This window comes from Siphateles boraxobius, unplaced genomic scaffold (genome assembly GCF_051911475.1).
Source record: "Siphateles boraxobius isolate OS27281-9 unplaced genomic scaffold, OSU_SipBor_1 3, whole genome shotgun sequence".
Lineage (NCBI taxonomy): Eukaryota > Metazoa > Chordata > Actinopteri > Cypriniformes > Leuciscidae > Siphateles > Siphateles boraxobius.
This window is the reverse complement of record NW_027508919.1, coordinates 3,009,543-3,153,721: the sequence shown is the minus strand read 5'-3', so window position 1 is coordinate 3,153,721 and position 144,179 is coordinate 3,009,543. Positions and strand designations below refer to the sequence as shown.

At 38.8% G+C, this 144,179-nt stretch overlaps 3 protein-coding genes across 9 annotated transcripts; all 3 read left to right on the top strand.

The window, feature by feature from the left end:
- Window positions 1-22,465: 22,465 nt before the first annotated feature.
- Window positions 22,466-33,846, top strand: tlx2 (T cell leukemia homeobox 2). 5 transcript variants are annotated; one of them, XM_077247377.1, is made up of 4 exons: window positions 22,466-23,575; window positions 29,799-30,033; window positions 32,768-32,948; window positions 33,480-33,846. In XM_077247377.1, exons 1-4 carry the CDS (start codon window positions 23,095-23,097, stop codon window positions 33,489-33,491), a joined length of 909 nt encoding a protein of 302 aa, XP_077103492.1. In that variant the 5' UTR covers window positions 22,466-23,094; the 3' UTR covers window positions 33,492-33,846. The 5 variants fall into 5 exon arrangements, with proteins under 5 accessions (XP_077103492.1, XP_077103491.1, XP_077103490.1 ...); XM_077247376.1 differs by having other exon boundaries at window positions 29,796-30,033; XM_077247375.1 differs by having other exon boundaries at window positions 32,768-33,846.
- Window positions 33,847-49,625: 15,779 nt separating this feature from the next.
- On the top strand, window positions 49,626-75,214 carry npm1b (nucleophosmin 1b). 2 transcript variants are annotated; one of them, XM_077247394.1, is made up of 11 exons: window positions 49,626-49,724; window positions 50,122-50,204; window positions 50,721-50,840; window positions 54,209-54,302; window positions 54,717-54,814; window positions 57,316-57,395; window positions 57,546-57,603; window positions 60,386-60,469; window positions 66,051-66,158; window positions 67,668-67,742; window positions 72,720-75,214. In XM_077247394.1, the coding sequence occupies exons 1-11, from the start codon at window positions 49,676-49,678 to the stop codon at window positions 72,762-72,764; spliced, it is 894 nt and encodes a 297-aa protein (XP_077103509.1). In that variant the 5' UTR covers window positions 49,626-49,675; the 3' UTR covers window positions 72,765-75,214. The 2 variants fall into 2 exon arrangements, with proteins under 2 accessions (XP_077103509.1, XP_077103511.1); XM_077247396.1 differs by lacking the exon at window positions 72,720-75,214 and adding an exon at window positions 71,005-71,326.
- An 18,661-nt stretch (window positions 75,215-93,875) lies between these two features.
- Window positions 93,876-109,773, top strand: fgf24 (fibroblast growth factor 24). 2 transcript variants are annotated; one of them, XM_077247399.1, is made up of 5 exons: window positions 93,876-94,666; window positions 94,877-94,913; window positions 98,470-98,641; window positions 103,980-104,086; window positions 108,250-109,773. In XM_077247399.1, exons 1-5 carry the CDS (start codon window positions 94,635-94,637, stop codon window positions 108,526-108,528), a joined length of 627 nt encoding a protein of 208 aa, XP_077103514.1. In that variant the 5' UTR covers window positions 93,876-94,634; the 3' UTR covers window positions 108,529-109,773. The 2 variants fall into 2 exon arrangements, with proteins under 2 accessions (XP_077103514.1, XP_077103515.1); XM_077247400.1 differs by having other exon boundaries at window positions 93,967-94,666; window positions 98,470-98,632.
- Window positions 109,774-144,179: the final 34,406 nt, after the last annotated feature.

Below are 144,179 nucleotides of genomic sequence, written 5' to 3'. Positions count from 1 at the left end.
GTAATTAAAATGAAAGTTGATGTATTAAGTCTTATTCAAAAGATAAGATTCTACACATCAGAGAACACACATTATTAATGAAATTATGTTTTGTCAGTTATTTTGGACTAATGAAATCCCTCTGTTGTCTGACAATTCTGAATCTCTTTAAATTGCAACAAAATAATTCCAAGAAATTCCCCTTCTTATGAATTTAATTCAAAATCTTATAGAATTTAGCTAATTATATTTAAACTAACACTCACTGAATATTCAAATTTACACTCATTAAATATTCAAATTCGCCACATTCTGACAGAAAAAAAATCCTCACAAGGAACCTGCAATTTTATGTTTCAACCACATAGAGAGCCCATAATTCTGAGTTTGATTACTAACTATGATGTCAATCACTGCAGTGTTACCAAAGTGATCATTTAGGGGCTGTAAGCTACTATTAAATGCGATTGTCACTCCAAAAGCAGTGCAGTGTGTACGTGACCTCTAAAACACCTCTCAATGCCTTTAAATAAATCCATTCCATTCTGGTGAAATGTCACAAACAAACGTGTCTCTTTCTGCAGCGGTGGATTTCTCTGACCGTATCCAGGTGATCACACAGAAAAAGGTCGGTGTCAGAAGAGAAGACAAAAAGATCTCTGACAGTTACTGCCATAACACGAGAGGCATCTTAACTTGCCCATAAACGTGTTTGTGTTGGAGAGAATAGCTTAATGCTATCTGAGCTCTCTCTCTCTCTCTCCCTCTCTCTCTCTCTCTCTCTCTCTCTCTCTCTCTCACACACACACACACACACACACGGCGCTGTGAGATGAAGCGTTTAGCGCTGGACGAGGTGTTTCATTTCTGACAGCTGAGCCGCAGTGTGAGAGAGATGACTGACAGCTTTTAATGAAGAGAGCCAGAGAGACACGGAGAGGGAAGGAAAGGGGGATTTCAGGTCTTACCGAACATGGCTCTGTGACATACAGCGATGAATACGGAGCGACTCATAACACTATTACCATATTAACGTGATGGAAAACAAAGAGAGATCCGAGCTAAAGCTGTTGGAGAACTAAAAGGTGAAAGTGTTATTGCTCACAGGTTGCTCTTTCAGCGCGCAGGATTGTTTGTTCATGTATCAAACGCTTCACAGACGTTTCTCTTTAAATTAGACACTTATGACACACAAGAGTACAGAGCTTTACAATAGTAGTTGCTTGAATTTCTCTAATGATTTGCCTGGAGAATTTGAGGAGTTCGTTAAATATATATATATATATATATATATATATATATATATATATATATATATATATATATATATATATATATATATATAACGCATTAAACTGACAGCAAATGTGAGATTTCTACTAGATATTCTACTAACTTTCTATTCATCAAATAATCCTGAAAAAAGTTGTATCATGGTTTACACAAAAAACTGCACAACTGTTTTCAACACTGATAATAATAATAAATGTTTCTTCAGCAGCAATTCATCATATCAGAATGACATCTGAAGGATCATGTGACACTGAAGACGAGTAATGATGCTGAAAATTCAGCTTTGCATTACAGGAATAAATTATATTTTTAAATATAGTAAACATTTTTAATTGTAGTACTATATCAAAATATTACTGTTTTTTTTTACTGTATTATTGATTTCAAAAACGTAAAATAATCTTACCAACACCCTTTTTTTAAACTGCAGTGTAGATTAAAGTTTTGACCTCAGAAAAACTAAATAAATGTGGGATTACTGAATGTAATCATTTGCTCTGCATTTAATCTCATATCAATCATAAAATAAAATTGAGATATTTGTAAATCTTGAATGGTTGTGCTAATGAAGAATCACAGTCATTGTGGATAAAAATGAGGCCAAGAGGTTGATGTTTGGTTGATCATGTAGAACTGAAGGTCACGTCGAAACATGTCTCTGATCACAGTGGGATTTATTCACTAACAGCAGCAGCTTCTAATCGCTTTTGTAATGACGAGACATTATTCTGAAAGAAAACAACCTGTTTATCTATAGAAAGGAGATTAATATGCACATCAACACCAAGAAGAAGCTCTAAATATTAAATATTGAGCATGATAACTGACTGGAGCTCTGGGCGATTTCATCCTTCCATCGTAATGAGACGTTTGAGTCATTAAACCTCAGACGGCATTGTAAGGTTCATGACATCAAACCTTTGAAAGATGTTCAGTTTTGTTTGAAATATTTAGTCAAATGTATTTATTTATAGATCACATTTAGAAACAACAATTATATGCTATACAATATATATATATTTAAAAAAATACATTTAAATGGATAGTTCAGCCAAAAAGAAGACATTTTAAAAATATTGGTCCAATGTTATTTGGACCCCAAAGTTCTAGAGTAAGTTACGACATTTTAAAATTTTAATATATATAAAATGGTTTGTGACTTACTGTTTTTCCTTATATATATATATATATATATATATATATATATATATATATTTCAGTCAGACAGTCTCATCTATGTGGCCGTTTTGGCCACAATAAGCTGCAAAATGAATCAGACTGTGTGTCATACACAAGAATGGATCCTCTGTAATATAAAGTGTGTTACTGAGAGTGAGGTTCATGTTGGTAGGTGTGTGGGATGGGGATGGTACAACACAGCTGCAGGAATATCACGTTTCAGACATAATCAGAACAGATTGACTCCTGATTGCCTCAGTGTTGGACCAAACACATCTCTCTCTCTCTCTCACACACACACACACACACACACACACACACACACACACACACACACACACACACACACACACACACACACACACACACACACACACACACACACACACACACACACACACACACACACACACACACGTTGTGTTTTCAAGTTTATGGGAACTTTCCATAGACATAATGTTTTTATACTGTACAAACTGTATATTCTCTCCCCTAACACTGACCCTACCCCTAAACCTACCCAGCACACAAAATTGCATTTTTACATTTTCAAAAAGCACCACTTAGTATGATTTATAAGCTGTTTTCCTCATGGGGACCAAAAAAATGTCCCCACAAGGACAAAGATTTCGGATATCGCCATCTTTGGGGACATTTTGTCCCCATAATGTAGGGTTTACCAGTCCACACACCCGTACGCACACAACATGGCCATATGCACAAACTCACAATATGCTACAGCAAATAATTCACACACAAAAAAGATTTTTCACCAAAAGCACCATTTAGTTAATTTCTTCTCAGGAGTCTCAGACCATAAGGACTCTAATGGGTTATAATAATTATCAGCATTAAACGTGAATATGCATCATTTAGTCTCTTCTTGCTGTTTTATGCTCTTCCAAACCCATGTGTCAAATGGCATTTACAATTTCATCCGAGCAATTTACCCAGAATGTTACCGAGGATTAATGAATAGGAGACGGGACTGTAATGGATCATCAGATGAGGCACGTTAGGACACATCTTTAACACATCATCAAAAGAGTGTGAAGGCTCTCTTACTCAGTTTTACTAAACAGCTGAAGATTGTTTGCATGATACGCTGACACCACAGCAGCTAAAGACCAGCACGCTGAAACAAAACCATGCTGGCGCTGCTTCCATTTCTGCAAACGCCCCCAGCTTTGGCCCTTTGGGGCCGGGCGTGAAGTTGAAAAACCCCGGGCCTCATCTGTCAACCAAACCATCACAAAGCATCAGGGTTCCTCACATCCTGAGCGTTCATCCGGAGATCAGAATCTTCTCATTTCCCAAGTAACAAATGAGGGCGCTACAAAAGACGATTGGTTTTAGCGGATCTGCGCTACACTGATCATGGAAAAGCCTCCCGGGTGCTGAGACGTCTTTTAATTCATTAGTGCCTAATGGTTGAGAGTGTGTGAAGTTAAACATGTGGAAAAACAGCTTTACGGCTCGGTAGTTAATAACTAGAGATGATCAATCCGTCATCATGTAGAACAACATCTCCTTGAGTTCAGCTTAAAGGCCAGCGATTCGCTCTTAAACGGAAAACGCCACACTCAGACATACAGAGAGCACATGTTTGTGCTACAGACAGAATTACTACCTCAAAACATGTGGGATACTTCACTTAGTAATCAGACTTGATTTATTTGCCTCACAAACAACAAAAAAGTTTGGGGTCAGTAAGGTTTTTTTCTTTTTTCTTTTTGAAAGAAATGATTATATTGTTCAGCGAGGATGCATTAAATTGATCAAAAGTGAGAATAAAGACATTTAAAATGTTACAAAAGATTTCTATTTCAAATAAATGTTGTTCTTTTGAACTTTCTAATCATCAAAGAATCCTGATTTCTTTTTACCATCAGTAAATACAACAACAAGCCGAGTAGAATACTTAATTATACTTTTAAGTATATCTCAATCAAAAAATTGAGTACAAGTGTAGGCCCAATATACTTTGACTTTTTGTCGTAATTGTAATTTTAAGTAGCCTACACTGTATTTTTTAAAATAATTTATAAGTTATGACAACATATGTTTTTACATTGCTTTAACTCATCAAAATAAGTTAAGCAATTTTCAACTTTTTTATAAGTACAAGATTCAGCTCATTTTGTTTAATGTCAGTTTAATGTAATTTAAGTTGATAATTCAATTTTTATACAGTGTAGCCTATACGTATTTTTGAAAAGTACATAAAAACGAGACTGAAAGTATACTTTCTTATTTTTTTGTTTAAAAGAAGTATACTAATAGCACACTTGAATAGACTTATTTTCCGTAAAGGGTATAATAAACCTAAGTTTTTTTTCATCCATTACAATATAGATTTGTTTGAAAAGATTGATTTATAAAAAAACATGTTCCTAATTAAGAATTTACTTCAAATCTGCTTAAAGTAGTTAAAGGTTTAATTCAAATATAATACCTAAAAATGAACATAGTAGTATACTCAAAGTGCAAACATAATACATAACAATAAGTATGATGTTGTTCACAAGAAAACCTACAAGTATACTTGCAATTATAAAACTACTAAACTACTGAGAGTATACTTCAAAGTGTACTTTCATGAACTAAAAAATGTGCTACAAGTATATCATAAATAATTCTAATAAATATTATAAATAAGAATTAATATTTTATATAAATTAGATTTTTTTTAATTCTTAAAAATAATTATGTCTATTTAGACAGTTAAAAAGTGTACATCTGGTGACAAAATTAAAATTGATGTATTAAGTCTTATTCAAAAGATAACGTTCTACACATCATGAGAACACATGAAAATAAGACTGAAAGTAGGCCTATACTTTGCTACAGGTATTTGTCTAGTAAAATATCAGTGTAACTGTAAGTTCACTTATAATAAAGTTGCAGTACAAACAAAAACTTAGTTGTAAACTAGTTGTTTACTAAAAGTTAACTACTATTAATTACACTTAAAGTATACTTTTATACACTGTATACTGAGTGGGCCAATTTAGTTCCAAGTTGTACTGAAACAGTGCATTGATATTAGTATGCTTACTGTTACTACATAAAGTATACTTAAAAATATACTTGGGGTGCATCTCAATATACCTCCTCGTCTCCTCCTCTGTCCTCCATCCTATGACCCGGAAACCGATCGAGCTCAGCCATCTTGAAGGACATCTCAATTCTCTAATTGCTCTGTGAGGAGTCGAGGATCGAGCGAGGAGCTTCCTGAGGAGTAATGAGTGAGGATACACGGGTGTATCCTATCCGGAAGAGTTTTATCGACTAAACGTGACGCATGTATAAATTCTCCTCCCCCTTCACATCGGTCACAATCATTTTAGTTTATAGACTACTTTACCTTTGCAGTTTATATAAACCACACATCTCACATATTTCAACAGGTTATCTTGTTTTATTATTATTTATTATGAATTTCTTAAATAAACAAACTTCAACAACATAAGGGCAGATCCTTTGAGCGCTGCTGATGACGCTGTGAAGTGACGCTCGAGTGATCAAGTATTCCAATACATAAAAAAACGTTCATTCGACTCCTCCGTCCTCCTTTCCTTGCAGCCTTCCCTAGCATCCTACAGGGGGAGGAGCTGAGGCGCTAGGAAAGGAAGCGAGGAAACGAAACGATGATGGACATGTAATAATTGAGAAGCATCCTTGAACTTTACTAAAGTATACTTATTGAAATACACTTAAAGTATACTTTTGTAAGGGTAAGCTGCAAATCATATTAGAATGATTTCTGAAGGATCATGTCACATGTGACACTGAAGATTGGAGTAATGATGCTGAAAATTCAGCTTTGATCACAGGAATAAATTACACTTAAATATATATTCAAATAGAAAACAGTTATTTTACATTGTAATAATATTTACTGTATTTTTGATCAAATAAATCCAGCCTTGGTGAGCAGGATTCAAAAGACTTTTCAAAAACGTTTTTATCAGTAGTGTATAATATTCTATAATATCATGAAGCACTGAGAATGATGTAATCGAGATGATCTCTCTATACTCTCAAAATACTTAAATATTTGTATATATATATATATATATATATATATATATATATATATACGTATATATGTATATTTTGCCAAAACTTAATCAATATAGGCCTATATATATATATATATATATATATATATATATATATATATATATATAATCAACATGGGTACATGATCATTTTTATATTTCGCTGTTATGCTGTTTGCAATGCTTCATGGATTGTCTTTTTGTCTGATTTTCTCAAATCAGAGTTTGGAGTGTTTATGACCTCATAGCTGGTTGGTTTGGTTCATGGCTTATAACTCTTTAACAAATACTTTTCTTTTTTTTTAATTCCTATGAAAAAAAAATGAATGGAAAAATGAAAGGAACAAATACTTCCAGAACCAGCGCCACTGAAAAGGGAGGCGGGAACTGTTGAACTCTATTCTAAACAGCCAAACCATTCAAAGACTCACTTTGCATAATACTTTTAAGTCTTGTTTTCATGTTGATTCGGCATCTCTGTGATACTGCTTCAGAGACAAGTGTCCTCTTAAGTTTCAGAAAACACAAGCGGAGATGATTACAGGAAGTAGCACATGTGGGTCCTGCTTCCAGAAACGGTTGTTCCCATTCTTACAAAAAGACAACAACCCCAACCTCTTCAAGTCATCCCCTTATAATGTGAGTGAAAAGATGGAAGAATGGCAAATCCAGAGGTTTTGTGAAATGTTTACATTCCTTCTCTTAAGTGCTTTAATGATTTTAGGGTGTGTGTGTGTGTGTGTGTCTGTGATGAGGGTGTTGGCGGGTACACTGGAAGTAACCCTATAGTGGTACCGTGGTACAGTGATGGTATCAGAAGAAACTGTAATACACAGATGCATACCATGATATTAAATGACTACCAATGTACTTCATTTGAACTATGCTATTTACATACAGCAATCAATATTATGGCATGGTGTCTGTCAAAATTATAGTATTTTCATGGTTCCATTTACTGAAAAAAATCAAATACTTTTTTTTAAACTAATACTTCACCTTTAACATATACTCACTCAGGATGCTGATTTTAAAATAAAATGTAAAATCCAAATAATATTTATATACTTATAAGGGTTTAAACAATGTTTTTAAAGCTTTCAGCGTATGGGGGGGGGGGGGGGGGGGGGGGTTGGGTAGTTGAAAGTAAGAGGACACACACACACACACACACACACACACACAATTACATTTTTTACAATGATTTTCCTCTCTCTCTGAACTTTAGTCATTTGCCACAAAAATTAATTCTTACTGTGTCTTATTTGTAACTGATTTAGAACAAAACATGAAAGTCTATTAAAGTAATGACATTATTTTACTAATAAATCTAAACCGGCTGTTCTAAAACTCCATAGGGCATTTCAGATGGAGCCTTTGGCAAAACAGCCTTAAGTTCTGAGCTAACAAATTGATGTCAAATTTCAAAGTCATTTCCCTACGACACACTTACTTACGGAGCCACGATGAGGGTGTATGAAACAGTTCATGCCTCTGTTAGTCATTACTTTTCTTCTGATCTCAAAAGACAACCAGCTTCACTTGCTTACACACAAGCACACATGTACATGCATGCACACACACACACACACACACACACTGACTGAAGAGCACTCAGCATCATCAGCTGTCAGCACAGGGTCTGCACGGGTTCGAGGGCTGTCGAGTGGAAGAAGATCTGGAGAGAGGTGCGGGGGGGGTTAAGGGGCTTTGGAATTAAATTGTCAGTAGTGGGACCGACAGGCGACGAAACGACTGGAGAGGTGAGACAGCAGCTCTGACACAGAGTCATCAAACCCGTCACAGAAAGCTTCTCTACAGCTCTCAACAGACCTGTCAGCGTGACGGAGGATGAAAGAGTAACAGCGAGAGCGCGTCACATATTCGGTCTCTGATTTCTATATTGAATCCACTCAGTGTCTTTCATTTTATATGAACCTGAAGATATGTGGAACTTTAAGAGCTCAACAGAAGCTGCTACAAGATGACAAGTCATAAACCTGTTTCTATACACGTTTCCTGTTGTTTTATTCATGTTATTTTGCTGTGATCTTCTGCAGATAAACCCAACACGAAGCAGCATGCAAAAACACAATGAACTGTGAAGAGTCACTTTGTCATCGGTCAGATGTTCTTTTTTGCTGTTAAGTCAAAGGTGTGACTAGAGACAAAGAAAAATAAGCCATAGAGATACATACATCATAGATAGATATTAAACCAAATGTTAATAATTGATTCTCCAATGAGTCTGAAGCTAAAATCCCTTTTTAAAAATAGGGGTTCTAATGAAAGCATGTTTCTGTATAGAATTAAAAAAAATGTGGCTTTTTAGCTCACAATTCGGACTATTCGGACTTAAAATTCCAAATTCATATCTCAGATTTCTGAGGAAAAAGTCAGAATTGTGAAATATAAACTCGCAGTTGCAAGAAAAAAATTGTGCATTATGAAGTCTGAATTGTGAGATAAGAACTCAAAACTCAGATAAAAAAAAATTCAGAATAGGGATATAAACTCACAATTGCAAGAAAACTTCAACATTGCCAGATATAAACTCACAATTCGAACTATAGAATTCATAGTTTTTCCTCCCAACTGCAAGTTTATATCTATAAACTTGAAATGAAGAGAAATGAAAATCTTCCATATAGGTTGCACAGTCGGATGCCATTTGAAAAGGTTTTTAAAGACCATTATGAAATCAAAACAGTATTTGTTACTGTGGTTTTGAAATTTGCGGCAATTAGTCCATGTCTTTTTGCATATACGGTAAAGTCACATATACGGTATTGCACTCCTAAAAGTTGTATACAGTATATATATATATGGATATATATATATATATATATGTGTGTGTGTTCAGGTGCTGATCTAAAGAATCTGCAGTCTCACATACATTTTTTTTTAAAATATGCAATAAACCAACTGAAGAATGTTAATAAACCAACTCAAATGTTTCCCGTTTTATTTTGATAATTACTTGTCAGATAAAGGGATCTCTATATTCTACTGGGTTAAAGCACTCTCAATGCAGCTGTGCGAGAACTGGGCTTTAGTCGCAGAATGCTGGTAGTGTCTTGCAACACCTGCACGGATCTCTGACCTCCCTTTAACAACATGAGACTGACGAATCAAGCTAATCAACTTGCCATATTTAAACCCTCTCATAAATCTGCTGGCTTTATATCGAAGGTACTTCCTTTATTCCGTATCTGGTTACCGAGGCGTGTTCTGGCGCTCTCTCTCTGCCTTTGCAACTAATGCATTTTCCTCCTGGGCCGAGCAAGGCCTGCGCAACTGGACAACCTCACATCAATGTGCTGAAAATGAACACTACTTCACTTGGGCTTAATCCAGATATTTCTTCCTTGACATTTTTATGGAAGGTCCGAGCAGAAGAGTATTGAAGTTGCATTACACTGGAACAAAACAAGCCTTTAGCTACAGTAGCCAAGAATCTGGGCTCGGAGAACAAGCGCAGATGTGTGAGATCGGATTTCAGGTGAGGCTGAAGCGCCTGCGAAGAAACTGTGTGTCTCCACAAACACAAACCGCCATGACAGGCCGAAGCGAATCCGCTGGTCTGTAGCCTAATAGCACTGATAGCTAAGCCAGTTGTAGAGCAACAATGGATTCAGCGGATTAATATTTAGACTCTGCAAACATAAACATGGCTGAAAATGTGGGATCACATCAGACACAACTGAAAATGCCCTTCGGCCACCGTGAGACTGGGCCGGGCCTCAGCGCTCCAGTGCAGTCGGGACAAGTGGATTGACCTCGTTTCTGTAACATGAGAAAGAGCAGCACTCTGGAATCCACAAACTTTCATCTCGCCAGTCTAAACCTTTCACCGCGGTCAGCTCAAAGTGTGTGTGAGCCGTCACGTGTCCGCTGAGTGGATGAGCAGAGACCTGCGCTCTGACTCACGCAAACAAAACAATCTCTACGGAAAAGTTACTCAAACTTTGAATGCTGACTTCAAGTCTTGCCTGGAAATAATGATTCTTCTTCTTTTTTCAGTTTCGATAGGCAGACTGATTAATAGATAAGTTTTAATTGTTACTAGTTTAGATAACTGTAACTCACAATATTAATTTATATCACAACTGTGGCTTTATTATACCAATATTTTTTTTTTTAATTCTTACAATCGTGAGTAATATAGTAAATATAGCAGTAAAATACATAATATACAAAGTAAAAATAAAGTGTAATTAACAAAACCCACAGGAAGAACCAAAAAAAAAAAACATCAAAATGTTCATAATAAATAAATACATGTCAGAAGAAAGTTAATCATTAAGTTACAAGTCCAAACAATATATATATATATATATATATATATATATATATATATATATATATATATATACACACACACATATATAGTATAGTATAGTATAGTATAGTATAGTATAGTATAGTATAGTATAGTATAGTATAGTATACACTCTACATATACAGTGCTTAGCATAAGTGAACACACCCATGCTAAAGTTGACTAAAAAGAGGAATAAAAAATCATCTTTTGGAACTTGATCTTAATGCCATAATTTTAAAAAATGAGGAAAAATCCTTTCCTTTAAGGACACCAATTTTCTTTGTGAATTAATAATGCATCATAAATAAATACATGTTCTTCCTTATAATACAGGGCACATAAGTCAGGACACCCTTATTTTAAATTCCCATAGAGGCTGCCAGATTTTAATTTTTTAAGGCCAGTTGTTTCACCATACCTAGAGATTGGCATGGTTTTATTTAAGTTAGCCTAAGGTTTGATTTGCATTGAGAGATGATCTTATGGAAAGTACCCCATGCCAATCTCTAGGTATGGTGAAGGGAATGTGATGATGTGGTGATATTTTAATTCCAAAGGCCAAGGGAACTTTATCAGGATGCATAGTATCCTGGAGCCATGAAATAACTGGCCTTTAAAAATAAAAATCTGCCTGTCTCTATGGGAATTTAACATAGGGGTGTGCTTACTTATGCACCCTGTATTTTAAGGAAGAACATTTATTTATTTACGATACATTATTCATTCACAAAGAAAATTGGTGTCCTTAAAGGTTGGATTTTTCCTCATTTTTTTAATTAAGACATTAAAATCAATTTCCAAAAGAAGAATTTTTATTCTTCTTTTTAGTCAACTTTAGCATTGATGTATTCCCTTATGCTAAGCACTGTATATAGGCTACTATAGTATATGTATACACAATACACATACTGTATATGTCTGTATATATATATATATATATATATATATATATATATATATATATATATCGATACATATAGGCTACACTGTATGTATGTTTATACACAGTATATCACACACACCTCAAAATGTGACTTTATATGTCACAAATTTATGTCTCACAATTGCAACTATATATCTCACAATGTGACTATTTCTTATTTTAAACTCTCACGGTTTATTTATTTATTTGTTTTTTACATTTTTGCTCTGAGGCAGAAATGTACTTCTATAATTCCTTGTCTAAGATATAAGTTCTAAAAAATAGTGCTCACATTTATTTTACACACACACACATATATATATATATATATATATATATATATATATATATATATATATATATATGTGTGTGTGTGTGTGTGTGTGTGTGAGACTATGAATACGCATCATCTTTAAACTCACTATCCCTCATCTTTCACACCCGAGGTCATACGCAGTCCAAATCTTTATACTTTTCATAGATTTCATCAACAGCTTTACTGTGTGGTTTTGCATCATTGAACAACATTTCTTAAAAATGAAAGGAAAAATGGCAATGACAGACATATGGTAAATGCAAAACTGTTGTGATTCCCCTTCTTCGGTGTGTTTGGCATTCGTCAGATTCCACCGAATCGGTTATTTCCGAGCCCGATCAGACCTGTTGATGTGCCGAGATATTCTGGCAGCATACAGATCCATTTAATGAGTATTTGTGTGGGAAGGTGAAGCGTGGAGCAAAAGAGCTCAGACTCAGCTTTTATCGGCTGTCAATCTCTCATCAGAGGTTACAACAGCAGAGCAGTTCAACAGGGTTCACCTGCACTGAGAAACTATTGACATGAGTTACCTGACTGATGGCTCTACACACACACACTCACAAGTGCGCACACACAGAGAGGCTTATACACACATTGTTCAAGCACAAACATACAATCTCACGCACTTAGAATACAAACACACTTAATGTCAGTTGCAAGTAAACAAGCGCATACTCGCACATGCCAAGAAGGGTTTTACTGCCAAAAGAGAGCCTTTTTCCATAAGAATAGTATTACACACACACACACACACACACACACACACACACACACGCACGCACGCGCACACACACACACACACACTAGTGCCAAAGTAGAAAGTCCCTTAGAAAGTAGGAAAGGTGTGTCGGACTCGATCCTTAAGTCGTCTGACTTCACCAGTTCAGTCTTTTCTGTCTTTCGGGCTGCAATCATTTTCTCGTTAGGTGTTAATGCATTCCTTTCCCCCTGTCCCACTGCAGGGCTCACGCAGAGTTTATTTTAACTCTCTTAATTAGAGATGGGACAAAAATATTCTGTGCCAGACACTCCTACAGGGCACCACAGCAACCCTTAACACAAATACTGTTCATTAGATTGGTCCTTTTGCTTCCACCATGACCGATTCTGCCACTGAAAGGGCGACCGGATCGATTTGGAGGTGTTTTGTGAAGACATAATGAAGTCCTCAGACGGTGTGTTCTTATAGAGTGAAGCAGGGCAGAAGCCACTAGACTAGCTGTTACTCTCAGATTTATTAGACTCAGCCTGGAGGTCCAACCGTGAACCGTAATAAATGATATCAAAGCGGCCGTAATTCTAGATAACGACATTATCAGCTAAAATCTCACCTCAGGATCTCCGGGATAATATATATTATTGATCTGCGCACCTTTTTAATCAAACATACATGAAATGGACTGATCAAGAACTTTGCTAACACACCTTTAGGCCTATTCTAAAACGGATTGCAAATGAACAGCAATGATATATTCATCTCCTCAAACGACCCTTCTTCTTATACTAGATTTAAAAAAAAAAAAAAGGTTTTAGGAGAGGTTTTAGTATATACTGTGCACTACCAGTAAAAAATTTGGATACACCTGCTCATCCTTTAGTATTATTAATTTTTTTTTTTCATAAAGTCATCAAAACTTAAAAAAAAAACACAAACGGAAATATGAGAATTATCAAGTGTTTGAGCTTCTTTGTGCACAATCTGGACATTCCCTAAACTTCAGATGCATCCTGGGATGCTTTTTACACAAGTATGATGGACACTAAGTCTGAGTCAACAAGTCTTGTTGATGCTTTATCTTCACTATTCATTCAAACTCATCCATTAAAATGTACATAAATGTACATAAATCATTCTAGTGTCGTAAAGAAAATCTTTATTATGGGGAGATTATCTTTGACTGCAAATAATTTTTTTTTTTTTTGCATTTCAGCATAAGTTTATAGCAGGGTTATTACGGTTAGCTGAAACTAAAACTATAAAAACAGTTTTGGTTTATGTAAAAAAAAAATGCCAAGGCAACATTTCTAATTTTCATTTCGTTTAACTTGATGTACTAAAATACCTAAAACTGATATATAGAATAATATATATAAACTTAGAAAATGACAAAAGAACACAACAAAATTACTAAAAATTTGACTAAATGAAAACAGAAAATTTTAATGAGAACTATAATAATATCTGAATTATATTAAAATAACACTAGACTTTAGACCATAATGTTTTTAAGATCATAAGAATCATAAATCCCAATCTCTGTACTGTAATGAAAATTATTTAATTAAATTACTGTCTTAAATCATAGTTTTATAAAACAAATCATTTTCTGAAAATTGCTGAAATGTTTCAGACTATTACATCAAATAACACAATACTAAATGAATGATATGATATTTAAAATGTATTTTTTTTTTCAAATTACAAAAAAATGCAGGTGGGGCATGTGGAACATAAACATTCTTAGGATTGAAAATGAAGTGAACATGAACCTAAAGCGCATTCATTTACTTTAAAATGGAGAAAAATGCTTGTGCATGCAAGTTGTAATCTCTTTCACAGCCTCTCTCTCTCTCTCTCTCTCTCTCTCTCTCTCTGGTGATACATGAGGGCTTATTTGTGTGAGCTCATTATGATTAATAACGCGCAGACTGCGGATGCTCCATTGTCACGAGAGAAAATGGAAAATGCAATTACCCGTTTGAGATGGCTGGGAAAACAGGACTCATTGAAGACTGACTGTACTATTGGAAAAACAGCGAGATAAAATGGCATTAAATTAAACAGTAAAGGAACCTCAGTCAACAAGGCCAAATTATTTAAGTTCAATCTAGACTTCACAAATAACCATTACTGTGGGAGACTATGACAATGTCGGGAAACACTGTGAACATTTAACATATTGCATTAATGGTTATAAAAATAACAATGTGCGGTATTAGCATCCCCACAAAAGTATTACCCATTGTGACCTAATCGTAGCCTTGGGTGATATAGATCAACATAAAATCACCTATGAAAACACAATAAACTAAGGTTATCAAAGCATGGTCCTGTGAAATTAAGTATTTAAAGGGTTAGTTCACCCAAAAATTACTTTCTTCTTTCAGTCGGGTCAGAGGTCACTCTTCCTCCGAAACAGACTCATGTACGCCCGTTACCGGAAGCCAGTGATTATAGTTTATAAAGTTAGACATTTCTTGCAAAAATGCATCGCTTTGCTTCAGAAGGCCTTCATTAAACCACATACAGATGGCTTTAGGGTTAGTACATTATAGGATAATTTTAATTTTTTGGTGAACTCAACCTTTAAATCTCACAACATCAAGGAATATGATTCCACTTTATTTTTATGGTAGACCTTCTGTTGACTATGAGAGTTAATTGACACCTAGGTGCAAAGTTACCTATTAGACTGTTAGGGGTTAGTATAAGTTGACATACTTGAAAATTTGTGGATGATACTATGTGCACCTTATCAATTTTTACCTCAGCTTGTGAAAAAGTGATGAACTTTGACTCTCTCTTTCCAGTATTATTATGGTGGTTTTACAGGTTGTTCTTTAATTATGTTTACATTAATAAATACATGTTTTTTTCTGCAAAAATTACAGTTTTTTACAGTGTGCATCATCTTTATCAAAATAATTTCTAATGATTTCTTATATGTTAAAGTGCAAATTATTTTTTTTTCTTTGCCCCTATTTTACCCGGAGATATATGCACTGTCTTCCCAATATTTCATGCAAATGCCATGTAATGAAAGTCATTCAGTGCTGTTATAGGATGGGCTATAGGATGGCCAGTTTGATAGACACCTTATTGAGTTAATGCTGCTTGGACTCATTCCAAAAGCCCTAAATTGCAAGGCCATCAATCTCAGCTAGTGTTTTTCCTCACTCAAAGGGACTCATCAATTAGGAGGCTGGTGCTCCCTGTGTTCTGGCCCAGACGCTGGGACCCCCATCTAATACAACAGGCCTGTCTGGGCTGAGACTGTGCAAAGATGGAGAGAGAGAGAGAGAGAGAGAGAGAGAGAGAGAGAGAGAGAGAGAGAGAGAGAGAGAGAGAGAGAGAGAGAGAGAGAGAGAGAGAGAGAGAGAGAGAGAGAGAGAGAGAGAGAGAGAGAGAGAGAGAATGGCTGCATGATAGACAGGACTAAGCCTGAGGGTACATCATTATTACCAGAAGCCACCTCTCCCTCTCTTTCCTTCTCTTCACTCCTGCTCCACCATGTATTTATCTGTATTCTCTCTTTCTCTCTCTCTCTCTCAAAATTGTTTATGTGTATATATATATATATAAACACTATCACTATTTTCTAAAAAACAAACAAACAAACACATAAGCTAAGAAACAAACTTAATTAGATTTATTATTAATAATAACAATAACAAGGATACAAAGTTATTTATTTAAATTATATATATATATATATATATATATATATATATATATATATATATATATATATATAGGCCCACACATGTATATCCAAGTAATTCTGTAATGTCTGAAATAGTGAGTCAACGAATAATGCCGTTTTAATTAATATATTTACACACATATTGTAAATAAATACATTTTAAGTTTTATAATTAATATATGCAAAACATATTTAGGAAGTAAACAAAACTATGGCTATTTTTTTTTGGTAGTTCAGTCATGGCTACTGGGTAAACCTCTTTTGAGATGCTTAGGTTATTTCGTTCGTTTAATTTTGATTCGATTCTAGCAGTAGGATCAAAAGAGTAAACAAACTGTTATTGTTACATTCATTTGAACATTTCCCGTGTGTTTTCATTAAGTTGGTCCATGCCGCCCCTCCCCCGGGTAACGGGCTCCACCCCCGCAGGTGTCCGGCAGAAGGTCCCTCTCCGCCCGCAGCCCGCGGGCATCAGCGCTGAGTCCCTGCCGGTGGCGGCTGCTGGTGGACCAAATTAAATTACTGCTCACGGTTTGTAAACAACACAAAGCCAATGATACGCTTAATTACGCTTTTGACACTTCAACGAGACGCGTGTAGAAACGCGATCGGAACGAAAGACACAAAAGATGGATTACAAGAAACACAATAATGCTTGAAGCAGATGCGTTTAAATTAAACACGTTTCCTTGTAGTGCTTTCATTGTTGATCTATCTATCTATCTATCTATCTATCTATCTATCTATCTATCTATCTATCTATCTATCTATCTATCTATCTATCTATCTATCTATCTATCTATCTATCTATCTATCTATCTATCTATAACCATATGTTTGATTAATGTATTTATCAATAAGTAAACTAATAATGCCCTTATTAAACTTTGGTTTCCTGTTAAATGCCCCTATAAATGGCACTAATGAACCAACATGGTGTCAATCACCGTTAAATAAAAATGTCCTAACATTTGAACATTTTCATACTGAAAAAAAAAACTAAATAGGGGGTCTTCCTCAATTACTATAATAATCTGTAATCTAAAAAAACTTGATTTAAACTATTAATACAAGGCACCTTCGAATATGCTGAAAACAATTCATGTGCTAGTCATTCCAGTGAAAGATCACATATCCATTAATTAATTAATACATTAAAATACACACTAAAATATATTTATTTGTGTAATTATTTGTAAGTCATATTTTCGTTTGTTTACGACCTGTGCCATGATCAATAAATTTACTGCCAGAAATGTCCTGAAAATACGGAATAATGAGAAAACAAGAGGGGAAAAAATGTCAATACAATACAATAGTTTTACAATAGTTTTTTTATTTATTTAAAAACACTGCGTGCAAGATTATTGACATCAATATCTTGCCTAAATTAGTTACATCGAATAGATTGAAAACCTTGAGTTATAATCGTTTTACTCAATTAATATTAAAATGAAAATTCTGATAATACATAATGTTAAGTAAAAGAAGATATAGGCAACATAATTTCAAATATATAACAAACGTATGCATGCATACAAAAGAAACATACTAATGCGTTTTAATATTATTTATTCTCTTATCTTATTCATTCAATAATAATAATAATAATAATAATAATAATAATAAACTAAAAAATAAAGCTCGAATTAAACTATACATCCAAAAACTAAACAAAATGATTTTTTCTTCCATTACCATCCCTATTTCTCCCAAACGCCCTCTGCGCGCAAAATTCATATCGACAAAGTGAATAAAACAATTCATTATTCCAACACTTTATCTGTTCCAGGTCACACAAGACCTTGCGATGTTATCCCGTCTCCCCTGCCCTCACACCTCTCATTTAGCCCACATTACCAGATGACGTATCGGAGATCCCGGTGCGCTCTTTTGGCGGTCCGTCCAGTTGAAGCCGTCTGATCGGGCAAGCAGGCGCCAGGTTCTCCCGGGGGAGAGAGACAGTCAAGGACTGCAGCTCGAGATGCAGAATAACGTAATTCAATCTGCTCTGAATTCAACCTAATTACAGCAGAAAGCACAACAGTCATGGGAGGGATGGAGAATGGTGCAATGGATGCGAATCATCTCTTTGACAGGATCATCGACACACACACACACACACACACACACACACACACACACACACACACACACACACACACACACACACACACACACACACACACACACACACACACACACACACACACACACACACGCATTTGAGGGGCACGAGGCCAAAATGCACACGAGGTAATGCTGGAGGTAAAAGGATGTACTGACACTAAGAGGCGCAGGGATCAGCCAGAGCTGTTGCGCCATGCATTTCCCTGCTGAAACACAGGCTGAAGTCTCTTTTGAAGCTTCTAACATAGGAAGATTAAAGAGAATAAAATAACGAAATATAGGCTAATTATAGTCTACTACTAATTATATAATAATAATAATAATAATAATAACAAAGCATTATATTTATAATTTATTAGGTTACACTTATTTTAAGGTGTCGTTGATACACTGTAATTATACAGTTAAGTAGGTCTACTGATAATATAAAACAACTATATGGTTAGGATTAGGGTATGGTTTGGGGTGTTTTGCATGTAATGATGCATAATTTATAGTTATAACTATGTAATAATGACACTGCAAGTGTTACAATTTATGATTAGTGATTTAGCAATAGCAGCTGTATTTAATGCACAACTGCAACAGTAGCAGTTAAAATGTAAAAGATCGTCTTGCATTTAAAGTGAAAAACAGATGCAGTGCACAGTCAATCCTCATAATCTATAGATGGATGCAGCTGTGATGGGTGGGATTTTCCTTTCAAACCCACGTGCCGGCTTCATATTGAACATGGCGGCAGGTGTTCTGGCAATACATTTGAATGGTTGTTTGTTATGTTGTTTTTGTTTGATCGTTTCTTACTATAAAAAAAGCTCTACGTGAATTTGCTTAGATTGACAGCTCATGTAAATAACTGAGAAAAGGAGGCTCGGAGTAACAAGCCTATTTTGCTACTGATTCATCTCATTCTTTATGTAGCGTTGCAATCGCCATTTGTCATGAACTGTGCTGCTTGGTATCGCCTTCCAATCCCTGTGGCACCATATTGAGCAAACACTATCACAGTTGTTTGCAAATCTCCAAAAGCGCCCTGAAACAGGTTATACACCCGGGAGGGCGTCGGGTCACCGAATCTGTTGAAAAGCGCACTGTGACAAATTCTTTTTGTCTTCGCTTTGTCTTTATACTTTATTATCATCATCGCCTGGAGATTCCGATTTATCAACGACCCCTATATAGGCTACTCTCAACAGCCTTGCCAAGATATCGCCTACGGGCAACCAGCTATCAGGGCTGTATATTAGGCTTGCACTGGTAGGAAGGCCGCTTTAGAATGAACCAAATTAGGTCAAAATGAAAGGGTTAGGGGGTGTTTAAAGTATGCATTCGTTTTACGTACAAAGATTTCAGTATCCACAAAAGTTAGAGTGCGCAAAATGCGCTCGCGAACAGAAATCGCTTGCGGAGGTAACCATGGCAACAGCTGCTCGCTATTAGCTATCAGACACTGGCAGAAGTAGCATCAGATATTATTTGCACATCACAAGATACAAGACAATTTTCCAAAGACAATTTGGTTGAGCCCTGAAAATCACTGGCAGAAATAAACTTGAAAAGTAGGCTACGGTTCTGATTTGCTTTCAAATTATCCATGCGTTTCAGATTTTCTCATCTGAAAATAGCGTTTTCAGTCTTGATTTATACATTGCAATGTTTTAACAGGACATTAATTGGATAGATTTTAAAATAAACACTCCATTGCACCTAATGAAATGAAACAAGAGTTGGGTAGGCGCGGTTTGTCAGGTTCAATAATTCGAGTGCTTCTTAGTGTTAAAAATAATTACAACTTAAAGCAATTAGTAACCATTAGATAATATTTTGCCTCCGCGCGAAAATGTAATTGTGTTTAACATTCACTGCTGACGAAAACAACTCGAGAACGCCGGGAAGCGTTTGCCTCTGGAATTTAATTCAACTCAATAACAGCAAGAGAGAAACGCAATTAAAATATTTCCAGCACAGTTCATTTAGTCCTATAATAACTGTGGTTAAAATAAAGCAATCTTAGGGAAAATAAGTGCTGCAGGAATATGAATGTGCAAGAAATTAGATCTACTATTGCATACGTGTATATAGACCACAAAATGGCATTAGGGTCAAATCATGGAAATGAAAACCATGAACTAATTTTTAATAATGATTGTTAATTCTGATTGAGCTTTATTTCTTTACAGCTTCATGATAAAGATGCAGATTATGACCCCAGATATGGGCCTTTAAAACCGAGATTCTCTCAAACTGAAGCAAACGATTATGATGGCAGATATATGACAAACTTTTAAGAGAACCAACTCACATTGTGATACTATGAGATGTTTTTGTTGCACAACACGACCTCGTGCAGTTAAAAGCCACGACTCCGGGATTCTTTATTCGACATCACTGAGAACCAAAAACACACACACACACACACACACACACACACACACACACACACACACACACACACACACACACACACACACACACACACACACACACACACACACACACACACGCACGAGGAGCGCTTCTTATTGATACAGCTTTGTATTCAGAAAATTGATTTTTATGCTTCCCTCTAGCCACTTTGTGCTGCGGAGAAATATTTTTATTCGTGCGAAAGCTGAAATAAGTACGTAATAAAACGATGATATATTAAATTCGTTTTCCTTGCTTTCAGGTTTTATTATGCGCCATTTTTCATTTTTATTGAATTGAAAGCGGAGAATCTTCCACTGTAGCTTCAGGCAAAAAAAGGTTAAATTATTTGCGCCAATCACAGCGGCTTCTGCATCACTAAAGGCAACTGATGCTTCTCTGGCTTCAGCCTTTATTTTACGCACCCAAAGGCTACAGTGCACTTCAATGAAATTCACTTTTATTTGATTAAGCAAATGCATTGCCATGTGTAAAGCTGCATGTTTCTGTACCCTTGACAAAACCCGAAGTGCTCTTGTCAGAATTGAACTAAACATTTTGGCCTTTATTGGATGGGATAATTAACAGCATCAACCCTGTGGTTTGCAAGTTATTTTTTTTTTTATCTTTCACAACATTAAAAATGAAGCCCGCTTTTTATTACTGGTATTATTGTAATATAGCCCAACCATGTTAATAGAATTTTCCTGCAACATTCACCTTTTTACAAGAGTCAATGGCAAACAAGATAAAAATGAGAAATATTTTTAAAAACATAGTTTAAACCACAAGCTGTAATCGTTCGTTGTATTCATGTTGGTTTTTCACACACTTTCGAAACCTCTATTTCCTATATAAATGTTGATTATTATCTAAAAGTAATCATCCAGTAAAAAAAGCGTAAGCATAAATTAAAAGGCTAAATAAATTGCACCTTCAAAATGATGAATACAAAAACTGAAAATAAATATAATGATTATCAATGTTTAAGGCTATTTCATTTTAATTTGACTTTTCAAAATATGATATTGTTGAAAAATGACCTTAGTGGCCCACAGTCATTAGGGTCTAAAGTTATCCGTTAAATGTTTTTCTTGTCATATGACAACAAAATGGCTTTCTGCAAGTTGCTTACACCACACACTGACTTTAATTTGACAGACCAAATATTGATATCTAAAAACAAAATCACTTCACTGCTTGTTTTTGAAAGAAACAATAATTTAAGATTATGACAAACTACTTACGTCAACACTTTTTAATAATTCTGCTACTCTGCTCTATTTTCTAGGAACATCAGACATTTTATTTTTAAACGCGAGCTGTAAAACAACAGCCATGGTTAAGGAAAAAAATAGAAGCGGGTTCTTTAAGAGAGGGGTGCGGGCGCGAGGCATTGTCTCTTTATAGAAGTGCGCTAGAGCCAATGGAGACGCGCGTGACAGAGTTTGGGCAGAAGGGGTTTGTCTCACCTGCTCAAAATCACTTCAAGAGGAGCGTGAACAGGACATTTTCAGCTCACGACAATTAATACGTACGTATCGGACAGTTAACACTTCACTTTAGATAACAGTGATGAGCTCAAGTCTGGGCCGCGCGCCTTTCTGAGGTACAACATCACTCCAGAAACGCGTCGTTCTGTTTGCTATACAACTTGGCAACTCGGCAAGTCATCACTCCGGGAATTAACAGTAAGCGCGGAGCCCTTACTGGCGAGTTGCTATTTTAGGCAACAACATGGAACTGATTAAAAGCCAGACGCAATGCAAGAAAGTGTTGGATAACGTTGATTTTATCGTGAAGGAGTGAAAGTGATTTCTGATCTTCACATGCAGTTTTTGTGCATCAAATGGCAGCGGTATAAATTTCACGAGCTCTGAGCATTTCAAGGAAGAATATTTGTTTTTGTTGTTTTTTGATGTTGTTGTTGTTTTTTTGTTGTTTTTTACAAATAATAAATTATATACGTCTGGGAATAAATCGTATTGCGTTGAAGTTTTAGGAATTAAACATCTCAACCCTCCAAGCTGTGAGTAAAAGACAGAACCACGACGATGGAGCACACGGGTATCGAAGAGGTGAACCAGACCCACCAGCAGCACGAACCCATCAGTTTTGGAATAGATCAGATTCTCAATGGTTCCGATCAGCCGAGTAGTTGCATGCTTCCGAGCCGAACCGGCGACCCGGACTATGCGCTCGCGCCCAACGTCTACACCAACGGCTACAACAGCGTGTACAATCCGGCCTGTTCGATGGCGGCTGGACTGGCAGGTCACTACAACGTAAACATGAACATGAATGTGAGCATGAATATGAACGTTAACGTGAACTCAGGGAATGCAGGCGGTGTCATCCGCGTCCCGGCCCACAGACCCATGCCACCCGCACATCACCCGCCGACAACAGCCCATCCACCGGGCATCGCGGCGGGAATGCCCACTATGCCCACGATACCCAGCATGGGCAGTCCCGCCAGCTTCTCGTTCCCCTGGATGGAGAGCAGCAGAAGGTTTGCGAAAGACCGGCTTACCGGTAAGACTTGATTAGATATATTTACAGCGCTGTTAGAAAGCAGGCTAGACTAATTATGACCAACATCAACGAAGACGGACAATTCATTTGTTGCTGACTTTTAAGGTCGATGTTATCTGCTACAATGAGAAGTGTTTCATTAGCTCAGAAGAACTGAATTAAGCCTTTTATATCAAGAGAGAAAAAAAATCTAGCTGCTGATTAATATTAATAAATTAAATGTAAATTAATATTAATAATACAAATGTTGTAAAACAGCGGCATTTCAATGAATAGCAGAAAATATTTCATACCAAAATTCATCAAACACACAGACTTAAAAAAACGCTACGGTATTTTATTATTAAAATCCCTTACCTAGTAGGCTATTGTAGGCTACTGCTCCTTTAAAAAGAGAAGAGTCAATCTCAAGATTACAAGAATAAATAATATTAATACTGTAAGAAATAAATTAAAAACATCACAGCAGAAACTCAAAGCTAAATGCCTCTTTTCAGGCCCACATTTCCACTGAGAGATTTTCTTTGACTCTGCCGTTTGTTAAAGACATATTTCAATGCATTACGATCTTTAACCACTAAAATGTAATATTCACGTTTCAATACAATAACATATATTTGCATATAAAATAATTCTATATGCAGAAATATAATATTTCAGCCTAACAGAATTTTCAAGATAATTTTTCTGGAGCCAAATGAATTTCAATTTAAAATAAATGCCTTCTAACTTTAGCCTAGAATATTAACTCGGTTGCCATTATTAAGTGTTTATATTTAGGTTGATGATTGTTGTAGTTTTACCCGTTTCTATTTTCTCTTTTCTTGCTAAAACACTTGAAGTGTCACATCTCTGCATCGCGCTTGAATTAATATGGGAAATCCTCTAAACCCTTCACTAGCTTTACCCGCGACACATGTAACACTAGACAATCTTTTAAACCAGGACGCTCACAATAATTCTGTTTTATTTGAGACAGCACATGCTGTCGCACAAGCATCACCTCGGCCTGTAGATATTATACGTGTATATTGCTCATAAAAACACAGTGGCTTTCAAAATAACAATTTCTTGTGGAATGGTTTTATGACACCGTCACGTCTATATTCTTGAGCTACTGTCTCTCTGGGCCATTAGGACAAATGACTGATGATCCTGTGGTTGCAGGGAGCTAAATGTTGCCAGTATGTCACAGCCAGTAGTAATGCGTAATGGCATGTTGACAAATCGTTTTAATCTACGCAAACATAATACCAATAGAGATCCAACAGAGGACGATTTTGGATAACATTTCCAAGTGGGACGGGGGAAAAAAGCATGCATTTCTGAAGAATAGCCTAGCCTGTGTATGATTACAGAAAAGGAAACGATGATATTTTATTATTATTAGATTAATATTTGCGTAGGCCTATTATGGAGATTTAAGAGTCTTTTTATTTATTTATTTATTTATATATATATTTTTAAATGTATATTTTGATGAAGCAAATTCCAGATAATAAATAATAAGAAAATATAGGCTATGCACGGGATTGGTTGTCTCGTCTGTAGCCGTAACATCCTTCGTTTTCCATTTGGCCAGTTCGCGTCTTCAAATGACGTCACTCATAGTCAGACTAAAAAGAAGAAGAATATGGATTTCTGCGCATTAAAAATTCAGAATTCCGCTCTATTGCCATTAATTATTCAAATGAGAGAATGATATGTCAAGTGCAAATGCTCTTTTGTAAATATGCTTATCAATTTTACTCATAGTCACTTTGGGCCACTCGTTTATTCTATTTTATCTCTTCCGAATTGCGCTGGATATAGAAGTAACGAAAGGCCTATTTCATTTTTTTAAGAAATTAAATGCACAGTATATATAAGTATATAAACATTTTGATGATGTGAAAAAACATACATATCTATATACATATAAATACAAAAATAATAACCGTTTGCTGAAACCATTTTTTTTTTAAATCACAGAATTTGCGTCCAACACCTTGAATGCTGTCTTTTCATTTTCAAGATATTTAGACTAAATTATACCAACATTATAAGATATATAATAGTAGTTTTAACATTGCAATTAATTAATCCAAACAAACCAGAGCCACTTCATAATGCGCTTATAGGCCTTGTAGTAAAGGCACGATGCCTGTCTGGAATAGGTTTCTCTTTTTCCAGTTATTTTCATCGTCAGCTTGAATTGCATGTCTGGATTTCACCACAAGTGTCACGGCGCGTATAGGTGCACGGACAGGCCTGAGACTCGATATGCACTGCAGGCCGGACATATCATGCCGTATTGGGAGGCGATTGAAGGCTGTAGTCTACCACATGTTCTTTTGTTAATTGACTCCTTGGCAGTTTGCAAGTTTATAAAAATCCAGAAATGCATAAACAGATTGAGTCGCTCTCAAGTCAATAAACACATGCTCTGGCGATGCTAACGGCGCGCGGCCTTTACGCACGGCTTTCTGTTCCTGTTAACAGCACTGGTGACAACTACGACGTGCAAAGAGCTATATACAACTCTGTAAGCAAAATGACTGTTGTAATAGACCATTTTCAAATATACACAATGCCAGAATCTGCACTGACACAAGAAAAAAGAACGTAACCTATAATTCAAACTTCTGTTTAGTGCCAGTATTCGTTTCCGCGCGTGCTCTGGAAAGGCACTGCAGCCACTTGCACTGATTCACATAACAGTATATTCATATAAGTAAATGTATTTGTGTTACCGCTGGTGGGGGCTATTGGGTCCAGCTGCATCACAACATGGGGCAGGTGATGGTCGTAATCTGATATCACTGGCCTTGGAGAAATTGCAAAATGAAATTGCATGTGGATGCCCCTCAATCTGAAATGACAATAATGATCTTTCCCACCCATAAATACAAATGATTATGAAACTGAGACGAGGCCGTGTAGCCATGGTGACAGTGTCTGAAGGGACGACGAGGCTCTCGAGCGGACGGTTTATGGCTTTTCCTGACAATTATTCTATTTTATTCGATATTTCAATTCCCAGCATGAGGGACAATTTAAAGGCACATTCTGTTTTGCCTCACTGCGCGTAAATAGCGACAAATGCCCATGTTATATTTCAATATCGCGCTTTGAATCCATTACATGTATATTTATTAGATTTCTACAAAGGTAATATTCGCAATGGGAAAGGCAGGCGCTGTCGCATGAAGGTGATATCACGTATAACTGATTTTATTACTGGCCGCATATTCTCTAAGGCAAGCTTTGATTTTTTGATGTGCTCACCATAAATTTTATTACACAGACTTATCATTTAGAATTCCCTCTGCTGTCGACAGTGAATGCGGGGATTGTTTTTGTTTCCATTTGACCCACATATGCATCTGCGGAAGAGTGTTTCTGGGAAATGTATTATTCGTTTTGTTCTGCAATCTGCAAACCTGACACATAGTAGAAAAGAAAAAATAACACCGATCAAGTAAAAGCTGTGACATTACATCGACAGAAGGAGGAAAAAAAACACAGCCACGCACGGTGACATAAAGCCTATATCATATATATACCTATAAAAATAGAATCAAATAATATTATTAATTTATCTTTATAATTGTGATGGCAAACGCAGGATCAGACCGAATATTATCCGTGTGCGTAATTGATGATGACGCGTGCCGCCTGTCACTCAAGATCAGCGCTTTAATTAAAAGCAATCAAATCCAATTGCGCACAGGATTGAAGAGTCTATGCGCTTAATCCAATCAGAAGTCTTTTTACTAGCTCGTCTAATAAAATATGACAAATAAACTAATGATCTGGGTATTACGAATGTTCTGATCAAAATAAAATATCTAAATAAATAAAATTATGACACCTTTTTTTGTTTTATCAGTTACTCTAATAAAATGAAGCTGGACCAAAACAGATTCAATGTCAGCCTGACCTCGTGTCAGGAATCCCAGCGTGACTAGTGTGTGAACTGTTGAGAAGTTCTTCTGAGAGCAGCAGTGAATCTTCAATTACACAAGAACGTGAATGAATGTAGTTGAGTAGTTGACATTTACAGATCTCGAACATGGTATTATCTGAACTCCAACCTGCCAAACAGAAAAATTCTGTCTGTCTTCACACATGGCCAGCCAACCATTGCAAGACCCAAGTTCAGCCACAAGGATCACAGAGCACCTTGGTCAAAGGTCACTCGCTTGGTTTACTCAAAAACAGGGTTTTACACTCCAATTATTTGTCTTAGTACAATTCCTTAATTTCATTTTTTTTCCCTTTTATTTTAGGATAGTCATACTATAAGTTATTGTGTCTAAATGAACTATTTAATTTAAAATAATTATCTAGGACATATAATGTTTAATCTCTCTCTTTTACGTTTTCTTTTCACAAAATTATAATTCGTACACACTACACTGTCCATAAACATTTTCTTTAGATGTTCCATATTAATTTGGGATTCCATTTCAACACGCAATCAAACAGACAGATTACTCCCAATACAGGAATTACCTGTAGAGACATGTCTAAATGTAAGAATAATATACATACGGTATATGTGTGTGTGTGGGTATTTATATGTATATATATATATATATATATATATATATATATATATATATACACTGTATATATATATATATATACACTGTATATATATATATATATATATATATATATATATATATATATACACACACACACACACAGTGTTGATTTTATGATGATACATTAAATACATGAAATAATATATTATATTAACAATGATATATGAACATAAAAATGTATATACATTTATATTCAGGCATGTAACTTCCATTTACACACATGTGAGGGACAAAATTAATTTTAGTGGTTGATAATATGGGCTTTTCCATGGTTGATTCTTCTATGACATTTGGTCTATATACCTTTTTACCTGAATATGTGGTTCCATCCTTGTTTGTATTCATCGAATGGCGATGACAGTTTGCCATACACACTGCTTATGGCATAAGAGAGGGTGTCATCATCCATTTGCTCTTTGAAATGAGTAAATGAATGTCATTGTGCACACTGCATGACCTATGATTTATTTATGCAGTTTCCTCGTTTGTTTCATTCAGGTACACATACACTATCCAGCTAACACATCAGGAGAGTAAACACTGCTCAAGAAAAGCATTATTTTGACTCCTTGACTGGGTTACAATTTGTTACCCTTTAATGTAACAAATTACCATGTAATTTCTCAATGCTCTCACCATGGAATCATCTAGGAATCATTTTACGGTCCAAATAAGGACTCCAAAACACTATTTGTGATATATATATGTATATACCTTTTATAAAAGGTAACATAAGTCAATGTGGGCTCGCATTTAGGAAACATGTTTCTTTCAAGGTGTTTATAATATACCACTTATCCACAGCTGATTCAACAACTAACATTTGTAGCAAAAAATAAAAGGAAGGAGGGGAGAGGTGAAAAAAACCCACATACAAATAATTCTGTATACAAAAATAAAATAACTCTGTTGTAATCCATGAATAATGCATAATAGAAGGAGTGAACGAGAAATGAACCTGAGTTCACTGCTGTTGCTGCAAGCACTTTTGTCATATAAACCTGAAATATAATGTGTCCATGTGCTGAAGTTTAAAAACAGTCTTGTTCGGAGGTAACCATAGCAACGGTACGCCGATCGAACTCTCAGTTCAGTTCAGGAAAACGAGTCACAATTAGAAATCACATAAAACCTGTACGTTTTGTTTAGAACGTCGTTAAGAATGTTGAATGACTCATTTTAATGTTCATTTATATCTTCGTCTTTCAAACAAACTAGGCCTACATATTTCATAGGCTATATATAGCCTATATGAACCAGTGTTTAATTCTGCCCTACTGACCATGGATTTACTTGCACTGTTATTACGGTATAGCTGAAGACTTAAAAAATAATAATACAATAAAATAAATTTAGAATTAAAACTTTGAATATTGGATTTTACAAAACAAGGGAACACTTTATACCTAAAAATCATTCTCAAGTTATCAAACGTAATTTTCAGAAATTAAAATAGTATTAGGCTATAGGATACAATTTTTCCCGACATTTCAACTAGCTTATGCAATTCTACATTAAGCATTATTTAATGGTTCTGCTTGAATATTATTTGGCGTAGGCTACTGAAAGTGTTAACGAATGCATATATTTTTCACCTTTACTCACGCCCAATTCCTGTTTTTTTTCAGCAGCTCTTTCACCGTTCTCCGTGACACGACGGATCGGTCACCCGTACCAGAACCGAACTCCGCCGAAGAGGAAAAAGCCGCGCACGTCGTTCAGCCGCGTGCAGATCTGCGAGCTGGAGAAGCGCTTCCACCGGCAGAAGTATCTGGCGTCCGCGGAGCGAGCCACGCTTGCCAAGGCCTTGAAGATGACAGACGCTCAGGTCAAAACCTGGTTCCAGAACAGAAGAACAAAATGGAGGTGGGTGAAAGTATATAAGATTTTAAATGCCTTGTTTTGTCCCAATCAGTCAAAATGTTGTTTTAATAAAAGAAAGAAGCGACAATAATGCCAAGATATGCACTTTCACCAATTAGAAATTAGCACAACCAACAACTCTCTGGTGACATTTTTTTTTTCAATATTATTTGCCATCCTATTTATTTTTAACTAAATTGTATTACCACGAATGTATGCACACATTTAAAAATGTCCTTTTATTAGAAATGAAAACTTTATCTTTGAAAATTTCATATTTGTTTTCTATTTTTTTTTGTGCTACCTTAGATTGCCTTTATTTGTATTCATTTATAGTTAGTCCGTTGTGTTCATAACATAGCTTATATGTGTGTGTATATGTATGTATGTATGTATGTATGTATATATACCTGTATATATGTGTGTGTGTATACATATATATATATATATATATATATATATATATATATATACACACATACACACACGCATGCATTTGGCAATACATTATTAGATATATTTCCCAATAACAGCTATAATTTTGTCAGAAATGAGCTTAAGTGAAGAGTGGAAAATATTTTGAATCTGCAGAGGTTTGCATTTTTATTTGTTTATTTATTTTCCATTGGACACCAATTGCCTTGACCAAGCAGAAACGTTGAAGCTCTTAAAGGGCTCTGTGGAAACTTGCTGTCCATGCAGTACAGAACCTATACTTCTGAATAATTGAGAGCATGTCCATCCCTTCCCCATAATCTACTCAAGCTTTTGCTGTTGGCTCTTTTGGAGCAAATAAGTGCCCAATCTAATTAAGAGCAGGCTTACTTACCTTTGGTTTTACCAACAGGCAATAGGCAGACAAGAGCTGGCTGAACGTGATTTATTTATAATGAAGCTGAGTCATGGCCTTTCACAAATAAAAATGTATTATGGTTGTTTCAGCCTACTCATCAATATTTATGGAGCTCAACTTAATTCAACAATTATCTGTATCTGATGAAAGCTGCTGGGAAACATTCATTAGCCTGGTCCCTTCTCTGCACTGTTGAATTTGCAGTGCCTCTTAGGAATGAAATTCTGGTCAATCTTACTGGATACCGACCAAACCTGAATATCAATTGAATTTAGCAACACTGAAAACATTTGATCTCAAAATGAATTCAGATTTCAGAGAGGCCTCAATGAAAATCCTACAGTCTAAAGACCTCATCTTCCATGACCAAATCTGTCCACCATGAGGGTCTAAATCGTTGCAATACACCTGCCGCCCGGCGTCCATTAACCACACGTCACATGCAGCTAAATACATCACTGTAATGTGATTGCACTTGGCTCATTTGATCACAGGCTTGTTACGCATACGATCGACACACAAATACATCCTTCATCCTCAAAGTGTCTCTAGACTACAGTCGAATATTATACATCACAACAAAAATTTCTCATAAAACCTGATGGGAACTGCAGCACTCATTTGTTTTTAGCTGTTTTTCTTTGCATTTTCCATGCTGTAAGTGATCACCATTGAACCATTTACCATCTTAAATCTGATGAAATATTAAAATATGGCATTATACATAAATGGTACTTGCATAAGATATATTTAAATATATATGCGTAAAATGACCTTAATGAGTGTCTCAAAAATGTTGGAAAATGTGCAGTTTTGTTACTGTAAAGAGCCATTTATATCCTTAAAAAAGCTTTTGTTGGTCAATACACTGATAATTATTTGACTTTTAAAAACATTTTTAATTACCATTTGTTTTCTGCTTCGCTCACTCTAGAAGCAAAGGTTCTAAATAACTCATTAAAATACGTCAGGCACTTCATATAGAACTTTTCAGGGGTTTCCATCATTTAATGGATTTAGTTTGAATTCATTTTTAATTTTATTACATTTTATTAAAAAGCGTGTAAATACATTTACCACTAGAAAAAATGTGAAACAACATGTAAACGTGAAAGTATTATGCAGTAATTTAAGACATTTCTCCTTATATAGAACCATTTTGTTATAAAGGGTTCTTTAAAATTTAAGGGGTAAGGGGTAAAAAAAAATCTACTACAATAATTAAATGAAATACATTTTCAGTGAATTTTATGTTAAAGGGATGGTTCACCAAAAAATGTAAATTATTTTTATTTATTCACCCTCATGTTGTTCCAAACCTGTATGACTTTCTTTCTTCATTCTTTCTTCTTATTTTTGTCCATACAATAAAAATCCCAATGATAAAAGCAGTGTGGAACGACACCAGGGTGATTAAACTAGAGATTTTGAATGTTTCAGTGAACTATCCCTTTAAATTAATGCAGCTGGTAAAAAGATGAATCATGTTCAATCTATCAAAGTATATATCAGGTCCCCGGACCAATAAAATAGGAATTATTCGTTGTTTTGTCACGTACTGTTGTATAATATTCACATCTGTAATGCTGACAGCTCCAATAGGCTCCTCGTGTACATTCAAGGCATTATTAAATGTACAGTACCATTAACATTCACATGTTTCATTCAAAACGACTTTAGTCACAACGCACATATTGTTATTTTTCACAAAGGCATGACATTTCTTTTGTGTGTACGGAGAGCACAGCTCTCTCAAGGTAATTAAAACCAGCCTAGGACCTGCACTAGGTAAACATGTTAGTTGACATAATCCACTTTTGTATTTGAAAAGGGGCTCTGTCACTGCACATCATGTTGACTTCAATCATGCGTCTCTGATGACAGGAGGCAGACCGCTGAGGAGAGAGAGGCTGAGCGACAGCAAGCCAACCGCCTGATGCTACAGCTCCAACAGGAGGCCTTTCAGAAGACCCTGAGTCAGCCGCTCCAACAAGACCCTCTCTGTCTACACAACTCCTCGCTTTACGCCCTGCAGAACTTACAGCCGTGGGCCGATGACAACAAGGTGACGTCCGTCACCTCAGTCGCATCTGTGGTCTGACCCACAACTCTCATGTGTGCTAGTTAATTGAGAAAGGATTGTATAGCACATTGTAGGACACCAATTAGACCTTAATTTGGGTGGATCTCTCACATTCTCACTTGGACTCACGAGAATCTGTACGACGCCATACGTTTTTTTTGTGAGATCTTGCTCTGTAGAAACGTCTTTTCCAATCACACATGGAAAGAATCAATTCAATTCCAATGATTTTTGACAGGATCAACTTTGAGCCTGGGATAAAAATCGCTAGAGCAATTTCATAAAAAAAAACAGTAACAGATTAAACCGTATTTTTTGTGTATTCGTTTGTTTAGCATTTTTCAGAAATGTGCATATTTAAGTCTTGGCGTGGAGCAAAAACCCTAATGTATTCCCAGTTAAAGTGGAAAGCAAACAAACACAAGCACACCCAGTTTACATTTTCATTCCCACCTGAATCTGACTGGTCATTTGCTCGACCCTTATGCTACATTCTCGTTCCTCTTTCTTCAGCTACCCATCTAAGAGAGGGACGGGCTATGTCCTTTCAACCCCAAAACCGCAAAGCTGTCTGATGAATTTCACCCATCAAGACGGCTGGCTACGTGCCGTTTGGCATCAAGGAGACTGACTCAACCCCAGACTCGTTCATTCTTGTTCTTTTTATTTGTGTTTTTTTCCCCCTTTGGACTTTGTAAGATGTGTTTGTGATGCATGTTCTCTACATTTCTTGTATGAAGAGATGGACAAAAAACTGTTAGTTCTTTCCAGCTGGAGTCCTTCCTAAAACGGAAGCAATTATGGAGGCGCTCTCTCTGGATTCTTCATGACGTGACATTTAAAGCTGTTTTATATTAAAAAGAATTGTGACTTCTAAGACTATTCTTTTTCCTCCTCTGTGAAATTATTTTACAATAATCTCCTAGGTGAAACGTGTCATTTTTGCACAACTACAGAATAGACGATTCCAGAAATAATGGCAGAACATCTGCATGCAATTGGTCGAGCCAATGTTGCCGTGTTGGGCTGATCGGGATAGCACCACCACAGTTTTTATAACTTTTGGGGAAATCAAATGGCTTATTTTAAAGGGATATTTCACCCAAAATTTCTGGGTGAAATATAAATTATGTCATTAATTAGGCCTACTCATGCTCATGTTGTTTCATCTTCAAAACACAAAGATCTTTTTAATGAAATCTGAGAGCTCTTTGTCCCTCCATTGACAGCTACCAACTACCACTTTGACACTTCAAAAAGTTCATAAAGAGATGGTAAAACGAATCCATATTGAGCGGTTTAGTCCAACTTTTCTGAAGAGACACAATCGCTGAAGAACAGATTTAATTTAGGCTTTTATTCACATTTAAACATTGATCAGCGAACATGAACAGAATCTCAACCGAACCTGTTTGAAGAGTGAGAATGAACCTCATTGGTTCTTGAGAAGCTCAAACGTAACACAAAAATGAACCTCATTGGTTCTCGCACGTCAAGTGAACATGCTTGAGCTTCTGTTTACCACAACTGATGTGAGTAAATCAATGTTTATTTGTTAATAAACTAAATTCAATCTGTTCATCAGATAAAGCGATTGAGTCTCTTAAGAAAATTTGGACAAAGCATCTCAATTCATGGATTAGTTTTACGATCTCTTTATGAACTTTTTGAAGCATAAATGTGGTAGTTGCGTAGCTGTCGATGAACGGACAGAAATCGTTCAGATTTCATCGGAAAGATTTTCATTTGTGTTCCGAAGATGAACGAATGTCTTTCAGGTTTGAAACCACATTAGAGGGTGAGTAAATAATGACATGATTTTCATTTTTGGTTGAAGTAACCCTTTAAAATTGACAAGCAATTACACAGATCAGTTTTAATTTTCCTACCTATTTTAGTCCAAATCATTACTCATCAACTTGTAGAATTGACGATAATTGAGTGCAGTTGTAAACAGAAAACAAGTTCTTGACACGTATTTTGAAAGCATTCATCACCCATGTCCACCCAGACACTGTAGGGGCGTAAACAACTGATAGGATCTCTGTGTGCCGAAACACCAGTCAAAACAGGCCATCGCATTGGTTATCACGGAGGAGTGATATACACGTAACACAGGGAGGGGACGAGGAATCATAGCAGTTTTATTCACAGTAAATGAGCCTTTACATTCTGTTCTACACACGACTGCATCTCCCAGGAAATGCTAAAGCAGTAAACTGATTATGGCTCTCCCCAGCAGAAAGAGCCAGCAGTTGACTGGAAACACAACATGAACAACGGGAACAATAATACTGTTGGACTTGTGAGATTAGCCCATTTTAAAATTCATTACACATAATCATGATCCAATTTAGTTATAGGGCAGGTGAATTAAACATTAAAATCTTGGAAATTCACACACACACACACACACACACACGCGCGCGCGTGCGCGTCTGGTTTACTATGTTTGTGGGGACTCTCCGACGTAATGGTTTTAATACTGTAAAAACGTTATCCCCTTACACCCCTAAACCTAGATATCAGTGAAAACTTTCTGCATTTTTAAATTTAAAAAAAAACCTCAGTCTGTATGATTTATAAGCTTGTTTCCTTATGGGGACCACAATTTAGGTCCCCACGGTGACCCAAGCCGCAAGTCTCCTCACGTGTTTTATTCAGAAAAGACATGTTAAATTGACCAAAAATTTAGAAAAATACATTTTTCTAGAATAAATGCTTTTCTTTTGAACTTTCTCTTCATCACAGAATCCAGCAAAAAAGAGCATGGTTTCCACAAAGGATGTGACACTGAAGACTGGAGTAATGATGCTAAAATTTCAACTTTGATCACAGGAATAAATTACATTTCAAAATATATTGAAATACAAAACAGTTTTTTTAAATTCACAATACAATCCTTGGCGAGCATGAGAGATGTCTTTCAAAAACATAAAAAAAAAACTTACCAACCCCAAACTTTTGAATGGCACATATTTTAAAATACTAGATTTCATTAGAATAAAAGTAAAGTATAATATATTAAAGGTGCATCGTGTAATATTTCTGAGGATCTATTGACAGAAATGCAATATAAGATCCATAACTATGTTTTCAGTGGTGTATAAAGACCTTGCATAATGAACATGTTTTTATTACCTTAGAATGAGACATTTATATCTCCATAACCGGAGATATAACAGAGCGCGTTTCCTCACTACCTTAAAAAATAGGTTGTCAGTGTGGTATATAAAGACCTTACTTAATGAACCGTTATATTTGTATTACCTTAGAATGAGCAGTTTCTATCTACATACACCACGGCTCCCCTTAAACTGAAATGCGCCGACATGTTTCTACAGTGGCCCTAAACGGACAAACGTGTTTACTGAATAATTAAGTAAACATAATTTCTTAATTTATCCTTGTAAAGAAGCCTCATTGCTGAACTGGCTACACTGTCTCAGACGATGACATATTTTCCTGTCGGCCACCGTAACTTTTGTTGGTTGCAATTCGTAACCTCACCACTAGATGCTGCTAAAATCACACACTGCACCTTTAAGCAATCTTTTGATAAAACCTTCCTTGGTGTATTCATTCTCTTCAATGAATTCTCTTCACTTCTTTATAGAGTGGTTAATTTTTTTCAGACTATACCCTAAGCAGAAGGACATTGTCTGTTTTAGCAATCACACACTTCTGTTTTGTTTAGCTAAGTTTGATGCCATCTCGCCTGGTTAAGATCCTGTCAGTGTGTGTAGGTTGCCACGGTAACGCCTCTTTTACCCTCATTTCCTCTATCAGTCTTCCAGCCGCTTTCATCTTCCTTCGGCCGTTGCGACGTGACTTGGCTCATTTTGCTGAAATTCCTTTCGGTCTCTGTTTTCGAAAAATCTCTATTGTGTTTGGCCTCAGGTGCTCTGAGCTTCTCTTTCTCCTCCTGATGTGCCATTATGTTTTTTGTTTTTTTTGCCCTATCTACCTGAGGGCACTCACCTCATCCAATACAATGTTGCCACACAAGATGAGCGAGAAGTGAGGTTAAAGTATCACACTTCCTATCTCGCTCAATGTTCCTAGACAGGCTCCAGTTTATCTCACAGACACTACAAACCAATATGACCTATAGCCTCCACTTCTTCATAATAAGTCTGCATTTTCAGATTACATCAGATGTCCAACAGTTCAAAGATCCAACTGCATTTTCCAAACACAACCAGAAGAATAAACAGTCCTTAAAGATATAAACAAGACTAACAAAGGGTTAACCAGAACACTGAAAAACACAATGTATCATCCATACAATAATCCATACATCATCTATGACAGCTCCATTTGGCAGCTAATGCAAGTAATAATTAGCAGAAGACTAACATATCAGCCAGTATTTAGACATTTTGAAACTATCTTATTTTTCAAACTCCTGTCTTGGTATATCTTGGTGCTTGGTGTATTATTTTTTATCTTATATGAAGTGGTGTCCATGTAGTCACTCAAATCTTCCAAAATACATTTATTTTTATCAAAGAAGAATGACATACTATGGGACACTCACTATGCAATTCATTTTAGCATAAAAAGGCTTTTTCACACAATGTCGGGTCATCAAAAGCATCTCCATAGGAAAGCAACACACACAAACAACTGATATAGCTGCAGTTACTGACACATCTAAATTGCTGATCTGCTCATCTGCGTTTGTGAACATCAGATAGCTGGTTCTCTTCCAGAAAGCGATACAGGTCTGCAAAAACATTCCTGTGAAAGTGAGAAGTTGGGAAAATATCTAGGCTAAGAACTGAATTTCTCATCTTTATAATAAAGTATGAAAGACGAGCCTATTAACCCTTTAAAGTCTGGCATGAAATAATAGCCAGAAAAATATTTTATATATATATATGTATATATATATATATATATATATATTCTCACTATATCACACAATATGAGCCACAAAAGACTGATGTATCAAATATAACAAAACACATTTGAATAAAAAAATAAGGTTCAATTAACTCTTCATGTAAAAAAAAAAAAATATATATATATATATAATTTTTTTTTTACATGAACAGTTAATTGAACCTTATTTTTTATTCAAATGTGTTTTGTTATATATGATACATCAGTCTTTTGTGATCTTTTGTCTTTTGTGATCTTTTGTGATACATCAGTCTTTTGTTAATTGAAAAATAAGGTTCAATTAACTCTTCATGTAAAAAAAACGTCTCGGTTACGTATGTAACCCTAGTTCCCTGATAGGGAACGAGACGCTGCGTCAAACGCTGCGGGAACGCCCCTGCGTTGTGCGTCATGAAGCACGTATGGAATCAGCCCAATGGAGAGATGAAACGTCATAGGCGGGTGACGTCATCGACCAGGAAACTATAAAGCACCCCAAAAACACAAGCGCATTAGCTTCTGATAGGCTTGAAGGAAGCGCTAACGGGAGTGCCGGGAGTATGGCGGAGCGACGCAGCGTCTCGTTCCCTATCAGGGAACTAGGGTTACATACGTAACCGAGACGTTCCCTTTCAAGGGAACTTCGAGCTGCGTCAAACGCTGCGGGAACGCGAATACCCACGTCGCCATAGGACCAAATGACCGTCATGTGAGACTAGCGCACAGAGGACGAGAGCACCTGTGCCCCAGGGGTAGAGCTTAAGTCTAGGTCATAGAACTTAATAAAAGTATGCGGTGAAGACCATCCAGCCGCATCACAAACATCACTCAGGGAAACCCCCGACAAAAGAGCTTTAGAAGCAGCCATACTCCTGGTAGAGTGAGCTCGGACAACCAAAGGTGAAGGCTGGCCAGCCGACTCATAAGCAAGTGAGATAGCCTCAACCACCCACTTGCTCATTCTCTGTTTAGACGCCGGACACCCTTTCCTGGGTGGCCCGAAACATACAAAAAGTTGTTCTGATTTCCTCCACAGGGCAGCTCTGTGGACATAAGCGTCTAATGCCCTAACAGGGCAGAGTGAATTAAGTTTCTCCTGGTCCGATGACATAAATGGAGGAGGACAGAAAGCCTGCAGAACCGTAGGTCTAACAATATTAGTAGGAACCTTAGGAACGTAACCTGGTCTAGGATGCAGAAAAGCTTTAACCATGCCAGGTGCAAATTCCAGGCACGAGGGTGAAACCGACAGAGCCTGCAAATCTCCGATTCTTTTTAGTGAAGAGATAGCAAGCAAAAAGATAGTCTTAAAAGTGAGAAACTTCTCGGGAACTTCTTCGATAGGTTCAAAAGGAGCTAGGGAAAGACCTTCTAATACAATGGCCAGATCCCAAGTCGGCACCCTCGTACGAACTGCTGGCCTCAGCCTCAAAGTGCCACGGAGGAAACGAGTTATAAGCGGGTGTCTCCCAAGAGAAACTCCACTGAAAGGGACGTGGTAAGCAGCTAGTGCCGCCACATACACCTTTAGTGTGGAGGGGGATAACCCTGTGGAGAAGCGCTCCTGCAGGAATTCCAGCACTGCACCCACTGGGCAGTTAACTGGGTCCTGCAGGTGTTCTCCACACCAAGAAGTGAAAAGTTTCCACTTCAAGGCATAAAGCTTCCTCGTGGATGGAGCTCTGGAGTTAAGAATGGTCTCAACAACCTCGGTTGAGAGACCGGAGTCTATGAGCTGGGCCCCCTCAGAGGCCAAGCCCACAGTTTCCACAATTCTGGGCGGGGGTGAAGTATCGTGCCCCCCGCCTGGGAGAGTAGATCCCTCCTGACCGGGAGCTCCAAAGGAGAACCGTCCAGGAGAGAAATCAGGTCCGCAAACCATACTCGGGCCGGCCAGAACGGGGCTACTAGTAGTAGACTGACCCCGTCCCGGCGGACCCTCTCCAGAACTCCTGGTAACAGAGCAATAGGGGGAAAGGCGTACAGACGTGACCTCGGCCACGGCTGCACCATAGCATCCAACCCCAGGGGGGCTGGAAGAGTGATGGAGAACCACCGATGACAATGAGTGGTCTCCTTGGAAGCGAATAGGTCCACCTCGGCGCGACCGAAACTCAACCAAAGGAGCTCCACCACCTCGGGGTGGAGTCTCCATTCCCCTGGCCTCGGCCCCTGCCTCGACAGGGAGTCTGCTACCACATTCAAATACCCAGGGAGATACATTGCTCTCAGAGATAGTAGCTTCCCTTGGGACCACAGGAGGATCTGACGGGCCAACTTGTAAAGCCGGCGAGACCGCAGGCCCCCCTGATGATTTATATAAGAGACCACCGACGTGTTGTCTGATTGAACTAACACATGATGGCCTCTCAGGTCTGTTAGGAAGTGTTTCAGAGCCTGAAACACAGCCAACATCTCTAGACAATTTATGTGCCACGAAAGATGATGATCCTGCCACAGACCTTGGGCTGGGCGACCACTCATGACCGCCCCCCACCCTGTGAGGGAAGCATCCGTCGTTAGCGTTATGCGACGACAAAGAGCCCCCAGCACAGGACCTTTGGATAGGAACCAAGTTTCTCTCCACATGACCAGAGCACGAAGGCAGCGCCGCGTGACTTTGAACGTGCGGAGCGGATTTCCCCTCGGGGAGAATCCCTTGGTCCTGAGCCACCACTGTAGCGGTCTCATGTACAACAGGCCGCAAGGTATAACGTTGGACGCTGCTGCCATCAGACCCAACAGTCTCTGAAACTGCTTGACAGTGAGTAGCTGGCCTAGCTTCACTTGTTTCACAGCTGAGAGAATCGAAGCGATGCGGGTCGGAGAGAGTCGCGCCCGCATCGATACCGAATCCCAAACGACACCCAGAAAAGTGGTCTTCTGGGAAGGAGATAATACACTTTTCTTTGCGTTCAGCCTCAACCCCAACTTTCTGATATGAGCGAGGACGACATCTCGATGCCGAACCGCCATCTGCTCGGTCTGAGCTAAAATCAACCAATCGTCGATGTAATTGAGAATACGAATGCCCTGAAGCCTCAGAGGCACTAGTGCTGCATCCATGCATTTCGTGAAAGTGCGGGGAGATAAAGCTAGGCCAAACGGAAGAACCCTGTACTGGTACGCCTCGCCCCCGAAGGCGAACCTCAGGAACTTCCTGTGTTGTGGAAGGATGGACACATGGAAGTATGCGTCCTTCAGATCTATCGTGACAAACCAGTCCTCGGACCTGATTTGAGACACGATCTGCTTGATAGTGAGCATCTTGAATTTTAGCTTCCCTACCGAGCGATTCAATATGCGCAGGTCTAAAATTGGACGCAACCCCCCATCCTTCTTTGGAACGATGAAATATCGGCTGTAATAACCTGACTCCAAACTGGGAGGAGGAACCCGTTCTATAGCCTCTTTTTGAAGGAGCGTTTTCACCTCTTGTTCCAATACCAGAGCCTGCTCGGGGCCCACCACTGTGTGCAGAACCCCTCTGAATTTTGGTGGACGACACCTGAACTGGATAGCATAACCCTTTTCTACTGTCTGCAGGACCCAATGAGATATTTTTGGAAGGCTTTTCCACTCTGCCAGAAATTCTACTAAGGGTACCAGCCTCTCGAGACTGGCCTCTGGTGTAACTTGAGCAGCAGACGCAGCGCCCTGTAACGGCGCACCGGCAGGGAACAACTGGTCTGACCGCTCTGAGACCCTCCTCAGAGGGAGCGAGCGTCCCTCGGGAAAGCGCTCGCTGGGATCGTCTGTGCCCCGGCATAAAGGCGGGGTTGGCAGAACGAGCCCCTGAGGGCACCGAGGAGGAATGGGCACCGTAAAAAGAGGTGAACACCTTTCCGCCTCGGTGGGGACCACCCTCAGCATCCTGAACGGCTTGGCGTCAGGACTTCTTCTTAGCCGAAGCCTTCTTAGCCAATATAACTGTCCTCAGATCAGTTCTACTGGGAGAAGGCTTCGGCTGAGAGTGTCGCGGCTGAGCCCACTGTCCAGCAGGGGGAGCACGAGACGCGACACTCTGCCTCTGCTGCGCTCTATGTGATGAGCTCGAAGACGGCCGGGGCTGCTCCCGCCCAGCAGCCCCAGGGACATGAACTTTAAGGGGAAGAAACTTTTTAAAAGCTGCAGTTTGTTTCTTTTCTTCTTGGAATTTATCGATAACTGAATTCACAGCATCACCAAACAACCCCATGGGAGAAAGAGGAGCATCTAAAAGAAAAGCTTTTTCTCTCTCTTTAATATTAGTCTGATTTAACCACAAATGTCTTTCTGCGGCCACCAGAGCTGCCATAGAACGACCCATTAATTTGGCCGATTCTCTGGTGGCACGCAGGGATAAATCAGCAGCCTGACGCAGTTCACGAACTACGTCAGTACTGACCTCCTCACTCTCACTCATGTCCCTTAGCAGATCAGCCTGGTATGCCTGCAAGATTGACATAGTATGCAGACATGACGCAGCCTGACCTGCTGCCGAATATGCTTTACCCACTAAAGCCGAAGTGTTTCTTAAAGGCTTGGTGGGTAATGCCGGTGCCTTAAAAGATGATGCTGCTTCGGGGGAGAGATGGCTCGCAAGCGTCTCTTCCACACGAGGCAAAGCACCATAACCATGAGCCTTGGCTCCCATAATATTAGCGTATGTTGAAGTCTGGGGACTAAACACTCTATATGACACCGGTTTTCTCCATGATTTCGACACCTCGGTGTGGAGATCATGGAAAAACGGCAGGCACCGGCGTGGAGGCTGCACACGTGACGGCAAAAATCTCTCATCCAACTTTGATTTAGAAACAGACTCCTGTCTAGTCACTGGCCATTCAATATTAAGTTTTTCAACAGCTCTTGTTAACACCTCCATAAGCTCATCACTCTTAGGAGTGTGGGGTGGCGAATCCTCCACATCTCCCTCAACACTAACAACATCAAGTTCCTCAGAACTGGATAGCTGCAGCATTGGTGCCTCAGCCCGAGCGGAAGAAACCGCAGCGCGTGCTTCCGAACCCGGGACTGAGGCACTGGATCTCACAGGTGAAGGGAGAGATAAGGCAGAGCCCGTCTCAAACCCCGCTGTGAGATCCATCTGCGATCCCCACGATAAGCGCCGCCGCTCTGCCTCGGCAGAAGCGGGACCCGAACCGCGGGGAGCGCGCACCGAACCGCTCTCCTCAAAGAGCGACCGGCGGGAGCGGAGCGTCCTTAACGGCAAACGCTCGCAATGCTCACAGTCTGCTCCCTCGAGAGCAAACTGGGCATGCTGAACTCCCAAACAAACAACACAAAGATCATGTGTATCCCCGCTCGTTAAATAACGCGAGCAGGGAGGAACACACTTTCTAAACTGCTGTTCGTCCGCCATAATCTCTCAATATATATATATATAGGGATAAATTGTTTGTGTGGTGCAGGGTATGTAAGACAGACAATATCACACAGGGACAGATTCACATGTAGCGCGACTGAAAGCACAGAAGCTAATGCGCTTGTGTTTTTGGGGTGCTTTATAGTTTCCTGGTCGATGACGTCACCCGCCTATGACGTTTCATCTCTCCATTGGGCTGATTCCATACGTGCTTCATGACGCACAACGCAGGGGCGTTCCCGCAGCGTTTGACGCAGCTCGAAGTTCCCTTGAAAGGGAAAAAAATATATATATATATAAATTTTTTTTTTTACATGAACAGTTAATTGAACCTTATTTTTTTATTCAAATGTGTTTTGTTATATATGATACATCAGTCTTTTGTGGCTCATATTGTGTGATGTAGTGAGAATATGGAGCTCAAACATGAGAAGGAAATACACCTAAATTGTATTCAGAGGCCAAAACTGGGCAATAATAGTAAATTCGGTGCAGAAGTTGTTATGCCCAAAAACTAAAGATGAAATTTTGATAGCTATTGTAAAGTTTACTTTATAAAAAAAACAGTAAAGATTTCACAGCGATAAAGACATGTGAACCACGACCTGAAACAGGATATTTTAAGAATCAGCCTATAAAAGGCTTTTTACTTTCTAGAAAAGTATAAACTATCAATCAGACGACAGAAGGCATGTAGATTGTGTGTACGTTTTTTTTTTTAATTTTTAGCAAAGTTTTTACTATGTTGATCATTTAAAAGCCATAGAATTTAATGTATCAAATATGATACACTGGGTTAATGGGCCAATTTTTTGGAAAATTTGAGATAATCTAGTAGAGAAATGCATAAATAAATATTGTACTGTATGTTTTAGCAATTTCTACTAGATTTCAGCACTGATCCTTAAAAAACAATGTACATTCCATTTCCACCATGCAATTTCATTTCTAAAGGTACCCTGAATTGAAAAAAGAAAATGTATGCTAATAAATACCCATTAAACATGACTATAAATTTGAACTCTCCTTTTGAGGGTTTATGAGAAAGAATTGAAAGTTTTGGCAGGACCCAGAGACTAGCCCAGAGAGTTTGAGATCCGACAAGCATGTGTGTTGGGGTGTGTCGTCAGACCAGCATGTCTTTGTGTGTATACGGGTCACTCACGTTAAAGTGCTGTGCATGTTTTGAACGGGTTTCTTTCAAGATGGCTTTTTTCAACAAGCGCCTGCATGAATGGTGGAACTGGAAGCGATTATCTTCGTCATTTTTTATGAATGTCACCTCTAACAAAGCAAAAAACCTTTGTTCTTGTGAATAGAAAATCAAGTGAATCCTCTGAAGAGTTTAATAAATAGTCGAAGAGCAGCATGGCCTAGTGAAACACGAGGCGTCGGTTGCCTCAGCCTGGCGCGATCGAAACAAAGCTTCGAGCACTTTACAAATCTTTTGATCTTTCGAATCAATGCTTGCTTCGATGCCGAGCCATGGCCAGCCTAGTGGTGCTGGAGCGCCACTTGTGGTTAAACTTAACGGAGATCAAAGACGCGGACAGGACCGCCTTCTTAGATTCTCCAATCTCCTTCACCAGTCTCTTCACCAGATTCGCTGAGCGCTTCACGATGGCACAGAAGGCATCGCAGGCTATGCGACACTTCCTGCCCGAGTGCTTCAGCTCTGTAGCCTTGAGCTGCCATAAATTCTTGCCGGCTCCTGCAGTGCTCAGGTCAGACGAAACACTTCCCACCTAACCGTCAGGGACCCCAGCCTAGAATCCCCCTCGACCCTGAGCCAAAAAACCAGTCCTGATAGGCAGACCAGGAAGAGGGGAGGGTTAAGTCCTGTCGAGGCCGGACCACCCTTCAAAAAGCCCAGAGTGTTCCTCCAAACGATCAGGCCAATGGAGTAAATGTTGCGAGAGTAAATGGTGGGTCTGTTCAGGTTTGCGCCCCCGTGCACTCGACCGCTGTTATAGCGAAAACAATAAAAACAAAAAAAGACACTTGACACTATAAAAACCCTAGCCAACCGGGCATAGGCTTGGAAAGGTGTGTCACGTTGGGTTATAAACACGATAGAACAGGGCTACTCGCTCCAATTCGCTCGCAATCTACCCCGGTTAACGGGCATGGATGGACTAGTTTTTCTCAGTGGATCTGAAAGATGCATGAGTTGATTCAGCTGCCCCATGGCCCCATGGCCGATACCCCTGACAAAAGACCTCCTTTCCCAGGCGAACAGGACGATTTGGCACCCCCGTCCCAAATTGTGGGCCCTCCATGTATGGCCCCTCGACGGGAGTTTACGTACCTCCCGGCGAGTGTCCTAATCACAATCAGCGAGGCAAGAGCTCCGTCTACGAGACGCCTCTATGCTCTGAAGTGGTCTGTGTTCTGCCACTGGTGCTCAACCAGGAACCAGGACCCAGTCTCGTGTGAAGTATCACTGATTCTTTATTTTCTCCAGGAGTGGCTGAATGCACCCCGTACTCCATCCATGCTCAAGGTTTATGTGGCAGCCATCCCATTCTTTCATGAGCCGGTGGCTGGCCAGTCGGTCGGGAGGAACGATATGATTGTCTGCTTCCTGAGGGGAGCTAGAAGGCTCAACTCTCCACAACCTCCTATGGTGCCCTCATGGGATCTATCCATGGTTTCGGGCCCTTAAGGGACCTCCATTCGAGCCACTACTGAAGGTTGAATTGAAACTGCTCTCGCTCAAAACTGCACTACTGCTAGCTTTAACATCAGTTAAACGAGTGGGGGACCTGCAAGCGCTCTCTGTCAGTGCTTCCAGTCTGGAGTTTGGCCCGGCTGACTCTAAAGCCATCCTCAAACCAAGACACGGCTATATGCCCAAAGTGCTTTCAACCTCATTCAAAGCACAAGTGATCACGCTCTGTGCTCTTCCCGCATCGGAAGACGAGCAGCAGTTACACTTACTCTTCCCAGTTCGGGCTCTGAGAATGTATGTGGAGTGCTACGCCCACACTCTTAAAAATAAAGGTTCTTCTATGGCATCGCTGTGAAACCCCCTTTTTGGTTCTTCCTGGCACCTTTATTTTTAAGAGTGCAGTACAGACAGCCAGAGTAGCTCTTTGTGAGCTTTGGTGGCCGCACGAAAGGGCTTCTGGTCACGAAGCAGAGATTGTCCAGATGGCTATCGCCCTGGCATATGCTACTATAGGCCTGCAATGCCCCACAGGCGTTAGAGTTCACTCCACGAGAGGCAAGGTCTCCTCCTGGGCATGGTCCAATGGGGTTTCTATTGGCGATATATATTTAGCGCGGCCGGCTGGTCCTCTAAGAGCCCGGCCCTTCATAACTAAATTAGGCCACTGGCCGCCTTTCCTTATGACTTGGAATCCCCGCACTGCAGGTTATAATGACATGTCATAAGCTGTTGCTTGGACCCTTCTGTGGGCATCCAACTTGAGTCCAGTATGTGTCGTTGCGCTTATCATAGCACGGCGTGATTGGATTGGTTCCCATAGCGTATAGCTACGTAATACGACTGACCGTTCAAAAGGGAACGTCTCGGTTACTAACATAACCTCGGTTCCCTGAGATAAGGGAACGAGTATTGCGTATACGGTCGTGCTATGGCGCACACGACTTGTTGATTCGTCGCTTCAGTCGATTAAACCTGAATCCATAGGAAAATCAAGCGTCTTTTATAGGCAGATGCTCTGCCCCTTCTGGCGGGCTCTGTGCTCAGCTTGGCGGGTTTCGCAACGATTTGTTCGCACAGTTACGCCGCTCTGCCATTGGTTCGTACAGTTCCCACTGACCAGCCAATAGCGTATGAGTAAGCCTCAGCACTGTTATGGCTGTGCAGTAGCACTGCGTTATTTTATAAAAGGCTTCACTATTTCGGAGAAAAGGAGTTTTCCCTTAGCGTATAGGTACGCAATACTCGTTCAGTTACGTTAGTAACTGAGACGTTTTTGTTGCATTTTCACTTTAACCAGCAGATGTCCTCAGTGTGGACAGTTTCAATTTCGACACAGTGAATACATTTTTACGAAACAATTTGTTCAATTGATCCGACATTTCGGAAGAGCCTCGTTTCCCCCATCCCTACCTCCTCAATGTAGTAGATCTTTGTCTTTAACAGTTGTTGAGACATTCCTTCAGTCTTTAATTTATCCACCAAGTAGTCTACAAAGTTATGGACAACTTGCACAACTACTTCCGCATTCTAGTAAGTAGGCCTACATATAGGGAGTTTCTGATTAGAGCGTTCAGCGCACCTACATGAGAATGCAGATTATCACTATGTTTTATGGCTGCCAATTGATTAAAACAATGCATAATGATCTCTGTATTAATTATCTTGAGCCTGCTGAAATTTTCCTATAAATATAATTTTCTTTCCAACTGTGCATTCTGAATAATAAATAGGCTATATTTATCCACTAAGCTGTAGCAGTCCTATGAAAATTATATATATAGCCTATGCATAGATATGCTCAGCTTCTCATTAACAGTTCTGACACTTCATACCTGTTGGGTTTACACTTTTAAATGAAATTGACTATTAAAAGGATTGCTCGTGTGCGCTGGTGTTTTTCCAGTTTTTTAAAATAGTGGAATGAATGAATGCTCGCGAGGTGCCTGTAACGATGTTAAATAGGCTTGGCTATTTAATCAATAATGTACGTGTACTACAGTAGAGGAGAATGACAGTCTGAGTCAACTAGCCTACTTTGAATATTATATAATTTTTGGGCATAAACATGTAAATAGTGAAAAGATTGACATTGAAAAATGACACATAATGGTTAATTTATTAAATCTAAATAAATAAATGTTCGTGGTTCGTACTGATGTTAGTCATCTGTTATCAAAGACTTCAGCGTCGCAGTCACTAGTTTAGACATCCTGGTGAAATAATGGCGTAACAGCTGCTTTCTCAGATCGGCTTGGGTTGGATTAAAACTACATGTTCCGATAAATCTGGAAAATTCTGAACACAGTAAAGATCAGAATATACCTTCTCCTGTCAAGAAAAATTGACACATTTATTGCTTATTGCTGACACTCATTTTAGGTGGCGTTGGTTCAACTCATTGGCCACAGTACATTTAAAGTAAACATAACCGGAAATAAGTTAGACGAACTATTTCCAAACGGAAGTGCGTCGTGAGCGATTGTAATCGTTTTATTAAAGGTACTCTACGCGATGTCACGCGTTTTTTAGGTCAAAACATTTTTTGTCACATACAAACATCTCCTTACTATTCGCTTGCTGCCTGTCCCCTGAACACACTGTAGAAAAACGCCGTCTCTGCAGACACCCCAGGCTCCACAAACAGCAACAAAAACAAACAGTGCTAACTCGCACCACGAAACACAAACAAACTGTTCCAGCCAATAACTGACAAGAAGGATTTGGGGGTGGGGTTTGGGGGGTTAGTGCACGGATGAGGAGAAGGGAGGGTCTAGCTAGCCTCTGTTTTCTTTGACAATACTTCGAACGTCAACAAGAAGTGACGTCACCCCACATCGCTTAGAGCACCTTTAACACTCACCATTTTTAAACGCCCTCTTTCTAAAACCCCGCCCTCTCAAGACCTGTCAGCCAACCCGATTTCACCCAAAAAAATGATTGATGCGTGAAAATGATTGACAATTTCTGATTGGCTAAAAAGAACAGCCCATTTCTGTTTACTGTGTTTACCTACTCTTGATTTTTTAACAGGCCTAATAGGACATTTTATGTATGAAAAATTGCACACAGCGCCTTATTTCAAAACGCAAAGGATATTTTCAAATGGTAAAATATCCAGTTCACATTAGGTCTGCACCTACTACATTATAGATTTTTGAATCTTTACCCAAAACTCTTTATTGTTCTATTGCTTTTAATGTCCCTTGATGATTAATGTTTGCATTTAACTTCAGTTGGCAATTTTTATTTGAATGGTTTGTTATACTTGTATAAACTTTACATTCAGAGAAACCCAACGGGACTTGATATTACCCATGGACATTTTATTATTGTTTTTAATTTTTTAAGCAACTCAGAAATGTATTATGTTTTGGCGAACGATTGGGAAGACAATAATTATAAAAAGAACAACAAAAACAACAACAACAACAATTATTATTATTATTATTGTGTCATTATTTTTTATTATTTTGGATGGATATCAAATTGTATTAAATCATACATCTAATCATACGTAAACATTTAGCTAATTATAAAAAAACAAAACATGTATATTGGGCGAAAAAACGCAGAGGCAAATATACCGAATATTTTATTATAGGGCGTCATCTGGTGGATAAACGTGGTACAGAAAGCAAGAAAAAGAAAACAAAGAGCAGTTTACTGAAGCATGCTATTGGATGATACTTCCAAAGCCCGCCCACTTTAGCACTCTCATTCGTCCATTCAATTGTCAATCAAACGCCGGAACTACGATTAACAGGACCTTCTGTGGCGCAAAAAATGGACGATAACATTACAGACATCAGCCGACCTCAGATGTATTTGTTTGGTGAGCTGAAATAAACCCTCATGTTGCATAATCATATATGTGTAATGATCAATAATATACCATCATGTAGTATACTATATACATGCGTCTGCTGCAGTATTGCAGTGTAATAAAAGAGTTGAGGCTAATGCAGCTAGCCACATGCCTTTGTTAATAGCTTCATGTTTATACAAATAAATGTTATTTTCAATATTATTTAAAATATATGAAGGTAAAAAGGACTATGAGTATTTCTTTTCCCTTTGTTTGCTTTGACCTCGTGTCTAACTGTACAGCCTGTATAAAGGATGTTGTGTATTATATGTGATTGTTGATCGTTGAGGAGGGTTTTTCCTTAAGTTTGCATCATGTTTACAACATTGTTGAATAAAACTCAAGTTTTGTTGTCTTGCTGTAGGTTGCTCACTGAAAGCAGATAAGAAAGAACACAAAGTTGAGTTGGATGATGATGAGTCTGAACATCAGCTGTCACTCAAGTCGGTGAGGAAGAGGAATTATCATTTAAACTACTCAATAATAACACAGATATTCAGTGCTACATGGAATAGTTTAAAGACAAATGTGGAGTTTGTGAACTGATTTTTATGTTTTCTTCTGTCTTGTTCTCTTTATCATTTTGCTGTTCTGTTGTATTCTATTCCATATGGGTTTTTAGACCCTAATTAAATTTAACTCCTGAAAAAATGCATGATTATGTGAAATCAGCAGGTGCAGTGAGTTGGTTTATTTTCTATTCTAAAACATTCTATTCTGGTCTGATAACATTCTGTTTTAAATCATTCTGTTCTATAACATTGCATACAGTTCTATAATATTATTGTCATAGTATCTGTAGAATTATCCGCTTGGACTAGATCTGATGGGAATTTTGTTGTCAGTATTCATCATCGTTGTGCAAGTGATCCATATTATGGATGCGTGATTTAAATTTCCTGTAATCTCACATGAACAAAGCAGTTTCCTCTCTCACGCACATGTCTTCACCTGTGTTCTCAGGTGTGTTTGGGTGCAGAGGCGGAGGATAAATTCCACACCGTGGAGATGGAGGGATTGACTTATGATGGCAAAATGACCAAAATCACTCTCGCTGTCCTGAAGCCGTCCGTTCTGCCTTCTGTAAGTGTGCTAGGTTCCATTTCTATAGAGTTTTATGTCATGGACATAAACCTCTATTAGTAGTCATTTATTTAGGACTGAATGCATCATTCAAATGTTATTCTACTGCAGTTTGGATACTGTTATTAATTGAGTCATTGTTTTTTTATTGATTCCAATGTGCAAGCTGGCCAAAGCTTCAGTAACACTGTAATGTGCAGTGTCCTTTAAATTTTCATTTTTGGGTGAACTATCCCTTTAACTGTATAATTACAAGGAGACCTTCAAATAAAGTGTAACCAAAGGTTCCTTAAATTGAGAGACTTTTACTTCAAAACACTTTTGTGGTCAAAAAACAAAATCAAATTATTTGGCAGAGAAATAAACATTGCAGGTGATACTATAATTCATTTTGTAAAACAAAAAGGAAATGTGGTAACACTGTACAATAAGATTTAATTTGTTAACATAAATTAACTATTAATTAACATGAACTAACAATGAATAATACTTCTAAAATATTTATTAATCTTAGTTAATGTTTATTTTGACATTATTACATTCCAAAGTCTATCTATCTATCTATCTATCTATCTATCTATCTATCTATCTATCTATCTATCTATCTATCTATCTATCTATCCATCATTATAAAAGTTGTATCTGTTAATATTATTTAATGGACCTACGCTAATATGAACTAACAATGAACAGTTGTATTTTTATTTACTAATATTATCAAAGATTAATACATACTGTAACTAATGTGTAGTTAATGCATTGACTAGTGTTAACTAAAATGGGAACACTGACTGAAACAGCCAAGTGTTGTTATGCCCTTTATACTGTGGAGGGATGCCTGTTATGGGTGTTTTATGGTATTGAAAGAATGTGTCTAATAAAAATTCCAGCTGTGCTGAGGCTGGTCAAGTTGTGATTGACAGATTGTTTATGGAAGGGGCTGGGCCATTGTTGCATCATCAGGACAGCAGACACAAGCTCCCCATGACATCAGCACATATTCGCCTCTGTTTTATATCAGCTATGGAAAACATGAGCATTTCCAAAGAACTGGGAGGATTCTATGTTTTATGGCTCAGTGCGAACAGAACGCAGCATTTGCAACTCTATTTGTGTTCAGATAAATACCAACTTAGTGGTATGATTAAGCTATCGCAGTGGCTGGAGTTTCAGGAATTTTAATGTTGGCGTTTTGACCTTCTTCACACCTTGCGGTCATCGAGTTTAGAGCACTTTTCTTTTTGTGTGTGTAATTTTGACCCTGTCTGTAAGATCTTGGAATTTATTCAGTTTATTCAATCCCTAAAATTAGACGCCCCAGGATATCTGACTCAAAAAAGAGTCAAGCAATAATTGTACCTCAATTACAAGGTTTTGTCTTGATTGCTCGGGACACAATCAACTCATCAGTCAGCGTTTATGTTGAAACAGATCATCTGAGATGATTTTGGACGTGAGGGATTGTTCGCCATTCAGCGTAATTACAACAGTTAAATAGCTGTCATTTAAAGCATTAAGCAGACCATCGCGCCCTCAGCTGTTTACATCTGGTTGCCATAGATGCAAGTGCCGTTGCCTGGTGCAGTGGAATATTCATTCAGAATTTTTGGCCGTGGCTTGTATTTCGCGAGTTGCGCAATTGTGTACTGATATTTAGCTGTAGGCCTGTCTTAGATGTACTGGCATGGAATGATCAGTATGGCTCCCAGTCATGAATTCTTTCTGGGAAACAAATTTAGTATGGTTGTTTATGGTGGGAATCATTTATCATCTGATTTTGCACCAGATATAATTGCCAAAACAAGTAGCCTTGCTTAGTGTAGATGTTTTAAAAGGTTAGTTCACCCTAAAGTTTAAATTATCCCATAATTTACTTCCCCTCAAGCCAAATCCTGGGTGTATATGACTTTCTTCTTTCAGCCAAACACAATCGGAGTTATATTAAATAATATCCTGGCTCTTCCCAGCTTTATAATGGGAGTGAATGGTAACTTGGATTTTGAAGCCCGAAAAAGCGCATCCATCCATCATAAAAGTAATCCATACGGCACCGGGGGGTTAATAAAGCCCTTCTAAAGTGAAGTGAGGCATTTTTGAAAAAAAATATCCATATTTATAACTTTATATAATCACTGGCCTTCCGCGAGTCTAGTTCTGGTGGAAGAGTGACCTCTGACGCGACACATGACGTATTTCTTACAAAAATGCATCGCTTCACTTCAGAAGGCCTTTATCAAAGCTTTTTTGGGCTTCAAAATCTCCATTCCCTCGCATTATAAAGGCTATTTTTAATATAACTCCGATTGTATTTGGCTGAAAGAATGATGGCTTGTGGGGGAGTATTACGGGATAATTTTCATTTTTGGGTGAACTATTCCTTTAGGACACAACAATATACATTACTGTTTAATAGTTTGGTTACTAAACTAAGCTGAATTTTCAGCATCATTACTCCAGTCTACAGTGTCATGTGATCCTTCAGAAATCATTCTAATGGTGTGTTCACACATGTCAGTTTCACCACTTCCCTGGTGTGACGGAGACATTTCAGGTGCTGTTTTGAATCTTTTACACGTTTTGTATGCTCTTCGTGAGTTCTCAGCTGGTTAGAATACCACCGTATGTACGCACATACAACGGGCGCATGCAGCCCAGCAAGCTCAGCATTGTTTTAGACGTTTTGTCATAAAATCTGTTTTTTGTGTAGTATCTGTAGGTTTGCTGTTAAATATGACAGTGTGAACACTAAGTGAACCAGTGTCATTTTCTTTTTCTTTTTTGGTCTCTGAACCAAAAGAACCAAGAGAACCGAACTAGAAATGTGAACACACCCTTAAATGCTGATCTGCTGCTCAAGAATAATTTCTTCTTATTATTTCTTATGTCTATGTTGAAAACAGTTGTGCTGCTTAATATTTTTGGTGGAAACTGATAATATTTTTTCTGAATTCTTTGATGAATAGAAAGTTCAAAAGAACAGCATTTACTTCAAAATGTCAGTCTTCTGTTACATTATAAATGTATTTTCTGTCACTTTTGATCAATTTAATGCTTTCTTGGCCTTGCTGAATAAAGTATTAATTTATTTAAAAAAAGATTCTTACTGACTTCAGGCTGTTGAATGGTAGTGCAGGTAGTAGAAAGCAAGGTAGCTCACTAGGTTTTGGATAAGAGCCTTGATGTGGTAAGTTTAAGATGTTTGATGTTTATTTAATAAGCTGTGGACTTTTTTGTGTGTGTGTATGTGTGTGTTTGTGTGTTCTAAAAGTAGATCATAATTCAAACTTTTTGCTTGTGTTGAGTTTGTTGAAGGGATCATTCTTCGCTCAGTTTGGATAACTACATGTGTGTCCGTATGTCCCCTCTAGCTAAGTCTGGGAGGTTTTGAGGTCACTCCTCCTGTGTCCTTTCGCCTGCGGTCCGGAGGGGGTCCGGTCTACATCAGCGGTCAGCATTTCGTCAGTGAGTACCTTTTTGTCTTTCCACATTTGTTAGGACTGAACATGACTACTCAAAACAGAGAGTTCAGAAAGAGCATTTCCCAAGTGTGTCTTTTGCCTCTGTTGTTTACTCTTCTCTCTGATGGAATGTTTCTCTGTACCTGTTGTGATGTCCATGGGACTAATCCAGCCATCCTAAAGGGCCCTGCACTTTCCTTACGGACTCAGAATGAATTAACCAGCACCATGTGACACCATTTGCGCGGATATAATCGCTTCCATATGTTTTCACAGGCTGTTCAGACAGTTTCAGCTTTTCCGGATATTAAACAAGTGCAGCACTTGCATTTGTCAGACTGGTCAAGACATGTGAAGCTGTATTGTATTTTTTTAAACCATAGTTATTGATGTCTGGAGATCACTGTGTTTTTTTCAGATGTAAAGGAATCAGATGATGAGGATGAGGAAGAGGAAGAGAATAACACATCGCCAGTGAAGAGACCGTCCAACATGACCCTCGCAAAAGTGCCTCAGGTGATTTTGTTTTAATCTCACTTTACAATTAATTAATTAAAACTACTAAATTATGACGGTCCCAACATTAAATGTGATGTAAAATAAGTGGACTCCATTTAAATATTAAATGGTACATAAATGCAGAATGTGGCCCCTCAATGCATAAAACTCCCCTAAGATAAATAGTTAGATATCTTTTCACTGCAAAAAAAAAAAAAAAAGAAAAAGATTTTCTTATGTAATATTTTTGTCTTTTTTTCCATTACAAGTATCTGCAAACAAGGAACTCCCGCACACTATCGGCACTTGCAAGTTAATATTAAAAAACTTTTATTAGCAACGTTTCGGTCTCACGACCTTCATCAGGCATGTACAAATCTTCAAACTCATCCCATTTAAAATAAACACATGACCAATCAACAAAGCTCCATCTGTAACCACTTTAACTCATTGAGAATACATAATTAACAACACGTCATCATAAACCGTTACAAAACGTATTTGTAAACAGTTACAACCATCATTGAAAATAATATCAAAGTTCGGAGAGGAAAAAAAAATATATATATATATAATTTATAACATCACATTAAATAATGCTTCATCATTCATACCCCTAGGGGATAAAGTCTGAAGCCTGATGAAGGTCGTGAGACCAAAACGTTGCTAAAAAAGGTTTTTTAATATTAACGTGCAAGTGCCGATAGTGTGCGGGAGTTCCTTGTTTGCAGATTTGTCGACCTATCTATTTGGTCTTCTTTTCCTACGCACCTATCACCTGCAGGTGTGCGATGGTTTTTGTTAATCCATTACAAGTATCTAACATTTCTTAAATAAAGATACATTTACTTGAAAGAAAAAAATAAAAATGACAGAAGATATTAAGAAAAACCTAAAAAAAGAATATCAGAATTAAGTGAATTTATACTTCAAACAAGGAAAAATATCGGCCTGTGGGGTAATAATAATAATAATAATCTTGTTTTACCTCATAATTAGTTGTTTTTTTACCCCACTGACAGACTTGTTTTCTAGTTAAGCATAAAGTCGCTTAATATCTTAAGTCACTTTGTTTCTCAAGTAAATGTATCTTGGTTTAAGAATGTTTAGATATTTGTACTGGAAAAAAAGACAAAAATTGTGAGTAAGAATTTTTTTGCAATGTATTTATCACAGAAACAGGCTCTTTCTTTCTTTTGTTCATAAGAAATGAAAAGGGTTTAACTAGGTGTCCAGAAAACTGTGAGGTTGCCATGTTGACTTTCATGGAGTCTCGGTAAAAAGACACCTTGTTCAATACACACTTAATCCTCTAGATAAGTGTCTGAGACAAGCAACAGCTTGCCATCACTGTGATACTCAGAGAGCCTGTTTGAAATCTTTTATCAGAGTGTTGAAATGATCCCAGAATTCTTACTGAGGCAATAAGCCATGAGAGGCTGTCACTTATAGTGATTTGACTATGGTTTAGGAGTAGTGTTGTGATTTACTCACAACACAACTACTGTAATGCACAGCCTTTAATGGCTTTTTGGTTTTATAAAATGCTGACAACTGCAAGATAAGTCACAAATTAATGGATTAAAGGTGAAGTATGTAGTTTCTGTGACACTAGTGGCCCTTTGTGGAATTACAAAAATAAAGCATATTTTGCAAACTTTAGCTCCTGCGTGAGTAGTTGCTGTTACGGGTGCTTGTGAAGGCATGTCTCAACAGCTAAAAGTAGTCCACTTTCAATAAAAGGTTCAAATACTTTAAGCTGTGTTGCAATGTGTCATGAGGAAGCAATTGAGTAAGCTAACTCTCTGTCAAGAGCGAACGTGATGGTCTTGCTTATAATACACCCATCCTATTTTTTTGACATGATGCGTCACAGATGTTTGAGTCTGTCTACACTGGACACGTCAAAGTAAACAATATAAACTAGAACATTTGTCTTTCTGAATGGGTGCATGATGATGTTTTATTGAAGCGTCCATTGTAGCATGTAGTATCGCTACATCCCGTTTTCTTTGACGTGTGCATGACCGCTTTAACCTTTGTGAAATTTGGCTTGCACTCCTTTACGCAAAGCTGAATGTCTTTTCCCATATAATGCGTCGACCACGGTCCCACACCGGGTCTTCCCCCTCTGGCTCCGCCTGCTCCAGAAGCCACGCCCCAAACTCTCGCTATAGGTTGAGCTGGAAAGAGATTAACGGATCTGAGCGGACCACTCTTGATGTTTTGATGGTGCCTGGGGGCTCAGTGTTTCACTTTTTGGGGAGAGAAACCCACAAATGGCATACTGATAGTAGTCAGTGAACAATAAATTGGATGAAGAGAATGTATTTTAACATAAAAATATTTCATACTTTACCTTTAATATATATATTTTTAAAAGAATATAGATTGGTTAATCTTGCCTCCAGCAGCTCGCCACTCTCGTCAAAATAGATTTTAGTACCAGAACGCTTAACTTTATAAAAAAAAACGTATACTTTTTTTCTTTTTCCAATGTTGGTGTTCTGTCTTTTTAGAAAAAGCTGAAAATGGACTCCGATGAAGATGAGGACAGCGAGGAAGATGATGATGACGATGATGACGATGATGACGAAGAGTGAGAACTCAGTTATAACTTAGGCTTTGTTGAAAGTTTTTTATAATCTCAGTGAACAATATTTCACTTTGAAAGGGATCATTTTTATTTGTATTCGTTGATAAAAGTCAAAGAAATGTCTGCTTTTCTGTCTGTTTTCCTTTTTTTTAGGGATGACGACAAAGAAGAAAAGACTGTTGAAAAAAGCCCCATCAAAACCCCTCAAAAAGTGAGTCTTGCTGTTTCTTGCTGTTCATAGAATCAGAAAAGAGTATATGCTGTGTATTACATGACCTTTCAAAAGTTTTGGGTCTGTAAGGTTTTCAATATTTTTAAAATCACTTATGTATTATTATTTGATCAAAGAAACAGTAAATACCGTAATATTGTAAAATATTATTACAATTTAAAGTTATGTTTTTTTTCTATTTTAATACTGATTTAATACTCCAGTCTTTAGTGTCACATGATCCTTCAGAAATCATTCTAATATGATGATTTGCTGCTCAAAAATTATTATCAATGTTTAAAACAGTTGTGTTGCCTAATTAGTATTTCATAATTCTTTGATGAATAGAAAGTTCAAAAGAACCTTCTTTGCCTTTCTTTTGTAACATTATAAATGGCTTTTGATCAATTTAGTGTGTCTTATTATAAATAAAAAATGTCTTACTGACCCCAAACTTTTGAAGAGTTTTGTATGTTATATTACTGCATGTTACCACTGCTGCAATGAATGATTCAAATGAACAACAGATTGACCAGCAGGTGACAGTCTCTGCCAGAGAGAGAGAGAGAGAGAGAGAGAGAGAGAGAGAGAGAGAGAGAGAGAGAATGAGGGAGAGAATGAGGGGTATACCCATATCACACATTCATCACCAGTCCTGTTGTTATGCCATCAGTTTATAGAGCACTTTACATTCTGTCTGTCTCTTCATGTAACAAATATTCTTCTTGTCTCACGTCACATTTATAAAACCTCAGTGTCTTGTGCCATCTTTATCATGCCTTGTTTGCGTCCTTCGCTTGTCTGTCTGTTTTCATCTGTCTGGAGCATAATGATCACATGTGTAATAGGAAGCTTCACAGACAGTATGACTTCACCTCTCTACCCGTCACTTGCTCTCGTTCTCTTTCACATGTGTTGATGACTGCATGTGGCTCTTTATCTACTTTGAAGAATCTGATATAAAGAAATTATAGAAACTGTAATTACAGAAAATTAAAAATGCTTTAAATAATTTGATTAGAAAAAAGCAACAAAAAAATCTGTACTAAATATTTTTTGTTGTTGTTGTTTTTTTATTTTTATTTTTTAAACTTGGAATCTATTGGCCTGTTGCACAAAGCTAGCTGAACAAACTCTGAGTTTCAAAGTAGGTTTAGAGTTGACAAATCCAGATAAATTTAATCTGGTTTAGATCCGGTTCAGCGGTCTCTCAATGCTCGGTACAAACGTTCTGTCAACTCAGGTTTGATGTGCCTCATTCAAGTAGCTCAGGTCTTGCTATTAATGTCCATTTTTATCTAAAAGCAATCATTTTATAGATATACACTACCATACAGAAGTTTAGGTCAGAGAATGAATATGAATAAGAAAGCAAGGATGCATTAAATTGATCAAAAGTGACAGTAAAGACATTTATGATGTTAAAAAAGATTTCTATTTCAAATAAATCATGGTTTTCACAAAAATATTAAGCAGCACAACTGTATTCAACATTGATAATAATAAGAAATGTTTCTTGAGCAGCAAATCAGCATATTAGAATGATTTCTGAAGGATCATGTGACACTGAATACTGAAGTAATGATGCTGGAAATTCAGCTTTGGATCACACGAATACATTTCAAAGTAATTACAAAAGTAAACGAGTTTACAATAATACTGTTTTTACTGTATTATTGATCAAATAAATGCACCCTTGGAGAGTAAAAGAGAACAAAACATAAAGAAATATTTATGTTATGTTTTGAACGGTAATATAGTGAAAATCACAATTGAAACTATTTATGCACCATTAAAACTCGGGAACTAAACTGAAAGCGACAACCCTACTAAAACCCAATAACCCTGCTGTGTATTTAAATGTTTGAGAGAGCGTGACAGTGTGTTTTTGTATGTGTGTTTGGAGATCAAAGCGGGTACATACCTGCTCTGTGATGACTGATTCCTGCCCCGAGGGGGAACGACAGACGAGCACTTCTGTCACACGCTCCACATCTGATCCCTCCGTCCTGAATGCTTTCTTCTCCTCTCACAGCTTTTCAATCTCTCTCTCTCTCTCTCTCTCTCTCTCTCTCTCTCTCTCTCTCTCTCTCCCTCTCTCTCCCTCTCTCTCCCTCTCTCTCTCTCTCTCTCTCTCTCTCTCTCTCTCTCTCCCTCCCTCCCTCTCTGTCCCATCAGGCCCAAACACTTTCAAGGAACTCTGTATATAAAGCACTGTTCAAATTACACATTATAAACGAGAAAAGTGGGATGATGCATCATTTTCTAAAGATAATGCATGCTTATTCATGTTTGCACCTATTAGGTTCTATAATGTACTAACTTTGTTCCTGTAAATAATTATAACGATATAACTAGTTATAAGACAATTTGCATTATTAATATCGATAAATAAGGCATAATGATACATAACACGCATACATAAAGGGTTCATGGAAAGTGTAAACTCTCCCATCCAGATTCCGTTTGCTCATCTTTATTTTCTCCCAATGTATAGAGTTATAGAGCTGTGACAGTGTCCTGTGGTCCCTTGAGGACGTGACTAAACAGGCTACGTTTTCTACAAATTACTGCTCTCTTTCATCACGGCTCTCTGACAGCCTGACTGAAAAAATACATCCGAGAAGCGTATTGTGTTACATCACCGAAGAACAAAGCCGTCAGGATCACTCAATTCACAAACATTATCCGCTGTTATGATTCTAACACTGAGCATGACAGGTTACTGGAGCAGCTCTGTCTTTGACACGTGCTAAATATTTGCTCATTTTGCTCATTCCAGACTCCAGAGAAGAAGAAAAGTGCAGAAAAGCAGAACGGCTCTTCAGACAAGAAAGCGGGGACATCAGGGAAGCCCCAAACCCAGGTAAGTTATTACACTGCTGGATATATGTGGGTCGTATGACTAAAATCTTCAAATCAATAATGCTATGAGTCATTTTATTTCATGGTAATGGTAAAATATCTCAATACAGTCAAGTTTGATTCAGTCATTTTTAAGGTCATACAGTAATACCGTCATACTGCCCAGATCTACTTTAGGATAAGTTCACTTGGGCCAGGAGCCGTCTGGGTTACAGGTTTTGGTATTCAGTTCAAATCCCATTCCCAAATTGCCAAGCTGTGCCAACCAAAAGCCAAGGTCTACCGTTGGATGCCAGAGGTAATTTTTACCAAACGTCCAGGTGCAGTTTAGAACGCCGACGACATGGCAGCCTCACAGAGAAAACCACAGGATAATGAGACGGCCTGTCTTTGTTTACGATCAACCAACACCGCCAAAAGCAAAATGTGAATTAGACCAGCAGTACCCCTGAAGATAAATGTGTGCAACAGCATTCAAAACTCCAGCTGTGATTAGCTGAAAACCGCCCAGTCTTTAGAGGACACGACGATCCCAAAGCCATTATTTCAGTGTCTTTTTTTGGAGTGAATGCACTTAATACACTTTTAACAATCAAGCGCATTAGAGAAAAACATCTTGACATTCAAAGGTTTTCTTTTAGGTCATGGAAAAGGGACATCGTATTTTCCCATGCAAGGGAATGGTGAAGCGCACTTAAATAGCTGCTGGTGGCAACAATCCCAAAACTTCCAATTTGAAGGGTCATTTGTGGTCTGCTTTAAAACAACAAACTACTCTCAAAGCCACGGCCTTCTGGCAGGGTGACCGATGTTTGGAATCTGAAATGCATTCACCAGACTTTCTTCTAATCACAAATTTGCCTCCTTTGACCGGTGCACACGCAGTTGTATGGGGTTCAATTTTCTTTGATGTAGATTTTTTCACCATAATTGTGGTGCTGAATCAGAAAGGAACAGGAACGATACACACAGTGAGAGTTCTTCAAAGACATGCACAGAGAGAGAAGAGAACTTGAGAGAGAAGTTGAACACAACCATTGGGAAGTAAAAATATCATTCATATTCTCCATACATTTTCTCTCTTGCCAAAGCAAAGGCAATTACATATGCAATGAACATATAATCAATAAATATCAATAAGTCAATAATCAATAAGTTTTAATTAATATTTTTTTTGTTTAGTAATTAATCACAGAGCTTTTCAAATGCGTAAATGGAGAAAATTCCGAACCAGGAACAATTAAAAAGTGGGCGGTCATTGTAACGCTCTATTGTGTGCTCGAGGAATTACCAGATTGAAATATGCTCGTAAATGTCCATCAAGCTTTGCCTTTCAAACATCCCAAAGTGATTTCACATACCCAGTGACCAATTACCTAAGAGGGCAAGTTGTGGGCGATTTTTGCGGGTGACAAGAAAGACAGGAGACTAACAAAAGCAAGACTGAACTTTCACCTCTAAATTTGTCTGACCTTTGACCCCTGGAACACACACCCTCAGGACAGATTTATATACCTTTTCAGGGTGACCTTTGGTTTTGGCATTCAAACCCGGACCACCTTAAACACGTAAGCACCCACATAATGTCTAAATGAATTTCCCATCGCTCCCGCTGGCAGTTCACTTGACCTAACAATGTAAGACTCTGTAAGCATGTTATTAGCATCTTAGATGCCTGATGTGAGGAGCACTAATTACCAACTGTTATAGAAACACCCAGGGGGCTGTGTGTGTGTGTGTGTGTGTGTGTGTGTGTGTGTGTGTATGTGTGTGTGTATGTGTGTGTGTGTGTGTGTGTGTGTGCGCGCGCACACCCACTTTTGGCTAATTCCATAATGGCTACGTTCTGGTGCAAGACGGTGGTTGTTAAAACACCTTACGAGATTAGATAGTCAAGCAGACATCCTCCCATCTTTCTCAAACTCTGGCACTTCTTTGCACTTCTGCTTCCGGTCGGCCACTCCTACTCGTCGTTTTCCACACCCTTGTTTCCGGTTGCCACTCCTCTGCCATTTGAAATCATTAGGGCTTGGAGCTGCTGGGTGTCCCTGCAGGCCATGAGGCGAGCGGAAACCGAGTGCTCTGTCATTAAAGCGTGGCTGGCTCATTACATTCTCCCAATGGAGTGCTGCATATCTATGAATGCATGAAGAGAAATCGCTCGCATTTCACAATGACACGCTTGAACAGTTGTGGAATGCTTCATAAGACTGTATTTGCCTGTGGAAACAAGTTTAGTACAATAGTACGGGACATAACTGTAAGATGCTTTCATCTGTGAATGGCTGTCATAAAGTATACAAGAATGTCCAGTCCAGTTGGTTTAGTTTTGTTAGTCAACCTCAGCCACAACACAGACTGTTCATTGACCATCTTTTGGTGAAAGCTTTCTCAAAATGGCAGTCTCCATTCTGATTGGCTGATTTTTGGCAATTTCATCCTTTTGCACTGTTGTATAATCCACTTTGACTGATTTGAGATTCGCCCAGCTATTGTGTGTAAAAAAAGTGAATTGTGGTTGGTCACTTGATAACATCTTTTCAACATAATGATCTGTGTACTCCCCTGCATATCTACTGACTTGAGTGAAAATGTAGCTGACTACATTGCCAGTTTTTTTTTTTTTTGACAGGCGATAGCTTATTTTGATAGGCAAATTTATTTAACGCTGAATCTTTATGCCACCCTAGGAATTTAATACTTTGTTCAGCAAGTACACATTGAATTAATCAAAGTGACAGTTTGGTGACAGACTGGTGTAATGATGCTTTGTATCACAGTAAAAAAATGACATTTTACAATATATTAAAAATAATATATTGATATAATAAATTGTAATATTTCACAATATTACTGTATTTTCGATCAAATAAATACAGATCTACCGACCTCAAACGTTTGACCGCTAGTATATTTACATAAAATGAAATCATTATAAATAGTTGCTGAGTCAAAAATACGAGACAAGTTTTGACAATGGACGCAGAGAAGAGGTTGAGATGACTGCTATATGAACACTTGTAAATTGATTCCTATTGGGCAGCAGAGCCAGTTATCTGTCATAACATACATAAAAACTACATTAGTGTAAAAGAGCGGCGAACAGTGCACAAGATCCTTCATAATGTCCCTGATTGTTAAAGGTCAGTAGAGTTTTGAAGTTATGTGCTTGATCACACGTGTGTGTATTGAGGACAGCTGATTACATCAAATGCTAGCGTGCTAATGATTAAGTGCCGTCCCCTGGCATCTGTAATCAGTGTCTGGCGTAGATTAAAAAGCTCGCTGCACTCTCTGTCTGTCTGCTGTCTTAACTCTACAGCTGTCCTTTCCCAACACACAAAAACGCCCTGCTATATAATGACTGCACCACACCGGGCCTCTCTGGCCCTCTGCCAGTCCTGTGTGTGTGTGTGTGTGTGTGTTGTGAGTGCATTTGTCCTTTAATCTGATACCTTTTGATCTATCGCATGCTCGTCAATCGCTACAGAGGAAAAGGGGATTATTTATTTTGTTCTTACAAAGCAAGACTGGAAGACATTGTCCTTTACTTTATGTTCCTCTCTCACTTTCCACTTTCATCTAGCACGACCAAAAGTTCTGGAGTATTCTTGAGGGATGTTTACCTGAATAGTGCTTTTTAGTACTTCAGCTCACTTTATTTCATGTAGTTGCCAAGATATCAACATATCTCAGTTTCATTGAAGTGTTTTTTTTTTTTTAGTTTAATTTGTTCATTGAATATTTTTATTTCAGCTTTATTTCAATTATTATCATTTTTTATAGATTTACCGGTAGTTTTAACAACACTGAATTTAGTATCCATTTTTAGCATTCCTTCCACGATAGTCTCTGTTGGGGTTCACTTTAGAATGCTCTGAGGTCATTTGAAGCATTAATTGAACCCCATATGTTAGAAGTCTTCATGCTTTCCATCTCCATTTCTTCCCTCTATTACTACCTCTCTCTCGCTCGCTGTGAAAAACAAGGCTCTGTCCATCAATGTAACCCTACAATCACTGTGGATTCTTGGCTGGGCTGCATGCATGGACAGGCCACTGTGTGTGTGTGTGTGTGTGTGTGTGTGCGTGTGTGCGTGTCCGTGTGCGTGTGCTTACATCAGTCTGCAGAGGGACAGTATCTTTCTGCTGAAAGCTGTACACACACCTGTGCCCCATGAGCAGACACAGACCCGCTCTTTTAGAGGGTGGACACCAGATTATTTTGGAAGTTGTAATAATACAGACATTTGCCCTCACAATATCACAGACCTTCTATACTATGACAGAGCATCAGTGAGCACGTACAACATTATACCTTTAAAGCCCCAACACAGACCGTGTGAGCCATCTGAGCACCTGTGTGTACATGTGTGTATCAAATGACTTCGTACATCAACTCTGTCCGAAACCTAAACCTTTTTATGATTCTGTTTTTGCCATTGTGATTCCACTGAGAAATATGCACTTAGGCATTTTTTCAGGACCTGAGAAGACCTGAATTATTTTTAAAATGTGTCGGACATAGTGAGAAAACATTGTAAATACAAAACAAGTCTGAAACATCACACAACAAAGTTTGGTTTTACTTGTGATTATGAGAAGTGTGTGTTGGTGGGAAGTTGTGCATGTGTACCTCTCTATCTGTCATGTATCTTAATATACAGTATATAAATATAAGGCAATGATCTCAAACTCAATATAAGTCTGAGGATAAAGAAGGGAGAATAGGAGGGAAAGAGAAAACATGAATATAAAAAATGATTAGATAAAAAAAGAATAAACACAAAAAGTAAATATGTAACTGAAATTAACAATAAGTAAATAAATAAAGAGGGGGATCGGTTAGTGAACTTTGTTCTCGGACATTAAATGTGATATTATATACATACATACACACACACACACACACACACACACACACACACACACACACACACACACACATATATATATATATATATATATATAGGGATTGATAGTGATATATAGATACATTGTCATTATATTGTGCTTTGGAAGCTCTGAAACCAGTTTCTTACAAAAATGTCAGTAAATTGCAAAAATGACTGAAATGTGATGTTAGTTCTGAGAAAACCTTGCAGCATACCAGGTTATTGTATTAAAGGACATTAATATATTATTACTATATAATACAATATAGCATTACAATATAATAAAATACATTGTGTGATACTGATACATTAAGTTGTTAAGTTGCTATATAACACGAAGGTGTTGGAAATAAGGGTCTTGTCACTGAAAACAAGTGGTTTATTCCTCCTCTTGGCAGAGCGGCCGTCCCACCGCCACATCTAAGAGCTTTTGGGCTTGTTCTCTCCTGCATGGAAGCAATAAAAGGATCATTTGTACCCCTCTAAATTTGTCAAAGGGTGCTGTCATTAGTGCAGAGGTCTGTGGGCCAGACTAGACTAATGGTTAACAGGATGAGTCAAGGAGCTGTTGGTGTATGTTATTTATGCATGACTTTTATTGTCAATATCTAGCATGAGATGTGTGAAACTTTGCTGTGTGTTTGAAACTTGTCTAGATTTACAGGATTTGCATTTTTCTTATTGACAGACACCACAAAAAGTAAAAGACAAGTCTCCTGCAGGGCCTTCTGGGAAGAGTCCCAGCACTCCCAGCCTTAGTGAGGTCAAAGACAAACTTACATCAGCATCTAAAGAGGTACGAATACTCATCATATTCCCTTCTACGTTATAATGTGTCTCTCTGTTAACTGTGGATGCATTTCTTTTCCGTAATCACACACATACTTTAGCCCCAACATGCATACAAACACGCACACATGCCGTGTGTTAACAGTAAGTGCGCTGACTTAGCAGATGATGAGATGGTCAGATGTTAATGAGGCGTCTGAGTTGAAGGCCGGAGGGGGAATGACCAGCTATATGACATCAGCATATCGGGATTAACCGGCCTTTCTGAGTCCACCTGCTCATTTCCTCTCATTCACTCAGTACCCCTGACCACTGACCCTCTTCATTCTCACATCCTCCGCTTCGTGAGAGCTTTCTGATCATTGTGAGTCTCTCATGGCATCGGTATGTTTTTGAAACTGATACTGATTCTTTTACACACCATGACATGCTATAATGCCCCCTCCGTTAACTAAATATTTATTTACCGCATGTGATGTGTGATGTGCTGTTGAGTACCAGACTACAGTTTTGATTCACTCCTCAGATTGTCAAAACGAACAGTACAAGCACTAGGAATCCCAGCAGGCAATAGTACAAGTAGATGTTTAACATATGCAGTATTTGACTGTTAAATATGCTAAACTCTCTTCTCTCGCCAGCACCATTTACAATAACATTCAAAAGTTTGGGGTCAGTAAGATTCTTTTAATGTTTTTGAAAGAAGTCTCTTATGCTCACCAAAGCTGCATTTATGTAATCAAAAAGACAGTAAAATGAGTAATATTGTGAAATATAAAAATAACTTTTTTCTATTTCTTTTCTATTTTGAATTTTCAGCATCACATGATCCTTCAGAAATAATTCTAATATGCTGATTTATTATCAATATTTGAAACAGTTGTGCTGCTTAATATTTTTGCGGAAACGGTGATAAATTATTTTCAGGATTCTTTAATGCATAGAAAGTTCAAAAGAACAGCATTGATTTTAAAAAGAACGTCTTTACTATCATCATTGATCAATTCAGTGCATCCCTGCTGAATGAAAATATGAATTTCTTTAAAATCCTCTTACTGACTCTTGAACGGTAGTGTATATACTGAGGGATGGGTCACTTGTTGTATGTGGTTATCGACAGCAGTTTGAAAAAAAACCCAGTAATATTTAAGACATCTCTGCTGCATGCTTTTTAGAAACTCCAGAAACTGGAGAGCGAGATGATTAGTATGTTGTGCAGTAATATCTAGTTTGAAACTGGAAGGATACAGCGGATGGATTGTGTTGAGCAGATATGATGATTTGTGTCCGTGTGATTTCATTCGGTCTGCTGTAGATAAGGGGAAGTGGAATTACTGTGAAGGCCACAAAAAAATGCGAGTTCACTGAAGTGCGTCCAACACCCAACGACTCACCCTGTTCATCACCGCAGCAGCGCTCTGGCTCCGAGTCAGGATGAGCTCAACACTTAACAGAGAGACACAAGTGATGAAAAAGGGCCATTTCATTTCTGCAAAAATATGTTTCTCTGAAACAGGGGAGGCCACTTCCAAAGACCGAACAGAAGTTTGAGAACTACGCAAGAAGCTCTTTCAAGATCTCTGATAAACAAGTGAGTATCGCTTTTTTCATGCATTGCATAAAATGCATGTATGACCCTGACAAAATGTATCAACGCTCTTTATTTAAGAACTGTCCACTTAAAAGATTAAAATTCTTCTGCTCAGAAGATGAGACACTCTTCAGCCTGCAGAGAGATACAGAAACATACTCGAATATCCACCATATTGATTTTAATCTACCTCATTTTCATTGAACGTGCGAGACTTACGATTCATTAGCCGCTATAGATTAATAACTTGAAGCATAACATAATGCTGTAAACGTTAAACCCATATGCAATACAAGCCAGTGTTTGATTATGATCATACATTAAAATAATATGATAACAAATACCAGTTTGCAACATCAAGCAGCGTAAGGGCCTGTTTTTGAATGGGTAAAATAGTTGGAAGCGAATGACACAGAAAGCCTCACACATTCAACTTACAAATGACCATAACTCCTCTTACGTTAAAAGTAAAGTGAAATAATCGCATCTACGTTCACATACTTGATTTGAGTATATTTTAGGCCTTAACATCTTCTGTCTTATTGGGCCGGTTGGGGGGTGGCATACTGATATCTTCCTGCCGCGCTCTCTCTTTTTTTTTATCAGCAAATGAAATGTGTACTGATTGACCTCTTGGCATTGAAAAGAACAGGAGGGAGCTGTCACGCCTGACATCTCTAGCTGTGATTTAAATCCCTCGTTCACTCATTCCTCTCTCGCCGTCTCTTTTAGTCTAGAGCTTTTTTTGCAGTCGAATGTGTCAGGCTGGGTGTTGACCTAAAATATTGCAGTAGTGCAAAGCAGCCCTCACAAATGGCCACGTTTGGGTCAAAAGAGAAAAATCTCTCTTTTAAGTAAAGTGCACTATCATGCCTGCTGTAGCTCCTATTTTCTCGGGATAAATTACACACTAGAGAGTGCACATGTCAGCGTGAGAGTCTGTGTGTGTGTGTTAGTGGTACCAATGGTACAAAAGATAAAATTTTACCCTAATATTTTGTTTGTTTGCATGTAATCTTATTTTTTTTTTATATTTAAGCACACTTGGCAGATGCTTTTATCCAAGGTTTATATTTGTCATGCTCTAGTGTTTGAGCTACACATTACCCCTTTAAAACACATTGCCCCTAAAAATGTGTGTGTAGGTCATACAAGTACTACTATTTAATTAAAAGATAATTTAAATTACACGTGCATTACAATTTCTCCAATTAAATAATCGCTTGTGTCTGTCAAGTGACAGCCGAACTATCCTGTCTGCATTTCACATAACTTTGATCTTTTTGCATAGACAGATCATCAAACGCAAGATACATGCGTTTTTATGCAGGCTATGCACACAAGATGATCTAACAGTTTATTCTATATTGACTTGTTTCAAATTTGCATATTTGCTAGGGCTGTAACGATACGCGATATAAAATCGAAATCGCGATACTCAGGTCCACGATCCTGTATCGCGATGTGAGAAGGCAGAATCGCGATCACACCCCTTCCAACTCCCAGAGTTATCCTTCCTGTCCAGAACCAGGGCTCGAATTTCGGCGCGGATATTGCGCATAATTCTAATCATTCCCGCAGGTCTCCCATTTATAATGTGGGAAATTCCCGCAATCGTAATCCACACAGATAATAAAATAAAATCATTCTTTTAACAACTATCTTCCAGACGCAATTTCACAAACAGCGTGAGTGTTCAGCTGTGCCGCGCGTCTTCTATCTCTTCTCATAATGTTTTGTGCAAGGCAGGCATCAAGCGCTGCGGCGATAATACACACTCGCGTTTTGGAGTCGGGACCATAGACTGTAAGGTCGGGACATGACGGAATATTCACTTGCACAATCGGGCCAGCAGTGCATCGTGACTGAAGTCTTTTTAAGTTTTACCAGTTTAAACATTCAAGCGATTTTAAACTAATCAGTGCTCGCGCGCGCTCTCTGAGATTATTTTCTATGCGCACATTCATAGAAAATCCGCCTCAAAAACAGCTGGCTAGTAACTATTTTTCGCGGATTATATTGCTTTAACACGCAAAATTGTCAATTTCGGTCTTTGTGAGTAGGCTATACTCTAAATAGGCTATAGTCGGTTTTGTCTTTAATAAACATAAAACGCATGCCAGTATAATGAACACAGGATCCGTGCACTAGCTCTTAAAGTGACGGCAGCCATATGTGTCTGTCATTAATTTTGTTGTCAAAACAACAAAAGATGGCTTTAAGTTAAAGGAATCAGGATTAATAGCCTATGTATTTAATTTATTCAGGACTAAAATACTACCCAGTGTTATTTTCCATTTGATTACTTTATTCAGTATCTGTATATAAATACTAGTGTTAGACCTATTCAGTATCTGTATATAAATACTAGTGTTAGACCTATTCAAAAACTTTTCTCTTTAATTGTCTTTATTTGTATCTTTATTCTATTGTATTTATTTGTGCTACTTTTTTCAATTTAATTAAACAATTTAAATCAAGCTTCCTTGTGATGTGTAAATTCTTAACAACAATAGGCTATTACCCCATTGTAAAAATGCAATGAGCGCAAACATTTAGGCAAGATAAATGTAATAATTTTGTTTGGAAAAAATGCCCCCCCTTTCTCCCCTCAAACAAAAAAATCCCCCCCCCCCTCCCCCCTCCTCCCCCCCTCCCCTACTACATCCACATCTTTAAATTACTATTAGTATTATTTGAAGTTAACATTATAAAATAGCCTACGTAGACCTACACCACAAAACGGATAAATTATTTAAAATTTGGCAATTTCAGCATTATGGACGTGAAATTTGCAGCCAAAACATGAAATATAAATTCTCAGAAAGTGCATTAAATTAATCCTCAATTGACCGGCAACACGTCCAACATGCAGATGCATATTACGGCACCATCCCGAAATCAATTTAGTTGGAGTACAGAACACAGCCCAAAAGCAGCAGCCTACACTGCCGTATAGTATAATAATTTGCATAGTTATTATTGTTCTTTGGTGTTTAGATTATACAGGTTTTTCCTAATGTTATTTAATAAAAATACCGGTATTTTTTTTCTTCTCTCAAAATCTCTTTTTTTCACCACAAGCCCCGCCCCCTCAAGCCCCGCCCCCGTGATAGAATCGCGATACGAATCGAATCGTGGGTCAAAAATCGTGATACGAATCGAATCGTGGGTTTGGTGTATCGTTACAGCCCTAATATTTGCTGAATGCCAACAATATATAAAAAAGTATTACAGTGTTTGCATTTTAATTGTTTGACAGAACTGTTAAATAAAGACAGTAAACGCATGAAGATGGAGAATGGGATCTCCAGCGTGTTGCAGGCACCGATTCTCAGCACTGTCAAAATAAAAGTCCTGCTTCTGACACTAATCGGCCCTACAGAAAAACGAATGGCAAATATCGGACGATATTATTGGCCTTGGCGATATATCGGTCGACCTTAAATTGTAGACATGCTACAGAAGAAACCGCTATTCCAATTGATGTTAAATGTGTCAAGTGTTGATTATAAATATATTCACATTTATTAAATACCTAAAATTGTCAGTAAATCTATTAAAATTGACTATTTATCCAATAATTGTGTGTTTTGTATTTTTATGCTCATCATCAATTCTATTGAGTCGAGTCCCTTATGTGCTTCCCTTGAGGAGCATTATGCTGCCAATGAAGATGGTTCCAGATCACTTATGAGGCCCTTTTCAGTTAGGATGCTGCCTTAAGGGGCTTTTGCACCAGGTAGTTTTAGGAACTCATCAGGATTGTTCCCTGAGAACTTTTGGTTCCCCTATGAACGTTTTCCTGGTTGCATTCCCACCGCCAGTAAGAACTCTGAAGTGATGTAAGCCGCGCTTGTTGTTGTGACTTTTATTTTGACGGCGCTGCAGACGTTTATTTTGACGGCGTTGAGAATGCCAGCCAGAGCCACAGAATGCTTGTATTCTCCATCTTCATTCGTTTACGATCTGTCTAACAGTACTGTCTAATACTTTATTATTATTATTTATACATAAAAAGTAGACAGACAGTAATGAAAAGTTATTAGCGTATGCCGTGTGGTTGACGTCCATTTTTGCTAGCTGAGCAGAAATAATCATGTTTCACTTGGTCCCCTTGCGTTGCGTTGGATTTTTTCCTTAGTGTAAAGGTTGTTTTCCATGTTCATAGAGTTCATTTCTGGAGTAAATATATAGGTTATATTCTGTGAGTTTACACAGTTTTTGTATAAATGCCGGGTGCTGGTGTTTCGCTTGCGTTCGGCCAATCAGCGCACGCTAACGTCACTGGTAGTTTCTATAGTGCTGGTTTAGACCCTACTCTGAAGGAATTAGTTCCTCCAAAAGGAGTTTCTAGAACTAAAATCGTTCTTAGTTCCTGCGGTGCGAACACGCATAAACCTGTATACTTCCGTCAATAGTTCTAGGAACTATGAGAAGGTTCCTCCGGTGCGAAAGCCCCATTAGAAAGTAGGCAGCTCACTAGGATTTGGAACGGAGTTTACATGTTTTCGTGTTTTGGTCGGTAATGAGTTATGAGCTATTTGATGCATTGCACCCTGCACGCCGGTTCTAGAAACAAGGCTGGAGCATGTCAGGCTTTGCTGCGCAGGTGTCCTCTCAGATGTACAACGGGTGGAGTGTGTGTGTGTGAGAGTGTGTTTTCGAGCAGAAACGGCTTTGGGAGCACAGCAGGCAAAGAGGTGTGAGACATGTCTTTGTCAAAGAGAGGCACTAGTCATACCCTTTGGTATGTACAAGGACTGCACCCCCTTCCTCTGGGCTCGGCGCTGTAGTTATACCCCAGACGCATCGCTAATGTGGAGTTTTTCATCCAAACTGACTCACACAGCTCTAATTAAGCATCCAAATGAGTCGCTACATCAGAGAAACTCCGTTCCAGCTTCACCAACTCATCCTTTTCCACCTCCTCTCTCTCTCTCCCTCTCTCTCTCCCCCCCATTTGTTTTCTTGCAGGTGATCAAAGACCTTTGGAACTTTTTACAAGCACTAAAAAAGTAATGGCTGCTCTGCGCTCCCCTTCCCGTCCCGGTGCAGCAGAAGTCTGGGGTTAGCCAGTAACAGCACTTCAGCTGTGCGATCTGGCCTCTTCCCCTCTTAACGTGATCCGTCTGCCCTTCTCTCTAGATGGATAGAGCAGAACGAGCCTCAGCAATGGCATAGATATAATGCTTCATGTTTTATATTTTACTTTCTTTCTTTTTTAATCATTTATTATTTTATTTTTTTTGTCAGGTCAACAATGGTTTCTTAGAAGAACATTTATTGGGATGTTTTGCCAAGGCATTTATAATTTTAAAATGCAACTTTAGGGTGAATCTCATGAAATCTTATCAAGAACATGTCCAGGTCACGGGTCACCTCAAAATCTAAATCTGCATAAAGAAAATGAAGTCTATTTTAGACTAAGCAAATGTTTTGCAATTGGGATATTTTCATAAGAATTAAGCATAATATTTCCCCAATTCTCATAATCAAAAAAAAAAGGGTGTAATGTGAAAAAAAATATTTTAAAGCATTTACAAATCATGGAAGCTTTGTGGTATGGACTACAATTTATGGTGATTTAATAATAATAAAATTAATTTAAATAAGTATACTATATTAAGTAGTTGAGGATAATGGAAAAAAAAAACTTGAGGGCAACATTACGATAATGACAATTTGGGAAGCAAAAATGTTCATGCAAAAAATGTTAATGGTCATAAAAATATGCTTTATTTTCTCAATGCTGTTTGGATAAAATGTGACCCTGTTTGTGATATGTTTTTATATGTAACGTGATATGTTTTTGTTTCTCTCTTACGTAGAAAATAGAAAACTGATATTTCTTGGTGCTGGTTTATCACATTAAATTTTTATTTTTTTAGGCCATTTGAAAAAACAACAACAACACTTGAACATTAGCTTCAGTAAAATAGCTTTTTGCATTACCAGCCCAAGTCCAATTGGCTTCTTGCGTATATCTGAAACCACAATTACTGTAAATCGTCCCCTTAATTTCTTTGTGTAAAGATGGCAGCTGAGGTGTAATAATGCTAACGTTGAGTGTTCTCTCTGATTGAAGATTCCATCTAGCTTACAGTATTCAAATGTATTCAGCCCTCAAGATTCCCTTTGCTGCAATTCCAATGGCCTTCAACATTTAAACTTCACTATTATCTCAAGTGCTATAGACTCTCCCATGAAATTTCTCTTTAGAAGTGTGGACAGAATATTATACCCCGTAAAAAAAAGAAAAAAGAAAGATGATTGTTAGTCCATGGTTTAGGTCATTAAATATGGCTACAAAGATGATTAGTTGATTTGATGCTTTGAAATCCAGGTTTCTGTATGTTATGTTGTTTTTGTCATATCAGTTGTTTTTATTTTTGCACTGAACCATTTCAATTTGTTAGTTAAAACCCTTCAATATACGTAGGTGTTTTTGAAAACTGAAACATGCCCTTGATCTCTTTTAAGTAGTTTGATGTTGTGTAGCTTTGAATGCAAGTAAAATTGGTACAAATGTATTTTTGTTTTGTTTTTTGCAGCATGCAAATGCTGCATGCAGTGCATTGCAACAAAACTATAGTTCCCATTATGATACAAAATGGCCTACACTTCAAGTTCATTGATACTTATTGTTTGTTGATGTTGATTACATCGGGAGCAATCTTGTTTTGTCACATCATGCTTCTCGCTGGCAGTGTTAGATTGGGTTTTCATGCCTTTCTTGGATGGAAATTGAAGTAATCCAGTTTTAGTTAAATAAATACTGTATGTCAACTTTTTGTCTGTGAATTTTAACAATGTTAAATTGCCTAATGCCTATACCTTTAACCAGTCTTTGGAGTAAGGTAACCAAGTTCACCAGTAAGGTGTTGTTATCACTGCTAACCTTAAAGGCCGGAGTCAGATCATGTTCTCGGTCCCAGTTTTCAGATCAAGAAGTGGCTAGACTGACTCAAAATAAACTATATTTTAGTAGTAACTAGATCATTCGGATTCTAGTCAACAAAACTTTGTAATCTGGAAATGTTCAATGCAACGCACAGAGGCTGATGGCCTATTCATGTATCGCATTGGACAGTTGCTTGATCCCACGTCCTTCTAAAATATTTTTTATTTACAAACATGCATATTATCAATTGTTTGATAATAATTTAATTCATTATTAGACCTACGTAATCTCTGACAGTTGCATCAAAAGCAGTTCTGTTCAAGTAAATTTATTGGATTATGTTCTCAAAAACTTGTAACACTTGCCAACAAAGAGGATACCGAGCAGCATTTTAGTGCAAAAAGGGTAAATGATGTCTGTTGTTCAACCTCAGCGATCATTTCTCCTCTTCTAGAAAGTCTCGGCCCGTTTCTCCTCCTGAGGTGTTCACCTGATTGGCTTGTTTGAAAAAACACTGTTTGCCGTCCAATTATTGTCTGAAACAGAATGAATAAAATTGTCAACTGAGCAGATGGTGTTGCATTTTCTCTCTCTCTCTCTCTTTTTGCACTTGCTTCCTTTTTCTGCCTTTTCTGAACATCTGAAGCATAGATTTACCATTTTGATCAACATGGTTACTAAACTCTAGAACCTGGGGCAGTTCACAGCCGTTATGATGATAGCTCTGGAATGGGCTAAACAAACATTTGCTAGCAGCCGTGTTTGTTTCCGTAAAGTCAAACTTCCTAAATTATTTGCCATTTTACAGCTCTCACTTATCTTTTCATGTTCTTTTTGAAGGGATTAATCCTTAGGGGAATAGAAAGTTGTCTTTATCAGCAGATTGCCTCAAATGAAGAGATCCATCATCAACTCTCCATGCAACGGGATTTTTATATTTGTATGACTCCTTTTTGTCTTCTCTTTCCTTATAAATGATATCCTAAAGTTGCTTTGCTAATTTAGTTTGGAAATTATTCTTCATGCATTCACCACATGGTGGCGATAATGGCTTATGATGACAGTGTATTTTGATTTATGGAAAGCTCCTTCCCAGTATAGCGTAAGGGACAGTTAATCAGCCACTCACCTGGATTGCACTCCTTCATTATGCCTACTGACACTTACCTACTTCCTGTTGTCTGTGTCTATAGCAGGAAGTGAGCTCAGCAGACAGGGTGTGTGTGTGTGTTTGTCTGTCTGTCTGTCTGTCTGTGTTGTGTTGAGTGTTGTGTTGGGTGTTGGGGGGGCAAGACTTGAAGTATTACTGTGTGGAATTCCCCCTCTTTCCCAAGGGTGAGGAATTCCAGATCAGCGCACACTCAGGCAGAAACAAGGATGAATGAGAACGTACAGAAATTCTAGCTGAAGCAATTCCAATCAGCGGTTAGTAGGAATTATGATACATTTCACTGATTCAGCTGTCTGACTGAAGTGTCCAGTCATGACTGCACAAACAACAGTGTCAGCAAGATCATGTTGGGAACAGAAACCATTTTGATCCCATTTAATAATGGGACAGAAGCAGCTGTCCTGAGTTTTGCACGTTAGTTTTTCAACTGTGCAAACATCACCCTTTAACATCTCCGTATTCTCTAGAACATTTATCGAAGAATTTATCAGGCCCTTTGCCTTGCATGATCTTTTCTGACTATTCTGTTCTTATGAGTACTATAAGAAATGTAGGCCTGGTTTCAGAGACAGGGCTTAGTCAAGAGTAAGCCTTAGTTCAATTAGGACATTTAAGTAGATTTTATAAATGTGCATTAGAAAAAACATTACCAGTGCATCTTCAGACAAAACAATGGCACTGACATATTTTAAGATATGTCAGTGCAAGTTGCTTTCAGTTAAGACAGCTCAAACATGAATTTTAGGACTAGGCTTAAGCCTTGTTTGTGAAAAAGGGGGATAGATTCCATCAAAGATTGCACATGCCCCTTGAGATATTTTCAAGCCCCGTGGAATTTGAATGCAAATTCCTAAAATTAAAAAAAATATATATCTTTGATATTTCAGGTGCACGATTATGTGTGGTTGGTAGAAATCACCCCCAGTCTCGTTACTTTGCTGTCGAAAATGTCATACCCACCCTTTTACAAACTGCAACTGCATGTTTATCACTGGCTCAGTTCAGTTGCAGTTTTGCTTTGTTTCAAAAATAATTGTGCATTCGTTTGGGATTTGAACTCGGGTCCTCTTGTACACTAAACAAAAATGCATCTAACTTTTATGGAAAGAATCGTTTCTCATTTAAGCCTGGACTGCCACTGTTGCATAACAACGATGTACTAAATAACTACATCGATTCCTTTTTGTTTTTCACGTACAAGCGGCAACATTGTCAAAACAATCCCCATTCACATGGTTCTGCTACAACGACAAAAAATGCTGTATTATTCAGGCCAGGCCAGTAGTAGGCGATGTCACTTTGTAAATAGACAATATGCGGCTATAGACTGAAGTAATACACATGCGCGTGACATCACCGTTTTCAACAATTTGCGTTTTTGTAGTTTACACTGAGATGATAACGGAATAATTTTAAAAAGTCGTGTAAATGAATGGCCAAAACAGATAAATTCTGTTTTTATTTGAAAATGGTGTCGTGTTAAAGCTAAAAAATGCTAATGATACTCCTCCATACAGGTGAGGAGAACTGTATAACTGAGATGTTTTAGACACTGATTATTTGAAAAAAGCAGTATGGATACTCTGAAAAGCATGCACATGTTCTGTATGCATGTACTCTGATGTGCGATATATGAACAGAGCGGCGTGGGAAACCTGTGAAAATTGTGACGAATGAATTGGAAGCGACATTATCCCTCATCTTCAACTTCTCCTTCTTGACCCATTATTTGGTAACGGTTTTACACTAAATTGGATTAAAAATCTCAAAATAACAGTTTCAACTTCTGAGATGATAACTGATGAGTCATGTGAAATCAATGTAGTGTGCTGCTGTTTGAAATATTTATGATACTATTTTTTTAATGGCTACAGGTGCATGCAGTGGAAAAGGTTTAGTCCCGTACTCGATGTGCTTCCATCTCTTCCAAAACCTATCGCGATGTGTTTGTATGCATCATATATTTATCATCAACAAATCCAAATTGTTTCAATCTCATACATTTTAAATAATTGAATAGTGATCGTTTCACGCACCTTGCCATAATTTAACCTTTTTCATACTTTTTATATTCTAAGCAAATTGAATAAATGCATTTAGAAAATATGATTGCTTAAATTAAATTAAATCAAATCTATGCCGTAACTTTTTTTAAAGTGCAGAAATCTTACCTCAAAAAATATAATTAGAAATTCACTATTTTACCCATTTTATTTGTGGATACTATAGAGTCATGGGGGAAAAAAGAAAGTACACCCTCTTTAAATTCTATGGTTTTACTGGTCAGGGCAAAAAATCATCTGGTCCTTAAAATTAGGTAAATACAACCTCAGATGAACATCAACACATGACATATTACACTGTGTCATTATTTATTTATCAAAAACTAGACCTATATGGAGAAGTTTACCCTTAGTGCTTCCATAGGAAGAAAGAGGATAAGTAGCAGCCATGCTTCTAATCAAAGGCATTCGATTAACTGATCACCATTATAAAAGCAGAAGTTTGCTGGTGATGGAAAGACATCAGCAATGATCTTAGAGATAAAGGGAAAGGTTATATCTGGGGAAGGTTATATTACATTTTCAAACAATTTGAAGTGCATCATTCTATAGTGAGGAAGATTATTCACAAGTGCAAAACATTCAAGATAGTTTCCAATCTTCCCAGAAAATTCACCACAAGGTCAGACTGTGCAATGCTCAGAGAAATCGCAAAAAAACCCAAAAAACAATAGCTACATCTTGGACTCTACAGGCCTCAGTTAACATGTTAAAGTTTATGACAGTACAATTAGAAAAGACTAAACAAGTATGGCATGTTTGGAAGGGTTGCAAGGAGAAAGCCTCTTCTCTCTAAAAAAGAACATGGCAGCACGTCTTATGTAGGACACTATACTGTCAAAGAGCACCGTCCTTCGGATGAGACGTTAAACCGAGGTCCTGACTCTCTGTGGTCACAAAAAATCTTAGGAAGTCTTTCGAAAGAGTAGGGGTTTAACCCCGGCATCCTGGCCAAATTTGCACAGTGGCCTCTTAATCATCCCCATATATATATATATATATATATATATATATATATATATATATATATATATATATACTAATTGGCTTCATCATTCTGTCTCCTCTCCACCAGTAAGCTGGTGTGTGGTGGGCGTTCTGGCACAACATGGCTGCCGTCGCATCATCCAGGTGGATGCGCTATATAAATATAATGAATTATAATTATTATTATTATTATTATTAATGATCCCAAGCACCCCAGCAATCTACAACAGAATTGCTCAAATAAAAAGCATCAAGGTGTTGCAATGGCCCAGTGATAGTCCAGACCTCAACCTGATTGAAATGCATTCGTGGGACCTTAGGAGAGCTGTGCAAACAAATGCCCGCAAACCTCAATGAACTGAAGCAACGTTGTAAAGAAGAGCAGAGCAAAATTCCTCCACAACGACTTGAGAGCCTGAAAATGAATACTTCAAGTTATTGCTGCCAAAGGTTGTTCTGCAAGCTATTGAATCATTGGGTGTTCTTGGTTTTTCGCACATGGCTTCTCCATTTTGCCTTTATTTTTGTTAAATAAATAATGACACTGTGCAATATGTCATTAATGGTTGTTCATCTGAGCTTGTATTTACTTAATTTTCAGACCTGATAAGGACCAGATGATTTTTTTTTTTGTCCTGATACGTAAAACCATAGAATTTAAAGAGGGCGTACTTTCTTTTTCACATGATTGTACATAAAAATGTGATGTAATGTTATGCTTATTAGAGCACTGTTTTTAGCTTAGTAACATACACAAATCTTTACTCAAATCTAAAATTTCGGTGAGTCAAGCAGGCAGTTATGCTCCCTAAAAAGGTAGCAGTCTAAGTAGACAGTCGACAGCTTACTAGGTTCGGGAACAGAGCCCAGATCTTTCAGTATATTCAAAGTAAATGTGTCTTTCTAGTGCTAAAGTTGCTTGGACTATGATGTATCAGCCTCTCAGCATAGCGCCAGTTAGTTCTCTGTGTGGAAAGATGCAACGCTGAACCTGTCTGATATACCTGGGCCAGGTAAAACAAAGAACTCATGCTCATGGTGATAAAACAGGCTGCTAAAGTGCAGAGGAGACAGATTTGTAAACATTGACTGTGGGAGAGTGAAAGAATGGCAGCTTGGCATGTTTAACGGGAACCCTGGGGGCAAAAACTGGTTGGATCAAGGCTGATTAAATGTTTGACGTAGCTTCAATTTCAGCTGTCATGAGCTTGGCAGTGGTATGGCTCAGTCTCATTTGGGTCCTCAGAGCTGTGATATTGAGTGATTGGTTTGGACCTGGACACCAACATCCATCAGAACATGGGCCAAATATTAGTCTATATCCCAAATCATCTGAAGTCATATGAAAGGTTTGTGTGAGGAACAGACCAAAAATTAAGTTGTTATTCACTGATAATCTTCTCTTCACAGGTCATTCCAAGTTTAATGCCAATCGCCGTATTTACCTGTGTGTCATGTGAATTATTGTGTCTGTGCAAGTTTAAATACCTGGAAGTGCAAATAAGATATTCCTGCAGCATTCACTAAAAACAAAAGTTTTAACTTAAAGGGATCCTACAAAGCTTTTTTTACATTTTAAACCTTTTTTAGTGTGTAATGTTGCTGTTTCAGCATGAAAACGGTCTGCAAAGTTACATAGCTCAAGGTCACTCCAAAGGTGTTATTCTATACTAGTGCACACAATTTCTGATCTCCCTGAAATGCCTCGATTATAGTCTTGAGTTTTCTTTTGTGAACATTTCAGTTTAGTCAACTTGAAATTTGAAGTTGATTTAAGTGACATCTCGGATATTTGAGTTACCTCAACAGCTTAAATCTGGTAAATTTATTCTAACGCTAGTTGTGATTGCTAATTTTAGCAATCCTTTTTTTTTTTTTTTTACATTGAAACAGCTCAAAGAGTAGCAGCACGTAGAGACATGCAATGTAAGTCACTTTGGATAAAAGTTTCTGCCAAATATGTCTGCATATATGTAAAGCAGCGTAGTCCGAACTCGGTCCTGGATGGCCACTGTCCTGCAGAGCTCCAACTTGCCTCAACACACATGCCCGTAAGTTTTAAGTATGCCTCGTAAGACCCTGATTAGCTGGTTCAGGTGTGTTTCAGTTTGGAGCTAAACTCTGCCTGACAGTGGCCCTCCAGGAGCAGGATTGGACATCCCTGATGCAAAGATATAGTAGAAGGTTAGATTTTGGGTTAATAACTGCATTGCAAAACTGCAGTTATGAACTGCTTGTGGGAATTACCCATACAACCATAGTCTGGGTTGTTTTGTCTTGAGTAGTTTTGTTCTGTTTTTTGCGGAAAAGGGAATGTCACACAGCCTGCCCATGTTAGCATCCGTCTAATTTAATGAGATTCAATTAAGTTGCAGATGAATTTGCACTAAAAACCATGGAATTTAATTGAAGTGGACCTTTGATGTAATAAACAATAGATATAAAAAGCATGCTTTACTTCCTTTTACATAAGGATTAATGATGATTTAAGCATTGTTTTCCCCTGCTATCCACAGCCAAACCAGAACAGACCTATGACCCATTTTTGCTTTTGCAACCGACCGGTAGAAAACCACATCATCTGTGAGGTGACTCTTCGGACTTCTTGATTTCAGCAGCTTTTCATTTTTACGAGGCTTTTGGAGACAAACGCATTACAGCATGCCATACATTTTACAGTTCATTTTGTTTTGCTGACCAGAAAAGTGTAACCCAATTTATCATCTTCGCAACGTATGTTCCATCTGTTCCATTGGTTCATTAGAAGCAAACTAAGCTCTTAACTGTTTCATTAACATTACGAGCTTGTGGAACCGTTCACTTTCCCACAGTCCCAGGCTACGCCTGTGCTGGCGTGAACTTTCTTTCAGGTAGCATGGGCCTCTGGAGGAACACATTGCATAATCCTTTCCCCACCGATGGAAAAAAAGAATGCCTGAAGTATGAGATGGAGGGACTAATTATTCTGCAATATCACACTGGAATCTGCACTGAAGCAGGGTCGGCGTGAATGTGGCCTCAATTTCCCAGCATTTGAACAAGGTTGGATTCAGTGCATCACTCAAAGAGGGTGAGTGCTCATTCTAGAAAGATTTGTATATTTCTCTTTATTCCAAGAGAAATAAGAAAAAAGTAATTCTACTCAAGTCATTCCATTGAAGTGAAATTTATATATTCCTCGTTGTATGAATTTCCTTTAAAATCACACACAGTACTGTATGTATATACTTTTGTACAACAACTTGTTAGTTTATTGCATTGGATCATTTGATGTCCCATGTTAAATCTGTATCCTTAAGAAAACCCTGTTGAGAATCACTGCGATATAGTACAGCATTACTTGCCATGCTTGGGTACATTTCTGGACTGGTTTTCCTGTCAGCTTACATTATATGTTTTCTCTCATTCTTGCATGTTTATTTGTGTGCATTGCCTCTAAGATGTTTCTAAGAGTTTTTTTCTTTCAGACCTGCTCCGTGTGCATCGCTGTAAGAGGTCAGGTACATCAAAAACGACATGTTAACACACTGTCTAGATACAGCCCAAAAAAAGCAAAGAAGCATTTCAACTATTTGTGTAGAGCTTTCAGAATGGAAGTGGAACAATACGATAGCCCGAGGGGAAAATAAGTGATCATGCTGGTATGTTTAGATTAGACAGAAAGGAAACCATCATTGTCATTGTCAGATTTCAGTTTTTTTTATATATATATATTTTTATATATATACATACTTCGCTGAACTTTGACATTCTATCCTGTTTCAATCTGTTAGAACCTAAACCACTGTCTCTATCTCTCTCAAGCAGTGCATTCTCATGATGATATGTATAGTGTGAAAGTTTGTGTAATATACAGTATATCCGCTTTTAGAGATCCTTTTTTTTCTTGAAAACTTCCTCTCTTACATCATTAAGTCTTAATGGTGGGCGTACGACGGTTGCGATGGTTGTGGGTTGCGACGGGTTGATTCATGAAGAGGTAAAGGCCGAGCTGCCAGTTTTGAGAGAGGAGGCCAAGCTTTATTAATAAGAGACAAGGTGCGCTTCCCTTAACATGTGCCAACATGCGAGTGCATTACCTCCTCGGCTGGCTATGGCAGAGATGTGAGTTGCATTCCACTACCCACAAAAACCCCTGTTTCTGAGCACAGAGAGGCATTAGAGAGAAGGGGCAGTTTGAAAAGGATTTCATTTCAGGTTTCAATAGCTTGTCAGTGGTTTCTTAGAAGCTTGCTGTGTGGTTAGTTTGTGGTTTCTCTGGTTTCTCTTGTAAAACTATATGAATTATGGGTCTTTGTTAATAGCCAAGACTCTGTTTCTCAATCTTGATCTACTAACTGCCAGTCCTGGAGTTTGGCTCAACAATAAGGACGGCTCGATAGCCCAGGGCCAGTGTGAAAGCGTTTCGGGCCATTTGACAAAACGAAAATCAGTCTATTGGTTCTTAACTACATCTTAAGTTTGGGTTTTAAGTTAAAATTTGTATTTTTTTACATTATATTTTGAATTTTGTTGATGATAATTCTGTTGAACACTTGTCTAGATGGTTAACATGTTTCAAATGATTTATGATATTATTGTAAGTGTCAAACATATCATCAGTTCTGGGCAGATTACTTGCATAATTGTAGTCTGTTACTGATTACAAATTACATGACAGAAATTGTTGTTAGTAATGTAATCTAGATTATTAATTTTAGGTAATGTATTCTGACTACCTTTCGATTACTTTTGACCTAACTTGTTTATCACTTAGATTTGAATGGGATTATTGTTAGTGTGTACCATATTGAGATATACTGTATATGTAAATAAAAGAGAAAGAAAATATTTTCCATTCTTTATCAACAACATGAAATGCATTAAGCATTACATTATGCCAGGGTTTCCTCTTGATGGAAGGACTGCAGGGGGGTTTGATGAAGTTGATGAAAAGCTAATGAATAATTAAAACATAAAAATGAAATAAAATGAATTATTTGAAAATTAAAACAATCCAAATATGATTGAACACACACACAAAAACATTACAATGGTATTTGTTTACCTGCATGTTTTTGTGACCATTATCTGGAATCAAAGAATCAGAAACAAATCTGTTGTAAATTAACTTAAAATTATAATTCAAAGGGGTTTGTATGAAAAAAAGTTTGGGAATCCCTGCATTGCATGAACAAACAGTAAACAGCAATGACATTACACATTCAAAGTTTTTCAGGTTTGAAATATTTTTGTGCAGATCAATAAGTCCAGATCAGTGTTTAGAAACCTGCATGGTGTAATTGAGATGTGCTTTTGTCCCTAAATTCAGACATTTACATGGCTGTTCTATATTGTAAATACAGTTAAAGCTAAACGGTTGACACACAATAGGATTTTTTTTTAGAAAGTAAAATGTAAAAGAGTCAAAAGAAGAATGAAGAATCAATTAATTATAAATTATTGGCACATTGGCATTCACTCCAACATATTTACACATTGGCATTGTGTAAATATGTAATCCATAAATACTAATCTGATTATGAGCATTTTAAAACAGAAAACTACATTTTAAAGCAAAATGTTTGGAATCTGATTATGTAATCTAAATTACACGTTACCACTCAGCACTGCAAATCAGTAACATTTTGCTCTGTATTCTGTCATTATTCCAGTATATAAAAATATATGAATACATAAGCTACATTATAGGAAGTTACAGTTCTATTTGCTATTATTGAAAACCTAATAAATTATTTATTTGTTAGTTTATAATAATTTGTAATTATAATAATTGTATTATTATTTTTTTATTCAAAAATTATATATATATACTGTATTATTGTATTATGTATTGTACACTGTATTATTCTTTCTTAATTGTGTTATACAGACCTGTGGTATCAGTTTCTGAGTGGAAGTACTGTAATATTGTTATGGTAATTGCCTTTCTGTGTAATCCTGATTCATACACCTCTAACATGAGCTGTCATGAGAGCGGGACCAAAAGTCCATATATTTACTTACAAAGACCTCTTTAGCTTTTTTAATTCATCTGCATTACTGCAAACCATTTTGTTTTAGCGTTTTCCAGATACATTAGTTAGCTTTTGAAATGGTGAAGCTAAAAAGGGCCATTTGTCACTCCTAAGCATCTCCTGAGTGAAATAAAGTGAGCGATATTTGCACAGATTGCAGTCTCAGTGGTTTCTTCAAACGTGCTCAGCCCAGGGTCGCATGGGGCACCTGTAGCTCTCTGAGAATGATGGGACGAGGTTAGCTGTTTTTTTCCTTCCTGACTGAGTTCGTGAGACCCTTATCGAGATTAATTGAGCAATTTTCAGCTAAATGGTGTGTGACAGGCCATATGATTTGCAGGCTTTTTGTTCCGATGCGACGTCCTCTATCTATCTTTACAACTTGGCCAGGTTGATCCAGGCAACCTGAGATTTACCATACGAAGAGTAAAATGAGAAGACCGCAGAAATACGAATCAGACCAAATAATCACTGTAGGCTTTAAGTGGGAATGAAGTCATACATAAACACCTGGTGTGGATCAGCTTTTGTTGAGTTTAATGTACAACAGTATTTACTAAATGCAAAACTCTTGAAGCTTAGCGATAAGCACGCTTTCTGACAAGTCATTTCTCGACCTCGTTTACCCTGTCTTCTCGATTTCCACTGTACCTCTCAATAAAAAAGACTAAAAAATAAATGTAAATCTCTTTACGAGAAATCAGGACAAACAACTGTGATAAAGTCAAATCTGTCAATGTATTACTGAAATAACTTGGCTGTGAAATGAATCCAGAGGAGGCCGAATGTGATCCCTGATTACCACATTAAGCCTGGCTGCTTTGGAGAGAGCAGGGTGGATGTTTTTAATAGTGTACTTACCGTCAAGGCCTTCCCCTTCACACTTGCAACCAACAAACCGTTATATAACCCGTTAAAATGACCTTCAGTTGAAGTAGAACCTTACAGCTAATCACAGCAGTGTTTCTGAAGCATCTTCAGTCTTCATCTAATCTCACACAGCCTGACTTTTGACTCACCATAACGTCTGGTCTAATATACTTCATATAGTGCAACAGTCGGGTTCTAAAAGTAAAAAATCCCATTCATTTTCATCATATGGGAACTGATTCTGAACAATAACTTATAAATCTTTTAAGACAGACCTACTGTGAGCCACAAGGTTGTTAATCGATATGCATGCTTTTGTTAAAGCCACGAGCCCACATTATTTCAACTCAATTTTTTTAAATAATTGTGTTTAACAGTTAGATTCGTTGTTAAAAACTAAATTTCCCATGATTCAACAACAAAAAGCTAAAATGCAAGACTCTTTAAAACACTTTAAGACATGCCCACTCCCATAAAGTACTGGAAATGACGTAATAGTTTATCTCCCTATGTTCTCAAACTACTTAAATATTTGTTTGCACCTTTATATTTAGCAATAAACATTAAATAAATTGTTAAATAAATTACGTATACATAATAGTTTTATGTTTATCTATTTATAGTTTATATTTAAATTTTGAAGTGAAGTGACATGAAGGCTAAGTATGGCAACCCATACTTAGAATTTGTCCTCTGCATTTAACTCATCCAAGTTAGTGCACACACATTAGGAGCAGTGAGTAGTGAACACACACTCTCACACACACTGCAGAGAGATACATTGTCATTTACAGGCACCGTTTACACCTGGTATTAAGATGCATTTTGATCGATCGAATCATAAGTGGACGACGCTAAATACAGGTGTAAACTGGGTCTAAAACATTTTGAGCTTGACCACTTTCAACCACTTCCAGAGGTAGTCGAAAACGCATTCGACGGATTGATTTCGTAGTGTCGTCATGTGGTCGAAAGTGTTCAAACAGCCACAAAAGACGCCTACTCCCCATCTACTGACCTAATGTGTGAACATTATGGGAAGAGCTCTAGACAGACGGGATTAAAGCTGTCAGATGAAGACCAAAATATTGGTTTGAAGATGAAAAATGTACCAAGCACAATGTTCTCTCGCCATTTCTGAATATCAAACACTCACAGCGTTCGACTGGTCTTGTGGCTGTCAGAGCAGAAACGAAAGCTGCTGCTCTACGTGTGTGTTTACACCATATGTAAATTGTCCGAGCATATTTCATCTATTAGATTGAAAGATCTGAAAAGCCCATAAATGTACCCACTCATAGACCCTCCCCTTAAAGAAATCAGGACAGAAGTGGTTGAATGTAGACGGATTAAAACACAAGGTGTAAACGGGAATGTGTCTCCCTCGTTTACTTGTGATCCGATCCACCAAAACGCATCTTAATACCAGCTGTGGACAGGGCCTGTCTAACTCACTAAAGCTGAAGTGTTTGTACATTTGTCTTTTTCGAATATTTTCAAAGAAGCTTCGAATATCACCAAAGCTGGTTGGTTTGGTTCATAGGTTATAACTCTTTAACAAATACAATGGAAAAAATTAATTGGAAAAGAAATTCCATAATCAAGGTAACTAAAAAAAAGTGGGCAGGCACTGTTGCATTATATTCAGGTCAAGAACCTCCCACTTAGACAGGAAGATGCCGACTGATTGACTTGAAAACCAACCAACCAACCACTGTTTTTGTTTTTACATAACATTTTGCAAATATAGACAAAAATTATTAATGGAAAAGTATATAAGACTTATTATTCTTCCTTCTCTGTTCCACAGAAGAAAGTGACTCAACTAGGTTTTGAGTGTGTAAATGATGACAGTAACTGTCTTAAAAATGTGAATCTCTCAGGAAAGCGATCTTTTCATCTGTCCTCTTCAGAAAACATCTGCAACCAAAAGCCAGACAGGTATTTTAAGAGTTGATTGGTCATGGATGATTTTCTCTTTCTTAACTCTCTCTCTCTCTCTCTCTCACTCTCTCTCTCTCTCTCTCTCTCTCTCTCTCTATCTCTCTCTCTCTCTCTCTCTCTCTCTCACTCTCTCTCTCTCGCTCTCTCTCTCTCTCTCTCTCTCTCTCTCTCTCTCTCTCTCTCTCTCTCTCTCTCTCTCTCTCTCTCTCTCTCTGTCTCTCTCTCTCTCTCTCTCTCTCTCTCTCTCTCTCTCTCGCTCTCTCTCTCTCTTGCTGAAAGCCCAGAGGCTAGTATTTCACTGATTACAGAGTGGCCATATGTGAATGGTTGTTTGCGTATTGACAGAACAAAGGAAACGCAGGCTCTAAGGAGGTGTTAGACAGGGGAATGGATCAGACCAGCCCATAAAGTGCCCCGGGAGGGGGGACTAGACCAGTCCATTGAGTTTGAGCTGGTTTCAGCTAGTTTTACCTCCTGCACACTTCTCATGAAAGCCAGCTAATCTGAGAGATAGAGAGAGAGAGAGAGAGAGAGAGAGAGAGAGAGAGAGAGTGTGTGTGTGTGTGTGTGTGTGTGTGTGTGTGTGTGTGTGTGTGTGTGTGTGTGTGTGTGTGTGTGTGTGTGTGTGTGTGTGTGTGTGTGTGTGTGTGTGTGTAAGAGAATACACCTGAGACTGCGTGAATTCAAACTAAAGAACAGTTTTGTCTGCTTCCCTGAACAAAGCGTCTCTGTTTTAAAACAGTAAAGTGCCCTTAGATGACCCAAGCTTGAAGCAAAGGTAGTGTTTACTGTAATCGGAGATACTGTTTTTATATAATTGAGCATTGTGAGGACAAGGCTTCTGTTCGGGACTGGTGGGTGACACTACTTCATTGTATTTGATTAAATAGATGATGTAAACAAGGTTATCTGGCCCCCATCCAGAGTCCAGTAATTCTCTGACTGACAACGCAAATTTTGTCCGTCAACACTTCAGACGTTTTTACTCTGTATTGCCTCATTGTGAAGATTGAAGGCGTCATGGTGTAATTACAGCAATCAAATTACTTTTGTTGTCCGATTTAGAACATTTCACATTTAACTCGCCTTCCCTGTGTCTTTAAATGCCAGGGTCCTCTGCAACCCGAGATGCGATTATCCACCGCCGTCCTGCGTCCGTCTTGTCGTCCTTCACGCTGGTAAGATGTGCCAAAGAAACCTGCTGTTCCCAAAACAATTACTCTCTCCGGTTTGAAACATCTACTCTATTGTGACAAGCTCTGACAGCCCGGCTCTTTAAAATCTATTAAACTCCACAGCAAACACTCCGCTAAAACGACTGTGGAATAATTAAGGAGCGCCGAGTTCACCGAGCCATGGAAATTGATGCAGTCATGAAAATAAAAACATATGTTAGCAGCTAGTGGCAAGGGAGCTGTACTGAGTGTTTATGACGTTGGACAGGGAACGTAGAGCAAGAGGGGAAATATCATCATTAGCACCACGCTGCGCAGCCTGGTCGCGGGCCGTGCTAATGTGTTCTATGTGCGGGCCAGGATTTGCACCGCACTGACAGAGCAGATCTAATTCAGTTGCCAAGGTGGCGTCACCTTCTCAGACCCACCGACCACGACATTCACCACCTTCAAACGCTCCTCACCCCCCACACACACTCCTGTTCCCACCCACACACCTATCCAACATCACACACACACACCGCGTCCTGCACTTCGGGCTTTTAAACGGTTCCATGCCGTCGACGTGTGATGGGGGACAAATTAGGAATGCATGCACACCCTCAAAGCAACATCAAGGCTTTGATTCCCCCACACACCCTTTCTGTCACCTTCAGAGTCCGACACGACATGACCCTACAGCGACCTATCTGGGGTTTTACAAGTGGGATTGACCATTGCTGTGGTTATAGACAGACAGACAGGTAGCAGTGATGTGGGGTGGTGTTTTAAAATGAGGAGGCATGAAAATTTTTAAAATGAAGTCCTCACAATTTATATATATATATATATATATATATATATAACATGTAAATTTATGCCCAAGTTACACTTAATTTTTCTGATTAAATAAACATTACATTAAAAATGTAATGTTCTATTTATTAAAACCAAGTATAAATTTGATCAAGTTAGTGTTTTATGCATTTCTATTCATTTATTCTAAAATAATAACTAAAGGCATTAACAATTTAAACAATATGTTATTATATAACTATATAACTTATTTTCAGCAGTCATCAAGCTTGTACACTGGTCACAGACACGAAGATGTGCATATCTTTAATTTCCTCAAGCTCATCGCTCACTAAAAACCCCACAGTCATCTTATTTTCAGGCCATTTAAGCTTGATTTTGGCGTTAAATTAAGCGGTGATATCTAAGTGGCTGAGCTGTTTTGTTACTTTTAATTAGTCTACCCATTAACGCCAATTGTCTTCGTTCAGGCCAATTCGAGAACACAAACGAAATCAAGAGGTGAGATTTAACGCACCAACCAATTATATCCAATCAAACCTGATCATATCCAAACATAGCGTGATGGAGGCATTGCCTCCTCTCATGTGACTTTCCCCCATTCATTCTCAGTTACCCCCCATTAAACCCACTGCACGCATTAGGGGGTCTGTTAAAACTCACTGGGCTCAGGGGAGGCAAGAGAGACGTGGCGTCCCGCTGTAACTTTACCTGCAGGTGTCGCTGTTGGAGAGTGTTACTTTATAAAAACAAGTGACTTTTACTCTTTTTAATGTCACATTTTGTAATATTTGTATATTATTTTCTCATGAAGTTTTTTTTAGGAGACACTGCCTCCCTTGCCACCTCGGAGGAAACACCCCTGGTAGGTAGGTAGGTAGTTAGGTAGGTAGATAGATAGATAGATAGATAGATAGATAGATAGATAGATAGATAGATAGATAGATAGATAGATAGATAGATAGATAGATAGATAGATAGATAGATAGATAGATAGATAGATGTCTTCTCTCCACTACAGTCTTCAAATACCACCAAAGATTTTAAATGAGAGTTAAGTCTGGAGACAGAGGCCGCTTATGAACATTCAAGGACTGATCTCTAAACCAGTTTTGGTCAAATTGGATGTATACTTGGTATCATTGTCCCGTTGCAAAAGTACCATCAATCTGTGCACAAAAGGCATCACATTCTCTGGCAAAATGGCCTCATACCTCATGCACAATGTCCTTTATACAGTCAAGATGTACACTTCCTGCAGCAGCAAAGCACTGTAACAAGACTCGTCCACCTCCATGTTTGGCCCTGGGGACGGGTTTCCTCTGGTCATAAGCCATCATTTTTTTGCACCAGATATACCGCTGATCAATGGGTCCAGAAAAGTTCCAGTTGTGTCTCAACATTCTTCCAGAACTCTACGGGCTAATCCAAGTTGGCCTTTTATGTTCTTCGAGGTCAAGAGTTGCGTTTGTTGAGCTGTCCGGGCATGAATTCAATGCTTGTTTAGTGTTCTTCTTATAGTTTGCATTAAATAGTTTTTTCCTCCTTTCATCAGTTTTTCGTGCAATTCTGTGGTAGTAAATCGATGTGTTTGCTCTGCTGCTCTGATCAGACATCTCTATAGCTTTTGTGAGAGCTCTTTTGTCTTTGTATATTACATGCATGGGCTAAATTTACATACGTGTAACAACTCAAGCTAATTAAGTGTTGTTATAGATTTTCAAAGGCTTAATTCGTAAGGTCACCTATTTTTTGCTTTACATTTTTTGCAGATAAACCTTTAATACTGTGTGAGAGAGAGAGACACTGATGGAGTTCTTTCTCTTCACACCCTGGACTGAAAAAGCCCATCAGAAATCAATCAGCCAATGAGGTCTCTCCGTCACCTTCAAATTCAATAGGACACAGATGCTGTGACTCCCTCCATCTATATGTTTGTGTCAGAGATGAAAGCGGAAGCAGGGAGGAAGCTGGGTGTGTCGGAGGTGTTCTGACACTAATGTGGTACACTGGGCTTTACTTCCACAACTGTGAAGTTACTCTGTCAAGCTTTAAAGGGTCCTCTGAAGCCTTTGAACAACTGTGCGTGACCTTTTTTTGCCTGCTTTATTAAGCTTCAGGGGACGCAGAAGTTGCACAGTGTTGCTAACTTTCATTGCACCAATGCACTGAGGACACACTGTTTTTATTATTTTTTTAGGCCTCGGTTTTGTTCAGAATGCCTTGATCTGACATATTTATCTTTTTTTTAATGCATTCTATCCTGTCATTAAGCCGCTCTGACTAATGATCCTTTGTTGTTTAGTTAAATCACTCCTCGGTCCACTTAAACACTGCACATACAAAGTGTGACCCACTTGAAAGTTTTAGCAGTTTTTCACAAGTTAAATGTGTGATGTAGACCTCTCCAGCTCTCCCAGGAATAACTGTTGGAATCGATCGCTCATTCGTTTTGTCTTTATTCTTCCAAGTAGTGCAATTCTAATAAATAACAGAGACAATTTAAACACAACTATGTCTATGCTTCACACTAGATAAATGAAGTTGGACCTAGCTGTAGTATAAGTTGCACTTGGAATCTGCTATGTGAATAATTAATACCCTGTAAGACAGATGCGGTATCCAAAGCTTTGAATATTCGGAAAGATCTAGCCACTTCCGAATTCAAGAGAATGCCAGAGTGTAACTTCCTATTCGTTAGAACTGTGCGTCCCAATCTCGGCCTTGTTGCAGGAAATGTTCTGTAGGTTGTCATATTGCCAAAGCCTCCCTTGATCTTTTTTGGATGATGACGGACTAATCTTTGTGTTCGTTTCTTCATTGAAACCACTTTTGTTTTGGTTGTTCCCAAATGGATAATTGTGAGCTTACCGTATGGTCCAGGTGATCCACTTCAAAGGATATTCACTTCACTCGACATCAACCTGCCTGATTTATAGGTTAGCGTTTTTATTACTATTATTTTTATATATTATTTTATTATAGAGAAAAGTGCATGCAAATAACAAAAAAATAATGCATGCATGCAAAAGAAAAAGAGAAAGAGCACATGCTAAAAGGACAGTAGTGTCACTAGGATTTAATTTGGTGTTAATGAAGTGTGTGACTTTTCAACTACCTTATCTTGACGTGTGCTGTTCTATAGGCCAGACTTTAAAATGAATTAATCAGATTCATTATAGATATACTGGACACCAAAAATGTCCACTGGGACCACATTACTTAACGCTGTATGCTTTTTTAACCTTTTAAATTTAATTTAAGCTGTGCTTTGTAAGTTAATTCTGTGCAAATGATAGACTCCACTACTGGTAAAACATGTAAGAGCAGTAATGTAAATGAGTAAATGTTTCTTTTTTCTCTGTTCACAGCTGAGAAAAGGGCTGTTGAGGGAATAAACCTGCAGCTGGCAGGGGGCATGTTCAGAAGACCTTGTAAACACATTCACACCTCTGGTGCATTTCAATACCCGATTACTTATAGCACAATATTGAAAATTCGAGTTCGACAAGTACTTGCATTTCAATACTGTCTGCGAGGAATCAACAAACTCAACCAATAGAGCGCTTTATACTTTGGGAAGTTAACAAACAAGCTGAAATGAGGGTAATCGGTGGATGGATACTCAAAGCACACTTTTTTAAAAAAAAAGACTTACATTTTTATGTTGATATAGCATTAATTAGTACATATAGGGATTTAATTTACACTTCTACCTATATATATATATATATATATATATATATATATATATATATATATATATATATATATATATATATATATATATTTATTTTTTAGACAGCAGCCTATTTTATTATTATTATATTTTTTTTTACAAAAATGACACAATCATAGACACAAATATTACATTTCTAAGAATTTGGCACATGTGTTTAATACTTGATTATTTAACATTTTTCCATTTTTATCGGATCCAACAACTTTATTTGTTTACTTTATTTGCGACCTTAAATGTATTCATATTATTATTATTATGCACTTTAGTTTTGAAAAGTGAGTGTAACGTATCTGCTACCCCATCAGATGAGTATTTGGTTATCTCAACAGCGAGTGTCTGGTTTTGCTCAACTGAAATGCACCTGTTTACGAGTTCATATGTGAAATTCGCAAGGAATTCTCACAGACTGACAGTGAAACGACGAAAGAGCTCAAGAAACTACGAGGAGCACAAAGGAAACTGCTCAGACAGAGGAAAAGCGCATTCCGCGCACCGATGGTCTCTCTCAGATCACCCTATCAGGTGCAAAACCAATGACAGGTTTCCACCCACCACCAACCCAAAACCCCTCAGTGCGCTCCAGCCCTCTTCGGCACACAGACAGACAGACAGTCCCGTCCCATCACCCAGCGCTCTTCCAGGATTTGCCACGGGTCTGAGCTCCTTTAATGTAAAACTACTTGGATAATAGTGAAGCACCATCTAAAGAAGATACTTATCACCCTAACTCATCTACCCTGACAACTTGGACTTGTTGGGAAAGTTTTCCCTCTTCAAACAATGAACACGGGAAGCTTGGAATGATCAACGTAAGGTGTGCACTATCCGGTGTCCTCGGCAGGTACGAACGGAATTTATCTTTTTTATATCGCATACTGGATCAAGAATAAGCACGAAAGGTCGCGGATTGTTCACCGAGGAGGAGACACCCCGCGTCAGTCTTTTTCAATTCAATCTTTGCGCGCTTTGGCGAGAGAGCGCAGGGCGCGCGGATCGCGGAGGAACGGAGGGACCACAGGGAAGACATTGATTTGCGTTTATTAAGATCTTTTTCAAACAAGAAACAGCCTCATGCTGCTTCCAGCGGCACATTTACTCGTCCTGCATCTCTCTTTCCCCTGGGATTGCACATCTCCTCCGGGATTTTGTGTGTGAGACACTGGCGCGGCTCCGCGCGCCACTTACTGGAGCGGCAAACGCTGGAAACAGGTGTATTTGAACAAGATGTCTGTCCTGCCGTCAAGGTTCATCTACGTGTAAGGAATATTCTTAATAGTCTCTTTGATTCACTTTGAGTTCGTGCATTCTTGCCAATAGAAGTCGCTCAAAGCCAGGTTTAAGATGTACTACTATATTTTTATCTGGTGTAATTGCTTGTGATTCACCCCTCCTTACTTCCATCCTGTGTCTCTCCCCCTCTCTCGCTCTTTCTCTCTCCCTTTCATTCTCTCTCTTTCTCTTTCCAGGTGTTTACATTTACTGGTCCTCTACTTCCAGTTGCAGGTAAGTCTGGCTGTTTCACTGTCATCATGAATCTGGATTAAGGGAGGGATTATGAGGATGTGCCACCGGTGCGCAAACACAAAGCTTGTTTCGTTTGTTGTCTTAAGGTTTTTGAAAACAGAGGCATGGGAAATCTACAGAGCCTGTAAAATTAAAAAAAGGGCCTTTGGATTTGTTGGTGGTCTTGCCAGAGGAATTGCATCTCTTTGATTGCATACTTCCCTCCCAATAGTTAGTAAACTCATGCTTTGACTGATTTAATTCTGAGTACAAAAATAAACAATTTGTGCATTTAACTTTCTGTCTGTCTATCTATCTATCTATCTATCTATCTATCTATCTATCTATCTATCTATCTATCTATCTATCTATCTATCTATCTATCTATCTATCTATCTATCTATAAATAAATATATGGAACAAAAATGAAATCTAAGGCAGCTAAGTGACCAAACAAATCGTATTTCCTTTTAAAAGCTATTAAGGTAAGACTAGCTGCAATCTCGGGCTCTTTTTCAGGAAGGTGACTAATTCAGCCAACAAATAAGTAATTAGATATGTGCAGTTCTTCAAATCCGTCTTTACTGACAGATGTACATACCTCACAAGGCGACGACGGCTTAATAAAGGCTTTTTTTTTGTCCTGGCAAATGGGTCAGGGCATTGTGATTATAAAACTTGTATCAGAATGTTATAATAAAAGGGGGCGATAACCCCTCCAACCAAGAACAAAAGCCACTGGTTTGAAGAAAATGAGACCCATGTTGGTTATATAATTGCGTGCGTTCAGTTTTGTTCCAAAGCAGTTGGCACAAACAAGGATTTAGTGTGGCACATTATGCTTTCTGAGTCTGTGATGACATGATAGACAGAGTATCACCTGCTTCTCCTGCTAACCTTCACTGTTGTTATAGGTTCTCCCTGAGAAAACAAACACAGTTGTTATTAAGGAGATGCAGTGAAAGACGGGGCGATAAGCACAGTTTAAGTGCCGTTGTTTCCTGAGATGTATCCTGCTCAGAGAGTGGTGTCTGCAGATAGGGCCTATCTGACATGCAAGAGTGGCTCGGCTTCTTAGCTGGGACGGGGTCGGGCTTTTGAAATCGCAGTGAGATCAGTTTGCCTAGGTTTGCTTTGAAGGGAATCGGGCGGCATGATAAAAATGTTTGGCCGTGGCTGGCTCTCTGCATAGGCTTGCCCTCTGCCTTCTCGCTCCCGTCCGTATACACAACTGTCTACAAAACACATCTCTGTGTTTGACTAGATTGCCAGATTTCAGAGATAAATCCTTCCGACTCTGAGGACAGGCTGTGTGTGCGCATGAGTTGCTTATGTATGTGTTATTGCAAGCAAAAATGAAACCTGGTTTCTGTATGCATTTCTTAAAAATAAAAGTTTTTGCTGGAATGCCATAAAATAGCCATTTTGGGTTCCAAAGTATACCTTTCAGTGAAAATGTTTGTATTGATGTTAAATGTTCTTAATGGGACCAACGATGGACATAAAGCTTCATTTTTAAGATACAACGTGTGATAGCTTCTGTTTGAATGTGATTCATGGATTCAAATAATGTAACAATGACTAAAATAAATTCTGTTTATTTTGCTAGAAAGATTTTGGATGAAGGTAGATGACCAACTTGAACTAATAATAATTGTTAATTGTTTTTTAACGCGAACATAACTCTCAACTACGTTGTGAAATGCCTTTGGGTTTGTTTAACCCCTTATTGCATGTGTCCACTGCAGTGATCAGATCTTTAAAAGTTGTTTTTAACCATTCATGATCTTTGACTTTTTTCATAATTCTATATGACTGTCCTCTTTATGTCATTGTGTTTTTATTTATTGTTGCATACATTTGTAGACATTTATTAGTAAATATACACTGAATTTTTTTTAATAATCAAATACTTTTATTTATCAAAAATGACAGTAATGTTACAAAAGTTCACAAAATGTACAAAAAATGTTCTTGAGCAGTAAATCAGCAGATTAGAATGATTTCTGAAGGATCATGTGACACTGAAGACTGGCGTATAATGCTGAAAACACAGCTTTGCATCACAGGGATAAATTATATTTGACAATACATTACAATAGAAAACAGATATTTTAAAATGTTATAATATTTCACAATATCACTGCTTTCACTGTATATTTGAGCAACTAAATGCAGTCTTGGTGAGCATAAAAGACTGAAAAAATATTTAAAAAAGAAAAAAAACCTTTGTTAAAAGAATCTGTTTTGCTTTGGATTGAATAATTCCTGCATTAATGGGTTACTGTTGGCAGTTGTGTCATGTTGACGTGTTTCTAAGCAGTCCTGCATTTAGCGTGTATCTCAATGGAAGTTTCTTTCTCAACTCTGTTGAATAGATTGGTCTTTATTTGTACCGTGAGCTGCGTGTTTCCCCTTGTGCTCTCTAAATGTCATTAATTAGCTGAGGTTAAAATAACATGGAGTGGAAGCATGTAATGTGAGTGTAATTAACCACCTGAGAGAAGCCACATAAAAGCTCATTACAGGATAATTACCCCTCGTTTCAGCCCGAGAGAGTAGTCTTGGCTGGGACGGGGATTCCAGGGCTTTTAGAGGTATATGTTTTCCTCACATATGGAAGGAGGACAGAAGAGGAGGAGGAAAGATAGAGGCTTTTGGATGAGAAGTGGATTGGTGATTTTTGTATAAAGCCTCGGGTGAGTGTGAATGTGAGTGACAGGAGAGGCCATGGCAAGCTGCATTGTATTTTATTATGTTAGTGCTTTAGTGTGTGTGTGTGTGTCAGTGCAACAGTTGTGTACATGTACTTCCCATACTTACAGGTGTGTATGTGTGATTTATGAGTGTGATTCTTACCTTAGGCAGATATTTGTTTGATGATAGAGTTAGATCTTTCAGGTGGATAATTGCTGGAGACTTGCTAGTGGAAATTGAAAACTTCACTTCTCGTTGTAGCTCCAGGCTCAGAATATTCAGATGTTTTATTTAGAGAGAGAGAGAGAGAGAGAGAGAGAGAGAGAGAGAGAGAGAGAGAGAGAGAGAGAGAGAGAGAGAGAGAGAGAGAGACCAAAACATGCAGGAATCACTGTGATCGCCATAGCGTTTTTAAATCAAGAAATTCTTACTTTATAACTCACAATTGCAAGTTTATATCTCACAGTTCTGAGAAAAAAAGTAAGAATTGTGAGATAGGAAGTCACAATTACCTTTTTTATTTCTTATTCTGTGGCAGAAACAAGCTTCCATAAATAAATGCAGCCTTGCTTTAGCTTAAGAGTTTGGTTTAGCTTCTTTCAAAAACATAAAAAAATCTTAACGACCTCAACTTTTAACCTAATGTTTGTATATTTAAATGAACATTGTTTTGAATAAAAAATAAAAAAATGCATTTGTAATTTAATTATTCATGCATTAATTGGCTGAATTGATTTTGGCAGTTGTGTCATGTTGACTTTCATCACATTAATGTGGTTTAATGTTAACTTTAAAATGCATGCAGTTGTACAACTGAATCAAGAAATAGATCAACCCTTTTTGTTGTTGCTGATTCTAGGAATCTCACCAGAGTTCCGCCGACTTCCGGTTCTACATCGAGAACCACACTCGAGACGAAGTGAGTCGGAAGCAGGTACGGATATATCAGCTCTACAGCCGAACCACTGGGAAACATGTGCAGATCCTGGGCAAGAAGATCAACGCCAATGGAGACGATGGGGGCAAGTACGGTACGGGAGTGTTCCTGTGCTCTCAGATGAATCAAAAGAACCTTTATCATTTGACTCCGTTTCTATTCTGCTGTTAGGCAGAACGATTTAAAGGGATAGTTCAGCCAAATATGAAACTTCTGTCATCATTTATTCAGACTCACGTCATTTCAACCCGGTTTGACTTTCCCAGCTAACATTGAACGTTCTCAGAACTTTGGCAAACATTCTGGCAAGATTCTCTCAGAGTCATGAGCAAACATTCTTCAAGTAACATTAATAGAACCAATTCACATTTATCTGGTCTTTAATAATGTTCTCAAAATGTTAGCACAAAAATATTATTTATACATCATTCATGGAATGTTTTTTTTTTCCTGAAACTTTTTAGTTGGACATTCATTTAATTTTTTTATTGCAAGGTTGTGAATTGGAATTTGGGAAATCAGAATATTGTCTTAAAATGGATTGCACGACCCAATACTTATTGAAATATTGTCAAATTCATATCGGAATGTTGTTTTGCATGTAAACATAGTCATTGAGTCATTGACCGAATCAGTCAGAATCATGAACGGATCTCTCAGAGATCATGCAAGGACCTTTAAGAGTTAGATTTCATTCACTTTCAAATATAGTCGCAGGATATTCATTAGAAATTAAACATGATAAAAGTCATACAGGTTTGACCAGACATGAGGGTGAGTAAATGATGAAAGAATCAAATAATTTTTTTTTTAGGAGAACTAAACTCTCTTTAACTCATTTTTTTTTTTTTAAATTTATGTTTTCGAGTCTCTGGCTGTGTGCGTGCTTGAATCTGTTTGAATCTGAGAATCATGTATAGCTTCAGAATCATTAAAGCTGCCTCTTGCTTTTTAATTTACTAAATACTTTGGCTAATTTTTATAATGCTTTCTACAAACACAAAGTGTGTAGTTCTCTCAGCTCCATTTAACAAATTGTACCATGTTTAAATACCATATTTCCCCCGATCAGCATTCCATCTGGGCCTGCTAATATCATATCTAAGATGAACTTCTTCTCTTTAACATCCAACCTGAACCGTTATTAATCAAAACGTATCAAAGTATAAACAAAACAAAAACCGCAGAACTGATGGGCAGCGTGCCCCAGCGGTACTAGTGTGAGAACAGAAACTCTGTGTGAAGATAAACACACTGAATGCTGCACTTAACTTTGCCGACTGATACAAGCATGTTTATATTCAGTCTTGTGCACGTTTGTGTCAGTCAGAGCTGTTCAGCATAAAGATTCCACAACAGACACGACTCCAGAAACCTTTAGTCCTGGATTCCTGTACCTGCATAATACCGTTTCTCATACAGAAACCCTGGGGATTCTGACGGGAGAATCAAGATTAATACATTTTGATGGCATAGTTCACCTACAAATTACAATTGTCATCATTTACTAACCTACAAGTTGGTCCAAACGTGTAAGACTTTTAACTTTATTAAGTCAGTATTCACTTAAAATCTTGATATCAACCTGGAGATTTTGCACATGAATGAGAAAAGTAATGATGCCTGATTCGTGAATGAATCATACAGATTTTAAACAACATGAGGGGGAGTAAATGATCACAGATATCCCATTTTCATTCATTTAGAATTTGATTGATGGTTAATTTGGTTAGTCACTGAGTTGGGTTCATATTTGTGTTTTGATGGTTAGGGTTGTGTTCTGATTGCAGTAAGTCTTACAACAACTCTTCAAATGTCTGTGCCATTAAACTCTGTGTTATTATGGTAACACTTTAGTATAGGGTCCAATTCTTACTATTAACTAGTTGCTTATCAGCATGCATATTACTAGGATATTGGCTGTTTATTAGTACTTATAAAGTACATATTAATGCCTTATTCTGCATGTCCATATTCTAGATCTCTAATCCTACCCAATACCTAAACTTAACAACTACCTTACTAACTTTTAAAAAGAAGTAATTAGGCGGTTATTAAGCCAAAAGTCGTAGTTAACAATTAGTTAATAGTGAGAATTGGATCCTAAACTAAAGCGACTGTTATTATTATTCAGGTATTTTTCTTCAAACTGGCCATGACAGAAGTTGACCTAAATGAAAAGAGGTACCATAGAAGCAGACATTTTTATACTTATGCCTGCTATAGTGCCCCTTGTGGCAGTGTTGAGAATGCAGTCTGTAGTTGCGTCGTACCAGGGATTGTGAGTTAATGAAAAGTTGAATTAATAATTAGAATAGAAAAGAATAATTAATGAAATCATAAAAATGGAAAATTAAAATAAATAAATAATTTTAAATAATTAAAAAACAAACCATCACCAAATGTGATGTGACCATCACCCAACATCGTAGAATTGTCAAAATATGTTACATTAATGAGATATTAGCTTAAATTCTCTGGGGTACTTCAAATAAATATGTTAAGTCAAAGGAGTTTGGCTAAAGAATAAGTTTGGGTATCTGTTGTGTATATTTAAACACAGAAGCGGCAACGACGGCATGTGAAATTGAGCTTGTATGGCTATTTGTGTTTTCAGCCTTAATGTTCAGCATTGAGTATCTATTTATTTATGGCAATGTTGATAATGTTCACTATATATTTATTCATAGTTGAATAAGTTAAAGCTGATGTTTTGGTAAAGAAAAAGCTTTTGTTTTGATGTTAAAATAGGGTCTAGTAAGTATTTATGGCAATGATGGTAGTGTTCTTTATTCAGGAAGTATTTATAGCAATGTTAGTTATTGTTCGTCATGTTTTGAACTGGCCCTAACAACCGTAAGCGTTCACAGCAGTTCTAGCTGTTGTTTACTGCTTAAATGTGTCAGTGTGTGGTTAAGCAGTGCAGCGTTGGCTGAGTTGTTCCTCTGTACCTGTGTTAGCATGAGAGGAGGCAGATCCAGGTAAAACCCCACACCTGGCACCTGTGAACTCCATGACACACACACACACACACACACACACACACACACACACACACACACACACACACACTCACACACACACACACACACACACACACACACACACACACACACACACACACACACACACACACACACACACACACACACACACACACACACACACACACACACACACACTCTCTCTCTCTCTCTCTCTCTCTCTCTCTCTCTCTCTCTCTCTCTCTCTCTCTCTCTCTCTCTCTCTCTCTCTCTCTCTCTCTCTCTCTCTCTCTCTCTCTCTCTCTCTCTCTCTCTCTCTCTCTCTCTCTGCTGTCCTGTCAAAGTTATTATGAAAAGTATTTGAAATATTTGTAAACTAAAGTAGAGCAGAGAATATGTTCAAATCATGCCCCAATTCTGAGCTGCTATTTAAGAGTCAAATTGAGTTAAGATTTTCAGATTTATGAGCATTTATGCACATTTATACTACCATTTGGTACACCAAGTTTTTAAAGAGATTAATACTGTTGTTCAGCAAGGATGCGTAAAATTGAGGAAAAGTGACGGTAAAGAAGTTTATAATGTTACAATTAAATGCTGTTCTTTTGAACTTTCTATTCATCAAAGAATCCTAAAAACACGTTTCACAGTTTCCACAACAATATTAATCAGCAATGAACCATTTTCAACATTGATAATAATAATAAATGTTTCTTGAGCAGCAAATCAGCATATTAGAATAATTTTTGAAGGATCATGAAAACTGGAGTAATAATGCTGTAAATTCAGCTTTGACCACAGGAATAAATTACATTTGAATATTGTAATTTTACAATATTCCACAATATTACGGTTTTACTGTATTTTTTGATCAAATAAATGCAGCCTTGGAGAGCAGAAGAGACTTTAAAAAAAACGTTGTTACGGAAGTAAAATGGCTGGCTTCACATTAACTTTAACAGACAGTTTTCTGGAAAATGAAAACAACCCTATATTTGAACACTGACATGAGGCACACAGTGCTGGATCAGATCGTACACTCGTATGGCTCATTTATCAGCAAACACTCGCCTTCCCAGAAACATCTCAAAAATGTCTTCGGTTTCACCCCTGTTTGACTTTCACATTACTGTTGACATCTGTGCTTTAATATTAATAAGCTACACCAGTAAGAAATCTGCTGATGCACATATGGACTTCTTTGAACATTACATTTTTAGGTACAGGGTTCATTTAAATACAGGAATCTTTCAGGCATATCTTTTAAAACGCCATGTTCTTGTGAAGGGCTCTGCTCTGAGGAGGATCTTTCCCACCCTCATTTGATCTCAAGTGCCCAGCCTGGATTAGTCGTTCCTCTCATGTTGCCCTGGGCTGTTTTCGAAGGGGACAGTTTTGGTGTTGCTCTCTAAGCCTCTCTGCTTTGAGCACCTTTGAATAGCCCAGTGTGTTAAACAAATGGATCATCCTAACTTTTTGATTGAGTGAGCATGAACTAAAGGCAAGTGGAAACCCAATCCCTGGGGATCTGAACTGCTCCAAGGAGTTTGGCAGATTGCTTCCCCCCGAGAGAGGGGACCTTTAACAAAGGTGCTTACAGAGCGAGTGAGCGAGAGAGAGAGAGAGAGAGAGAGAGAGAGAGAGAGAGAGAGAGAGAGAGAGAGAGAGAGAGAGCAAAAGAGAGAGAGAGAGAGAGAGAGAGAGAGAGAGAGAGAGAGAGAGAGAGAGAGAGAGAGAGAGAGAGAGAGAGAGAGAGAGAGTTTGGTGCTTTAGTAGTTGTGAGGGAGCTATGATGAATCATTGTTTTTCTTTTTTTACACTATAAAACATTTGACAACATTATTGTGAACACATATTCACAATATATACACATATTATTTCATGTACCAAATACTGCTTGAAAATGCATTGAATGTCTATATATAGTATATATCCTGTACTATGTGAATAACGCTTCTTCTGAATAATACTATACTGAATGATACGGTTTCTCTTGTACATCTACATAAAATAAATTACAACAGCTATCCCACTGATGAGTGGGAAAAAAAGGCCCAGGTCATTTTTCACTGCAGAATTTTAAAAAAAAGAAACAAAGAAATTATATTTTGTATATATAATTATTGACCATTACGACTGTTTGTATATTGACAATATTTTCAATGCAAAAATGGATACTTTATACATTTTTTTATGACAACAATGTTTAAATACTTTAAATAATATTTCAATAAAAAATACATAAATATTTTAAATATGTTTTGGCTTTATGGTCAAAAGAATTTGTGTGAAATGTGCTTAAATTTCATGACAATAATGTCATAAAAATATTTAAATATAGATACAGTATATTGAAAATATAACTCAGGTGTGTTCTTGAAGGATATTTTAAAAAATCACATTGTCTTCATGAACTTTGTGTAAACTGTGTTTTATTTTTACCTGCAGCTCTACTTGTTGTGGAAACAGAGACATTCGGGAGTCACATTCGAATAAAAGGGAAAGAGAGTGGATACTACATCTGCATGAACAAGAACGGCAAAATTATTGGAAAGGTATGTTTACTCAACTGGTTTGGATTATAATCTGATAGAATGTGATTTGCTGTTCAGACCGTCATGCAAACAACAGGGCCGATTTTTTATTTATTTGGGCCACATTAACTGTGATGTGAATGTAACGAGAAAGTGTTTTTGGTTTCTGTTTGTATGCATTTGATTTACTCATGAGCTGATGTATTGTTGCATCAATATAATTACCTGTGTTTTGCATGTTTAGCATGTTAACTTGATGCATGAGCCATGTATACACTGCTACTGCAACCAACTCCTGATGTTACATAGTGGACAGAGGTGGAAAGTAACGAATTACATTTACTCGCGTTACGTAATTGAGGCGCTTTTTTTGTGTACTTCTACTTTTTTAAGTAGTTTTTAAAATCTGTAATTTTACTTTTACTTAAGTACGTTTTGTTTGAAGTATTGTACTTCGCTACATTTGAAATCATATCCGTTACTGAGTAAAAAATAATAATACAAGGGAGAAAAAAAAAATCACACTCCGGAAACTACTGCATTGATTGAAGGGCGGGAGAACAAACACGCAAAAAAGGTGACGCAGACCCAGCTGAAGCTGAAAGCGAAGCACCCTCGAATTTTTATGACGCGAATTATGGTCAGTATGGAAATACTTTGGATGTAGAAAAGTGTGGTTGTCCTCGAGGATAGATATCCAATTTGCAAAAATATGGAGACAAAGTGGCTGCAAAAGGAGGATACATATGACACCATCCCTCCTGCAGATAAAGGTATGTCCGATTATAACGTAAGGCCGAATGATTTCATGCGAATGATTCGTGATGCAGAGGGAATCCCGGAATCCAGTCATGAAAATGGAATTTACATAACGCAGAAGATGTCACGTAAAACACGCAAAATGATGGATGGATGAATACATGGAAAGTAGAACTGTGCAATAAATCCAATCGCGACATTGTCTGTGAATATTTAAGCGCAATAATACTGCTATGTAAATATATAACCTGCTTGTTCTGCGTTTCTGTGAATCGGTGTGAATGAGCTGCTCCACTTTGTCTACTACATACTCAAGTACGCGTGGTGTTTTCAGCGTCTCAAACAATTTGAGTATATGATGAATACATGAATATTTCCAGAGCTGTGCTGAGAGAACGCCTAATGAGCATTTTCATCATTTTATTTGAGAAAAACCATTGTCAAATAGGGTTACACTTTGAAACAGGTCTTCACTACAACCCGTCAAAATAAAAGTTTGGTTTAACTAGGAGAAATTATGACAGAAATATATTACTATTGTAGGCATACAATAGAACTTACTTCTCAAAATAATAATAATAATAACAACAATAATAATACAATTTATTTAAACATTAATTAAGGCATATATTTTATGTCCATGGTTTAATTTAGTAAATCTGTTTTTTGCAGCCCCCCCCCCCCCCGCCCAAAAAAGGACACAAGTTTAAATTTTCATTTGATTGCCACCGTTTTTGATAATATATTTGGATTAAATCATAAAAAGAAACTTTAATTTTCTGAATAAAATACATTTCATAGGACTATATTATTCTTAAAAAAATTAATAAATTATTAATGTTAAAAATGATTTGTTAATCTAATTCATTATCAATTATTGAATTTAATTGATTAGACATGTTCTATTGAAATTTTAATAAACAAAACAAACAAATGGTTTCAAGTTTGTTATAACAAAAGCATTTGTTCAACCCCAAAAAAACGTTTTTCTTTAATTTAACTGTCATTTTAACTGATTATAATAATAATAACCATAATTTAATAATACCGTTTATTTAATAATTGATTAATTCTGTAAACCGTGATATTTTCTGAGATGTTATCATACTCTAAAAATCCCATACCATTACAACTCTACACGGGAGAGCCCCCCACCCCACCCCACCCCATCCCACCCCCCACTGTTCACCCACCCCCCCCACTGTTAAAAAAGTAACTCAGTAACTTTTACTTGAGTAAATTTTAAATGAGCTACTTTTTACTTTTACTCGAGTAGATTTTTAGACCGGTAATTTTACTTGTACTTAAGTAAAATTTCATTGAAGTAGTAGTACTTTTACTTGAGTAGAATATTTTATTACTCTTTCCACCTCTGATAGTGGAGCCAGTCAACACATATTTTTATACCATCTATTTAAACAAAAATGAAATATTGAGGCTGCTGTTTGAACTTAAAATTGTCCCTTTTTCCAAGTTCTTGTAACTGCCATACCACAAACAATTCTAAGTGGAAAGACCAACACCCCCTAAATTTGCCATGAATAGGACATTACGTGCTTCACTGGCTTGTTTTGAACTGGTTCTGAGTTGAAGGGCACAATTATTGTGTCTTGTTGGGAAAGAGGCTAGTCATTCTTCAAAAAAACACGCTTTGTAAGACACGTATCTGTCCTGTCATACAACAGTTTTGTAGCAGATGTGTGAACTGAAGATCAGTTTTAATCAAACTTTAAAATCGTTTCGCCCAGCCGAGAGAACCAATGAAATGTGATTTTTTGAAGGTTCTCTTGTTCTTCAAACCACATTGGGATATTCAGCGTAAAATCACTACTGATAATGACATATGGTGTGTTTAGTTTCTTATGCTGAATTTGAGACTCATATATTGTAAAATCATCATAGGATGTTTTCTATATTTTTCTTCACTCAATGGATCATTGAGATATAGTTCTGTATGGTTATTAATCGCTCTATAGGGTACTTGATTAATCATAACATTTTTCAGTCAAATATTGTTACCAGGTAACTTCCTAAATACCTTTGCTAGTTTCTCTTCCTACTGTGTCTTGAAAAACATTACGCTCTTTTTAGTTTTACATAATATATTAGAAGTTAAATAAATTCCTATATGTCCATTATTTAATTATTTGGTAAACCATTATCATCATTATTATTTGTGTTTAAGGCTCCTTCAGACTGGAATAACTTTCCTTCAAATATATGATCTTTAACATCATTTCACATATTTAAAAATAGTTTGTCTTCTTATTTTGAACTAAATTGTTGATGTTCCAGATGATACTAACTTATATACAATTTACAAGTCACTATATTCTTTGTTTTTCCTGGCAAGTATTTGCTCACAGCCTCTGTGTGGCTATCTAGTGGTTGTATTTACCTAACGCCGCCTTCACACTGGCAGTTGAAATCAGCTCCGATACGGCTTGAAACGACCGGAAGTCATTAATTTCCTATGGAGATTCGCAGACCACATGCGAATGGGTCCGAAACGGGTCCGACCGAGTGCGGTGCGAAGAAAATCGTGTCCGTTGGTCATCCGGATGCGTTCAAAAAATTGAACTCTTGCGAAAAGCTACGGACGGTTCCTATCCGACAATTCCAGCGGAAGTTAGCGTTGCTATGATACTGATAAACAAACCTGAATTCTTATCGTTATAAAATCATTATTTATTTTATTAAAAGTTAAGTTGTCATGTCATTTTTTATTTTCATGATTTGCTAACGTTATTAGGGCAGTTATTACAATTAAATTGTAGGCAGACATCGGACTAAATGTGATATAGTGGTATAAATTATACCACTATATCACATTTTTTTTGCCTACCTGACATGTCAACGCCCTGAGCAACTTTACTCACACAGCAGCCTTCCTATTAATATCTCTATAGCCCTCATCAGAGAGATCATACAGAACTGACAGAATCAACCTTTCTAATCTCTCCGCCATTTTTGTTCTACCCGCTTCCGACGCTTTTCACTGTGTAGTACGACGTCCGTTGGGGGCGTATTGCGTATTACGGAGCTGATTTCAACTGCCAGTGTGAAGGCGGCGTAAATACTTATCTTCGGATGTTTTTTGTTTTTTTGTCTTTTTTTTTTGTCATCTTTGTGGTAGTGTGTTGATTGTGATATTGTTTATGTCTTATTATTGTAATGTGTTTGATTTGTCCCTTGTTCTGTATTGTATTGTATATTAGGACCCCCTTCGAAAACGAGATGGTTCATCTCAAGGGGTTTATCCTATTCAATAAACTTATATATATATATTAATTTTATTATTTTATTTTAATTTAATTGTTTTTTTTTTCATTTCATTTCATTTTAGGGGATCCAACAGACCATTTGAGGGGTTATTTTAATAAATGGGCTGTTTTCTGACATTTGGTCTTTTCCTCTCTCCTCAGCCCAATGGGAATAACCAGGAGTGCGTCTTCGTGGAGGAATATTTGGAGAACAACTACACGGCGCTGGTGTCAGCCAAGTACAAAGGCTGGTATTTGGGTTTCAATCGAAAGGGTCGACCCAAAAAAGGCTCCAAGACCACGCAGACGCAGCAGGAAGTGCATTTCATGAAGCGCCACCCCAAAGGAAAAGTGGACCCTCTGGAGGAGTTCCGTTTCACGACGGTAACCAAACGGACACGAAGGGCGCGACGTTTAAAAACTAACCCTAAAACGAACTGAGTCGGTGAGGATGAGTACGCACCGCTCCCCGAGGACTCTACGTACTTCTTGCCTTACAAACACCTTAATCTTATCCGAAACAGGAGAAGGAAGAGGACACAAATAAACAATTGCTACGGAAAAAAGACAAGAAGCTTAAAAAAGTTCAAAGATGTTTTATTTTTATATTTCAGAAGCGTTGAGTTTCTCCCAGCAGTTGAATGTGGGTCTTTTTTGAAATGTAATATTGGTGTCTGTTATTTTATTTATACTGGATTAACTAAGGATGACCTATAAGGAACTAGTGTCTCCTGCTTTGACACGTTTCCTGATAAAACTCTGGAATAGCAACGAGAGCAAACCGCACCGCCTGGGAAACCTTTTTTATTTTCATTTGTGTTGCCCCTGAGAACAAGGATCCAATATTTTCCACTGGAATGGGCTGTCATGGAGACGCAACGAGAGAGTGATAACAAGCTCATATGTGACCTTTGCAGGCCTCTATAGGTAAACGTGAAGCTTTGAGTGCAATATTTTGAAGAGCCGTGTCGGATGCTTTTCTCATCTGAGCGGACTCCAGGCCTTCTCGTGGGCCTAACGTGCAGAACGCTTTGATATTTTTTTTGATATTCTGTGATTCAGCTTAGATCAACATGCTTTTCACTAGCTAGATATCAGCATTAGCTGTGGTAATAGTGTGTGTGAGAACCAAGAGACGGAAAGCCGGAATACGTTTTTCGGGAATTGCATATGTGCTGATGATGCCGTCACCCTGTGTCCTTTCTAAAATTTAGCTACCAAAACATGCATAATATCCAAGTATGATGCATTGCTCTTAATGTCCCTGATGCTCTTTTAAGTGTGGGATTTTGACTACTTCCAGGTCATTAAGCCAATGAAATCGGTCCACCTGGCAATCAGTCATGTTCTTTGTATTCTAGAACACTTGCTCTCAGTTCTAGAACGTTGGAGACGCAGGTGCACAGAGGAAATCCCTTCTGCAGACGCTGGACTCCAGCCACTGTTGGTGCGGTCGACTCTCCATATGGGTATAGCTGTAGTATTCACACGTCTATATACTCATCGTCTGTCAGACGTTACTAACAATCATGACACACGTACGATTAAAAAAATGTATGCAAAAATAATAATTTTATTACTATTATAAAATATTTATTGCCTTTCTCTGTAAATATGACTTGATGAATTTATTTGACCTCTGTTAATAATAATAAAAAAGAGGACTATATATGGAAAATGAATAAATGTTATCAGACTGTTTTTATGGTGTTCAGAAATGTGGATGTATGACTACAAATATTGCAGTGATAGAGACTCGATTTTATTTCTGTTATCTGACTTTAGTCTCTTCTTTCCACAACTCTTGCTCCTTTAGACCTATGCAGTATGATTTCATAATCAAATGTGTAAGTCAAAAGACTCCTATCAGTCTAATGTGTTATGGAAAATGAGACTAATTCACTCTCTGAGGTGTGCATAGTTTAGAAACAACTGTCAAACTGTCAGGTTTTATATTAGCTTTTAATATCACAGATGCATCAAAACCAACATTGACATTTAGATATTCAACATTTTGATTCAAATTCGATATTGGATCCTATAAATCTTTAAATACTTCAAGGATTAGTTTACCCAAAAATGAAATTTCTGTCATCATCTACTCACCCTCATGTCGTGCCAAACCTGTAAGACTTTTTTCATCTTTGAAACACATTTTTTGAAGATATTAGTAATAAAATCTGAGAGCTTTCTGTCCCTCCATCGAATGCTACGCAACTCCCACTTTGTTGCTTAAAAAAGTTCATAGAAAAGATCATACAACTAATCCATAGGAACGATTTAGTCCAAGTGCGGAAACTCAAACGTGCTGCGTAACACGAGAAGGAACCTCATTGGTTCTTTCAGAAGCTCAAACGTGCTGTTTAACACGAGAGTGAACCTCATTGGTTCTCGCATGTCAAGCGAACATGCTTGAGCTTCTGTTTACCACAACTGATGTGTGAGATGATGAAAGTTTATATGTGAATAAAAGCCTAAATTAAATCTGGTCATTGTATAAAGTGATTGGGTCTCTTCAGAAATTTTGGACTAAACCGCTCTTCCAAAAATCCGCTCGACTAAAATTCTTATGGATTAGTTTTACAATCTCTTTATGAACTTTTTGAAGCATCAAAATGGTAGTTGCAGAGCTGTCAATGGAGGGACAGAAATCGCTCAGATTTTATATAGAAAAAAATCATAATTTGTGTTCCAAAGATGAACAAAAGTCTTAACGGTTTGGAACAACATGAGGGTGAGTAATTAAAGACAGAATTTTAATTTGTGGGTGAACTAACCCTTATAATACATACATTCTGGAATTTTATTTGCTTGTTGCAATCGTTGTTCCTGTGTATTTCCAGATAACTCTTGCATTCCCTTCATCTTCACAAGCACAAACTCTGTCAGCACAATCTCCAGATACATAACGCTGGAATCTATAGACACCGAGACAGTGAGAGAGAGAGCAACCGGGATGCTAAACATTCACATTCATTGCCATGATAAATATTGTTTGAAGGCATGATTAACTGGCGTGATTAACTCATTAACTGACTCTCACATGAGATTGACCAATAGCAAACCACAACCTCCAATCAATTCCCCATAGACAAAATTAAGTCCCGCCTTACATTTACTCTTGTTTGAGAAGCTATTTCATTATAGGGAAGACTAAAAAGACTATCACAACTTCCGTTTTTATACCGACTTTAGGATAAAACTCAAGGCCCAAGACTTGAAAGAAAAAAGCTTTGGGAGAAGATGGGTCTTGAAATACGTTAAACAGACCAACATGCTGGTATCTGACGTCTACATTCCCTTCATGACATAATGTGCCTTTTTTACACACCGTGTGTAAATATGTTCTTGATGGCCGTAACTAGTAGGCATCCGGAGCGTGCTAAACGCAGAGCGAGGGAGTTGGCTTTTGACGCAGCGGTTACGGTAGACAATTCACCATAGGACACTAGACGAAGAGGTGAATTGCACTCTGCAAGTTAAAGACACGATCCAGAAAATGTGTCATGGGGAAGTTATGAGGCGTTTAAAGACAGTGAAAAGTTTCTCAGACAACATGGGGATTCAAGGATCATTTAGATTCAAGGTTATATCAACAGAGCCCCTCCTCGCCTTTACATATTACCGCTTTTATGAAATCAATTAGAACCGAAGGGAGTGAAGGAATGCTCAAAGAGAATGTTCGGAAAGGTATTAAGGTCAATGGAACTATTCCTTTTCCAAATGGATTTCCAAAACTTCTGGTATGAAACCTTGTTCTGGGAGAAATTACTTCTGTGGATGACAGCGAGCTCATTAGACAGTCTGCATGAGCCACTAGAGAGAATTTATTCTAATTCTCGATGTGTCAATAACAGACTCGAAGGTGAAAGCGAGAGCTCTCAAGCAAAAACCGCTGTCAGAATGGTGGTACATTTTTTAAACGCTGTAACTCTCCCCCTCCGTGTGTCTCAAAAGCTCTTAGGAGTCTTCTTTTGGCAAAGCTCTGAGACTTCGCTCTCCCTTTAAAAAGGAGGATCAGGAATGTAGGGTAAGATGTCTCATAATGTTGTGTTCTGGAATGATGTTTACAGCAGTAGTCAAGCTGAAAGATGGCCGGTTTGAGGGAAAAATGCCTTTTGTTTAACTTCTCACTGATGTTATCAGACGCCGCCACCTACAGCGCGGGGAGACCTGGGGATGTCAGCTGATTTAGATGTCTGACGGATTGTCTTTCTTTTCCCTTATTCCTTCCTTTAGGCTGAATAATAGCAGGCCATATTTTTTTTAGATGGGTGTCCCCTCCAAGCTTGAATTACTCGGGCCAGACTGATCTGAGAAGATCCTCAAGCTTGCGCAAACAGGAGTCTGTCCGAATCTGATGATGTTTAATGCAGCGCTGCTGTTTTGGGTTTGCTTTGACTCAAACCCCATTTTTTCAACACACATTTTTGGTGATTGGGTGAGTAGGAGGGCCGATGTAAGAGGTGATAAGACTTAAAAATGTTTTAAAGTTTCTAAATATGTACACATTACAACAACCTCACGGCACCACACATTCTACATGTCCACAGAAAAATCTTTGTTTTTCTCTCTCATTCTCTGAATAAATGACAAAGAGCTCTAGAAATTACTACTAATTACCACTCACTGACTATAGCCAGTATACTTTATTAGGCACCTTGCTTCCTTCAGAACTGTCTTAACTCTTCATGGCACATATTCAACAAGGTGCTGGAAATATCCTCAGGGATTTTGGTCCATATTGTCATGATAGCATCACACAGATATGTCGGCTGCACATCCATGATGTGAATCTCCCGTTCCACCACATCCCAAAGCTGCTCTCCTGGACTGAGATCTGATGATTTGAGCTTTGTGACTGGAAGAAGCCATCAGAAGATGGGTACACTGTCATGAAGAGATCGACATGGTCAGCAACAATACTCAGGTGGGCTAACTGTTGACATAAGGCAGGATCCATGATTTCATGTTTTTTACAGTTCTTCTGTTGTCCAATTTTGATGAGCCTGTGTGAATTGTAGCCTCAGTTTGCTGTTGGTCTTCTGCTGCTGTTGTTCATCTGCTTTAAGGTTGGATGTGTTGAGCGTTCAGAGGTGCTCTTCTGCAGACCTCAGTTATAACAAGCGGTTATTTGAGTTACTGTTGCCTTTCTATCAGCTCGAACATGTCTGACCATTCTGAATCACCTTTCTTTCCCATTCTGATGCTCAGATTGAACTTCAGCAGATCATCTTGTCCATGTCTACATGCCAAAATGCATTGAGTTGCTGTCATGTGATTGGCTGATTAGATGTTGACTTTAACAAGCAGTTGAACAGGTGTGCCTAAAGTGGCTAGTGAGTGTATATTACTGGGTTTATGTTTTTACAAATGTTTTCAATCCCAATTAAATGCTGCTCTTTTCAACACTTTATACATCAAAGAATCCTGAAAAAAATTTTTGTCATGGTTTCCACTTTCCACCAAAAGCAACAGTATCGGTTTCAACATTGGTTATAAGGAAGTTTTCTTGAGCACCAAATCAGAATGTCATCATGAAAAAATCTACCAACCCTAAACTTTTGAACAGTAGTGTATACTGTATATTTTGACATTTGATTTTGAATATGAAAGTTAGAGAACGGTTTAACTCCGGACTCTTGCACGCTTCCCTGCTTTGCCTTAACCTTTGATCAGTGTAGCATGACCCTGGATTTGACCGAACATGTTGAAATGAATCATACAATCTCTCTGTAGTCGCTCCTTTCAGGCTCCTTTCAGAACTAACCGCAACGGCCGACAGCTATTCTTAGGCAAAAGAAGTGCTGACTCCATCATGGACGACTCCAGCAGTGCATGACTGTCTAGGACACTACTTTTGTTCTCTTTTAGTTGACCAGTCTTTCGCCTTTTAAAAATATTGTACCCTTGGGTCAGCTTTTGGTAAAAGCCATAAATATGGGTCAAGTTTTCCATGAGTGCCAGTCAGCACTTGTTTTCTTTCAAGAGTGACAAGCAGAAAACAAAGTGTTTGCCCCAGCATGGCGGTCACTTTTGCGCAGAACAGTTCTCATTGGTCGGGTTAGACTTTGCGAGAGAGACACGGGGCCAAACGCTCCTCAGATTGCTCTCCTCAGCAACCACACACTTAATAAAGGGCCATGTCAACAGAAATTTGGTGGCCCTGTATTCTCGACACAGAACAACCTTTGTCTCCTTAAATATTATTTAACTTTGCCTCTGGGTTTTGAGGGGGAACAAACATGCGAAACCAAAATAAAGGCTGACCTCTAATATAATCCTAACTGTCACAGCTCTTTGAGTGTCATTTTCATTTTTTTCATAAAACCACACAGCTTTCGACTCCCTTCTCAGTGAATCTGACCACAATTGGCCTCCCTGCTCAAACCGTGAAACACACAGAGAGCGTTTTGTGATTCCCTCGCTGTCTATATGAACGTTCGCATATGTGTAGCAGAGAACTGTTTTTATAGGATTTCATATGTGTGCCTGTAGACAACTATTCTGAGAAAGATCTGAGATGTGCTTTATGAAAGTGAAGTAGTCAAGATCTGTGGAGAACCGATAATGGAAAAAGAAACAACTAAAGATTTATGTGGATAGATTTCTATTTATAAAAGTTTGGCGTAAGACTTTAATGGTTTTGAAAGAAATCTCTTCTGCTCAGCAGGGATGCATTTATTTGATCAAAAATACAGTAAATCATTAATATTGTAAAATTTAATTGTAATTTAAAATAGATGTTTTCTATTAAAATAGCTGTTTTTCGTGTGATGGAAAGCTGAATTTTCAGCATCATTATCCAGCCTTCAGTGTCACACGATCCTTCAGAAATCATTCTAATATGCTGATTTTCTGCTCAAGAATTTTTTTATTATTACCAAAGTTTAAACATTTGTGCTGCTTAATATTTTTGTGTAAACTGTTATAATTTTTTTTCCCCAGGAATCTCTGATGAAAAGTTCAGAAGAAAAGCATTTATTTGAAATTTAATGCATTTTTGCTGAATACAATTATTAATTTATTTAAAAAAATAAAATCTTACTGTCCCTGATTTTTTGGAGGGTAGTTTATGTTTTTCCTTCACTTGTGTGGAATGTCTGTCATGTTTGAGCAAATTTAAAGTCAAATGAATTTGATCTTGCTTTTGCAGCCTATTACACTTTGTGAAATGACATATTTCAGTGTGTATTCATCAGCAATCAATTGGATGATGCAAGATGAGCATTTCATATCAGTAAGTAGTCAGAACTGAAAGTGAGTTTGGAGTAAATTTATCTTGATGTAGAGGATGAAGGTCAAGTTACCCTCCAGAGCATCTCCTAGAATCACAATGGTAATGCTTCTTTTCATATCTATCATTGCAGGCTATTATTGTAGAAAATGTACAACGAATTGCATTGTGCATTTTGGCTATAGTTTTGCATTATTTTTTCCACTAGCGGGGTTCAAATATAAGTACAGGCCAGTGGTGAGGCTACATAAGGGCCAGTGTGGCACTTGCCCACTCAGATTGATGGCTGGTCCACCCAGTAAAATAAGAGAAGAAATCCGGGATACATACAATCATTTCTTAAACACATGGATTTAGATCCTTGTAATTGAGTGCTTATCTTCCAGACAAGCACTTCTAGTCTATGGCAAATTATAAATGAAAGAGCGGTCAATAGATGCGTCCAAATTGGCTTCACACAGAATGTCACATGAACAAGCAGGAAATCTGGTCAGAGAAAATGTTCACAAGCACATACAAAATACCTGAACCAGAAGCGATGCAACCGGTTTTACAGAATATAGATGCTTCTCATTTCTTATTTGTGCATCCTTCTTTCCTTCTCTTACTTCCTTTCCTGGTGTCTTAGCTCCACCCCCTTAGGATGCGAGGGAAGGATACACCTGTGTTTCCTCACTCATCTTTCCTCGCCTCCTCGATGTGCAATTAGAGAATTGAGATGTGCGCTAGTGGTAAACATATAGAGCAAGATAAATCGCACTTTGGGAATTGTTGTTTTAAAAGAGCAGGAAGCGAAAGAGGATAATATGGTCAAGGCTAGGTCAAAAAAGGCCAACTTGGCATGCCAATTTTGCAAATAGAGCTTGAAGTAAGTAGTTTTAAGTTTTAGCGCCATAAGTTGATCAATACACCATTCCATGTAGAATTTTTATTGTGAACTTACATATTTATGTATACTTATATATTATCACTTATATAAGTTAACTTAACAGACTTTGCTTAAAAACCATCATGCTACAGGCCCCTGCTCTAAATAAATAAAATTCAGTGCAGAATTCAAATGGGTCCGATATGTTTTCTGGTCTCGCGCATATGATCCGCGCTGTGCTCTCGTGTCTCTGGACCGCGGCCGGCGGTTCGTGTGAAACCAGACTTCATTCGCCCCAATGGAAAGCGTATTTACACTGTCTGAATCGTTCCCAATCCCTCATATTGTGCACTATGTGCCATTCACCAAGTAGAAAACAGTTAATGTGTGAACAAGTGACCGATTTAAGCCGCAGCGTCTATATATATTGTAGGGGTGGAGCTTTAGATTCTAGGGAGCATCTGATTGGGCAGGAAATCTGATGAGAAGCTGAAGTGCAGAGTGATGTCATCAAAATCATTTATCCATATTGGCGGAAGTGAGAGACTGTAAGTTTTGAATGCTTATAATGATATAAGCATTTAAAAGTTACAGTCTCCTATATCTTCTAAATGCAATTTTTTACATTGTTTTGGAGCACACTAGCTTATAGATAACCTTAAGGCTAACATATTCCTAATAAAAGCACAACAACTTTTGATTCATGGGGACTTTAAAGGAAAGTCTGTTCACTCTGCTGCCATATTTGCAATGCCTCCAAGCAACTATTTTGGGCATCCAAGACCAAGTACTATCTATATAAATGGGGAATCCTGACATCTCTAAACCTGCTTGCCGAACTCACATTTGAATAACATTTCAAATGAACTGGCCCATACATATTGTTTCTAATGCTCAAATAGCATTAAAAAGCTTGATTGTTAGGCTAGACCAGCGCATGTGCAGTCCTAAGCTCGCATCTCAAAACACAGTGATGTGATGACTTTATCAAACAGCGATTGGTTCTTTTATTTAGAAGGCGGGACTTATTCTTCCATATTGTGCGTTGCACTTTTCTTGCGTCATCTGTCTCCATCTTTCCTATTTATAAAGTATTTAAAAACCTCAAACGTAAAAAAAGAGAAATGAAAAAAAAACATTTAAAAAAGATTATGAATACTTTTATTCTTTGAAATAATGTGCATTGATATATACACAATAAGACCAGGAACATGTAATAACAAAGGTTGCCATCATGTTGACTTTTACATCTGAAATATTCACAGTTTGTTTCTCTCCGCTGCCAGGTTAAACTACTCTCTGACCCAGTGTACTCAACAAGCACATGAAATAAATCCCACTGGGATTGTTGTCAGCAGTGCATCTTTGGGCCACCGCATGACAGAGCTGGTGTATTTCTATCTGTCATGAGAGGGAGATTGTTGGTGAGGAGCAGCGTTTGGGCCCTCATGTATGTCCTTCCTCCCGGGGGCCACCAGGGGCCCAAATCCTCTTCTACTGACAGGTGATTCATCTCATTAGTTTCTCTCTTTCTCACTCTATCTGGCTCTCCCTCGCTCTCTCGGGGGCTCCTCATTGTCTTGCGATATGAGATGGCTCTTTGTTGTGCGTTGTGTAGGGCTGTAATTAGTGAACTGTGCGTGGGGGGGGGGGGGGGGGGGGGGGTGGTTTCTCACAGAAATTCTTCAAAATTAATCAGTGCTTTCCCACTGATGGCAAAAGCCTCTTGACCCCCCCCCCCCAAACAGCCCCTCTCTTCAGCGCAAACATACTTTGGGGGAGAGTTCCTTTGTTTTTTCTGTCAAAAACAGACTTATGTCATTTACAGAGTCTGGATCCTGCAGTTGACAGTGGAGGACCAATGTATACGATATCACATTTCTACACATATCTATATATATGTGCATTGCTTGGAATATATGGTTGGATAATATATAATCTATTATATAATCTATTAAAGGTATTATTATAATTATTAGCAGTAGTAGTAGTATTAGTATTAAAGGAGATTTTTTGTTACACCCATATACTTTTATGTTCTGTTCTATAGAAAAAAAATAATACATTATTATTATTATTATTAATAATGTGTATATGTTATATATACACTGCCGTTTAAAAGTTTGGGATTGGTAAGATTTTTTAATGTTTTTAAAATAAGTCTCTTATGCTCACCAAGGCTGCATTTATTTGATTAAAAATTCTAATTCAAATAATAAAAAAAAGTAATAAATTATAATTTAATATAATTAAAAAACTTTTCTTATTTGAATATATTATAAAATGTGATTTATTCCTGTGATGCAAAGCTGAATTTTCAGCATCATTACTCCAGTCTTCAGTGTCACATGATAATATACTGATTTGCTGTTCAAGAAACATTTCTTTTTATTGTCAATGTTGAAAACAGTTGTGTACAATTTGTTGTAGGATTCTTTGATGAATAGAAAGTCTTTTTTGTACTCTACAACCTGCTTTAGTCTCTCTCTTCATATTGTAAATATTTATCTTTTTTTGTAGTTAGATGTCTTTCTTTTTTCCCCTAAGACTTAATTAACCTTGAGTGTGTTCCCCTGTAATCAATGACCTAAAAAAGACAGAGCAAAATGAAGGTCATTAATTTGCAGATATTTACACATTTGCAGCCAGTGTTATTTCCGCTTCAGTTCTGCGGGTGGCCGGCCCCAGATTATTTTCTTTACTCCACTGAGAATTATTGACGTCACCTCCCACCTAACATGTAATTAATCAGAAAAACGAGCTGCTTGTATCAGGTAGCAATATCATCTTGAATTGCAAAACCACCTCAACACAAGGTTTTTCACTTTTCACAATGAGCTTTTATTACAGGGTTCCCAATCACTGGACTCTCTCTTCATTCATCATCCTAATCCCGCTTTTTAAACACACTCACAATGTGTTGTTTGTTTTATTAAATGACCAAAGTGCCCCTTTGTTGAAGTCACACTGTGCCTGGCCTGATTTTTTGGTTATTTTTGTACGGCACTATTCCAAAGCATAAATGACAGCCAAAGACTAGGCATTGTTCTAAACTGATAATAGTGTGAACATGTTGTGTGATCCAGTACCTTACAGTTTAAATGTGAACACACCAGATAAAGAAAAAGAAAGATATGCAAAGATTCGTTATCAATTACAATTATTTTGGTCTATATTAGGACCCAGAAGTAAGGAAGGATGATTGAAGGAAGCAGAGAGATACAGTATGAAGCAGGAGGCAGTCACAGTACCACATAAGTATAATGATAGTTTTTGATGAATAGGTGCTAAAGTAGAAAGACTGAAAGGGGAAAAAGGAAGTTAAACTAAACTAAAATAAAGATAAACAAGCACAAAACCAGCCGGACCTTTCACCTGTGAGCTGATCCAACATATGTTTTCATAAGCCAAGACAAGCAATCAGAGATTGTGGCCCTTCTCCAGAGCTAATGATGTCAAGTGAATCCCTCACAAAATCCTCTTTTTAACATGCGGAATGAAAGACCCCCCTGAAAGCAATGGATAGAAGTGCTTACAGGCTGAGAAAAAAGGCGGACGAACCAGGAGACAAAAGAGAAGCGAATCGAATGTGCCCCAGAAGACCCCTACCGGCTCTCTGTACATATCATATCACTCCACAGGGAGAAAAGGGCTCACTTCTTATTAACATTGCTGCTTATTGCTAGAATATTGATTTTAATTGCTGCCCTGGATTTCCCGAGCTTGCAAGGACGAGTCAGAGGTCATTGACGATTAATCAGTGGAACGGAACATAATGGAACGGCCCCGAACTGCAGGTCAGGGGTTGGACAATGTGAACGTTCAGCTACTTAGCTTCCTTTGCAACTTTGTGACAAAATCTGTTTGCCCAACACCAATTAGGCTGGCTTTCCATACGCTCCGCTGAATGGGTTTGACAGAGAGGGTCATCCTGCGACGTGACAGCTGGCCTGAGCAGGAACAGGCGGACCTGTGTCCTCTGCCACATAATTGGTGTCCCTTGCAACGTGCCGCTTCCCAGAGGCTCGGCTCCCTGTTCCTGTGGAAGCCCTAAATGAGTGGAATCAGGGCTTAATGGGGCTCCTGCGGGTTTTAAACAAACACAGCACAGCCCCCCACTGTTCTACATGCTGCACCCAACAGCAGGGAGTCCCTCCTCACACCAGACGCTTACATGCGCTGTCAAGTCAAGTCACCTTTATTTCTATAGCGTTTTATACAATACTGGGTGTTTCAAAGGGCAGTGATAAACAGGAAAATAATGATTCAATGATGCAAACAGTTTAATTCGGCTTTAAAGCAACTGTAACATTACAATAACTGTGTAAAGTTCAAAAAGTTCAAAAACAATGATGTCATCATCCAACTCAGCTCATCAAATAGGGTAAGTGCAGTTAAGTCAATAATACTGCCAAATATTAAGTGTCCCCAACTAAGCTAGCCAAAAGGCGACAGTGGCAAGGAACCCAAACTCGATCCGTTGACAGAAATGGAGAGTAAAAACCTTGGGAGAAAGCAGGCTCAGTGGGGCCAGACGATCGAATATGGTGTGATTTAATTCCAGGCTGCATCACAAGTCAGATTGTGGATTGATATAATTCAAAATATTTCATCAGTTTCTTCTGCTTGAACAGTCACAGTTAGGCAACGGTCTTCTTTCGTCTTTCAGAGTACAAGAATGCAATATTAAATATTTGAAAATAGTTCACAATTGTTAAAAACAGTAACGTATACGGTTACGTATGTAACCCTCGTTCCCTGAGTAGGGAACGGAGACGTTACGTCGGATGATGACGAATGGGGTTTTGCTTAGAAAGCCTATCAACTTTGAGTATTACAAAACGAGCCAATGGCAAAGAAATGCCATGGGTCTGCGGAATTTGCATGACGTAACTCCGCCCCACCTCGTGGGTATAAAAGGAGGAAGCCGGCAGCAAGCAGATATGTTTCTTCGCTGAGGAGCCAAGACTGAGCTCAGGCGATCCCCGCGGTACAGCGGAAAGTGGCAGGCAGACGTAACGTCTCCGTTCCCTACTCAGGGAACGAGGGTTACATACGTAACCGTAGACGTTCCCTTTCGTTGTCACTCCGAGTTACGTCGGATGACGACGAATGGGGTTACCAGTCTAATCACGCCACCTTCTCAGCTGTCTTCCAGTGCCCTGCGTAAATCGAGATCCCTGTCGACACTGGACGAAGGACTCCATTTAACACAGGGATACCAAGGTACACTGGGAAGCATATCCCAAGCTAGCGGAAGTATGCAATTAATGCCAACCAGGAGGGGGGGGGGGGGGGGACTTAGAGAATACACATATGACCCGAAGGAGCATATGGAGAACACTGGGGTATCCAGTCGCAGGTGGAAAATTTCAACCCCAGGGGTGGCAAGGTGGCTTGCCAAGGGAAAGACACATACTCCGAGAGGCTTACAGTGGAAATACACATGTGGGGGTCGCTCAGGGGAGGGACCATGCACACGGGAGGCACCTAGCCGACGCACAGGCAATAGACACTGGCGCCAACGTCAGGAGTGCTGGAGGAACTCAGGGCTTTCGGGGAAGCTCACCTGAGGAGAATATCGCACGTATCCAGTCCGTGGAGTGGAATGGCGAGCAAGCGAAGACACCTGAGCGGGTCCAGTACTAGCTGGTTGAAGCGAGTACATGAGAGGACACTGGCTCCACTCGGAGAGTGTAGAATCTGGCGAATGTGTTAGGTGTCGCCCAGCCTGCAGCTTTGCAGATGTCTGTTAGCGAGGCGCCATGCGCTAGAGCCCAAGAGGATGCCACACTCCGGGTGGAGTGAGCAGTCACACCAAGGGGGCACGGTCGACCTTGCTGCTGGTATGGCAAAGCAATGGCGTCCACTATCCAGTGAGACAACCTTTGCTTGGAGAGAGCCTTTCCCTTCAGCTTCCCACCATAACAGACAAAGAGCTGGTCTGAGGTCCTGAAACACTGCGTCCTGTCTACATAGGCGCGGAGAGTGCGTACTGGACAGAGCAGTGCCAAGGCTGGGTCTGCCTCCTCCGGGGGCAGCGCTTGCAGGTTCACCACCTGGTCCCGGAAGGGAGTGGTAGGAACCTTGAGCACATATCCAGGCCGGGGTCTCAGGATCACGTGAGAGTAAGCCGGCCCGAATTCCAGGCACGCTTCGTCAACGGAGAATGCGTGCAGGTCCCCTACCCTCTTGATGGAGGCCAGAGCAACCAGGAGCGCTGTCTTCATAGACGGGAATTTAAGCTTGACTGATTGCAGTGGCTCAAACGGAGCACTCTTCAGGGCAGTTAGAACCACTGAGAGGTCCCAAGAGGGAACGAGAGGAGGGCGAGGCGGATTTAGTCTCCTCGCTCCTCTCAGGAACCTGATGACCAGGTCGTGCTTCCCCACCGACTTACCTTCGATGAGGTCATGGTGTGCGGCAATAGCGGCAACATAGACCTTCAGGGTGGAGGGAGACAGCCTTCGCTCCGGCCCCTGTTGAAGGAAGGAAAGCACAACGCTGATCGAGCATCTCCGGGGGTCTTCTCGGTGAGAAGAGCACCAGCTGACGAAGAGGTTCCACTTCAACACATAGACGTGTCTAGTGGACGAGGCCCTAGCGGAAGCGATGGTAGCCACCACCGCTGGTGGTAGGGAACTCAAACCTGCCTCGTCCCGTCGAGGAGCCACACGTGGAGGTTCAAGAGATCGGGACGAGGGTGCCATAGGGTGCCCCGTCCCTGAGAAAGAAGGTTCTTCCTCAGAGGGATCGGCCAGGGAGGTGCTGTCGCGAGGAGTACTAGTTCGGGGAACCAGGTCTGGTTGGGCCAGTAAGGGGCAACCAGGATGACCTGCTCCTCGTCCTCCCTGACCTTGCGCAAGAAGGCTCACTGGGGGAAACGCATACTTGCGGCCTTGCGGCCAGCTGTGCGCCAGATCATCCGTGCCGAGCGTGCCCTCGGTCAGGGAACAAAACTGGGCGCAATGGGTCGAGTCGTGGGAGGCAAACAGATCTATCTGTGCGTCCCCGAACTGGTCACAAATCAGCTGGACAGACTGGGGATGGAGTCGCCATTCTCCAGGGAGTGGCTGAAGCCGTGAGAGCTCGTCGGCTGCACAGTTCAGCGCTCCGGGAATGAAAATGGCTCGAAGCGACCTCAGATGCTTCTGACTCCATAGGAGGAGTAGGCGGGCGAGTTGTGACATACGGCGCGAGCGTAGACCACCTTGACGGTTGATGTACGCTACTGTGGCGGTATTGTCTGATCGGACTAGTACGTGTTGATCCCTGAACAGCGCCCGGAAGCAGTGCAGGGCACGCCGTACTGCCAACAACTCGAGGCAATTGACATGCCATAGCCGCTGGGGTCCTGTCCAGGAGCCCGCAGCAGCATGTCCATTGCACATGGCGCCCCAGCCCGTGGTGGAGGCATCTGTTGAGACAACAACATGCCGGGAAGCTCGTTCCAGGGGGACACCTGCCCTGAGAAAACTGAGGTTCGACCACGGGGTGAAGAACTGACGGTAGGTCGGAGTAACTGGTACTCGGAGCGTGCCGTGTTGCCATGCCCACCTCGGGACTCGGTCGCGAAGCCAAAGCTGAAGCGGTCTCATATGAAGCAATCCGAGCGGCGTGACCACGGCTGCAGATGCCATATGCCCCAGGAGATCTGAAAGAGTTTCAGTGGAACTCCTGCGCGCGCTCGCTCGTAAGCTGCGCGGACATGGCGACCGAGTCGATGTCCATACCGAGAAAAGAGATCCTCTGCACGGGGCAAAGTTTGCTCTTCTCCCAGTTGACCCGAAGGCCCAGACGAGCTAGGTGCCGAAGCACTAGGTCCCTGTGTTCGCAAACCTGATCTCGAGAGTGAGCTAGGTTCAGCCAGTCGTCGAAATAACTCAGGATGCGAACCCCGTGTTCCCGAAGGGGAACAAGGGCAGCCTCGACGATTTCGTGAAGATGTGAGGAGACAGGGCTAGCCCGAAGGGGAGAACCGCGTAATGGTATGCCTGCCCCTCGAAAGCAAACCGGAGGAACGGTCTGTGTCGAAGAAGAATGGAGACATGAAAGTAGGCGTCCTTCAGGTCGATCGCTGCAAACCAATCCTGGGGCCGTATGCATTCGAAAACGCGTTTGGCGGTGAGCATCTTGAACGGCATCCTGTGAAGGGAGCGGTTCAGCACGCGCAAGTCCAGGATTGGCCGTAACCCACCGGTTTTCTTGGGGACAATGAAGTAGGGGCTGTAGAAGCCGGACCTCATCTCGGCTGGAGGGACAGTCTCGATTGCACCCTTCGCCAGCAGGGTGGCAATCTCTGCTCTCATGATGGGGGCATTGCCACCGACCAAAGTGGAGCGGGGAGGAGACCGTGCGAACTGAATCGCATAGCCGAGCCTGATGGTCCGCGCGATCCAGCGGGACAGACGGGGAAGCTCTAACCAGGCTCCCAGGAACTGAACCAGCGGGACCATGCGAACCACAGGCGTCCCCCCGGAGGGGCAGCAAAGCGGAGTAACTGGCCCAGATGTGGATGGCATAGCGGCCCGGTGTGGGGGCACAGTTAGCAACCGCGCCCTGGCAGAGGGGGCCAGGGGAGGACCAGGCTGGTCGTCCCGCGGGGGCCTGCTCCGCCAGGGGTCTGGCGACAGAGGGGGACAAGGGCGAAGCGGTCTGGGACAGAGGGGGGCGAGGAGAGCACGGCTTGTGGGCGGCGCTCTGTGTCGCCCGAGAAATCTGTGAGCTCAAGGAAGAGGGGATTGTTTCTGTCTTTAACCACATTAGGGTGCTGCCCACCCGTGGGTGAGCAGCGGGGAGTGGAGAACAAAAGATTCTCCCTCGGCCCTCCACCGTTGGAAGGAGTGGTCCTGCTACCACCTCCTGAGAAACAACCATCATCCCTGAGCAGCCCGTCTCAGGAGCACCGCTTGGCCCGGCGTTTAGCGGGGGGCGGGGCAGGAGAGGGCTGAGGCGCCTTCTTGCGGCTTCCTCCGCGACCGGCCCTGGGTGGAGGCTGCTGTTTGGTCCGGGCGGGAGGGGCGGGAGCCGCTGGAGGGCGCCCTCGGCGGGAAACAGGTCGAGTCGTCTGCCCGGCCGGCTGGGTGGAGGCAGCTGCGGGCCGGCGGGGCAGAGTATGTTTGATGGCCTCGGTCTGTTTCTGGGCAGTTGAAAACTGTTGGGCAAAATCTTCAACTGCACCGCCGAAGAGGCCGGCCTGGGACAAGGGGGCGTTAAGCAGAAGGGTCCGCTCCGCGTCCCGCATGTCAGCCAGGTTCAGCCACAGATGTCTCTCCTGGACCACAGCTGTGGACATCACCAGACCCAGGGAGCGCGCGGTAACCTTCGTCGCCCGGAGAGCAAGGTCGGTAGCGGCGCGCAGCTCATCAAAGAGCCCTGGGTCTGTCCTACCCTCGTGCATATCTCTGATCATCTGGGCCTGGTAGACCTGCAGAGTGGCCATAGCATTCAGTGAAGCAGCCGCCTGTCCCGCCGCTCTGTAAGACTTCGCCACCAGGGTCGACGCAAATCTACAGGCTTTGGATGGGTGCTTAGGCTCGCCCCGAGAAGAAGCACTCTGAGGACATAGTTGCATGGCAACAGAGCGTTCAACAGGGGGAAGCCCAGTGTACCCACGGGCAGCTGCCTCATCGCGGGGAGGAAAGGCGGATGAGACCAGCGAGCGGTCCCGAGAAGACAGGGGGGTCTTCCAGGACTTCGAGATCTCATCATGCACATCCGGGAAGAAAGGTATTGGGGTTTGCCGAGGACGAGGGTCGGCGGCCTTACCCAAAAACCAATCGTCCAGCCGCGAGCGCTCAGGACAGGGTGGAGGCCTCCACTCAAGTCCGATGCTCACGGCTGCCCGGGAAAGCATGGCCGTCATCTCTGGATCAGACTCGAGCACAGCCGTATGCACACCGGAAGGTGGCAGCTGTGACGAGCCCTCACTTCCAGAAGACTCAAACCCGCCTAGTGATGCTGCAACAGACATGGCATCTTCCTCTGTAGCTTCAACTGAAACACGCGGGCCACCAGAGGGTAGACCCGCGGGAATCAGCAGTTCGCTAGCGGGCACCGTCATTGAAGAGGGGGGCTGGGGTCGTGGACACATAGTCGGCGCCTTGTTCCAGACCGTAACCCTCAGGTCACCCTGGCCACCCGCCGCAGGGCGGGGGGTGGATGAGAGAACTCTCACTCTTGCGAGTTCACGGAGTCTCGACCGTAATGACGCGATGGTCATGTTACCACAGAGAGAACATGAGTCATCCACGAGCGCTGCTCTAGCATGTTCAATGCCCAAACATACTATGCAACGCTCGTGCCCATCAGAGTCCGATACCAATCTGCCGCAACGAGAAGTACACCGGCGAGACATCTTTAAAAAGACGTGCCACGTGTAAGCTCTTTTTGTGAGAGAAAACTCAAGTGTTGAAGCACCCGGGGAGAAATGCACCGACTGGCAGACCACTTCAACAGATCAGCAGGAAGCACGCTCTCGCCGTAGATTGCCGTCACAACAACACTCGAGGTACTCGTTTGTAAAGCTGACAATTCAGAGATGGCTTGTGGAGAGAAGAATACACTTGGCTCCGAAGCGAAAACATATCTGCTTGCTGCCGGCTTCCTCCTTTTATACCCACGAGGTGGGGCGGAGTCACGCCATGCAAATTCCGCAGACCCATGGCATTTCTTTGCCATTGGCTCGTTTTGTAATACTCGAAGTTGATAGGCTTTCTAAGCGAAACCCCATTCGTCGTCATCCGACGTAACTCGGAGTGACAACGAAAGGGAACTAGCTATATCATCAAATAAATGAACATCAGCGTGAACTTGAATAATTTAATTGAACAATTAATAATTTAATTTGGTTTCAGATCAATGATATTTTTGTTGCACTACCATCTAACATGAAAATTGCGGGGGTTTTTTGTTCAGTTGTTTTTTTTAAATATATTATTTAGGTTGTCCTTATTTATGTTATAAAAATCATGCTGTGAATGTAGATGGCAACAAACAACATAATACAACAGAAAACATGGCTGGCAACATGGCACTAGACTTCTGGGACTCAGCTCAATCACAGTAACAAACATACATGACACACAACATTACACTGAAATGTAAATCTTCAGTCAACTACAAACACCCCAAAACCCATTCCACACACTTATCCATTGTTAACTGATTCAATATATACTCACCGGACACTTTATCAGGTACACCTTGTTAAAACCAGGTTGGACCCCCTGCACTGTCTTAATTTATTCATGGCATAAACTCAACAAGGTGCTGGAAACAGTCCATATTGTCATGATAGCATCACGCAGTTGCTGCGGATTTGTCGGCTGCACATCCATGACGTGAATCTCCCGTTCCACCACATCCCAAAGATGCTTTACTGGACTGAGATGTGGAGACTGTGGAGGCCATTTGAGTATAATAGTGAACTCACTGTCATGTTCAATAAATCAGTTTGAGATGATTTAAGCTTTGTGACATGGCACATTTTCCTGCTGGAAGAAACCATCATAAGATACTTATGATTACATAAGATACAATACTCAGGTCAGCTGTGGCATTTAAACGATGATCAACTGGTCCTAAGAGGCTCAAAGTGTGCCAAGAAAATATCTACACATCATTACACTACCAGCAGCCTTAACCGTTGATTCAAAACAGGATCCACGATTTCATGTTGTTTATGCCAAATTCTGACCCGACCATCTGAATGCTGAAGCAGAAATGGAGACTTATCAGACCAGATAACACATTTTTCAAAATCCTTTTGTCTGTAAACCTCAGTAGATCAGCAGTGTCTGTAATACTCGGACCAGCCTGTCTGGCACCAAAAACCATGCCACTTAAATCAACTTTCTTTGCACAATTTAAACTTCAGCAGATAGTCTTTACCGTCTCTACATGCCTAAATGTATTGAGTTGCTGCCATGTGATTGGCTGATTAGATATTTGTGTTTGCAGTTGAACAGGTGCACCTAATAATCTGGCCTTTTTTTCTTTTGGCTGCTGATTTAAAATTATTTATATTTACAATAATATGGTTTCCCAAACTCGACTTCATGAAACGCTAGGGGGTTTGTGAGTTGATAAAGAGCTTATAGTTAAATCATAATAATGATAATTTAATACTTTAAAATAAAAACAATAAAAAAAAAATTACTTAAAAGGATGAAATATTGTATTTGTTTACATGCATGCCATGTGACCATTAATCAGTTCAGAGAACCGTGAACATGAACATGTTTTTCTACATTATTGAAATGTTAACTTAAAATCTCAGAGGGTACTTAAAGAAAATATTTTAGTTTAGTTTATTTTAAAAAAAGGGAATCCCTGCTATAATAGAGCTTCTTATTGCTGATCATTATATTACATCTTCTGCATTACTTGTTACATTGAAACAACTACATTGACTAATATTCTTGTACATCCATTCCAAATAAACTCAAAAAGCCGATTATTGCAGTTGTTTAAATGAGAACAGTAACAGTCACTCAATTCTCCATAGAAGAAGTAATATCTTGATTGTATTATAGCTTTTCTTTTCGTATGAATGCTCTGACAACAGAGACACATCACAAAGCCTGCGTTAGCGTATATGCATTACTAATGTGTTTACACAGTCAAGCATGCTGGGAAGCCTTGAGCTAGTCATGGACAGCAGACTACTGGACTTTGAGAGCGTACTTGCTTGTACACCTTTCTTTCAACGCTTGACGGCTTGGTTGGTGTTGTGTTGGCGGTCGAGAGTGTTTGATCAGGGTGAAGAGGTCAAGGTGAGAAAAAGCCAAAGCCAAATAAACCCCCCTGAGAAGTTCAAACCAACCAGTGACCCTAAACAACTCTACCTCAAAGAAAGAAACAGAAAGATGTATAAAAATGTATTGTGGTGCAGGTTCATACAGAATAACACACACACAGTGACCCCTGCAACACTCCTTCCTGTGTTTGGTAATGTTAAATGGTACCAGGAACTCATGTGGTTCCCGACTTCACAGGCTTGCTTTAGGGAATCCATCACCGTAAGAACGAGTGCGCAGGTTAGGTTTCCTTTTAATGAAACTGATGAACAACTAATCAAAACTCAACAGTGGAGGAACCAGGGCAGGCGGGAGCCGGCGGAATCAAGGGGACCGAAGGGATCGCAGAAACTCAGCATGAGACTATAGTGATTTTGCAGCTGCCTTCTATCTCCAAACCCAGAGGCCCTTTACTAAGACGGGTCCAAATCAAGGACAGTAAGATGCATTATCTTGACAAAAGGGTCAAAGTGTTCAATGACTCTATTTAACCTTGTAAAGCCTGACATTTGAAATAAAAGTCCGAAAATTCCTCTTTTTTTTAATGGAACAGTTTACCAAACCTTTAGACAGAAAGAGTATTATACATATGTGTTGAGTATTAAGCTTTTATGTCTCGTACAGTGTGATATGAGAGAATTTAGAGCTCAAACTTAAGGAGGAAACATTTGTTCAGAGGCTGAAACTGAGCAAAAATATGCAAATTGTTGCAGTTTATGATATTTTTATGACCAAACATAAGATTGATTTCTTATAGCTTGTAATGTAAATCAATTAGATCTTTATAACAGTATAGTTAAAATGCATTTGTCACTCCATATCTCCAATAATATGCATAAGTTGACATTTAAATGCTTAGTTTTATGATAAAAGTACTGTAGTTTTTATTGGCATACATATAATGAAATGCAATTCAATGATGAATGAGAGAAACAAACATTCCTCAAAAGCCTGTTATATCATTTTTGATACATACATTTTAACAAAAAAAATTTATTGTAAATAATCAAGTTGCTTCAGTCTAGTAAGTGTTCATTTCGAAATATTACTAGTAGTGTAAAGTTATTCTTACATATACTTTATAAAGATCAGTAAAGATTCCAAAGCAAAAAAGACACGTGAACCACAACCTGAAACGGGACAATATTATAATTATAATAAAAAGGCCTTTTAATTGCTAAAAAATATAAACTATCAATCAGATGACAGAATTCATGAGGAAGATTGTGTGCAATAAGTTTTTAGCAAGTTCTGATTATGTTGATAATTTAGGGGCCTTCGAAATTTGCGTATCAATAACGATACGGCTTTAATGGGTTACAAACCATGTTCAGTTGGCAAAAATGGTGCATTGTTGCTCATAAAGGCATCATCATATTGGTAGTTTTGAAGATTTGCAGGTATAAGCATGATGAGTTTGGTGCTTTTGTCATGTGAAAACGCTTTCCCACATTCTGCTAGGTTCAGTAGTGTATGCGTCTGTAAGCCAGGGCTGGCCCTCGTCTCTCCTCTGCGTCTGTGAGAGTTTGGAGTCTGCTAATGATTGGGGCCGGATTAATCATTGGCCTGCTGTGGACCCCACCGCTGACTGACTCCTTGTCTTCTACTGCCCTGTGTCTTATCAAAGCTGAGCCAGGAATGTGCCGTCTGCAATGAAAGCGGGGGCTCGACATCCCCACCCCTCGCTCACGGCCAACTCAACACACAAACCAGCACCAGTGACTTGAACAGCTCACCTGAATCAACCCATTTTAATGCACTGTTTTTCTCATGCATTTATGTATTCTGAACAAAGGTTCAGCACATGCACAGTCACCCGTTCAAACTGGTTAAAGCCTCTGTAATATTGTCATGAGAGCTGCCTTGATGACCTAAAGCTGACAAATATGTCAGAAGAGCTTTTTTTAGCAAATATTTAGGAAATATTCAGTCATCCACTGACAAGTTTGTGAATCGTAAATAAACACGTTCCTAAGAAGTGAAACATATGAATAGAGATCTTATTATAAAAGGGCTCTGTTAAACATGCGCATCACAAGAGTTTTTTTTAGAATCTGATTGAGAAGCGAGTCATATTCGAAAGCTTTATTTTGTCCTATTGACCTGATTATTTTAGATCTTTCACCCCTTTCTATCCGATCGGAAATTCTTTCAGATTGATAACTTTTCAAACCAGTTGAGCCATCAATCACACTATTAACAGATTTTTTGGGTGTCTGTAAATGTAGATATCTTTTTAAAACCACGATGAAATCAAAATTGAAAATTCTTACTTTTTATGGAATATTGTAGTATTTATTCTAAATGATTTATCCGTGCACATAATTGTTTTAACATTCATGTGTCCTCATAATCTTTAATCAAAATAACTTCACCATCCCTCTTGCAGCACATCTCTTCTCCTCTCTGATGATGTGTTTACTGGCGTGAGGGCGGGGCAACCTGTCACTCACATGAGATCCACCAATAGCAAACCACAACCATCCAATCAATTCTCCATGGACAAAATCATGTCCCTCCCTTCATTTTTTCCTGTTGGAGAAACAGTTTCAACTTTTACTCAAATATTCGTCGCAATAGGAAATAAAAGACTATAACAACTTCATGCAGATTTAAAAGGAAGGTATCATGAACTTTTGCTTATGCTTTTTATCCTATATTTTATGTATTTATTGTATTTTGAAATTCGGAATATGTATTGCTATATTATATATTATTATGATGTATGTGTCAGTTTGTGTCTGTCTCTCTGTCCTGCATCCAAATTGCCCATAAGGGATCTTAATAAAGTTTGACTTGACTTGCTTTTCCTTATTTCTAAATCATTTCTGAGGTTGTTTTTCCATCAGATGTGATGCTGATTCTGCTTGTTTTTAAGACAAGGATCTTTCAAACATCAAAGAAAAATATGAAAACCATGACACCTCAGAATTCTTTCTGAATGTTTCCATTGATGAAAATGTGGTTTGAATTGGAAAAATTGGCTTTGAAACTTTTCTTAAAATTAAACTCTGGCTTCTCTTGAACCAGGAACTGTTAATGATGTTGTAATGTGATTTTTGCCTCTACGCACTTTGCAGCCAGTGTCCAATCTTCAAAAAGAAAATATTTTTGACAATTGATGGTCTCTTGATGGTAAACTGCCTGGTTACCAACATTCTTCAAAATATCTTCTTTTTGTGTTCAATAGAAGAAAAAATCTCATACAGGTTTGGTACAACTTCAGGGTGATTAAATGATGACACAAATTTTATATTTTTGAGTGAACTATCCCTTTAACATAACGGCCGTGTTCATGCAATAGGCCCTTGGTTCATATTGCTTAAATAACTTCTGATTATTACACTGAAGCCAGTAATTGCATAAAGATGATAAAATATATTCCCAAAGAGCAGGTAGTATGACTGTGAAGTTTGTGGTTATGTTGCTTTGTTCTGTGGGAAAAATACGCCGGATTTGCAAAATTCACAGCTGTGCACCAATTTAACTTCAACATAAAATAAAATGTTTTAATCTAATTTTTCTTTAATTTTATGTTAAACTATGAGTTTGAAATTATACAGTAGGAATGCAGATAGTCAGAATGCTCCAAATCATTGAACATGAAAATAATGTAACATCAGAGATGATTGACAAGCTGGCACTATACATTTTAGACTGCACTCAACAATGGTGACATTTAAAATTACAATCTACTATAAACACCATCCTAAACCACTTTCTCAGTCCATCAAACTCAGTCTGATTTGACTTCAGCCACAGAAGCATGCTGGGTTATAATAGATAAACAGGAACAGAAGGAAACAGTTTTTCCTTCACCAATCCAAGTTTTCATAGTTGGAGGAACTCAGGTCTTGAGTCGAGTCTCAGGATTGAGTTTTTCCTTTGCAGACAGCACAACGATCCTGTCAACCATCATCCTTCAGATTATATGAACATCTAAACTTGTGAACTCTTGTTTTTCTTCACCCTGGAGGCCTAAAATCTCTCATCCGTCTCCCCACCAGCCTGTGTTACCTTTAACCAACATCACACAGCAACCTGGGAGGGAAAGAAGCAGGATTAGCCATGAATGATCACTAACACAACAAGCAACATTAGGAGGAACTGCGTGGAGAGAAAACACATACACAAATAGAGTCACACAAAAGTGCACATGGACACAAACACACACTCTGATTGACAGATCACTACAGGAGGGAAATTCCCACACCCTGTGCAATTTGTAGAAGGGCCAGCATGAGTGTTTGCTCACACACACACACACACACACACACACACACACACGCACGCACGCACGCACACACACACGCACACATACACGAACATTAAGCCGTTCAGACTACACACACATAGGGGAATTGACTAAGAAACAATTGTGCCTTTTGATAGTATTTATTTTCATACATAATCTGCATTGTTTTAACACTTGAATTATGCAAATGAGGCAATGGCTCAAACACAGTGTGGAAGCCACAATCCCTGTACAGCATAAATGATAAAAGTTCAGCCGTATTGATAATCTGTTATATGATGCTAGTGTATTCCAGTCAAAATGGGTTTTTTTACGCTCAGTGAGGCTGCATTTATTTGATCATAAATGCAGTAAAAAAAAGTAATATTGTGAAATATTATTGCAATTTAAAAAACATATATATATATTCAAATGTAATTTACTCCAATGATGTATTACTACAATCTTCAGAGTCACACAATCCTTCAGAAATCATTCTAATATGCTGATTTGCTGCTCAAGAAACAGCTGTGTTGCTTCATATTTTATGAACCTAATTTTATTAAATTCATGTTTTACTACCATGCAAAAGTTTGGGGTGATTAAGATTTAAAAATAACATAAAAGATTATTAAAAAAATAATAATAATCACATTAATCATAAGTGACAGTAAAAATATTTATAATGTTAAAAAAGCAGCACAGCTGTTTTCAACATTGATAATAATAGTTAAAATTCTTGAGCATCAAAATACTAGTTATGATGCTAAATTCAGCGTTTCATGAAATATTACATTAGAAAACACATTTTAAATGGTAATATTTCACAATATCGCTGTTTTCTTTCAAAAACATTTTAAAAAAATGTATTCCAAACTTAAATATAAAAATAAGTTCAGCTACAGAACTTATTTTACATATTAATCATCATGTAATGAATTAAATAAAAATGTAACCGCCTACATATTTTATCGCATGAGGCAATAAATGTTGACTTTTGGGAATATACCTAAATTATATATACAATAAATAACAATGATTATTTTTTTGCACTTTAGGTGCACATTTTGGACCTACAGCTGGACAAAGTGTTAGTAACTATATCAAGAATTCACCTACATCATCATATAGAAACTTGCTATCTCTCTTTCTCTGTAGGAAACCAAGCTTGACTTAGCCTTCAAATCTTGATTTGAATGGCGTCCTATGAGGTGAGCCATTCACTTGCATTACAGTGAATCTCTTTTGGGTCTCCATTTGTCTTTCTATCCCTTTCGTCTTTTTAACTTTTTCTCTCATCCGTCACTACGGATGGACAGCTTGCTAATGAAGGAAGCTGAATGGAGTGTGGAGGCATTATCCTGAACTTCTCATCCATTCAGAACGGCTTCTGGTTTAATGGCTTAGGCCACACAATGGCAGATGTAAATAAAGATCAAATGAAAGAGGCCATGACACACTCGAATAGCCATGGAGAGATGCTATCTCCACAGGCTGACATTCAAAACCTCTCGGGAAGGCGATAAAGGACCTTTCCTTGTTGAAGAGTGTCTACCTTTTTGTTTTAAATGCTGGATTGGGTTACAGAGAAGACTGAACAGGTTATAGAGTTGACTGAGTGTGTGAGCGTGGAGGTTGAGAGAGAGAGAGACAGTCTGAGAGTGAAAACAGACTCTATAGTGTATAGGACAAACTCAAGCAGACAGACAGAAACATAGCAGACCACCCTTACAGTGGTTGCGGTTCATACTCTTGAAGTGCAGAAAATGCTTCCAAAGTCATGCAAAGAATTCGGTGAGTTAAATTTTATAGCACTTAAGTGAGCGCTGTCCAACAGCTAGTTTCAGGTAATTTGAGTTTGCTGTGTTACAGTAATTGCTGGGCAGAAACAGCAACTGTAAAACAGATATAAACTCGAATTGATCCAGAACAAGGCCAGGACAAGCGGTCAGTCCGTGAACAAGACAAGAGCGCGCAAGTCGTTTTTCTGAATATCCAGTTCTCCTGTTGTTTCAGTGTAGTATCTACCACAAGGTAAGGTTGTTTTCGATTCTCTGGTTATTTTTTCTGTTTTTGCCTTCTCATAAATTTGTATTTTAATTAGATGCGTTCCCACTTTATATAACAGCCGCTCTGAATAGTATTGCAGTTTACATTTTATAGCACTTAAGTAAGCGCTGTCCAACAGCTAGTTTCGGGTAATTTGCGTTTGCTGTGTTAATTGCTGGGCAGAAACAGCTGTCCTCACTCAGGCGTTAGTACTTATTATATCTATGTAGTGTGCGCGCTGTCGCGGAAGCGCCAGCGGAAGCGTTCAGCCTCCCCGTGCTAAGACCGGCTCGGGTAAAGACCATCGACTCTACCTGTGCGACTCCACCGAGCAAGGACTCCGGCAAGGCACTTAAGTATCGTCTTCTCTCCTTTTCCTTTCCCACTTCTATCGTATTTCCCTTTCACAACATGTGCTTTCAATACATTCCTGTTGTCTCTCGACAACGTGCACTCATCACGCACAGAAGGCAGCGCAATACTGCTAATCTGCGTCCCATTCTCTTATCCACACACACACACCTCTCTCTCTTTCTATGGGTCTATGGAATTGTCAAGTCAGCAGTCAATAAGGCTGACTTCATTCCAGCCTTTGCATCTCATTCTACTCTTAATATATTGGGCTTGACTGAGACCTGGATCCGTCCAGAAGACTCAGCAACCCCTGCTGCTCTCTCTAACAACTTCTCTTTCTCCCACACCCCTCGCCAGTCTGGGAGGGGTGGGGGTACTGCTCTTCCCATTTCTAACAACTAGATATACTCAACTCGCTCTTCTCTATGCAATAACAACTCGTTTGAATATCATGCAATTACACTTACAACTCCCATTAGGATCCATATTGTAGTTATTTATTGCCCCCCAGGTCAACTGGGAAGCTTTGTTGAGGAGCTGGATGTGCTGCTGTCCTCCTTCCCTGAGGATGGCACCCCACTCTTAGTCTTTGGTGATTTCAACATTCATCTAGAAAAGGCGTATGCAACAGACTTCATCTCTCTTCTAGCCTCATTTGATCTCAAACGGCTCATCACCACAGGTACTCACAAGTCAGGCAACCAACTGGACCTGGTTTACACACGCAACTGCATCACAGACAACATTTTGGTGAAACCTCTCCATGTTTCAGGTAATTTCCTCATTACTTTCAATCTACAACTCACTACCCATGCTCCACCAACTACCCTACCAGTTACTTTCAGACGTAACCTGTGCTCACTTTCTCCTTCCCATCTTTCCTCTGCTGTGTCATCTTCACTTCCCTCACCCTCACAATTCTCATCTCTAGGTGTGAATACCGCAACAGATACCTTATGCTACACTTTAACTTCTTCTTTAGACAATATATGCCCTCTCTCCTCCAGGCCAGCACGCACTACTCCCTCTAACCCCTGGTTATCTGAGGTTCTTCGTGAACACCGGACCAAACTCAGGGCAATGGAGAGGAAATGGCGCAAATCAAAAGACACGTCTGACCTGAGTATGTATCAATCTCTGCTCTCTTCCTTTTCTGCTGATGTTCACGCTGCAAAATCTTCATATTTCCACAGCAAGATCAACAGCGCCTCTAACACACGAAACACATTTCAAGACATTTAACTCTCTCCTCTGTCCACCTCCACCATCACCCACCTCCTCTTTAACTGCTGATGACTTTGCTAACTTCTTCACCAACAAAACAACCTCTATCAGCAGTCAGTTCTCAACTCCACACACACAGGAACCCAAACCATCCTCTCCCACTACCAGAAACCTTCTCTTTACCTTCTCTCCGCTAACCGAGGAAGAAGTATCTAAAATTCTCCTCTCCAGTCATCCTACCACCTGCCCTCTAGACCCCATCCCCTCACACCTTCTACAAGCCATCTCTCCCACACTTCTACCAGCACTCACACACATCATCAACTCATCCCTCCACACTGGCATTTTCCCTACAGCATTCAAGCATGCTCGGGTAACTCCACTGCTTAAAAAAACAACATTAGACACATCACTTTTAGAGAATTGCAGACCTGTCTCTCTCCTACCATTCATTGCGAAAACACTTGAACAAGTTGCTTTCAACCAAGTGTCATCTTTCCTGTCTCTGACCAACCAGCTAGATGTCAACCAATCTGGCTTCAAGAAAGGCCATTCAACCGAGACTGCACTACTGTCGGTCACAGAAGCCCTGCGGATCGCAAAAGCTGCTTCCAATTCTTCAGTTCTCATTCTGCTGGATCTTTCTGCTGCCTTCGACACTGTGAATCATCAGATCCTTCTGTCCACCCTCTCATCACTGGGCATCAAAGGAACCTCCCTCCACTGGTTTGAGTCCTATCTCACAGGTAGGTCCTTCAGGGTTACATGGAGAGGCGAGGTATCCAAAGCACATCAACTGAACACAGGGGTTCCTCAGGGTTCAGTTCTTGGACCGCTCCTCTTCTCCATCTACACCACATCATTGGGACCCATCATACAGGCACATGGTTTCTCTTACCATTGCTATGCTGATGACAACCAGCTCTACCTCTCATTTCAACCAGATGATCCCACAGTAGCTGCACGTATCTCAAGCTGTCTGGCGGACATCTCGGCATGGATGAAGGAACATCACCTGCAGCTCAACCTGGCAAAGACTGAGCTTCTCGTCCTCCCTGCCAAGCCGTCTCTACAGCACGACTTCACTATCCAGCTAGAGTCATCCTCAATCACCCCATCAAGGTCGGTCAGAAATCTTGGAGTAATATTTGATGACCAGCTGACCTTCACAGACCACATTACAAAGATAGCTCGATCATGCAGGTTTGCAATGTATAACATCAGGAAGATCAGGCCTTTCCTAACTGAGCATGCAACACAACTTCTCGTTCAGGCCCTGGTTATTTCTAGGCTTGATTACTGCAATGCTCTTCTAGCTGGACTTCCATCATGTGTTACTAAACCTCTACAAATGATCCAGAATGCTGCAGCCCGCCTTGTCTTCAACGAACCCAAAAAGGCTCACGTCACTCCTCTGTTCATCTCACTGCATTGGCTACCACTCGCTGCTCGCATCAAATTCAAAGCTTTGACGCTTACTTACAGATCTACCACAGACTCAGCTCCGTCCTACTTTCACTCCCTACTACAAGTCTACGTCCCTACCAGAAGCCTACGATCGGCCAAGGAGCGACGGCTCGTGGTGCCATCACAGCGAGGCACTAAATCACTCTCCAGAACATTCTCATTCACGGTTCCATGCTGGTGGAATGATCTCCCCACCCTCGTCCGTAATGCAGAATCCCTGACAGCATTCAAATGACAACTGAAAACTCATCTCTTCCGTGAGTACTTAACATAAAAAAATAAATAAAAAAAATTCTTCTCTTTTAAATCTTTCCTTCCCTTTTAAATCTTCCCTTGTCTGGCTTTTGCTACTCTGAGCAATGCCTGAACTTTGTATTTTGAGCACTTCTTGCGTCGTTCTTCCCTCTTCACGATGACTCGCTTGCTTTAGTCCTCTGATGTAAGTCGCTTTGGATAAAAGTGTCTGCTAAATGACTAAATGTAAATGTAAATGTAATATAATTTACCCAAAAAGTAACGCAATTAAGTTGAGGAAAACTTCTCACAATTATTTCAGGTTCATACAACAAGACTAGAACAATTCTGTTAAACAACAAATGTTGACCTTGTATCCGATGACTGTTAGCTAGCAATAGTTGGGGTTAGCATGCTAAATAAAACCTAACTTATTCGCTGAGTCTGAAATCGCGTACTTAGGTAGGTATTACATTTGAATTTACTCTGCGACCGTAAAAAAAGTACGCTTTATATTATGACTGTGGGTAGTATGAATGTAATCCGAATGTTACTGTCATGTGAACAACCGGCATCAGTTGTGTTTCTTTACATCACCTCCATTCATAAATCCTCTCCCGTGGCCTCATGGGATAGTAAAGTGCCCATCGAATGTGCACTTCAGAATCTCGGAGGAAGGTAATCTGGGGACTTTTCGCCTATTGTTTTTTAGATAATATGTATTGGGACATACTACTCTTCTGGCATACTGTTTTTCGCATACTATATAGCAGGGAAGTATTCGATTTCAGACGCAGCGATTATTTGATGTAAAATATGACATGAGCAATAAGAAATGGTTAAATGGTTAAACTTTATTTTGATAGTCAAATTTAGTTTGATAGTGAACTACTTATCAACTAACTTTTATTAGAGTATTAGTAGACTGCTGGGTTTGGGTAAGTAGAATAAGTTGACTTAGTTGCAAACTCACATATAGTCAGTAGAATGTCTAAAGTGGACTTTTATGTATCGAAAGTGCTACTGAAAGACTGGTCTCAGATCTGTATTTGCAAAGTTATTTACGGGTGGAGGAAAAATCAATAAAAGAATTTCAATTTTTAAAACACGTCTTGAGATACATGCTGTAGGTATTCGGTTTTGCAGGATTTTTTCCCCGAAATGCTTAAATGATGCAAAACTCACGTGAACACAGTCCATTTCTGTTGTAGAAGATTGTAAACAGATGGGATGGGACATAATATCTAATATGTTAAAATAAAAGTTTTGCAGCATTAATTCAACATGAAGAGATCTGCTGACTTTTTTTATGTTTCTTTGCTCTCTAGTATTGATTGTATTGATTGAACTGAATTGATTGATTTTTGAAATGCTGAATATATTTTAAAAAAAATAAAATCACAATACATATTGAGTCAACAGCTAAATATCGAATCAGGAAGGTTATGAGTAATTTCTCATTGAGTGAAGCAACACAACACAAAATAGTAACCACAAAAACTCTAGTTTTACAGAACCCTCTATTCCAACAAGTTTCTATTAGGAGAATTGTCTTTCATGTTTAATGGGTTATTTTAATTCCTTTATAATGAAACAAATATGTTTATGAACGGCTTAAAACAAAATTAATCCGTTAAAAATAAATCCATAAAATGATCCCATGATGGGAACCCTTAAAAGCTTCTGGCCCTGTTCGGTATTAAGATGCGCTTTGGTCAATCGGATCACAATAAGACGAGGGAGATACATTTCTGTTTGCACCTGTTGTTTTATTCTGTCTCTTTTGTCCATGTTCAACCACTTCTGTCCTGATTTCTTCGAGGAAAGGTTCTATGGGAGGGTAAATGTATGGGCTTTTTCAGATCTTTCAATCTTATGGATGAAATAAGCTTGGGCAATTTACATATGAATGCGAAAGGAGACGATGGGAAAACATTTGTTGCAGCGGCAGATTTTGTTTCTGCTCTGATAGCCACAAGACCAGCCGAACACTGTGAGTGTGTGTTAAAAGTCAGGAATGGCGAGAAAACATTGTGTTTGGTACGTTTTTCATCTTCAAACCAAACTTGGGTCTTCAGCCGACAGTTTAAATTACGTCTGTCTAGAGCTCTTCCCATAATGTTCCATATATATATATATATATATATATATATATATATATATACACACACACATATATATATATATATATATATATATATACACATATATATATATATATATATATATATATACATATATATATATATATATATGTGTGTGTGTGTGTGTGTGTAGTCTCTGTACAAAATGATTAAGTTAACATTCATTTTACAACTTTAAGTGGATTGGACGTAAATTGCTGGGTTTTGTACAAGCCCGATTTAAATTAGTTAAATTATATCTTTATGATAATTTCCGACTTTGAACATGAAGCTCAAATGGAGCTGGAGTTCAACAGGTCCTGTGGAGACAGATACTATTCAGGCACTTTGTGCTGCTGAGGGTTTAATCTGTCCATCAGGGAATCACAAGGAAGCTTCACTTGAGCGCTGATAAAGCTGCCTTAAGCAGATACACACTAATCTCTGTCCTGTAAAAAAAAACTCACATCGTGTGCCATCACTCAAATGCTAGACGTGAAGGTAGAGTATAGCATTCTTGTGTTTTATAGTCTGGGGAAGTACCTACAGGTGTTGCTGTGCAAATATCGTCCTACCACATGTTCTGAAATTATTAGAGCAGAGGTTTGCATGACAGCGCTTGGCCCTGGACCGGGAACAGTCAATTTCAGAATGAATCAGCTAAAAGAATAACAAACAATGAAATTCCGATCTTTATCATTCATTCTGCAGCATTTCACAATGCCTGTCAGGATCATCAAGGTATCTTGCGTCTTAGTAGTGAAAACTGTGATGGTATTTACAAATAAAGTCCTTCATCAGGAGGCCCTATAATCTTATTCTTAGACATGCCTATTAAAATATGTTGAAAACGCCTTTATATGATATCATTCCACAGAACTTTAAAAAAAAGTTTAAAATTAAATATTGACCAGTTGTAAGACAGATTTAAACTGTCCCTGCAAATATATCTTATTGTTGATATTTAAAAAATAAAAATAAAATAAATAGAAAACCTACCCAATTGTGAGATTTGTGTTGGTTAAGAATGAGAGTAAGCTTGTGTGGGGCATGCCGACAACTTCTGAATTAAAAAAAAAAATATATATATATATATATAAATATATATATATATATAAATATATATATATATATATATCATGTAGGCTGCTCTCAGAAAGACTTCTGATTTCTGATGAGCGCTGCGTTCTAAACGCCTGCCTACTTCCCGATGCTTGATAGGGACTTTCCACTCTCAGACTCTCATTAATCAAAGCAAACTCATCAAAAAGATGAATGTCACATTTTAGTGATTCATTCCTGGTGGAGAAAAAAAAATTACGCCCTGCCCTGAAACACTGATTTCACTATTTAGCAATTCAAAGCCAATTTGTAGGTGTTGCTTTGTCGTGTAGCCGCACTGAAAATCACCGCCGATGATTGATGACAGACCTGTGTTTTCTTTAGTCTATTAAAGGCTGCAGGTTTTCCTGCTCATAAGTTAAACAATAGCAAAGATGTTCAAGACAGGAGTGGTAGAACTGACAAGAAAAACATCTGGGAATATATTTAATTTCAATGGGAGATCAGAGGTATAACAGAATTATTAATGAGTTGAATAACAATAGAAGCAGAAGGAGTTGTCTGTGTTTGATGGCTCTTTTCTTGGCACGGAAAAAGACGTTAAATCGCAACAACGAACTCGGGATATTGATGAGTTTTCATTATGATGCACATTCCAAAGCATTCATGCGCACACTGTTCGTTGCAGACTCACTGAAGCTCGGAGCGTGACTCAGAAATGATCTTCAGATTGTTGAGAAATCCGCTGGATAAAGCTGGAAAAGTTGTAGGGTGGAAATCCATTTTCTGCCATACTTTGGCTAGGGGTGTCAGTCTAACCATAATAATATAAAATAGTATCACTTCACAGTGTCAGAGAAGTGTTGCAGATATGTCCTTCCTTCACTTAAGGAGTCTGTGGTTTGGGGCCAGATTCAATTTATGCCTTTGTCTCCTATCCTGGGTTAAGCTGTGTCATTTGTAACCAAGACATAACATGAAACTTTTGTTCCAAAGTGCTATTCGGTTCTCTCTCCTTCCCACTGAGTTCACAATTTAATAAAGTCTGGAATATATTCACACACACTCCATAAACAAAACCGCGCCATTTCTCAGCTGCAGTCTGATAGCCGTATCGCTCTGAACAATCTGTCTTGGCCTTACTCTTGCCTTTTGTGAAAAAAGACACTTTCATCCACTTTTGTAGTTAAGGAGACAAAATAAGTTCAATTCTGATGGGTTCGGATATCCTAGCGAGTCAAAATAAGGAAATGTTACGTGACAAAGAAACATGGAGAGTGAATCACCTTTCAGTGAGCTCCAAATGGATTTGGTTTGACTCCGTGGCTGTGGGTTTCAGTTAAAAAGTAGTAATTAACAAATGAGAGGCAATAAAATGTACAGTTACATTTCAAAAATCAAGGAATTTAAAAATGCCGTTGAAGCATTGTCAAACATAGTTATTGGCTGCTTAAATTGGGAAAATGAGAAGCAGGAAAAATGATAAAAACATATTGCCGATTAAAAAAGAAATTTATGATATATAAATTATATATATGTATCATAACGCAACCAAATACAGAAGCGTGCGAAAAATACTCACAACGCAACCAAATACTCACAACGCATCCACATACAGAAACACACTGCAAATACTCACAACACAACCAAATACAGAAACACACTGCAAATACTCACATCACAATCAAATACAGAAACACACTGCACATACTCACAATACAACCAAATACAGAAACACACTGCAAATACTCACATCACAAACAAATAAAGAAACACTCTGCAAATACTCACATCACAAACAAATACAGAAACACTCTGCAAATACTCACATCACAAACAAATACAGAAACACTCTGCAAATACTCAGAATACAACCAAATACAGAAACACACTGCAAATACTCACAATACAACCAAATACAGAAACACACTGCAAATACTCACAATACAACCACATACAGAAACACACTGCAAATACTCAGAATACAACCAAATACAGAAACACACTGCAAATACTCACATCACAACCAAATACAGAAACACACTGCAAATACTCACAATACAACCACATACAGAAACACACTGCAAATACTCACAATACAACCAAATACAGAAACACACTGCAAATACTCACAATACAACCAAATACAGAAACACACTGCAAATACTCAGAATACAACCAAATACAGAAACACACTGCAAATACTCACATCACAACCAAATACAGAAACACACTGCAAATACTCACAATAAAACCACATACAGAAACACACTGCAAATACTCACAATACAACCAAATACAGAAATACACAGCAAATACTCACAACACAACCAAATACAGAAACACACTGCAAATACTCACAATACAACCAAATACAGAAACACACTGCAAATACTCACATCACAACCAAATACAGAAACACACTGCAAATACTCACATC

Excerpts from the sequence above, each read along its gene's own strand:
- npm1b (XM_077247394.1), top strand. The coding sequence starts at position 49,676 with ATGGACGATAACATTACAGACATCAGCCGACCTCAGATGTATTTGTTT. Across the intron at positions 49,725-50,121 it reads ACCTCAGATGTATTTGTTTG|GTTGCTCACTGAAAGCAGAT; the intron begins GTGAGCTGAAAT and ends GTCTTGCTGTAG. Across the intron at positions 66,159-67,667 it reads TTACATCAGCATCTAAAGAG|GGGAGGCCACTTCCAAAGAC; the intron begins GTACGAATACTC and ends TCTCTGAAACAG.
- tlx2 (XM_077247374.1), top strand. The coding sequence starts at position 23,095 with ATGGAGCACACGGGTATCGAAGAGGTGAACCAGACCCACCAGCAGCAC. Across the intron at positions 23,576-29,795 it reads TGCGAAAGACCGGCTTACCG|CAGCTCTTTCACCGTTCTCC; the intron begins GTAAGACTTGAT and ends GTTTTTTTTCAG. Across the intron at positions 30,034-32,767 it reads AACAGAAGAACAAAATGGAG|GAGGCAGACCGCTGAGGAGA; the intron begins GTGGGTGAAAGT and ends CTCTGATGACAG.
- fgf24 (XM_077247399.1), top strand. The coding sequence starts at position 94,635 with ATGTCTGTCCTGCCGTCAAGGTTCATCTACGT. Across the intron at positions 94,667-94,876 it reads CCGTCAAGGTTCATCTACGT|GTGTTTACATTTACTGGTCC; the intron begins GTAAGGAATATT and ends TTCTCTTTCCAG. Across the intron at positions 94,914-98,469 it reads TCCTCTACTTCCAGTTGCAG|GAATCTCACCAGAGTTCCGC; the intron begins GTAAGTCTGGCT and ends TGCTGATTCTAG.